Raw genomic sequence first — 144,179 nt, 5'->3', positions numbered from 1 at the left:
TGAAATATCTTCGGCGATCTCCTTCCCTTTTCAGGCACTGTGGCCAGGGTTTCTTTGGTAGCTGCAGCAGCTTCTTCCGTGGCCATGTCCAAGAGCATTTTATCAATATCAGATAATGTGCTCTTCAGATTGGTTTCTTCGGCAGTTGTAGCTTCGGCAACAGCAGCTTCGAAAGTAGCACCTTCGGCAGAAGCAGCAACTTCGGCAGCTGCTGTTGTTTTTGACGCTGAGACCGGCGGTGGCATTTCCTCAATAGCTTCAATTACAGTAATAATCCTTCGCCTTTTTGGCCCAGCAGACTTCTTGGTTGCCGAAGGCTCCTCCTTCTTCTGTAAAAGCTTCATCAGTTGTGGCCCTAGTGGACTTAGCTTGATAGGTAAAGATTCGGTCATTACCTTTATAATTTCTTGTACGTCAGCAGCAGAAGGTGTCGAAGGAGTTTCTTCCTCTATCTCAGTTGTTTTTGCTTCGGAGTTGCAGCCTTTCTCTTCTTCGGAGCAGCCACCTTTGGCTCATGGCTGGATTTTCTCTTTTTTAGAGTTTCTTCATCTTCTTTCACCATCCTAGCAGCTTGTCTGCTCAGAACACTAATAATCCTCTTTCTCTTTTGCCCTTCGGCACCCTTGTTTAATTGCTCATAGTTAGGGTATCTAAAGTTCAAGGCATCCATCACCCGATTCAACCTTCGTTTTGGTCGGGTGCCGAAGGCTGCAATCATGAGCTGATCTTCTTTTTTAGTGTAATTGCCCAAAATTTCATTGCACATAGTTTCTATCATTTCTAACCATTCATGGCATGGCCCTTTGAATTGTTTCTCAAATTTGATGCGATAAGACAATCGCACAAGTTCATTCTTTTCCTTTGTCCCCTTTAGCTTCGGCATATTCCATTCACTCAGCGTCGGGAACACCTTGTAGGCTAGGTACTCTTGCACCAGATCTCTAGTGCTGATCTGTTCAGCCTCTACCCTGAATTCTGCTACAGCTTGTTGGCATGGTGACCCCAAAGACATGCGGCACAGGGGCCTAGTCAACCCAAAGCTTAAGCTCAGTGGGCTCAGTACTAGCGTCTTTAGCTTCTCCCTCTTCTTCTCATCGGCCTTGACATAGAACCACTCACTTTTCCAACCAGTTGGCCACTTGGTGCGATAGCTAAGCATCGAGGCCTTCATATCCTTGCGATATGCGAAGTTATAACAGCCAAAATTTTCATGCAGTCTGTCATCTCTGGCCTTCGTCTGGTAATGAAGCTCATGCACTCGGCAAAAAGCTTCAGCATTCGGGTCCATTCCTTGGCTTCGTAGGGCCTAGATGAAGACGCTGAACCTAACAATAGTGTTAGGGGTCAGCTGATGAAGATAGATTTCATAATTATCCAAAACTTCCCCAATCATCTCGTTCAAGGGAAACCGCTATCCCGCTATGAAGAAACTCTTGAAACTACCACCTCATCATTTTTCGGTGTCGGAGTGGTTTCATTTCCGGCAAAACGAATCATCTTCTTCTCAGCTTCTCCAAAGTAGCCCAGCTTTATCATCATGGGCACATCAGTCTCAGACACAGTAGATTTTCCAAAGTCCAAGTGGCTGGGTTTTGCTAGGATGAGAGTGTTGTAATCTTCCTCTTCTTCATCAACATCTTCTTCTTCGATGTCAGCCTGTTCAGCTTTGGCAGTAGGTCCACCTTTGTCAGTACCTCCCTCTATCACAACCAATCCCGATTGTCTCATCACTTCGGAGATCGGGACAGTCTCGGTGGCTTCGGCCTCCTCTCTGTCACGGGTCACCCTCGTAGTTGAGCGCACTCTGGCCATTTGGTGTTGAATTTCTTGCAGTTCTTACGAAGTTGATGATTTTTACGGTTTTTACGAAGCTCCCTCTTATGTCGAAGCTAAATCAAAACAATGTTTTTCTCGAGAATGCGATGAAAAAGCTTCGGCTATGGTTAAATTTTTCAGCAGCACAACAGCGCAATGGCAATGAATGTTGTGGTAAATTCACACCTACCCGTCTGTTTATATAGTGCTGCAGGTGTGAAGGTGAATCGTTAAGTTGCATGCACCCGCTGAATAGTTACCCGCACCCATTAAACGGTGGACCACTCGGCGCATGGGAGGTGCGAAGCGCGTATCCGCCGAATGGTGGGCCACATCGCGCTCGGAATATTTTTCTCGTTTCTCGGCAACGAGCTTAGGGAAGGTGTTTTTTGGACCTTCGGCATTCCGAAGCCTTGGAGATTTTTTCACGGATCAAGCTCGTTACGAAAAACGATCTAGCACCGCGAAGGGTTCTGTAAGAAGAAATACCTTCGGAAGATCAGCACAAAAATAACGACGAAGCTACCTTCCAGGAAGCTTCGGCATAACAACACGCCTTGAGACGAAGGGTTGCACCGACTTAAAGATGAAAAGACAGATCGGCCCATGATAATTTGTGTCGTGATTGTAATTGGTTGTAAAGGGTATAAATGTAATTTTGACCGGGCTATGTCTCGTGCCTATAAATAGATGAACAGTACCCCCGAACTGTTCACGCTGATTTGTACTCGCTCGTGCGTCACGCTTGTACTTACACCTTCTGTCGAGCCGAAGGTACAAATGTAATTCATTATTATTCATTATTGATCCATGATTATATAATAAATACATGTAAATAATGTTATGTAAATATTCATGTTATTCTCTCATGTTTCATATGCTTCTTCTTTTATTAATGTAAACCGTGATGATGAAGGTAAGTCTTTCATGACCTTCGTCCAGAGATCGTTATATCCTAAGGGAAATAATGCTTCGAGGGACGAAGGGCTTTAATCATTAACCTCTTTCTGTGTTGCCTTGTTCTTAATTCATAGCATTTGAGAACAAGTCCCCAACATATACGAATTGACTCAAGCCTAGCTACGAGTGCATAAGTTTCATCAAAGTCCAAACCTTCGACTTGTGAATAACCTTTGGCCACAAGTCGGGCTTTGTTTCTTGTCGCCACACCATGCTCATCTTGCTTGTTGTGGAATACCTACTTGGTACCTACAACATTTTGATTAGGACGTGGAACTAAATGCCATACCTCATTCCTCGTGAAGTTGTTGAGTTCCTCTTGCATTGCCAGCACCCAATCCGGATCTCTTAGTGCATCCTCCACCCTATATGGCTCAATAGAGGACACAAAAGAGTAATGCTCACAAAAATGTGCAACTCGAGAAAAGAGTAATGCTCACAAAAATGCTCACAAAAGAGTAATGCTCACAAAAGAGTTCCTCTTGCACGAAGCCTCTTCATCATCTAGCTCATCAAGATCAACTTGCTTCACTTGGGAGCCATTAGTCTCATCAATCACAATGTCACAAGAAACTTCAACTAATACAGTGGATTTGTTGAAGACCCTATATGCCCTTGTATTTGAGTCATAACCAAGTAAAAAACCTTATGCAGCCTTAGGACCAAATTTAGATTTTCTACCTCTTTTAATAAGAATAAAGCATTTACTCCCAAAGACTCTCAATATGAAACATTGGGCTTTTTACCGGTAAGGAGTTCATATGATGTCTTCTTGAGGATTCGGTGAAGGTAGAGCCGGTTGATGATGTAGCAGGCGGTGTTAATCGTCTCAGCCCAAAACCAGTCCAGTGTCTTATACTCATGAAGCATGGTCCTTGCCATGTCCAGTAGAGTTCTATTCTTCCTCTCCACTACATCATTTTGTTGAGGTGTGTAGGGAGAAGAGAACTCATGCTTGATGCCCTCGTCCTCAAGAAAGCCTTCAATTTGAGAATTCTTGAACTCCGTCCCATTATCGCTTCTTATGTTCTTGATTCTCAATCCGAACTCATTTTGAACCCGTCTCAAGAATCCCTTTAAAGTCTCTTGGGTTTGTGATTTTTCCTACAAAAATAACACCCAAGTGAAGCAAGAATAATCATCCACAATTACAAGACAATACTTACTCTTGCTGATGCTTATGTAAGTGATCGGGCCGAATAAATCCATGTGGAGTAGCTCAAGCGGCCTATTGGTCGTTATGATGTTCTTGTGTGGATGATGAGTGTCAACTTGCTTTCCTGCTTGACATGCGCTACAAACCCTATCTTTCTCAAAATGAACATTTGTTAGTCCTAAAATGTGTTCTCCCTTTAGAAGTTTGTTAAGATTCTTCATCCCAACATGGGCTAGTCGGCAATGCCAGAGCCAACCCATATTAGTCTTAGCAATTAAGCAAGTGTCAAGTTCAGCTTTGTTAAAATCAACTAAGTATAGCTGACCCTCTAACACTCCCTTAAATGCTACTGAATCATCACTCCTTCTAAAGACAATAACACCTATATCTGTAAATAGACAGTTGTAGCCCATTTTGCATAATTGAGAAACGAAAAGCAAATTGTAATCTAAAGAATCTACAAGAAAACATTTGAAATGGAATGGTCTGGGGATATAGCAATTTTACCCAAACCTTTGACCAATCCTTGATTTCCATCCCCGAATGTGATAGCTATTTGGGGATCTTTGTTTTTCTCATAGGAGGAGAACATTCTTTTCTCCCCTATCATGTGGTTTGTGCATCCGCTATCAATTATCCAACTTGAACCCCCGGATGCATAAACCTACAAAACAATTTAGGCCTTGTTCTTAGGTACCCAAACAGTCTTGGGTCCTTTTACGTTAGAAACAAGTACCTTGGGTACCCAAACACAAGTCTTGGAGCTCTTGTGTTTGCCCCCAACATATTTGGCAACTACTTTGCCTGATTTGTTAGTGAGCACATAGGAAGCATCAAAAGTTTTAAATGAAATGTTATGTTCATTTGATGCAGCATGAATTTTCTTTCTAGGCAATTTAACATGAGTGGTATGCCTAGAGCTAGAAGCCTCATTTTTATACATAAATGCATGATGTGAAACAATATGAGATTTCCTAGCACGAATCTTCCTAATTTTGTGCTCAGGATAATTAGCAGGATATAAAATGTAACCCTCATTATCCTGAACCATGGGAGCTTTGCCCTTAACAAAGTTAGACAATCTTTCAGGGGCATTAAGCTTGACATTGCTTCCCTGTTGGAAACCAATGCCATCCTTAATGCTAGGGCGTCTCCCATTATAGAGCATGCTTCTAGCAAATTTAAAATTTTCATTTTCTAGTTCATGCTCGAATTTTATCATCTAGTTTAGCTATATGATTATTTTATTGTTTTATCATAGCAAGGTGATCATTAATAGCTTCAACATCCACATCTTTACATCTAGTGCAAATAGAAACATGATTAACAGTAGATGTAGAAGGTTTGCAAACATTTAATTCTTCTATCTTAGCATGTAATATGACATTCTCATTTCTAAGACAAGAAATAGAATCATTGCAAACTTTCAATTTTTCAATCTAAGAAATCAAATTATCATTTTTAGTTCTAAGACTAGAAATTGTATCATTGTAAATATTCAATTCATCAATCTTAGCATTTAGACTAGTATTTTCATTTCTAAGACTGATAATTGAATCAAGGCAAATGCTAAGCTCCTTAGTCAGTTTTTCACATTTTTCTACTTGCTGAGCATAAGCATTTTTCAATTTAACATGTTTCTTGTTTTCTTTAATAAGGAATTCCTCTTGGCTATCCAAGAGTTCATCCTTCTCATGAATAGCTCCTATTAGTTCATTTAATTTTTCCTTTTGTTGCATGTTAAGGTTGGCAAAAAGAGTAAGTAAATCATCTTCGTCTTCACTAGAGCTACCCTCGTCACTAGATGTTGTATACTTGGGGGTGGCTCTAGATTGTACCTTCTTTTTCTTGCCGTCCTTAGCCATGAAACACTTGTGGCCGACGTTGGGGTAGAGGAGGCCCTTATTGACGGTGATGTTGGCGGCGTCCTCGTCGGAGGAGTCGGTGGAGCTCTCGTCGGAGTCCCATTCCCGACACACGTGGGCATCGCTGCCCTTCTTCTTGTAGTACCTCTTCTTTTCTTTCTTCTTCCCCTTCTTGTCGTCGTCCCTGTCACTTTCACTAGGCATTGGACATTTAGCAATGAAATGACTGGGCTTACCACATTTGTAGCACACCCGTTTGGAGCGGGGTTTGTAGTCTTTCCCCCTTCTTTGCTTGAGGATTTGGCGGAAGCTCTTGATGATGAGCACCATCTCCTCGTTGTCGAGCTTGGAGGTGTCGATTGGAAGCCTACTTGGTGTAGACTCCCTCTTCTCTTCTTCTGTTGCCTTGAATGCGACAGGTTGCACCTCGGGTGTGGAGGTGGCGCCTTGCTCCAAGTTGACGATGTGTTTGGAGTCTTTTACCATTAGCTCAAAGCTCACAAACTTTAATATCACTTCCTCGGGAGACATTAATTTGTATCTAGGATCCCCACGAATTAATTGCACTTGAGTAGGATTGCGAAAAACAAGGGATCTTAGAATAACCTTGACCATCTCATGGTCATCCCATTTGATGCTCCCGAGGTTGCGCACTTGGTTCACCATTGTTTTGAGCCGATTGTACATAGCTTGTGGCTCTTCTCTTTTGTTGAGGACGAAACGACCAAACTCCCCCTCGATCGTCTCCCACTTGGTGACCTTGGTCACCTCGTCCCCTTCGTGCGCGGTCTTGAGGACGTCCCAAATTTCCTAGGCGGTCTTTAACCCTTGAACCTTGTGATACTCCTCTCGACACAAGGAGGCAAGGAGTATAGACATGGCTTGGGAGTTAAAGTGACGTATTTGGGCGGCCTCGTCTGAGTCGTAGTCCTTGTCCCCCACCTGTGGTACCTGCGCTCCAAACTCAACTATGTCCCATATGCTTTCGTGGAGTGAGGTTAGGTGATGCCTCATTTTATCACCCACATACAATAATCTTCACCATCAAAATATGGTAGTTTGCCTAGGGGAACAGAAAGTAGAGGAGCGCACTTAGAAATGCGAGGATAGCGAAGGGGCGTCTTACTATACTTCTTGCGCTCATGGCGCTTAGAAGTAGTGGACGACGAGTCAGAGCCAGAGGTGGAGGGTGACAAAGAGTCGGTCTCGTAGTAGACCACTTTCTTCATCTTCTTCTTGTCACCTCTCTGATGCGTCTTTGTTGGAGGAAGAGGATTCCTCCTTATGCTTGTGGCCGGACTCCCTTTTGTGGGTTCTCCCCGAACTTGCAGGCTTGTCGCTGGTCATGATCTCCCTCTTGGCGTGATCTCCCGACATCACTTCGAGTTGTTAGACTCTAATGAAGCACCGGGCTCTGATACCAATTGAAAGTCGCGTAGAGGGGGGTGAATAGGTGTAATCTGAAATTTATGACTTAAAACACAAACTACAAGCCGGGGTTAGCGTTAGAACTTAAATCAAGTCTGGGAGAGAGGGGGAAAACAAATCAAGAGCGAATCAGTTAGATGAACACGGTGATTTGTTTTACCAAGGTTCGGTTCTAAAGAACCTAGTCCCCATTGAGGTGGTCACAAAGACCGGGTCTTTTTCAACCCTTTCCCTCTCTCAAACGGTCACTTAGACCGAGTAAGCCTTCTTCCTTAATCCCACGGGTCACTTAGACCCCGCAAGGACCACCACACAATTGGTGTCTCTTGCCTTGCTTACAAAGCACTTGAGAGTAAGAATTGAAAAGAAAAAGAAGGCCAAGCCTAGCAAACAAGAGCAACAAAGGAACACAAGAGAGCCTCTCACAAGTCATAATGCACTAGAGTTGATTTGGGGACTTTGAGTGGATCGATCACTTTGATTGTGTCTTGGAGTGGAGTCTATTGCTCTTGTATTGAATGCAATGTTCAGAATGCTTGGGTGCTTGGTGTGGTGGTGGTTGGGGGGTATTTATAGCCCTCAACCACCAAGCGGCCGTTGGGGAAGGCTGCTGTCGATGGGCGCACCGGACAGTCCGGTGCGCCACCAGACAGGCACTGTAGGCTGTCCAGTGCGCCGCCACGTCACCCAACCGTTAGGGTTCGGGAGCAGTAGACCGTTGGCGCCGTTGTCTTCTTGTGGCACCGGACAGTCTGGTGCCACATCGGACAGGGCTTGTTCACTGTTCGGTGCGCCTCTGACTCTGTGCTCTGAATCTGCCGCACACTGTTCTCCACTGTTGCCCTGTCAGCGCACTTTTGTAGTCGACCGTTGCGCGAGTTAGTCGTTGCTCCGCTGGTGCACCGGACAGTCCGGTGGCACACCGAACAATCCGTTGAATTATAGCGGAGCGCGCCTGCGAAAACCCGAGAGTGGCTGTTTGGACTCTGTATGGTCCTGGTGCACCGGACACTAGGGATGGCAACAGGTTTAAAACCCGTGGGTACAGAGATTACAAACCCGTACCCGCGAGATTAATGTTAAACCCGTACCCGCACCCACTACCAGCGACGGTAGCGTATGTTAACCAAACCCGCTACCCGCGGGTTTATGACACCCGCGGGCACAGTCATATAATAAATATTTATTAAACTGATAGCACATAATAATGAATATTTATTAAACTAATAAAAACATGTACCGATCTTAGCCAAAAGTTCTACGAGTTGTCTGGCGCCTGTAGTCTTCTTTTATATCATTTGATTGGCTCCGCTCTCTCAAAGCTTTCAGGGTGGCACTAAATTGAGATGCATGTGCTCTACAGTCTACACAGACACACACGCGAGTATGCGGGTTTGCGGGCATGGGTACAACATTTTCATACCCACGAGAAAAAACCCGTCGGGTTGATAATCAAACCCGTACCCGTACCCATGGGTACAAACTCACACCCAAAACTGCACCCTATAGGGTTTTTACCCGCGGGCACGCGGGTAAAATGTGCTCATTGCCATCCCTATCGGACACTGTCCGATGGCACACCGGACAGTCCGGTGCGCCAGACCACAACACACTTGGTTTCTTTTGCTCCTTTGAATTGGATCCCTAACTTGGATATTTATTGGTTTGTGTTGAACCTTTATGCACCTGTAGAACATGTATTCTAGAACAAACTAGTTAGTCCATTTGTTTGTGTTGGACATTCAACCACCAAAATTAATTGTGGAAAAAGGTTAACCATATTCATTTGTGTTCATTTGTGTTGATCTCCACTTGATTTGTATCCCTTTCTTTCCTCTCTCTAAAAGTTCCTTTGCTCATATTGATTTAAGTCTGCTCCCAAGGTCATCCGCATTAATTGAGCAACTCATTGCAAGAAGAACTATCTTCCGCACTCTGAATTCATTTCTAACACTAACCCCGGGCATAGTGTGTGTTCAAAGTTTGTAAATTTCAGGTTCCGCCTATTGTAACACCCTAAATTTGGGGGTATAAAATTTCTTTGTAATTATCCTCCAAATTCATGTGTTACTCTTCTCTCTCTAGTTTCTATCTATCTCTAGATTCTCTCTCTCTCTCTCTTCCTTTTAAGTAGAATTAGCTTAAGTTAGTAGAGGTTAATTATTTATTTTTGCCAAAACATTATGGGTCATGACATGTTGCATCATGATGAGCTTAAATATTCTTTGAATTGTTGCACATGTTTGAATTAGTTTGAATATGAAACCTAATTTGAATTTGGAATTGAAAATCTTAGAGAAAAGAAATAGAAAAGATTACGAAATTCAGGAAAAGGAAAAGCCATTGTGGCCCAAACCAGCCCAGCTCAGCCCAGCCAGGCCGCGAGCCCGCGCGCCTGCCGTCCCTGACAGGAGGGCCCCGCCTATCAGCGGAAGTCTGTCCCGCACTCCCTTCTCTCCCTCGTGCTCGCTGCCCAGTGGGGCCAACCTGTCGGCGCCAATTGCTTCGCTCGCGCTTCCCTCTTCTTTCTCTATCCCACAGGCCCGTTCTGCCAGGCGCTGAGCCATTGCCCGCGCGCCCATTCTTTGTCTGCGTTGTGGGCCTCCCCTGTCAGCTTCGCCCTCCCCGTGCCCGCTGTGGACCAGCGAGCGCGCACTCGCGCACGTAGTCGGGATCCTCGGCCACGTCGCTCTGCCCATGCCCCAGCTCCTTTTGAGCCCCCGACCGTGCCTGCACTCACTCCCCCGCCTCATTTCACGCAGTCCCGTCCTCGCTTGCGCTCTGCTCACGTCGCCAGACCTCGTCGGAGACCCGTGCCCGCCTCCCTGGCCATCTAGCTCGATGGAGACCGCGCCAAGTCACCCCGAGCTCCGCCCCGAGGTTAGACACCTGTACCCGTGCCCAATTTTCCCAATTGCGCTCTGTGGTCGGCCAATTTCGGCTTCGCCGGAGTTCGGCCACGGAGGTCCGCCGCGCCCGCGCGGTGATCAGCCAAATTAGCCCGGCTTAGTGCCCCGGTGTTAGTCCCTAAGGTACCCCTCCCTCTGTTGAAGCTATCCCAGGCCTTAGCACGCCTCAAGCCCCCTCCCCGCGGCTGGAATCCTTCATCGGAGTTACTCCGGCCCGCCTGAGGCCTTCTCCCTGCCGTTCTCCCCTCTTTGTCCTCGGTCTTGTGGCCACAACTCCGCTATCGAGTTTGCCTAGTCATCTTCCCCCTCTCTGACCAACTCCGGCGACCCCGGAACCCCCCTAGCACGTGCCTGCCCCAACTCCGGCAACTTCACCGCCGTGGAGAGGAGCAGCACCGCCCGCAGCCGTTCACCCCCTCGATCTGATCCCCTCCGTCCGATCTTGATCGCACGGCCCAGATCGCGGGATACCACTTCGCGCACGCGCACCCTGCGTCCGGGCTCGTCTGTCAGCGCCCGTGTCCCCTGGCGCTGGGCCCGCTCAGTTAGTGCGCTCTCCCCTCGGTCGTTGACACCCCCTGGCCCGCCTGTCAGCGCTCGCCCGCACCCGTGCACGCGCCCTCGACCGCAGATCTAATCTCGGCCATCGGTTTCTGATCTAACGGTTGGAATCACCCGATACCACTTCGCGCGGTAGTTTTATTGAGGAGACCCTTAGTTTGTTTAGAATCAATCCGCTGTCCCTGGTTTTCGCATGAAGGCCCTGTAATCTTGCAGATTGAACCCTAGAGTTTTAATATTCATAGAATTAGACCTAATTTCATATTTTGAATTTCCCAAACTTGTTTATTTCATATCTTTTGCATATGAACTCCAATTTAGTGATTCAAATTGCAAAATGTTCATAGGATTATTCTCTTTTTAAATAAAATAGTTTCATTTACTGGCTGCACATTCTAATTTTTATGGTTAATTATGAACTGAGATATGTGTAGGTTTATTTATTTAGTAAAATAAGTAAAAGGAAAACCCTAGAGATTAAAGTATATTTAATCTTGTGAGATTAATAATGGGTATTATATGAATTTATCTCTGTTCTAATTTTTAGGGCACAATAAAATAAATTGAACTAGGTTATGTAATTGTGGGCAATACTTAAAGGAATAATAACATATTTCTAAATGAAGTTAGTTTATGTTATAACTCATGTTATACTTTGATCTCATTATTCCTCATTTAGTATTGTGTATTTTTAAGATGTATTCCTAGGTTTGTACATGTTTGGTGTGCTGTTCATTTGTACTTTCCAAATGTATTGAATGCATGCTCGCTTTATTTAGACAACGAGCAGTCCAAGGTTCCTGAGTGTGTTGTTGGAGACCTCCCTGAGCAACAACCTGGTGAAGGCAAGTGTCCTCTGACCTATTATGTCCTACATACTTTATGATTCACTGTCCCGCATTACATTACTTAAACCTAAGGATTGACTAGTTTGTATTTACTTATCCTTGTTTACCTTTTGGGTTATCATGGTTAGCATTTTGCTATTGCCTTAACTTTAAATCAATGAACATGATGTGAACATTTATGATACGATACTGTTATCTTGATTATGTTGATGATCTTGTGATACTCTAGGGGGCTCAAGCCTTTTACCTGAGTACCTCTCCGTAAGGACTTGTTCATGGAGTGACCACCCGGGATAACAGTGCAACCATGAGGGTGGAATGGGACGCCCTTAGCTGATTAATTAGATGAACCTAGGGGTGTAGTTGGCTTTGCCGGAGGGCCGTCAATGGGGGCCGGGGCGTAGTGCTCGCTCCGCCAAAGTTGGGGTGTAGAGGTTCATTTGATTTGGTTTTGTTAGTCACCCACCTTGGGGAGGTGTACTACGTTTGTACGACTGGCGAAACCTAATGAGCAGCTATGCACCAGGGGAGTCTTTGTAAAGGCTACGTAGTGTATCCCTGGCCATTCACCTTGGTATTGAAGATCGGGTCTGTACAACCCAGGCTGGAAAGGGATCACGACTCGTGGGTAAAGTGTGCAACCTCTGTAGAGTGTTAGAAACTGGTATATCAGCCGAGCTCATGGTTATAAGCAGCCTTGGGATCCTCTTTGATTAGAAGAATTCTAGTTACTTTTATGGTGATGGTTAACAATGATGTTATAGATCTGATCTATGGTATTTCCTCTTTTGAGGGAGTACTTTTGGGTAATAACTGGGTTTATTACTAAAACTTGGCTCTACTAATAATAATAAATACTTGACCAACTAAAAAGCAACTGCTTAACCTCAACCCCTCATACAGCTAGTCCACTTTAGCCAAATGGGACATTTACTGAGTAAGTTGATGTGTACTCACCCTTGCTTTACAAACCACCCCACCCCAGGTTGTCCCCACTATACTCAGTGCTCAAGAGGTGATGCTGGAAACATGGAGGACTTTGAGGAGTTTCAGGATTACGACGAGTTCTAGTTTACTTAGTGGCAAACCCCCAGTCAGCTGCCTGTGTAGGCTTATCATCTACGTTTCGTTTCTCCTCACTTTGATATTTATGTTGAACATTATGGCTATGTATTAGATTCTGTGGATGTCTCTGACATCTTGATGTAATTAAAGTACCTTTCCACTATTTAATTCAAGCATTGTGTGATGATGTCCAATTATGTAATCGCTATGTACGTGAGTTTCTGATCCTGGCACGTACATGGTTCGCATTCGGTTTGCCTTCCAAAACTGGGTGTGACATAAGTGGTATCAAAGCCTTGCTGACTGTAGGACCGCTAACCTAGACTATAATGGTCAACCTAAGGACTATAACCCCTACTCTTACCTTGACCTTAGAGTCCTTTCAAAAGTTGGTCATCTTGACCAACTCTATGTTATCTACTTATCTCAAAAAGTTTTGTCTCACTTTTCTTTCTGTTTACTTTTTGGTCTCATAGTTCTACTCTTATTCTTGTGCTTACGATGTCTTTTGTAGATGGTCCGTATTAGGTGCACTGCACGTAAGTCTGTGATCCCCTTTTTGCCTTCTCGCCTGGCGGAGCGTCCATGTGTCGCACGGTGCCAGGTCAATCCGGTCACTTGGAGAGACTGCATCGTCGCCTGCATAAGGAGCAGGAGCACTGACGCCAGGAGCAGGAGCAGCAGGACTCCTCCCCTCGCCTTAGCAGGAGGTGGAGTCTGAGAGGCTGCCTTCCCTTGCACCTCAGCCAGAGATGCCCCTGCACCACCACAGGGCATCCCAGCTGCTGGAGGAGACCCTGACAGAGACGGAGACGACGACGACGCAGGTGGCAGTTCGAGCCACGGCATGGACTCTCAGAGGAGCCAGAGCCGGAGGGATGGATTGCTAGACCCATCACTCGTGACGCCGCTCACGGGTGTCACTTCCACGACGCTCTCGACACCCTGCTGCGTCGGGCCTTCGACCGACACACTTGGTCCATCGAGTACCGTTGTGTAGTCTACTAGCATCGTCGCGGGCTATACCCGGACCAGTGGGAGGCTACTTGCTTGGTGCGTCGTCCGGACGATGATCTCTGAGGTGCAGAGGCCTTCTCAGAGCACTATTCTATTACTGAGAGGGATACTGCCGAGGTAGCCATGCAAGATGCAGCACGACAGGCACTTCCTCAGTATTGCTCGTTGTTCAGCAGGGTAGCTGATGGCCTTGACCTGAAGTACTACCCTCGTCGTTCGACCGGCAGTGCTAGAGGTGTGATTGCCTCACCTGTTGGTGAGGGCAATCCCAGGCTAAACAGCATGGTCAATCTGGCTATCGTGCTCAACATAGAGTTGGACCACGCCCTTGACGAGTTGGGCAAGGTTCGGGCGGAGGTTGCGAAATTGCGTGCTGAGTGCGCAGCACACCACTATCTGGATGGTGGTTCTCCCGCCCCTGTCGGGATTCAGCACCCTTACCGTTCACCACCCCGTGGTCGATTCGACTATGGTACCCCAGATTGCAGGACCAGGATAGACTTGGATCCCTAGATCGACAGAGTTAGAGTCTGTAATAATGCTTAGTTCAGTGGCTTAGCCTAAGTCAGTTTTAGTTAGAGTTAGTTTGCTTATTTTATGTTGGATGCTTGTTATGATGGACATGTAATGAAGTTGTATCTTTGTAATTATTGTCACCAAGGTATGGGTATCCCCTGCAACTTGGTGTAGTTATTAATAGAGTCAGTTATTTAGTTGGGTAACCCATTTATTTCCACTTTCCTCTTTATCTGAGAAGCTGTCAGTGAAGATGGTCATTTGTTTAGTGCTATGAAGATTTTCTATACACCTTTTCTTATGCTGAAAGTCTGCAGAGTCAGATTTGATATATGTGTGTGATTTCTACAGATGTCTGAGAACAGACACAGAGGTGCGAGGCGTGCTCAGCTAGAACAGGAGGCACCCCAAGAGGAGGCAGCTCCGCAGCAGCATTTTCCACTGCCACCACCGATGACTATTGAGCAAATGTTCTTGATGCAGACCCAAGCAGTCCAAGCAATTGGACAGACCCTAGCAGCGATGCAGCAAGTGCAGCAACAGCCACCACCACCTCAGCCTCAGGTGCAAGTCCAGATGCCACAAGTGCCTAGAGACAAGCAGGCAGAATTCATGAGGGGCCATCCCCCAGTCTTTGCCCATTCTGCTGACCACATGGACGTCGAAGATTGGCTGCGTACCGTGGAGCATGAGTTGCACACTGCCCAGTGCAACGATCGTGAGAAGGTGTTGTATGGTCCCCGACAGCTGAGGGGAGCAGCCCAGTCTTGGTGGGAGTCTTACCTCGCCACCCATGCCAACCCTAAAGCCATCACTTGGGAAGAATTTAGGGACAACTTCCGTCGCTACCATGTGCCCGAGGGACTGATGATAGTAAGGGAGGAGGAGTTTCTCGCCCTGAAGTAAGGTCCCCTGACCATCAGCGAGTACATGGACAAGTTTTTGTAGCTGTCGCATTATGCCCTAGAAGATGTCAACACGGATGCCAAGAGGCAGTACCACTTCCTGAGAGGATTGGTTGATCCCATCCACTATCAGCTGATAAACCACACTTTCCATACCTTCTAGCATCTGATCGACAGAGCAATCATGACTGAACGGAAGCGTCGGGAGATGGAGGACAGGAAACACAAGATTGGTGGATCTTAGGCCAGGAGTAGCAGCCGTCCTTGCTACTCAGGCAACCCACCTCAGCCATTCAAGCAGGGTCACGAGCACCAGCATCAACGTCAGAACCAACAGTAATACCAGAGGCAATTTCCCCAACAGCAGCAGCAGTACCGTCAGAATAACCAGCAGGGAGGAAATCAATACCAATGTCAGAGCAACCAGGCAGCTCGTCTTCCTGCCCTAGCAACCAACCAGAACAACCAAACAGCGCCAGCGCAAGGAGGAAGTTGTGCATGTTTCCACTGTGGGGAACAAGGCCATTGGGCGAATCATTGTCCAAAGAAAGCAGGTCAGCAGCAGCTAGCTCCCAATGCCTCAGTCAGACAGAATGCAATGCAGCAAGGAGGCAACAACCGTGGGCAGCCTCGTGCCTAGTATGGAAAGGTGAACCACTTGGAGGCCGACATAGTCCAAGAGACTCTAGTAGTGGCACTAGGTACGTTTTCAGTCGAGTACCATTCTGCAAATGTCTTATTTGATACTGGAGCAACACATTTTTTATGACTGCATCATGGGTAGAATCACATAATATACCAGTAGCACCCATGTATCCACCTATGAGGGTTAGTTCAGTTGGTGGAAGGACCCAAACGGATAGATTTTGCCCTAGTGCAAAGGTTCAAATATGGGGGATAGATTTCCCCGTTGATTTAATAGTTGTGGGTAACCAGGATACAACTATAAATGTCATCCTAGGGATGAATTGGCTAACCAAGTATCAAGCCAGTCTTAGCTGTGACAAGAGAACGGTGAAGTTAGTGTCCTTATCAGGAGAAGAAGTGTTAGTGGAGTTGGTCTTGTCTGGACCAAGGAAAGGGAGTTGTCACCAAGTCACCGCCCATATTGAAGAGATTAAACCATCAGAGGCTATCAATGTAGTATCAGAGTTCCCAGATGTGTTTCTCGATGAGTTACCGGGTATGCCACCTGAAAGGAAGGTTGAATTCGCCATAGAGCTTATACCAGGCACCGCCCCTATTTCCAAGAGAGCCTATCGAGTGTCCGGACCAGAGTTGGTGGAACTCAAGAAGCAGATTGATGAGTTGTCAAAGAAAGGCTACATCAGATCGAGTACCTGTAATCCCAAAATCTCAACCCAAGGTTTGGAACCCTAATCTCCTAACCCCCCCCCTTATTTCTATTTTTTCCCTAAACTCCACCCTTTAGGTCATCTCATCATATGCATACACCTTGATTGTTAGGAGCACCTCACATAGATTATTTTCAACACTTAAGATTATTTAGCAAATTGTTGATTCAAAAGAAAAGGAAATAAAAAGAAACAAAAATAGAAAATGGAAATGTGAAATAGAAAACAGAAAAAGAAAAAGAAAAAGGATAAACCCTTCCCCCCTCGGCTGGGCCGTATTCGGCCCAAACCGCGCCCACGCCCGCTTCCCCCCCACCCCCCCCCCCCCTCTTCCCACGGCCCAAGCGGCCCAGCTGCGCGCGTCCGCGCCGCGCCTGACAGCCCGGCCTCACCGGTCAACGGCTCCTTCCCTCTCCCTCTCGCGCCGCTCTCCCGCTGGCAGCCCAGGCCCGCTTGTCACGTCCCTCGTCCTGCCCATGCCTTCACCGGCGGTTCGCCGCCGACCACCGCCCGCCTCGTTGCCTCGCCATTAACGCGCGCACCGGCCTCAGTTACCTCCCCGCCACTGTACCCGAGCCGTCCCCTCACCCCTCGCCTGCCCGAGCCATCCCGTCGTCGTTTGCTCCATCACCGCCAGCATGGCTAGCTCGTCGGCGTTGCCGTCCCTCCTCCCTCCCTCCCTCCCGGGCGCCTATAAAAGGGACCGCCCGAGCTCCTCCTTCTCCACACCAGCCCCGGCCACCTCCTCCACTCCTTCTCGAGCCCGATTGAGCTAGCGCCGCCGCGTTCCCCCTTCACTCCGGTGAGCTCCGTTCTCTCCTCTCTAGTAGCATTCGGTCGAATTGCTTTAGTGCTTGAGGTCCGCCACTCTGTCATGATCCTAGCACATGGCCTCTCGACGCCTATCGCACCCGGTGGCCTCGCCGGCGACCTCACCGTCGTGAGCGCCCGCCACCCACCGTGGACCAGCCACCCCGGAGCCTCCACCGGTCAAATTGACCCCACCCCCGTGATCCCCTACCCCTGCCCGTGCCTCGCCACCGCTCCCCCGCCACAGAACCGGACCCACGGCGGAGAACCGCCGCGGGATTTCACCGGCAGCCGAGCCCCGGTTGACTTCCCCCTCCCCATCACCGTTCAAACGCTGTCAGCCCCCCTCCCTCTCCCTAGCATGTGGGCCCGCGCCACGGCGCCGTTCTCCGCCGTCTCCCCCGCTGGTGGGCCGAGTGGGCTGCCTGCCCGCGCGGCTGCGCGCGCGCTCGCGCCCGGCTGGGCCAAAATCACCCCCCGACCCAGCTTGCTAGAAATCCTTTCTCCTTTTTATTTTCCCATTTTTTTCCCATTTTCATATATATATTTATATGCTGATATTTTATGCACCAAAAATAGCTTAAATAAATTATAGGGCACAGAAATAATAAGGTATAAGAATTGGCACACCCCACTAAAGTCACCATGATTGATGTATTGTTCTTATATGTGCTTGCTAGCGGAAGAGGGATCCGATCCTCCGGAATTTGTAGCTCCGGAAGAAGGGCAGGAACCCGACCCCTCCGAGATAAATCTTTTGTGCCAGGAAAGCTTCGACGAAGGCAAGTCCATCCTTCTCTGGATGCATAATTTACCTATTCTTTCTACCACTACCTAAGCCAGGATTAAGGGATGGAATCTAATTGCATGGTGATCATGAGATAGCCCGCATTAACTAATACCTTTTGATCACAAGATATGGGATGGGAAATAGTTGTAACCAACGATGTTTTCAAAAAGTGAGCGATGAAGGGTATTCACCCTCATCACCTGGTGAGTGGGATGATCAGGGACTCCCTGGTTTAGGGGAGGGCCTAAGGTGATGGCTCAGCTGGTTTAGGCGTGAGCAGAAGGATTATCCTCTCATATAAGGACCGATTTGTCATCCTTCATTACTTGTACTCATGAAAAGTACAACCACTCAAGGCTGTGTGGGCAGTCACTCGATCTGAACTCGTACGGTCCAACCCCAGGGTTATGAAGGCTGGGGAGCACCGGGAGGATAAGGAGGGGGAATGTTTTATCCGGTTTGGACATGGCGGTGGCCTGACTCCTTCCGGTATAACCGTTAAGGTTAGGATGTGCGAGGAAAGAAAGAGATTCGGATTCGGATCTCATTGGCCATGAGATCGCAGAGCCGGACTAGTGGGTAAAGTGTACCCCTCTGCCTAGAGTTTAAACCTATTCGAATAGTCCGTGTCCACTGGTATGGATGAGTCTGGTGTGGTATGACAATTAGTGTTTCTAAAACAACCGGGAACAGGGAAATACGTGTGTGTGAGTGTGTCTCTAGAAAAGAAAATGGTGCCACGGGAGCGGGAAGCTCAGTGGTGGTTAAGCAAGTGTTATTTCTATTTCTTCGGGAAAACCCTAAAAACAAGTATTGCCTTTCTCTAAGAAAAAGAAGAGTGACTTAAACTCCACCATATGAAGCATGTATGATATAGGTCTCTTTCTCTTTACGGGAGCCAGGTGGGCTTGCGGAATACCTAGTGTATTCACCCAGATTTATTTATGTTTTTCAGCAGCTGAAGACTTCTTTTCTGCTATGCTTGATTGAGGGGGCTGTGTCTTCACCCAGTTTTGCCTGTGGCCTGGGCTAGTTTATCTTCCACTGCGTTTTATAATTCCGGCTCACTCTCGAGCTTGTACCCTGGTATTGTAATAACATTTACTCAAACTCTGTACTATTTGAAGTAAGGAATGTGGTTACTAGCCTCCTGGGACTAGTAATTGTATCACATTTGAGTCCCAAAGGATCGGGACGCTTCAGTACCTCGCCTTGGGCAGCCCCAGTGCTGTTTGTGGAAAAGAAGGATGGCACGAAGAGGATGTGCATCGATTACCGAGCCTTGAATGAGGTTACTATCAAGAACAAGTACCCCCTGCCCAGAATTGAAGATTTATTCGACCAGTTGAGAGGAGCCAGTGTGTTCTCGAAGATAGATCTAAGATCAGGCTACCACCAGCTTAGAATCTGACCTTCAGATATACCAAAGACAACATTCATCACCAAGTATGGACTGTATGAGTTCACGGTCATGTCGTTCAGTTTGACGAATGCGCCAGCTTACTTCATGTACTTGATGAACAGTGTGTTCATGGACTACCTCGACAAGTTCGTGGTGGTGTTTATTGATGATATTCTTATATACTCCCAGAATGAGCAAGAGCATGAGGAGCATTTGAGGAAAGTACTTCAGAGGCTACGAGACTGTCAGCTGTATGCCAAGCTTAGCAAGTGCGAGTTCTGGATCAGTGAAGTCTTATTCTTGGGTCACATTATAAACCGAGAGGGATTGACTGTAGATCCGAAGAAGGTAATAACTATCTTGGACTGGAAAATACTAAAAGATGTCCGAGGAATCAAGAGTTTCATCGGAATGGCCGGTTACTATCGGCGTTTCATTGAAGGTTTCTCCAAGATTGCTAGGCCAATGACAGCCTTGTTGGCAAAGAAGGTTGAGTTCAAGTGGACCCCAGCATGCCAGAAGTCCTTTGAGACATTGAAGGAGAAGTTGACAACGACACCAGTACTGATTCTGCCAGATGTTCACAAGCCATTCTAAGTATATTGCGATGCTTCGTATACCAGACTGAGATGTGTGTTAATGCAGGAAGGGAGAGTAGTGGCATACTCGTCCCGATAGTTGAAGATTCATGAGAAGAATTACCCTACTCATGATCTAGAATTAACAGCCGTGGTTCATGCATTGAAGACCTGGAGGCATTATCTTTATGGCAGAAGTGTGATATCTACATGGATCACAAGAGTCTCAAATATATATTCACTCAGTCAGAGCTAAACATGAGACAGTGAAGATGTCTAGAGTTGATCAAAGATTATGAGTTGGAGATTCATTATCACCCAGGCAAAGCAAATATGGTTGCAGATGCTCTTAGCAGAAAGAGTCAAGTTAATATGTTGGCCACTTACCCGATGTTGTATGAGCTAGCGAAGGAGTTCGACAGATTGAGTCTCGGATTTCTGAACAACACCTAAGGGGTGACAATCAAGTTGGAACCCACTCTAGAGCAAGACATCAGGAAAGGTCAGAAGGATGATGAGAAGATCAATGAGATCCAGCAGCTTATCATAGATGGAAAAGGCAAGGATTTCCGTGAAGATGCAGAAGAAGTGGTATGGTTCAAGGACAGACTATGTGTTCCCGACATCAAATCGATCCGGGAACTGATTCTCAAGGAAGCCCATGAGACAGCATACTCTATACAATCTGGTAGTGAGAAGATGTACCAAGACCTAAAGAAAAGATTCTGGTGGTACGGGATGAAAAGAGAGATAGCAGAGTATGTGGCTGTATGTGACAGTTGTCAGAGGAATAAAGCAGAACATCAGAGACCTGTAGGTTTGTTGCAACCGTTACAGATTCCTCAGTGGAAATGGGATGAGATCAGGATGGACTTTATAGTCGGTTTGCCTCGCACTCGTACTGGTTATGACTCCATCTGGGTAGTAGTGGACCGTTTGACAAAAGCGGCCCATTTCTTACCAGTCAAGACCACCTACAACAGTGAGGTGTTAGCCGAACTATACATGTCTCGGATTGTGTGCTTACATGGCGTTCTGAAGAAGATAGTATCAGATAGAGGTACCTAGTTCACTTCTCATTTTTGGCAGCAGTTGCATGAAGCCTTGGGCAGACACTTGAAGTTCAGTTTAGCTTATCACCCGCAGACAGATGGTCAAACAGAGAGAACCAATCAGATTCTGGAGGATATGTTGAGGGCTTGTGCTTTGCAAGACAAAATAGGTTGGGACAAGAGATTACCATATGCAGAATTCTCTTACAACAACAGCTACCAAGCCAGTCTGAAGATGTCACCATTCGAAGCGCTCTGTGGGAGGAATTACAGAACTCCATTGCATTGGGACCAACCCGGCGAAAGGCACGTGTTCAGTCCAGATATTTTGCTTGAAGCCGAAGAGAACATCAGAATGGTCCGAGAGAATTTGAAGGCAGCGTAGTCCAGACAGCGAAGCTATGCTGACACCAGAAGAAGGGAACTCAGTTTTGAAGTGGGAGACTATGTCAACTTGAAGGTGTCACCCATCAGAGGAACCAAATGGTTTGTAGTCAAAGGCAAGCTAGCACCTCGATATATCGGACCGTATCAGATTCAAGCAAGACGTGGAGAGGTGGCTTATCAACTCAGCTTACCAGAGAATCTGTCCGATGTGCACGATGTGTTCCATGTGTCTCAGTTGAAGAAATGCTTGAGAGTGCCAGAAGAGCAGTTGCCAGCAGAGGATCTTGAGGTTCAAGAAGATCTGACATATATTGAGAAGCCAACTCAAATTTTGGAGACAGTAGATCGGGTCACCCGGAGAAGTACCATCAGGATGTGCAAAGTCAAATGGGGTCTCCACTCAGAAGAGGAAGCAACCTAGGAAAGAGAAGATGATTTGAAAGCCAAGTACCCCGAGCTCTTTTCTAGCCAGCCCTGAATCTAGAGGGCGAGATTCTTTTAAGGGGGATAGGTCTGTAACACCCTGAATTTGGGGTATAAAATTTCTTTCTAATTATCACCCAAATTTCATGTGTTACTCTTCTCTCTCTAGTTTCTATCTATCTCTAGATTGTCTCTCTCTCTTACTTTTAAGTAGAATTAGCTTAAGTTAGTAGAGGTTAATTATTTATTTTTGCCAAAACATTATGGGTCATGACATGTTGTATCATGCTGAGCTTAAATATTCTTTGAATTGTTGCACATGTTTGAATTAGTTTGAATTTGAAACCTAATTTGAATTTGGAATTGAAAATCCTAGAGAAAAGAAATAGAAAAGGAATTAGGAAATTCAGGAAAAGGAAAAGCCATTCTGGCCCAAACCAGCCCAATTCGGTCCAGCCAGGCCGCGAGCCCGCGCGCCTGCCGCCCCTGACAGGAGGGCCCCGCCTGTCAGCGACAGTCTGTCCCGTGCTCCCTTCTCTCCCTCGTGCTCGCTGCCCAGTGGGGCCAACCTGTCGACGCCAATTGCTTCTCTCGCGCGTCCCTCTTCTTTATCTATCCCGCGGGACCGTTCTGCCAGGCGCTGAGCCGTTGCCCGCGCGCCCCTTCTCTCTCTGCGCTGCGGGCCTCCCCTGTCAGCTCCGCCCTCCCCGCGCCCGCCGTGGACCAGCGAGCGCGCACTCGCGCACGTGGCCGGGATCCTCGGCCATGTCACTCTGCCCATGCCCCAGCTCCTTTTGAGCCCCCGCCCATGCCCGCACTCACTCCCCCGCCTCATTTCACGTAGTCCCGTCCTCGCTCGCGCTCTGCTCACGCCGCTAGAACTTACCGGAGACCCGCGCCCGCCTTCCCGGCCATCTAGCTCGTCGGAGAACGCGCCAAGTCACCCCGAGCTCCACCCCGAGGTGAGACACCTGTACCCGTGCCCAGTTTTCCCAATTGCGCTCTGTGGTCAAGGAATTTCGGCTTCGCCGGAGTTCGACCGCGGCGGTCCGGCGCGCCCGCACGATGACCGACCAAATTAGCTCGGCCTAGTGCCCCGATGTTAGTCCCAAAGGTACCCCTCCCTCTGCTGAAGCTATCCCAGGCCTTAGGGCGCCTCAAGCCCCCTCCCCGCATCCAGAATCCTTCATCGGAGTTACTCCAGCCGCCCGAGGCCTTCTCCCCGCTGTTCTCCCCTCTCTGTCCTCGGTCCTGTGGCCACAACCTCGTTATCGAGTTCGCCGAGTCATCTTCCCCCTCTCTGACCAACTCCGGTGACCTCGGAACCCCCCTAGCACGCGCCTGCCCCAACTCCGGCGACTTCACCGCCGCGGAGAGGAGCAGCGTCGCCCGCAGCCATTCAACCCCCCCCCCCCCGGTCTGATCCCCTCCGTCCGTTCACCCCCCCCCCCCCCCCCCCCGGTCTGATTCCCTGCGTCCGGGCCCGTCTGTCAGCGCCCGTGTCCCCTAGCGCTGGGCCCGCTCGGTCAGTGCTCTCTCCACTCGGTCGCTGACACCCCCTGGCCCGCCTGTCAGCGCTCGCCCACCCGCGCGCGTGCCCTCGGCCGCAGATCTAATCTCGGTCGTCGGTTTCTGATCTAACGGTTGGAATCACCCGATACCCCTTCGCGCGGTAGTTTTATTAAAGAGACCATCGGTTTGTTTAGAATCAACCCGCCGTCCCTGGTTTTCGCACGTAGGCCCCTGTAATCTTGCAGATTGAACCCCTGGACTTTTAATATTCATAGAATTAGACCTAATTTCATATTTTGAATTCCCAAACTTGTTTATTTCATATCTTTTGCATATGAACTCCAAATTTAGTGATTCAAATTGCAAAATGTTCATAGGATTATTCTCTTTTTAAATAAAATAGTTTCATTTACTGTCTGCACATTCTAATTTTTATGGTTAATTATGAACTGAGATATGTGTAGGTTTATTTATTTAGTAAAATAAGTAAAAGGAAAACCCTAGAGATTAAAGTATATTTAATCTTGTGAGATTAATAATGGGTATTATATGAATTTATCTCTGTTCTAATTTTTAGGGCACAATAAAATAAATTGAACTAGGTTATGTAATTGTGGGCAATACTTAAAGGAATAATAACATATTTCTAAATGAAGTTAGTTTATGTTATAACTCATGTTATACTTTGATCTCATTATTTCTCATTTAGTATTGTGTATTTTTAAGATGTATTCCTAGGTTTGTACATGTTTGGTGTGTTGTTCATTTGTACTTTCCAAATGTATTGAATGCATGCTCGCTTTATTTAGACAACGAGCAGTCCAAGGTTCCTGAGTGTGTTGTTGGAGACCTCCCTGAGCAACAACCTGGTGAAGGCAAGTGTCCTCTGACCTATTATGTCCTACATACTTTATGATTCACTGTCCCGCATTACATTACTTAAACCTAAGGATTGACTAGTTTGTATTTACTTATCCTTGTTTACCTTTTGGGTTATCATGGTTAGCATTTTGCTATTGCCTTAACTTTAAATCAATGAACATGATGTGAACATTTATGATACGATACTGTTAGATTGATTATGTTGATGATCTTGTGATCCTCTTTGGGGCTCAAGCCTTTTTCCTGAGTACCTCTCCATAAGGACCTGTTCATGGAGTGACCACCTGGGATAACAGTGCAACCATGAGGGTGGAATGGGACACCCTTAGCTGATTAATTAGATGAACCTAGGGGTGTAGTTGGCTTTGTCGGAGGGCCGTCAATGGGGGACGGGGCGTAGTGCTCGCTCTGCCAAGGTTGGGGTGCAGAGGTTCATTCGATTTGGTTTTGTTAGTCACCCACCTTGGGGAGGTGTACTGTGTTTGTACAACTGGCGAAACCTAACGAGCAGCTATGCACCAGGGGAGTCTTTGTAAAGGCTACGTAGTGTATCCCTGGCCATTCACCTTGGTAGTGAAGATCGGGTCTGTACAACCTAGGCTGGAAAGGGATCACGACTCGTGGGTAAAGTGTGCAACCTCTGCAGAGTGTTAGAAACTGGTATATCAGCCGAGCTCACGGTTAAGAGCAGCCTTGGGATTCTCTTTGATTAGAAGAATTCTAGTTACTTTTGTGATGATGGTTAACAATGATGTTATAGATCTGATCTCTGGTATTTCCTCTTTTGAGGGAGTACTTTTGGGTAATAACTGGGTTTATTACTCAAACTTGGCTCTACTAATAATAATAAATACTTGACCAACTAAAAAGCAACTGCTTAACCTCAACCCCTCATACAGCTAGTCCACTTTAGCCAAACGGGACATTTGCCGAGTACGTTGATGTGTACTCACCCTTGCTTTACAAACCACCCCACCCCAGGTTGTCCCCACTGTACTCAGTGCTCAGGAGGTGATGCTAGCAACATGGAGGACTTAGAGGAGTTCCAGGATTACGACGAGTTCTAGTTTACTTAGTGGCAAACCCCAGTCAGCTTCCTGTGTAGGCTTATCATCTACGTTTCGTTTCTACGCACTTTGATATTTATGTTGAACATTATGGCTATGTATTAGACTCTGTGGATGTCTCTGACATATTGATGTAATTAAAGTACCTTTTCGCTATTTAATTCGAGCATTGTGTGATGATGTCCAATTATGTAATCGCTGTGTACGTGAGTTTCTGATCCTGACACGTACATGGTTCGCATTCGGTTTGCCTTCCAAAACCGGGTGTGACACCTATTCACCCCACCCCTCTAGACGACTTTCAATTGGTATCAAAGCACAATGCTTCATTAAGAGTCTAACAACTTGAAGTGATGTCGGGAGAACACGCCAAGAGGGAGATGGTCACCGACGAAAAGCTCGAAGGCTCGGGAAGGAAGAACGATGAATGGACTCCATCAAAGGAGGCCGAGGACAAGCACAAGGAGGAATCCACTTCCTCGATCAAGTCACATAGGAAGGGTGACAAGAAGAAAAAGAAAATGAAGAAGGTGGTCTACTACGAGACCGACTCTTCATCGTCGTCCACAGGCGCCGATTCAACCACTTCGAAGCGCCAAGAGCGCAAGAAGTATAGTAAGATGCCTCTACGCTATGCTCGCATTCCCAAATGTGCTCTTCTACATTCTGTACCCCTAGGCAAACCACCATATTTTGATGGTGAGGATTATTGTATGTGGAGTGATAAAATGCGACACCATCTAACCTCACTCCACGAAAGCATATGGGATATTGTTGAGTTTGGAGCGCAGGCACCATAAGCGGGCAACGAGGACCACGACTCTGATGAGGCCGCCCAAATAAGGAACTTTAATTCCAAAGCAACTTCTATACACCTTGCCTCCTTGTGTCGAGAGGAGTATAATAAGGTGCAAGGGTTGAAAAATGCCAAAGAAATTTGATATGTCCTCAAAACGGCGCATGAAGGGGACGAGGTGACCAAAATCACCAAGCGCGAGGCGATCGAGGGAGAGCTCAGTCGATTCGTTCTCAACGAAGGAGCAGAGCCACAAGCCATGTACAACCGGCTCAAAACAATGGTCAACCAAGTGCGCAACCTCGGGAGCACCAAATGGGATGACCGTGAAATGGTCAAGGTTATTCTAAGATCTCTTGTTTTTTGTAATCCTACTTGTCGGTACCCTGAATCAGGGGTACCCCTTACTACAGTATGAAGACACGGTGCCCGTGCGGCGATCTCTAGCCACGTGGTGAACAGCACCTGACCCCACCACGTGGATGGCTCAAGGGGCGCCATGTGGCCAGAAAAGATGGTATATCCCGGGATGCAGTCAGTTGGACCGGACCTCCACGAGGAAGCGTCGGACCCCTGTACGCATGACCCGGACCCCCGAGTACGGTACGGAACTCCCAAGTAGCGTGTCGGGTCCCTTGGATGGGGTCCGGATCCCTCCGAATAAGGTCCGGGCCACTCATAACGAGGTCCCGGGACAGGGGATACCCTGGCCTATGCAAGGGTCTGGTACTGACACGTGTCCAGGCTTTATCCTATGCGCTTGCGCTCCCCGCTCAGGCGGAGACCCGATGCTGCCATGTGGCTTGTTGCCCGTGACGTGAGCCAGCGGGCGGAGCCTGAAGTAAGGCCTCTGGGCCGCGCGGTCTCTAAATTTATTGCGGGAAGAACGCGCCACCTGTCCACCCTGCTGACAGACGATGTGCCCCCTCAGCATTTAATGCGTCCTGTCCACTCCGCTGGCAGGCGGCTCCAGGGCCATCCTGCAGACAGCGTGCCTGTCCAGTCCATTGTCAAATAGTGCGCCCGTGTTGTGGGGTGCACTGTGTCCATCATCGCTTGTGCGAGAAGCTTCCCCTGCACGCCGATACTACACAGATCTCGGATGTCAGGGCACAAGAAGATTGCTCCAGGAGCAAGCATTGGTAGCTCCAAGTACTACATCTGTTATGTTCCTGGGCCCACATGTTGGGGTTCAGTACCCTTGTACGTGTCCCCCTTAGTTATAAAAGGGGAGGCATGCAACATTACAAAAGGAGGCCACACTCGGACGAACCCAACTTAGACTCTTAGCTCTCAAGCTTCCGTAGCAATCCAACACACAGTGGAGTAGGGTATTACGCTCCGGCGGCCGGAACCACTCTAAACCCTCGCGTGTTCTGGTGTTCGGTCATCGTTTAGCAGGACAGGCAAAACACTTAAGCCCCTTCCTCATCTTAGGATTAAGGGCAGGTGCACTCCGCCACCCGGCCGGAGAATTCTCTCTCCGACATTTGGCGCGCCGGGTAGGGGGCAAGGCATTAGGTTTTTGCTTGTTTTCTCGCTCAGCATGATGGTGCAAATCGTTGAGCACCGCGCCGAGACTTCAACGGATTTCCTGGTGGAGGAAGAAGATGTTTCTTCCATGCCACAGGTTTCCAACCGTCCAGTGTCGGGCAGTGCTGCTGTGCACGTTGCACGGCAGCATACAACTGCGCAGACATCCTAGACTCCGTCGAGGACGGCTCCGGGAGCATTATCAGCAGCCAGGGAGTTGCTGTGTCACCCTCCAAGCTCCACGGCCTCACCGAGGGCCATGAAGCAGTGGCAGGACGACGTCGACCGATTGCTCGGTATGGCAAACTCTACCTCGACTAGGTCAAGGCAACGGTCATCCCGGCGCCAACATGAAGTGTCGGCATCTGTGCGCTCACCCTCAGTGAGGGGTGCACAAACCAACGACTTTTGGGCACAACTCAACCGCAGGCGTGCGGGAGAGGACGCCCGGATCTCTTTAGAGAGGGCGCACGAGCGCCGACAAAACATTGAGGGTCGCAACCTCGATCAAGACTTTGCTGCAGTAGCACCGCATGCCCCAATGGGCACCCGGTCCCAAGCGGGTGTCCCCTTGGCTGGCGTAGGCTGCGTCGCTCTCACGGATCATCTCCGCGTGGCGTCATAGCCATCCAAGTTCCGGCCGCACCTGCCAGAAAAATACGATGGTATGTCAAACCCGTCGGAGTTCCTATAGGTGTGCGTCACCGCTATCACAGCAGCAGGTGGAAACACCGCTATGATGGCGACATATTTTCATGTCGCCTTGTCTTGGCCTGCCCGGACTTGGCTCATGAACCTCGCCCCAGGGTCAATCTACTCTTGGGAAGAGCTCTACGCACGGTTCGTTGCGAACTTCGCCAGCGCTTACCAGCAACACAGTGTGGAGGCCCACCTCCACGCAGTGAGGCAGGAGCCCGGGGAGACTCTCCGGACATTCATCTCCCGCTTCACCAAGGTGCGAGGTACTATACCTCGCATTTCCGATGCTTCCATCATCACGGCCTTCCGCCAGGGAGTACGTGATGAGAAAATGTTCGAGAAGTTGGCCACGCATGACGTGGAGACTGTCCCCACACTCTTTGCTCTGGCCAACAAGTGCGTCAGAGCCGCCGAGGGCCGTGCATGGCACTCGGCCCCACAAACCGGGGCTGCCCAGTCGGGTGGCTCGGGTGCCATCCCCCAGGACGGTAAGAAGAAAAATAAAAAGGACCGCGACCACCAGAAGTTGTGGTCCACCGCTCTAGTCGTTGCAATCGCGACCAGGGGCCGGGGCGACCACAACAAACGCCCACGGCCGCAGAGGGGTAACAGTGGCTCATGCCCTGTGCACCCCAACTGTCGCCACAGTGCCGCAGAGTGTCGCGAGATCATCGACCTCGCAAACGTGTCAGCGAGCGGCGCGAGCAGTCCTCCAAGGATGGCTCCCCACCTCGTCGTCGACCTGGCAAGGAAAGGGTCGATGACGGCGAGGTGGCCGCGGCTGAACGGGACCTCGGGTATTAGTCACCCGAGGGGGACTTGAAAGATGTATTTGTTGGAGACTCCTACTCTGGTGGCGACAACTAGATGGACCCCCGGAGGGACCCCGTACTCCCCGGTCTACGGGGCCGAAGCCTACCTTCCCCCGGAAACCCTTCTGGACTCCCCATGGGTCCAGGCTTCTGACAAGTCCATGCAGAAATGGCTACAGCGCGAGGACGAGGGCTCTATCATCAAACGCAGATGGGAACCCAGGGTCGGGACCTAGTCCTATGGCAAGTACCAAACTAAGAAGGGCTCTGCAACTCTCCTCTAGCTAGGAGGGACCCTTCAAGGTGACAGGAATACGCCGGCCCGGGGCTGACTATCTTGCTACGACTGAAGGAGTACCTCTTCCTGACCACTGGAGCATCTCTATAAGTTCTATCCATAGGAGCAAGTCTGAGGGGTCGAATTTTTCTCCCTTTTGTAACTAGGTAACGCATACGTGTACACCAACCCGGTGAGGTCTGCCCTCATAAACCCGGCCTGTTGGTCTGCACCCATGCATGACAAGTTATAAAGAAAAGATTTACCCTCTTAGATGTGCCTCTATAATAGTTTTATCCTATTGCTCCATGGTCTTACCTTGCAGTTTTCCGGATGTTATTTTATCTAACCCACCCAGGCAGTTCCCATCCCATCAGACATGATGACATCCGAATTGAACAGCTAGGATTGTAGTTTAGGACCTCTCTGCGAAAGCAGGAGGGCCCAACAGCCTGGGGGCCGGCTCTAAAGAGCGGGAGCCCGTTCCCTGGGGTGGTCTGGAGCCTGTGTGGCCGCTTAGCCTGGTCCCATACCCGAAAGCCTACACACTCCACCACTCCGTGACAGGTACCCTAGTATTTGAGCTATAAGTCCTGTGGGTCCGGTAACCTAGGGTCCAGAACTAGAGAATGAACACTTGTCTCCTAGGGTGGTCCGGAGCCGTGTAGCCGCTCAGCCTGGTTCCGTACTGTGGGCCTGCATGCTCCACCACTCTGCGACGGGTGTCCTAGTACCAAGAACCACCTTCCAGGGGATTCGGACGCACAACTTGGCTTCCCAGACTAGACCCTGCAGGTCCCGAGCATGTATCAAAGGATGGCTAGTGTCAGATGGCGGGTCCTGTGGGTGTACTACTAATGCTCCCCAGCCGAAGCTGTGTGCAGGCCCAGGTCCCGGTCGAGGCTACCTCCTGGGGCCATTGCCAACTCTTTCTTAGGTATGCTGGTCTACAGCCTCGACAAATCGAGCCTACATCCCAAGGGGGCCAGGTACTAAGGAGGAATCGGTTACACCACACACAACAGGGACAAGTGGTACACAGATAAGTGCTAATACTGCTTGATAAATAGTACTCAAAAGTACCGTACAAAAAGCAAAAGTATTACATTCGCCTTCAAGCAGAGTCCTAGCTCCATCTCTACTCTACAGGTATGAACTACCTCCACACCAGTAGGGTCGCGTGGGTAGCTAGCTCCGAGCGGCTCGCCAGCTGAGGCGGCCACCTCTGCACCGACGGCTCGCCAGCGGCGGCGACCACCTCTACTCCGAGCGGCTCGCCAGCGGAGGCAACCACCTCTGCACTAGGCAGCCTCACCAGTAGCGGCGACCACCTCTGCACCGGTGGCTCACCTGCGACGTCGGCCACCTCAGCACGAGCGCCATGGTGAAGAGGCCCTTGCCCCCGCCCTCCTACGGGGGTGAGGACAAGACCATCCATGCCATGGAGCTGAGAGCACGACGGAAGGCGGTGCTTGCGGTCTGGCCGGGACCGCGTAGCCGAAGTTCACCTCCTTCACAAGGCTGGTGATCACCCTTTTCCTCCGAATGCTGGAGGAAGAGGCGGGTCACCAGCCCATGTGGGAGGCAGAGCCGCGGCTCAACTCGCTCTCCACCACCGCGAGGCTGATGAACATCCTTGAAGCTAAGCACCGGTGGAAGAGTGCCGCTCCCACAAGGCCGTGCACCCCCAGCAGAGGAAAGACAAGACTGGCAGCACCAACCCGCTGGGGAGGACAAAAGGCACGAACTCTCTAGCTACAAGTTCGTCGGGGAGGACGGCGCCGGCGCAAATCCTTCCGCCGAGCGCCGGCACATCCCATCCAAGTAGGCGGCACACCATGTCGAGCACCCACTCAGTCTGGTCATGCTTGAGATAGACTTACAAGGCCACGGTAAACTATGGCGACACAAAGCAGAAACCTTGAAGGCAAAGGGGCACAGAGAGCTCGAAGGCAAAAGGGCACCATAAGTGGGAGAGAAGCAAGGCATGGCTACTACTCGAGGGATGAACCCCTTTTTAAAGGCAGATTTCCCCGCCCGCGCCCCGAAGCATCACGGGCAAGGTCTCCTCCGATGCGCACCAGGGTTCCCATCCTATGACACGGGGGCCAGGCCTCACATGTCATACAAGCTAGCCTGAAGCGCGAAGAAGGCGAATCATCGCACAAGGAGCATGCCACCGCCCCGCGGTAGTGCGCCCCTTCATCTTCGCCGCAACCAACGGTCAAGAAGGTGAACCGCCACACAAGAAGCGTGCAACCGCCCCAGGTTGTGCGCCCCCTCGGCTTCGCCGCAACCAGCAGTCCAACCTCTGACATGAGGGCCCAGGCCCACATGTCATGCACCTGGCGCGCCGGTTTCTGTGTGCAGAGAAGTCGCACCGCCGCTCGCGCCAGTACCGCGCCTCCTCAGGACCACCGCAGAAGACGGAGAAGTTAAAACCAATGCAGCATCTCGAGGCACCCCGCACATGGCCCAACAAAGCCATTAAGTGCGGAGGTCATGGGTTAGTCAGCCGCGGGGGCAGGCGTGGCAGTCGGCGTGACCAAGGGCGGACCGACAGCAATTACACCAACGGGCGCGCAAAAGCAGCGAACCAATCGCCAGCCAATATTTGGCCCCACCTGCAGGCTCGTATCCTCCCCTGAGGCAGGCCCGGGGGCCTGTCGGTACCCTGAATCAGGGGTACCCCTTACTACAGTATGAAGACACGCTGCCCGTGCGGTGATCTCTAGCCGCGCGGTGAACAGCACCTGACCCCACCACGTGGACGGCTCAAGGGGCGCCATGTGGCCAGAAAAGATGGTATATCCCGGGATGCAGTCAGTTGGACCGGACCTCCACGAGGAAGCGCCGGACCCCTGTACGCATGACCCGAACCCCCGAGTACGGTACGGAACTCCCAAGTAGCGTGTCGGGTCCCTTGGATGGGGTCCGGATCCCTCCGAATAAGGTCTGGGCCACTCATAACGAGGTCCCAGGATAGGGGATACCCTGGCCTATGCAAGGGTCCAGTACTGACATGTGTCCAGGCTTTATCCTGTGCGCTTGTGCTCCCCGCTCAGGCGGAGACCCGATGCTGCCACGTGGCTTGTTGCCCGTGACGTGAGCCAGCGGGCGGAGCCTGACGTAAGGCCTCTGGGCCGCGCGGTCTCTGCATTTATTGCAGGAAGAACGCATCGCCTATCCACCCTGCTGACAGATGATGTGCCCCGTCAGCATTTAATGCGTCCTGTCCACTCCACTGGGAGGCGGCGCCAGGGCCATCCTGCAGACAGCGTGCCTGTCCAGTCCATTATCAAACAGTGCGCCCGTGCTGCGGGGTGCACTGTGTCCATCATCGCTTGTGCGAGAAGCTACCCCTGCACGCCGATACTACACAGATCTCAGATGTCAGGGCGCAAGAAGATTGCTCTAGGAGCGAGCATTGGTAGCTCCAAGTACTACATCTGTTATGTTCCTGGGCCCACATGTCGGGGATCAGTACCCTTGTACGTGCCCCCCATAGTTATAAAAGGGGAGGCATGCAACGTTACAAAAGGAGGCCACACTTGGACAAACCCAACTTAGACTCTCAGCTCTCAAGCTTCCGCAGCAATCCAACACACAGTGGAGTAGGGTATTACGCTCCGGCGGCCCGAACCACTCTAAACCCTCGCGTGTTCTGGTGTTCGGTCATCGCTTAGCAGGACAGGCAAAACTCTTAAGCCCCTTCCTCATCTTAGGATTAAGGGCGGGTGCACTCCACCACCCAGCCAGAGAATTCTCTCTCCGACACTACTCAAGTTCAATTAATTCATGGAGATCCTAGATACAAATAGATGTCCCCCGAGGAGGTCATTGGCAAGTTTGTGAGCTTTGAACTTATGATCAAAGACTCCAAACACATTGTCAACTTGGAGCAAGGCGCCACCTCTACACCTGAGGTGCAACCCATAGCATTCAAAGCAACGGAAGAAAAGAAGGAAGAGTCTACACCAAGTAGACAACCAATCGATGCCTCCAAGCTCGACAACGAGGAGATGGCTCTTATCATCAAGAGCTTCCGGCAAATCCTCAAACAAAGGAAGGGGACGAACTACAAACCCCGTTCCAATAGGGTTTGCTACAGGTGTGGTAAGTCTGGTCACTTTATTGCAAAATGTCCACATACAAGTGACAGTGACAGGGATAACGACAATAAAGGGAAGAAGAAGATGGAAAAGAAGAGATACTACAAGAAAAAGGGTGGCGAGGCGCACATGGGGCGGGAATGGGACTCCGACGAGGACACCGCCAACATCGCCGTCAAGAAGGGTCTTCTCATCCCCAACATCGACCACAAATGCCTCATGGCTAAGGAGAGCAAAAATAAGAAGGTACATTCTAGAGATACCCCAAATACACTACTTCCGATGATGATGGTAGCTCTAGTGATGATAATGGTGATTTAACTTCTGTTTTTGCAAACCTTACCAAGGATCAAAAGAAAAAGATAAATGAATTGATAGAAACCATTAATGAGAAGGACAATCTCTTGGAATGCCAAGAGGACCTACTCGTTAAAGAAACAAGAAATTTGTTAAGATAAAAAATGCTTATGCTCTTGAAGTAGAAAATGTGAAAATTTATCTAAAGAGCTTGATATTTGCAATGATTCAATTTCCTGTCTTAGAACTGAAAATGCTAGTTTAAATTCTAAGATAGAAGAATTGAATGCTTGCAATGTTTCTACATCTACCATTGAGCATGTCACCATTTGCACTAGATGTAGAGATGTTAACATTGATGCTATGAATGATCACATTACTATGGTTAAAGAACAAAATGATCACATAGACAAATTAAATGCTAAAATTGCCGAGCATGAGTTAGAGAATGAAAATTTTAAATTTTCTCGTAGCATGCTTTATAATGGAAGATGCCCTGGCATTAAGGATGACATTAGCTTCAAACAAGGGAGCCAAAGCAACATCAATCTTAATGCCCTCAAGAACAAACTCTCTAATTTTGTTAAGGGTAAGTCTCCCATGGTTCAGGATAGAGAGAGTTACATTTTATATCCTAAAAAATCTCATATTGTTTCTCATCATGCTTATATGTATAGTAATGAGGCTTCTAGCTCTAGTCATTCAACTCACATCGAAATGCCTAAAAATAAAATTTTCAATGCATCAAATGAACATAGCATTTCATTTAAGACTTTTGATACATCTTTTGTGCTAACTAACAAATCAGGCAAAGTAGTTGCCACATATGTTGGGGGCAAACACAAGAGTCCTAAGACTTGTGTTTGGGTACCCAAGGTGCTTGTTTCTAATATCAAAGGACCCAAGACCATTTGGGTACCTAAGAACAAGGCCTAAATTTGTTTTGTAGGTTTATGCATCCGGCGGGTCAAGTTGGATAATCGATAGCGAGTGCACAAACCACATGACAGGGGAGAAAAGGATGTTCTCCTCATATGAGTAAAATGATGATCCCCAAAGAGCGATTACATTCGTGGATGGAAATCAAGGTTTGGTCAAAGGACTTGGTAAAATTGCTATATCTCCTGACCATTCCATTTCCAATGTTTTTCTTGTAGATTCTTTAGATTACAACTTGCTTTCAGTTTCTCGATTGTGTAAAAGGGGCTACAACTATCTCTTTACTGATGTTGGTGTTACTGTCTTTAGAATAAGTGATGAATCAATCGCTTTTAAGGGAGTGTTAGACGGTCAGCTATACTTAGTTGATTGCAATGATAACAATGCTGAACTAGACACTTGCTTAATTGCTAAGACTAATATGTGCTGGCTCTGGCATCGCCGACTTGCCCATGTTGGGATGAAGAATCTTCACAAGCTTCTAAAGGGAGAACACATTTTAGGACTAACAAATGTTCATTTTGAGAAAGACAGGATTTGTAGCGCATGTCAAACAGGAAAGCAAGTTGGAGCTCATCATCCACACAAAAACGTCATGACGACCGACAGGCCACTTGAGCTACTCCACATGGATCTATTCGGCCTGATGGCTTACATAAGCATCGGCGGGAGTAAGTATTGTCTTGTGAATGTGGATGACTATTCTCGCTTCGCTTGGGTATTCTTTTTGTTGGAAAAATCTCAAACCCAAGAGACCTTAAAGAGATTCTTGAGACGGGCTCAAAATGAGTTTGGATTGAGAATCAAAAAGATTAGAAGCGACAATGGAACGGAATTCAAGAACTCTCAAATTGAAGGATTTCTTGAGGAGGAAGGCATCAAGTATGAATTCTCTTCTCCTTACACACCTCAACAAAATGGTGTAGTGGAGAGGAAGAATAGAACTCTTTTGGATATGGCAAGGACCATGCTTGATGAGTACAAGACACCGGATCAGTTTTGGGCGGAGGCGATTAACACCGCTTGCTACTCCATCAACCGACTCTACCTTCACCGAATCCTCAAGAAAACATCGTATGAACTCCTCACCAGTAAAAAGCCCAATGTTTCTTATTTTAGAGTTTTTGGGAGCAAATGCTTTATTCTTATTAAGAGAGGTAGAAATTCTAAATTTGCTCCTAAAGCAATAGAAGGCTTTTTACTTGGTTATGACTCAAACACAAGGGTATATAGAGTCTTGAACAAGTCCATTGGTTTAGTTGAAATTTCTTGTGACATTGTGTTTGATGAAACTAATGGCTCCCAAGTGGAGCAAGTTGATCTTGATGAACTAGATGATGAAGAGGCTTTGTGTGTTCGCACTAAGGAACATATCCATTGGGGATGTGTGTCCAAAAGAATCTGAAGAGCCTCCACAAGCACAAGATCAACCATCATCTTTCCTACAAGCATCTCCACCAACTCAAGATGATGAATTGGATCAAGAGGACCAGGATCAAGATCAAGACGTTGAGCCACCTCAAGAGGAGGACATTGATCAAGGGGGAGATGAATATGATCAAGACAAGGAAGATGATCAAGAAATTCAGGAAAAAAGACCACCACACCTAAGAGTCCACCAAGCAATTCAAAGAGATCTCCCCATCAACTCCATACTTGGTGACATTCACAAGGGGTAACCACTAGATCTCAAGTTGCTCATTTTTGTGAATATTACTCCTTTGTGTCTTCTATCGAGCCATATAGGATAGAGGATGCACTAAGAGATCTGGACCGGGCGGTGGCAATGCAAGAGGAGCTCAACAACTTCACGAGGAATGAAGTATGGCATTTAGTTCCACGTCGTAACCAAAATGTTGTAGGTACCAAGTGGGTATTCCGCAACAAACAAGATGAGCATGGTGTGGTGACTAGGAACAAAGCCTGACTTGTTGCCAAAGGTTATTCACAAGTTGAAGGTTTGGATTTTGATCAAACCTATGCACCCGTAGCTCGGCTTGAGTCAATTCGTATATTACTTGCCTATGCTACTTACCATGGTTTTAAGTTATATCAAATGGATGTGAAGAGTGCCTTCCTCAATGGGCCTATCAAGGAAGAAGTGTATGTTGAGCAACCTCCCGGCTTTGAAGATAATGAGTATCAAGCTCTCAAAGGCGCTTTATGGGCTCAAGGAAGCCCCAAGAGCATGGTATGAATGCCTGTGAGACTTTCTTATCACTAATGACTTCAAATTTGGAAAAGCTGACCCTACTTTCTTCACTAAAACTATTGCTAAAGACTTGTTTATATGCCAGATTTATGTTGATGATATTATATTTGGGTCTACTAATAAGTCATCTTGTGAAGAGTTTAGTAGGATTATGATACGAAAATTCGAGATGTCTATGATGGGGGAGTTAAAGTATTTCCTTGGATTTCAAATCAAGCAACTTCAAGAAGGCACCTTCATCTGCCAAACTAAATACATTCAAGACGTACTTAAGAAGTTTGGAGTGAAGAATGCCAAACCCAACAAGACACCCATGGGAACCAATGGGCATCTCGACCTCGACACGGGAGGTAAATCCGTAGATCAAAAGGTATACCGGTCGATGATAGGATCTTTACTCTATTTATGTGCTTCACGACCGGATATTATGCTTTCTGTATGTATGTGTGCAAGGTTCTAGGCAAATCCTAAGGAAGTTCACCTTAGGGTCGTGAAAAGAATCATGAGATATTTAGTTTACACTCCTAAGTTTGGGCTTTGGTACCCTAAGGGATCTACCTTTGATTTAATTGGGTATTTCGATGCCGATTATGTTGAATGTAAAATTGATAGGAAGAACATATCAGGGACTTGTCAGTTTCTGGGAAGATCCCTGGTGTCTTGGGCTTCAAAGAAACAAAACTCAGTAGCTCTATCCACCGCTGAAGCCGAGTATATTGCTATAGGCCATTGTTGTGCACAATTACTTTGGATGAGGCAAACCCTAAGGGACTATGGCTACAAATTGAGCAAAGTCCCTCTCCTATGTTATAATTGAAAGTCGCCTAGAGGGGGTGGATAGGCGAAACCTGAAAATTATAATTTTACACCCCAACTAGATCCCTTGATTAGTGGTTAGAACAAGATACACAATTATCAGAGTATTAAAAAACTAAGTCCTTTGCTTGTAAAGAGTATTGCTTTCAAATAATGCGGAATTGATAAATCAATACAACTAATAGGTCAATGGAGAATAAAACAAGAGGGCTTAGATAAGAAGAGCAATAACACAAGTTCTTTCTTGCAAGGCGTTGCTTCACTTGATGAGAATTTAACTTGAAGCAATACCAAATAATATTAGCAAAGAATAGAGCAAGAGAACTTAGAATGAGGGAAAACAAACAAATCACAAGCAATAAACACAAGAGATACATGTGATTTGTTTTACCAAGGTTCGGCCCTCGAAGGCCTAGTCCCCGTTGAGGAGTCTACTAAGGACGGGTCTCTTTCAACCCTTTCCCTCTCTCTACCGATCCCCAAGACCGGAGAGCTTTTCTTCTTCTCAAGGATCACTTAAGACCCCGTAAGGATCACCAGACACTTAGGTGTCTCTTGCTAGCTTTACAAGCCTCCAAAACTTTGGAGGAAGTTCAATTGGAGTCAAAACTCCACGCACAAATGAACGCAAGATGTAGCACACACTTTCTCTTAATGAATCTCACAAGGCACTAGTGGTAAACTCACACGAGAAGCTTTCTTTTGCTTGCTCTCACTTTTGTGGCACTTGTGTGGGATGTAGTGGTCTAAATCTTGTGTATAGAATGGATCAATGAATAGAGGTGGTTGGGAGGGATTGGATATATCAACTATATGACTTGGAATGTTGCTTGGGCTCCCACCCCTTGAAGTGGCCGGTTGGGGTGGTATTTATAGCCACCAACCAAATTGTAGCCGTTGGAGAAGGTTGCTGGCAATGGGTGCACCGGACAGTCCGGTGCGCCATCGGACAGTGTCTAGTGCGTCGCCACGTCACCCTGTCGTTAGGGCTTGGAGCTGGTCGACCGTTGGAGGCTTTGTCCTCATGTGGCACCGGACAGTCTGGTGTCACACCGAACAGTCCGGTGCCCCTCTGATCTGCTGCTCGGACTTCTACCGCGGTACTGTGCTGCACTGTTCACCCGTCAGAGTCGACCGTTGCACGCAGATAGTCGTTGCTCCGCTGGTGCACCGGACAGTCCGGTGGCACACCGGATAGTCCGGTGAATTATAGCGGAGCTGCGCCTGGGAAACCCGAAGCTGAGGAGTTTGAGCTGATTCACCCTGGTGCACCGGACACTGTCCGGTGGTGCACCGGACAGTCCGATGCGCCAGACCAGGGCACACTTCGGTTTCCTTTTGCTCCTTTCTTTGAAGCCTAACTTGTTCTTTTTATTGGTTTGTGTTGAACCTTTGGCACCTGTAGAATGTATAATCTAGAGCAAACTAGTTAGTCCAATTATTTGTGTTGGGTAATTCAACCACCAAAATCATTTAGGAAAAGGTTTGATCCTATTTCCCTTTCAATCTCCCCCTTTTTGGTGATTGATGCCAACACAAACCAAAGCAAATATATAAGTGCAATAATTGAACTAGTTTGCATAAGGTAAGTGCAAAGGTTACTTGGAATTAAACCAATTTACATTTCATAAGATATGCATGGATTGCTTTCTTCTAATTTTAATATTTTGGACCACGCTTGCACCACTTGTTTTGTTTTTGCAAACTCTTTTGGAAATTCTTTTCAAAGTCTTTTGCAAATAGTCAAAGGTAAATGAATAAGATTTCGAGAAGTATTTTCAAGATTTGAAATTTTCTCCCCCTGTTTCAAATGCTTTTCCTTTGACTAAACAAAACTCCCCCTTAATTAAATTCTCCTCTTAGTGTTCAAGAGGGTTTTAGATATTAATTTTAAAGGAGGTTATACCAATTTGAGATTATATCAAAAATAAGATACTAATTGAAAAACTTCTTTAATACAAATTGAAAGACTACATTTTTGAAATTGGTGGTGGTGCGGTCCTTTTGCTTTGGGCTAATACTTTCTCCCCCTTTGGCATGAATCGCCAAAAACGGATACTTGTGAGTGAAATATAAGCCCTTATTACTTTCTCTCCCCTTTTGGTAAATAATATATGAATGAAGATTATACCAAATTTGGAGAGCTGGCGGAATACCGGCAAGGAAGGATAATACCGAAGATGTAGAGTGGAAGCGATGTCTTTGCCGAATACTCCATTTCCCTTTCAATCTAAGACTTAATACATGAGATGCTCATGGAAACATATTAGTCTTAGCCTTGGCATAATAGAGATAGGAAATATGCAAATGTACCAAAGGAAAGAGACATGGTTAAAAGAATATGTCAATTAAGCTTAAACAGTTCTATATAATATAGATTGCTCCCCCTAAAAATGTGCCTAGAGAGGAATACAGATTTTGGCCTTAAATGCCAAGTTCACGTAATTAGGTGAATGAGAACATATCTTTATCATACAAACTGTGAAGTGCAATGTGTCATAATAAAAGTGTGATGACAATGCTCATGACAGACTATGCACTTATGAAAGCATGTTGGAATCATTTTAAGCATTTACCCTTAAGGATTTCAAAGAGACATAAGGACCCTCCACCTTTGAAACAAAGGTAGCTTATCCTCGTTACAAGGTTAAGCTTTAAGCTCTTTGACAATAAAATCACTTCACCTAGTTGCAACAAAAATGCATTAATGCAAGAATGAAATTTTTGAGAGGTTAAACTAGGTATGAAGCAGGGATATGCATAGACATGCTTTCTCTTCCTTTTATACGAGATATGCAAGGAATGTATAGAAGATTTAGGTACATGTGTAAATGAGAGAAAGTAGTTTTACCCTTTTGTACCTTCACATAGAGACGCTCTCTTCATTGTGCTTTGACCTTAGTCTTAGTTACTTAATACCTATAATCAAGACAGTGTATGGAAATATTTTGCACACGAGAGAGTTCTACAACTGGTGATCCTTTTCTAAGACATTGCTATTATATATCAAGTAGATCACAAATTGCATAAATATATCATGAATTCTCCTTTTAACTTAGTGCATATCAAGAGAGATATTGATTGAAATTATATGAGGCACTAAGAAACATAAGTGTTAATTAAAGTTATTCAATGATCAAACAAACAACAGATGCAATCAAAAGAACAACATAGACATTAGATCATTAAACAAGCTTAAAACGGGAGTGTTGGGGCGAAGGCAAAGACGCCACCCTTCGCTCGAGGCCTTCGCTGCAGCCGCTGGTCCGACGGAGACAAAGCGGGCAGGGACACCCTTCGCAGGACTCGGCACTTTGACGAAGGCCTGCGGCGACGTCCTACCACGGCGCGTCCCCGTTCAGTCCCAAGGCCCACGTGTCATCTGGCCCATTGTAACGGGCCCCGCGTGGCCGCCTCTGTATTACGGGCCTAACTTGTAAAGGAATACTTGTAATTACGGTCTGTAACCCTGCTTTATGGGAATATTCTGGGGATAAAATAGGTGTCTGAGGGCACATGCGTCCTTAACACAAGACGCTGGGCACTCAGATACCTATAAATACCCTCGCACAGTGCCCGTGAGAGGCTAGATCAACAGAGCTATTGCCCCCGTGCACGTAACCCTGTTGTCACCACCGCTCACCCTTGTTGGCCTCTTTGCTGCTGAGAGCAAGTTCCAACATTTGGCGCCCACCGTTCGTGCTACGATAAAACCACCCGCGATGGCACCCAAGAGAGCTAACCCCAAGGCTGACGAGGCTGCGAAGGCAGCACTGCTGGCCGCAAGAAAGGGCAAGGCCCTCGTCCTCACCCAATCCACCCACCAAGAGCCCACTGAAGACAATGTTCCCCACACTGGCGAAGACGACACCCTCCGCACCTGCGGAACCGAAGGACAGTCGGAGCCGCCCCCAGGCTTCGCCCCACTGGAAGGCGCGGACCTCACCGAGGACGGTGAGGTCCTCGGCGTCTCAACAGAAGAACAGCTGCAGCTGCGCGCCCTGCGCCTCAGGAACCGCAATCTCCAGAGGCAGAAAGAGATACTGGAGGCCAAGCGCCAGCGTGTGTCCGCATTAGCCAATGTGCGGCAAATGATACGCGACGAGGAGCAGAAAGCTCAAGACCTCGAGCGCGAGATCGCGCTGATGCAGCGCGAAGGCCACCTCGGTCTACAGCAAGAGCCACCCCTCCAACAGCGCACACAACCGGAGGACACGCGCGAAGGCCACCTCGGCCGGCAGCATGGCCCACCCCTGCAGCACCAGGCGCAGCCGGAGAACCCGCGTTTCCCCCAGCATGACTACGTCTCCCAGCACGGCGCGCCATTCCAAGGGGTCAACTACATCGACGAGCGAAGTCCCCTGGCGCCACACCTACAAGTGACGCCTTGGCCAGCTAACTTTCGAGCGGGGGCATACCCCAAGTACAACGGCAGCACCGACCCGGCGCAGTACATCATGAGTTATCAAGTCGCCGTTGCATCAGCCGGAGGGGACGACGCCACAATGGCGAAGTCTTTCATCGTCGCACTAGAGGGCCCAGCACTCACCTGGTTCACCAGATTGCCTCCGCTGTCCATTGATTCGTGGAGAAGTCTCAGGGACAAGTTCCTCCTCAACTTCCAAGGGTACCGTCCAGACACCGACGCTTTGGCCGAGCTCTCGCTTTGCAAACAGCTGGAAAAGGAGACTCTGCGGGAGTATTACCGCAAGTTCTTAACACTCAAGTCACAGCTGCCCTCTGTCGACGATCAGATCGCTATCCACTACGCCATCAATGGCCTTCGGGCTGGCGTCCTCTACAGCCATTGTATCAGAGATCCACCCAAGAGCTTGCAGGAGCTATATCAGCTCTTCGAAAAATATGCCAAATCCGAAGAGCTCCACCAGCGCAAGGTTGAGTCACAGCGGAAGCCCAAAGATGCCCCGCAGTCCAGCCGCACGTGGACGAGGACTCCGCAACCAGACTCCGGTCGAGATGGCCGCAGTCAACAGCAAGTGCACAACATCGTCAACCAACTGCCTGCTGCTGATCCCCCTCGCCGCCAGGAATATCCCCCCCAGGGCCGCGGAAATGGAACTCGCGGCAGGGGTCGAGGGCGGGCGCAGCAGCCGCCGCGTCGATTCTATTGCCTTTTCCACGGCGAAGACTGCGCCCACCAGACCAAAGACTGCCCCGAGACGAAGGCCACCAGAGAAAGAATGGCGCGGGCGCAGCCAGCCGACAATCCTAGAATCGTCGCGCATAATTACCAACCACCCCCTCCACCATACATCCATGCTCCCGCTCCGCATCCACCGCACCACGCTTACCAACACCATCAGGAAGTACAAATCGTACCTCCTCCACCCCCACCGCCACACCAGCAACACCAAAACATCCCCCACGCCCCAAAACAGGAAGACTTCGCCGATCAACCATATCGTGGAGTCATTCACATGATAACAGGGGGGTCCAGCACTGACTTCGACACCAAGCGGCAGAAGCGGGACCACTACCGCAGCATCAACCACGTCGCCGTCACTGGCCCAGTCGTGCAGACGAAGTGGTCCCACATACCGCTAACCTTCGACGCACGAGACGTCGACCTACGCAGCGCCCCCCACATCGACGCTATGGTCATCAATTGCAGCGTGGCAGGCTGGGACTTACACAAAGTCCTAGTCGACAACGGCAGTCAGGCGGACATCATCTTCCTCCACGCCTTCGACCGCATGGGTATAAGCCACAGCTTGCTGAAGCCTTCGGACAACCCGTTGTATGGTTTCGGCGGCAAGGGCACCTTTCCAGTTGGCAAGATAGAGTTGCCCCTCTCCTTCGGTGTAGCGCCCAATGCCCGAAGTGAGCAAGTAACCTTCGACATTGTCGACATGGTATATCCATACAACGCCATCATGGGCCGGGGATCCATCAACAAGTTCGAAGCCGCCATCCACGGGTTGTACCTATGTATGAAGATACCAGGCCCGCTAGGCGCCATCACAGTCTACGGCAACCAGCAGACGGCGCGCAACATTGAGCGGGACTTCGTGCCCGGTCAGAGAAACGTACACTGTCTCGCAACCCAGCGCGAGGTCCCTGCGCCGGCCAGCCCAACCGACAAGCAGCACGACAAGGCACAGTTGCAGTGCCAAGATGGGACCAAGACTGTCCCCCTCGATCAGGCCACGCCCAAGCAGACAGTAACTATCAGCGAAGACCTCACCTCACTTGAAGAAGAGAGACTTCTCTGCTGCCTGGCCAAGAATAAGGATGTCTTCGCCTGGTCTGCCCTCGATCTGGTCGGAGTCAGCCGAGCCATAATTGAGCACAGCTTGGGGATTAACCCTTCGGTGCGACCCAAAAAGCAGAAGCTTCGCAAAATGTCAGACGAAAAGACAGAGGCCGCCAAGGCGGAGGTGCATCGCCTCCTGGAGGCTAAATTCATCGAGCCAGTGGCTTACCCCACGTGGCTCTCCAATGTTGTGATGGTGCAGAAAAAAAACGGAAAATGGCGCATGTGCATAGACTTCACCAGTCTCAATAAGGCCTGCCCAAAGGACAATTTCCCGTTGCCGCGGATCGACAAAATAGTCGATAGCGCAGCCGGATGCGAGGTCATGTCCCTCCTCGACTGCTTCTCCGGCTATCACCAGATATACATGAAGGAGGAAGACAAGGCTAGCACCAGCTTTATAACACCCTTCGGCACTTATTGCTTTGTCAGAATGCCGGAGGGTCTCAAGAATGTCGGATCCACTTTCTCCAGACTCACCAAAACGGTGCTCGAGGGGCAGGTCGGCAGAAATATATTCACATATGTGGACGACATCGTCGTCGCCAGCAAGAATAAGGAGGACCATCTCGCCGACCTGGCAGAGACATTCGCGAACATGCGAGATGCACGACTCCGCCTAAACCCGGAAAAGTGCGTTTTCGGTGTTCGCCAGGGCAAGATATTGGGCTACCTGGTGTCCCGCCGCGGCATCGAGGCCAACCCAACCAAGATCCAGGCCATCGTCGATATGTCGCCTCCGCAGTCCGCCAGGGACGTCCAGCGCCTGACAGGCAGGATGGCAGCTCTCAACAGATTCATCTCCAGGTCCGCCGAGCGAAGTCTCCCCTTCCTCAAAACACTCCGCGAAGCGAAGGACTTCGCTTGGGGACAGGAGCAAGCAGCGGCCTTCGCCTCACTAAAACAGTACCTGTCGGAGCTGGCCATCCTCACGAGCCCCGACTCCTCGCTCCCCTTATTGCTCTATGTCGCGGCTTCGCCGCACGCGGTCAGCGCGGCACTGGTACAGGAGCAAACAGTCGAGGGCGCAGTCAGACAGTGCCCTGTCTACTATGTCTCCGAAGTCCTGACACCGTCCAAATGCAACATGACAGAGCTGGAGAAGATTGCCTACGCAGTTGTTATGTCCTCGCGCAAGCTGCGCCATTATTTTGAAGCATTCAAGGTCCGAGTCACCTCAGACAGGGGGCTCGGCGAACTATTCAGGAACCCGGAGGCATCAGTGAGGATTGCCAAGTGGGCAGCCGAACTCTCCGGCTACCACATCAGCTTCGAGCCCAGGACAGCTATCAAGTCGCAAGTCCTGGCAGACTTCGTCGTCGACTGGACTGGGCCAGTAGCACAGCCGGACCCATCCACAGAAAAGGTCTGGACTATCCATTGCGACGGTGCATGGTGTCATGCGGGGGCAGGCGTCGCTGCAGTCGTCACCTCGCCAGCCGGAGTCAAACACAGATATGCAGCACGCCTCAGCTTCGCTCTGGAATCCGACAAATGTACAAACAACATAGCAGAGTATGAAGCAGTCATCCTCGGCCTCCGCAAGCTAAGGGCCCTCGGAGTCACCACATGTATCATCAAGACAGACTCCAAGATAGTTGCCGGACAGGTCGAGAAAGACTATGCAGCAAAAGATCCCGCCCTCATGCAATACCTCGCGGCTATCCGGAGTCTCGAGAGACAATTCAAGGGATTCACCCTGCAGTATGTGGATAGGGCCAAGAACGAGGAGGCCGATGCCTTAGCCAAGGCCGCCGCCAGGGGCGAGCCCCTGCCCTCCGACGTGTTTTTTCACACCATCGGCACCCCAGCCGTCCGGAGCCCCGAAGGGCTCCAGATAACTAATGATAGCGAGGGCCACCGTATAGTCAACTTAATCATGACCGAAGACTGGAGGGCACCAATAACCCTGTTCCTACAGGGGTACTATCACCCAGCCGACGTCAGTGAAGCGAAGCGCCTCAGACATCGAAGCCGGGACTTCGCTCTGATCGAGGGCCAACTTTACAAGAAAGGGGTTAGTCAGCCAATGCTCAAATGCATCACCGAGACCGAAGGCATGCAGATCTTACGCGAAGTCCACAGTGGCACGTGCGGCTCGCACGCAGGGCCGAGGGCCCTGGCAGCCAAGGTAATCCGACAAGGGTTTTACTGGCCTGCAATGATCTGCGCCGCAAATCGGGTCACGAGGTCCTGCGAAGCCTGCCAGAAGTTCTCTCCTCGGTCAGGCAACCCCTCGCAATATACAAAGCTGATCGCCCATACATGGCCTCTCCAGCGCTGGGGCCTGGACATCGTCGGGCCCCTGCCCACCGCTCAGGGGAACCTTAAGTTCGCCTTCGTAGCCGTCGAATACTTCACCAAATGGATTGAAGCGAGGGCTGTTTCCACAATCACATCAAAGACTGCCCAAAAATTCTTCTGGCAGAATATCGTTTGCCGCTTCGGAGTACCGTCCGAGCTAACAGTTGACAACGGCAAGCAGTTCGACAGCCAAGATTTCAAGGATTTTTGTTTCTCCATCGGCACCAAGCTTGCCTTCGCTTCAGTCTATCATCCGCAGTCCAACGGGGTCGTGGAGCGCGCCAATGGGAAAATATTCACAGCTGTCAAAAAGATGCTCCTCGATGAAAGAAAAGGCAGATGGACCGATTTATTACCGGAGGCAGTCTGGGCGCTAAACACAACCGAGTGCAGGGCAACCGGGTTCACTCCTTTCCGCCTTCTATACGGATCGGAGGCAATGACCCCGCAAGAAATAAAGCATGGGTCCCCGCGTACAGTTCCGTCCGCCGTCCCCGACGTGGATGAGCCAACTTCAAAAGATCTCATCGACGGAGACCGGGTCTTCGCCCTACAGGCCCTAAACAAATATCAAGCCCAGACCAAAAAATGGCGCGACCGCGCAGTCGTCCCGAGGGAGTTCAGCGAGGGGGACCTCGTACTCATCCGAACAGCTCGGACGGAGTCCAAGGGCAAGTTGGAGCCCAGGTGGGAGGGCCCCTTCATAGTCAAGACAAAAGCTTCCCCCAGCGCCTACAGGCTCACAACGCCAAATGGCGAGGACCTGGAGCACTCCTGGAACATCGACAACCTTCGCAAATTTTTTGTTTGATCCACTTAGGGCTGATTTCGCCCTTGTAATTTACCACAAACAATATTGTCCCGGCCCGCACTCTTTTCCTCCCGGGGGGTGAGGTTTTTAACGAGGCGGAGCCATGTAATATATGTGAGAAAAATCCCCCGCAAAAACAAGTGTCGAAAAAAGACCGCGACAACGGTCTTCGGCATTCGACCAATTCGAGGTCACCGCGAGGCTAAGCGCTAGCCACCCTCGCGTGCGACAAGTCCGCGCAGAAGTCGCCTAAGGGTGCAGCCGGACTTAGCACAACAAGTGCGAAAAAATTCCGACGTCTATCGCGAAGACTATCCGCGCAGAAGTCGCCTAAGGGTGCAGCCGGACTTAGCACAACAAGTGCGAAAAAATTCCGACGTCTATCGCGAAGACTATCCGCGCAGAAGTCGCCTAAGGGTGCAGCCGGACTTAGCACAACAAGTGCGAAAAAATTCCGACGTCTATCGCGAAGACTATCCGCGCAGAAGTCGCCTAAGGGTGCAGCCGGACCTAGCACAACAAGTGCGAAAAAATTCCGACGTCCATCGCAAAGACTATCCGCGCAGAAGTCGCCTAAAGGTGCAGCCGGACCTAGCACAAGCGCGCAAAAATCCGAAGCCCATCGCAAAGACTTCGCGCAAGAGCCGCCCAAGGGCGCAGCCGACCCAGTACAACAAAAGCAGAAACGACACCAAGACCAATTATAATCATACTGGCACAGCATAATCAATCACACCAGACAAAGCACACGGCGCCCTCGCAGGCACAAGCACGCGAGGGCACAAAACTCCATCTTACAAGCCCTTACACATACACAAGCGAGGGCACCACGCCCTACATCGGCTCAACCTTAGGAATAATCCCCATCTCTCTATAATTAAACAACATTATCCTAAGCTCCTCACCCGCAAAAAGGCTTCGCAGCTCCCCTTCCCCTGCACCCGTGGCGGCCGGCAAAGACAGCAGCTCCTGCCGACCAACCCTACTAACGCGAAGCCGGGCCCCTTCCTCCGCACTAATCCTACGTTTTGCAACCGCCCTTCGTCGTCGGTGCCCGGTGCTACGACCGGGCACGTCTGGCGCGTCCGCAGCATGTGGCGCCGCCTCCGCCGCAGCCACGTCCAAGGCCGCAAAATAATCCAAGTCCTCCTCCGAAGACTCCTCAGTCCACTCAACCGAGCTCCCAGAGTCAGTAAAATCAAAAAACTCAGAAACAGACCCACCATATTCATTTCCATCTTCCGCGGTCGAAGCCGCCAAAAACTCAGTAGTAGCGGTTGCGTGCGCAGGCCCAAAATCTTGAACCTGTGCAGCAACCAAAATTCAGTACAACATCCAAAAATTCCTCAACCCTAAACACCACCTATGCCACCTGCGAAGGCCCTGCCGCTGCGGGAGCCTCCGCCGAGGCCTCCGCCGCTGCCTCCGCCCCCACCTCCGCTGGATCTTCAGCGCTCGGCACAGCGGCTGCGGGGGCATCGGGCGCGCCTTCGGCCACCTTTGGGGGAAGGTCTTCGCCGGCCGCAGCAGGTGCACGGGCGCCTGGTGCATCTTCCGCGGTCTCCGGGGTCGGTCCCGGGGCGACTCCAGTCGCGGCCTCCGCAGGGGTCGTCTCCGGGTCAGGCAGCACGCTGTTCAGCGCCCCGAAGTCGTCCACCCGCTCGCCGCGCTCCGCCTAAGACAAAACGCACAAAAATTCAGCAAACACACGCACAGACCGCATCCAGCAAACGCCGAGCAAACGACAACGTTACCTGAGCCCTCGCAGCCTCGGCTCGCGCCCGGACCACCTCACAACCGTATGAACTCCACATCCGGTCATAGAGGGCCCCGGCGGACTCCTTCACCACGGGGTCTTCGACCTCAAAGATATCTCGCCCAAAATCCTCATCTGCCTGGTCGAGGGCCTCAAAGTGCCGGCAGCCTTCGCGAGAGAGCGCGTTCATTACTGCCTCGCAGGTGACCAGGGAGGTGAACGCCATCAACCCCGCCAAGACAATGGGGAGCTCCTGCAGCTCCTCCTGCACCCATTCCAGACAGCGAAGTCCGGCCTCTCGCTCCGGCACCTCGAAGTCACCCGTCCGCACACCTAGCTCGCGGTATGCAGTCATGAGCTGCGTGCGCGTCCGTTCGGCCTCCGCTCGCATCGCGGCCTCGGCCCCCTCCGCGCGGCTCTCCAGGGCAGTAAGCCGCCGCTGCAGCTCTCCGGCGAGCTCCTTGGCGATATTGTCTTCCGCCCGCGCCAGCCTGGCCTCCGCCTGAGCAGCCTGCTCTTTGGCGATGGCTTCGTTGGCCTCCCTCCTCTCCCCCGCCAGCTGGCGCCGGAGGTCAGCCTTCTCCTTCTCCAGGGCGGCCACCTTCTCCGCCAGTTTGCGGCACTTGCTGTCGGAGGCCGACTTCTCACGGACAGCGTCAGCATGTTGCGTCCGAAGTCCCTCGACCTCGGCAGTCAAAGCTGCCGTAAGGGCCCCCGACGCGGTGCGGCTGGTGAAGTCAGCCACCTGCAGAACACACGCAAGGCCGTTGCGTAAAAAAAAGGAGGGGGGCGGAGAGGGCATAGCTCGGCGGACCTGACTCAGCGCCTCCGTCGCTCGACTCAACGCCTCCGTCGCTCCCCTCAGCCGGCGGGTCGCCACGCCCGCCTCATCCCTGACCAGCGCGAGGGCAGACACCTCGCCTCCGGCGCCAAGGGTCTCTCCCCCCGCCTTCGGCGCTGGCGCAGCCGTCGCGATCGCCGCGCCAGGCACAACTAGAGCAAGCGGGCCCTCGTCCGACCCTGCAACGCGTCAACAAATTAAAAAAAAACGTGTGTATATATTTACATAGACTTACCCCCAAGATAATCCTCCACATTAATCTCGGTGCCGAAGTCGGCAACGCGTTTGCCGGGCGGCGGTAGCGTTCGGGCCGCCTTCGCAGCCTCCGCCACTCCGCTGACAGACGGCACCACCTTCGTCAGCTTGGGGCCTCCGGCGCCCACCGTCACCTCCGGCGCCTTGCCAGGCGCAGAGGCGCCCACCTTCGCCGGCAGCGGCGGCTTGCCTCCGCCGGAGGCCTCCGCCTTCGCCGTTCCCCGCTGCCTCTTCGGCCGAGCTTCGTGAACCCTCACAGTCGCCTGGCGTTTACGCGCCGCCCCTTGGCGATCCTTGTCCATCACTGCCCACACAACATGACCGATATTTCGCCCATAAGGAAAAACTCTCCACCGATGAACCATACGAGATGTAAAACAGTCCTCCTCAGCCGCGCAGGGGATAGGAATGTCTTTAGGCCAACAACCCCCGGTAACCCTCAGCATCCGAGCCGAAGACTCCCGGAGCTCGGGCGAAGACATCCTCTCCCCCGGGGCCGCACACGTCCTCATTAACTCTCTAGCGAAACTATCAGACACCCCAAGTCTTCCCATCGCAGTACCTAATTTTCTCTTTTTCGAGGAGGCGGCGGCCACCAGCGCAGGGTCGCCTCCAGTCTCCACCGCCGGTTTCTTCCCACGGCGGTCCGCTTCGTCTTGACCAGGGTAGCCGTCGTACGGCAGTTGATTTAATTCGAAGACCCTGTTCAAACGTTCATTTGACCCGCGGATGTCAAAGCTGCGCTGGCCTTCCGTCCTCGGCACATAACGCCCCACGAGCCGCACCGCCAAGTCCTCCGCATCACGCACAAAGGCGGCCGGGTCACGGTTTCGCAAATTCAGTGCGAAGGCAGGACTTCGCACCACCCTTCCTCCGTGAAAGGGCATCTGGCGAGGGCATACTTCGCCCAACACCCAGCCGTGCGCCAAGGGCCAGACCCCGTACGCCACGAACTCTTCAACTAAATCTCGACCGCTGCTCTGACCGGCGGCGCACCGAAGGGCCCCTTCGTCTGCATCATCTTCTGCTACTTCATAAGGCGGATACGCAGAGTAATAGTGAGAGCACATTTCGGACACGGGGAGCCCTTTATGGCCTTCGACAGTAGCCTCAGCAACATAAAACCAAAATTCATTCCAATTGCCCCACTTGTTGCGGGCGCACGGGACCAACTCCACTACTGGCATTGTGGTCTTGCTGGTCTTCGGCGTGAATGTGCATGACCCGAACTAGGCAACTCCGTCCTCAACCATCCTTTTTTGCCAATGCAAACAATAATTCTTCGCAAAAACTTCAACTGACGGCTGTCCGCCGTACGAAGTCGTCGCCCAGACATACTTCGCCAGCGCCACTATGGCGTTCGGTGTCAGCTGATGTATTTGAACGCTGAATCTACGCAGGACTTCGCTGACAAAACGGTGCGCAGGCAAGCGGAGTCCGGCGACGAAGAACGCCTCGAAAACAACCAACTCGCCCTCCGGCTCGGGGACCTCCTCCGTCCCCGGAGCACGAGCGACTCCGCCGCCAAAGTAGCCCAACCGCTGCATATCTTCAATACAGGCTGACGTCATCCGTGACACACCAAATTCAACAGAGTCGCCGGCGCGCAACTCCTCCACCACCACGTTACTCAACGTCTCCTCAGACGAGGCGGCGGCCGGCGGCGCAGCGTCGGCGGAAGAAGAAGAGGATGGCATTGCTACGTACCGTCGTCGGCGGCGGGCGGTCTGCTTCACTCGAGCCAGAACGCCGGCGAGCAAAGGGAGCAGCGGAGGAAAAGGAGCAACAAGACGGCGGGCGGCTAGGGTTTTACGGAGCGCGGAAGGCAGAGTTCAAACAGCGCCGCCCACGCCCCCTTTTATAGGCAGGGCGCGGCTCTTCGGGAAACCTGCAACCCGACAGGCCGCGACGCTTCGGGAAACCCGCAATCCAACAGTACGCCGTCCATCAACGGTCACATCAAAAACCCCCGCGGAACCACTTCGAGCGAGGGCAGCGTCTCCGCCATCTAGCGACGTCTTCGGCACCAGGTGACTTTGTCGAACTGGTCCCTCGGAGGGCAAATGTTGGGGCGAAGGCAAAGACGCCACCCTTCGCTCGAGGCCTTCGCTGCAGCCGCTGGTCCGACAGAGACAAAGCGGGCAGGGACACCCTTCGCAGGACTCGGCACTTTGACGAAGGCCTGCGGCGACGTCCTACCACGGCGCGTCCCCGTTCAGTCCCAAGGCCCACGTGTCATCTGGCCCATTGTAACGGGCCCCGCGTGGCCGCCTCTGTATTACGGGCCTAACTTGTAAAGGAATACTTGTAATTACGGTCTGTAACCCTGCTTTATGGGAATATTCTGGGGATAAAATAGGTGTCTGAGGGCACATGCGTCCTTAACACAAGACGCTGGGCACTCAGATACCTATAAATACCCCCGCACAGTGCCCGTGAGAGGCTAGATCAACAGAGCTATTGCCCCCGTGCACGTAACCCTGTTGTCACCACCGCTCACCCTTGTTGGCCTCTTTGCTGCTGAGAGCAAGTTCCAACAGGCAGAATCCAGTAAATATGCTACTTTAATAATGAAAGTTACAATCCTTGATAAATATGACATTACTTTACTAAGAGGGATTGATATGTAGTAGCATACTTCATGAGAAAATTATTCTCATACATGAGACTATATGAGATTACTAAGATAAAGTGTTAATCTCAATATAATCAAGATATAGAAATAGGCTCCCCCTAAAGATATGCATCAAGAAATTGAATGAATTGGATAGATGCACTCACTTTTAAAGATAAATAGGAAGAAACATTATTCATCTTGATCAAGGCTTACAAAATTTGCAATAAATAATTTATGCCTAGTATTCTCACAACGAAAAAGATTTAGAATGCTTACAACCACACCATTGATTGTTTTGAAGATCTCATTATCCAAGTAGGTGTTGTTGCTATTGATGTCTTCCTTTTTTATTTGAGTGTCCTCCCTTTGTAGTTGACTCTTTTTCCTTCCAAACTTATTGAAAATACTCAAGAGAGATGTTAATAGCACAAGGGAGTAAAAGATGAAGGATGATTTCTTTTAGATAAGAAATGTAAGTAATTCATCATCCACTAGTCACATAGACATGAAGTAAAATCCTTAACATTAATGCACATCATTAGAAAAGAGGAATATGCACCTTTTAAACATTTTGATCAATCATAGAAATTTTACTTCTTCATATTGAATATATTATCATAACTTAAAAGCATATCAATATGAGAACAGATATAGCAAAGGCATGAATTAGATTCTAAATGGACAAGTGCAAGATTGAATACACATCTAGCGAATTTAAGTCCAATAAAGAATCTATTCTTCACATAGGTAGAATATGATAAGTTAGAGTAAATAATCATTGATGAGAACTATATTTGTTTAAGAAGGTGAGTTCCCATACCTTTGCTTTTACCTTTCTTCCTTTGGGTGAAGAGTAACCCTTGAGGCTTGTGGCTTGTACTTACACTCTTGTAGATTTTTATAAGTAAGCTCAAGAGATATGTCATTAGTAACACAAGCACTAGTTTCTCTTTTTGTAATCATTTTGACAAGGAATGAAAAGTGGATTACTAAAGCAAGGAAACTTTATAATATGAACTAGATTATTCCATGATGTATGCTAAGTTTTAACTCATAAAACAAGCATAGTTAATTCTTTAGGATTATGGGAATAAAACTAATTCATAACAAGGAGAGCAATGAATGAGAAGAATCATATCCATTATAAGCAAGAAGATATATAACATAAATCATTGGATTGATTTTCTTTGGCATGTTGGATTATGCATCTCCATAGAGAAACTCATTCTCTACATGTGAGGCTACTTAGGTTATTTAGACAAAAGCATTAGTCTCACGATTCTAGATATAAAGAGGGATTCCCTTTATAATTGTCCTAAGGATTTGGATTCCTTACATGACACCTTATTCTTTTAGGAACTTGGAGTATCTCTCTATATCTAGAACATGGCTATTAGTATAATTAGTGTATAACATGCCATGAGGTGCTTACAATAAATTAAAGCTTGTAGATTGCTATAGAATAGAAATGATGAATATGCAATCTACCATATGAGAGGAATTTCTTCAAAGAATGGTGACATAATTTAAAAACATTTGAAGTGCTTTCTTTTTCTATGTGACTACACAAGACACATAAGAAATGATAATTTAAGATACTTGCACTTAAAAACATAAATGTTACCATCCTTTGGCTTTCCTCCATGTTGTAGGTCTTGACCTTTTGGCACAGGATAATTCTTTATTTCCTACAACATCAATATCTTCCCCGAGATTATATGAGTTTCAGACATAATAATTAAAATAACTTTGGGTCAATCTTGGATATATAGATCATTGAAGATTGATAGCTTGAGTTAATAAAAATTGAATTGACTCTCTCAAGCACCCCAAAGCTTTATATCATCTCCTTTTCCTGCAATGCTTGTTAGGAATATTTTGGTACCCATCGCTTGATGGGTCCATCAAGGTTAGTCAACAAAGATCTAGGAACCCAAGAGTCCTTTGTGTTAGCATTTGGTAAACTCATTACCTTTCTAGCACAAGTTGCAATTTTGGGTTGCCTAGTTACATGAGAAATAATTGATAAGCTAGAGGTGGGATAGTTACCCATGGGACAATCCTTGCATTGATGTCCCTTCTTTTGGCATATGTAGCAAAGGCGATCTTCAAGTCTTGAAGATTTCTTCTTTCCTTGTTTCTTGCTTGCTACATGGTTAGTTAATAATTTCTTTTCTAACACTATGCCTTTTTGTTTTAAATAGGGACAAGACTTAATTAAGTGTCCCTTCTTTGAGCATTTAAAACAAAGTTTATCATCCTTGTTAATAATCAAGCCATTTTTAATATGAGGACATGACCTAATCGAGTGTCCTTTTTCAAAGTATTCACTACACTTTTACTTCTCTTAGTGTGAAGTGTGGCTTGATCATTACCTTGGATGTTACCTTTTATGGAGGCATGGTTGAGGCTTTTGGAAGAGGTATTGATTTTCTTCTTTTGTTCCTTCCTCTTGGCAATCCTCAAGTCCTTGACATTTTCTTCAAGGGATTTAGTGCATGCTACGGTTGTTCCCGTCTCAAGCTTCTTCACCATGTGATCACGGTTATCTTGAGAAGGTTGAGCAATGCACTTCCCTTTAAGTTGTGTCAAGCTCATCTTTAGCCTCTCATTCTCTTCTTTGAGCTTTTGATATGTATCATCTTTTGTTCCTGCAAATTCTAGCTCAAAGGAAGATTTGCTTGTCGACGAACAACAAGCTTTAGCACATGGTAATATGGTTTCAATTTGAATACATGTGCATGAGTGAGGTTGTTGGGATTTTAAGTTTTCTATTACAACCTCATGAGCAATGTTTAATATGATATGATCATCCATAAGATTTTCATCAGAATATAGAAGCCTATCATATTTTTCTTGAAAAGCTAGATTTTCATTTTTTTAGCTTTTCCATTTAGTCCTTAAGCAAGGCATTCCTATTTACTAATTGAGTGATACAATGTAAAGAGTTATCTTGCTCAATTGAAATAGTTTCATACCTTTGGACCAAATCAACATGAGAGCACTTTAGCTCCTCATGTTCTTTAGTCAACTCGTCAAAGCGTAGCATTTTCATGGAGAGAACATCTTCTAGCATTTGACGAGCTTCGCTTTGCTCTCTCGCTCTTTTTAGAAGTTTGAGCATGACCGCCTTATCTTCTAGGCTTAGAAGAGCGTAGAGTTGCATGAAGCTTCGTTCATCCTCCTCGTCCTCATTTGTGCTTCCGCTATCATTTTCATTAGCCACACAACATATGTGGGAATCGAAATGGGAAGACAAACCTTTTGGAGAGGTGGATTCATCGTTTGGTCTCCATCGTTCATTTTCTTCTTCTTCCTTCAAAGGGTTAGTTTCACAAATACCAAAGGAAGTAGAAGCACAAAATGAACTATCATGTTTGGACTCATCAAATTTGATTTTAATTCTAGTCCAAATATCATGCGCACCATGAATAGATTCATTATAATTCGATATGAAGGCACGATAATCTTCATTGCTAAGAGAATTACTTAAGATGTCATAAGCTAGATAGTTTAAGCATATACATCTTTGATCTTCCTCAGAAGTATTTTTCTTATCATAACTAGGAGGTATAATACTCTTGTATAATATTTGTTCCAATCGTGGATCTACAGTTCTAAAAGCATTTAGCACCCTAGTAGCCCATGAATCATAATTAGAACAATCGGAAAGTAATATCTCAAGAGTTACCTCCTTGTTCTCCTTGGTCTTCTTGTTCTTTTGGGATCTTCTTCGAGCCATCACTTCGAGTTGTTAGACTCAATATGAAGTGCCTAGCTCCGATACCAATTGAAAGTCGCCTAGAGGGGGTGTATAGGCGAAACCTGAAAATTATAATTTTACACCCCAACTAGATCCCTTGATTAGTGGTTAGAACAAAATACACAATTATCGGAGTATTAAAAAACTAAGTCCTTTGCTTGTAAAGAGTATTGCTTTCAAATAATGCAGAATTGATAAATCAATACAACTAATAGGTCAATGAAGAATAAAACAAGAGGGCTTAGATAAGAAGAACAATAACACAAGTTCTTTCTTGCAAGGTGTTGCTTCACTAGATGAGAATTTAACTTGAAGCAATACCAAATAATATTAGCAAAGAATAGTGCAAGAGAACTTAGAATGAGGGAAAACAAACAAATCACAAGCAATAAACACAAGAGACACGGGTGATTTGTTTTACCGAGGTTCGGCCCTCGAAGGCCTAGTCCCCGTTGAGGAGTCCACTAAGGACGGGTCTCTTTCAACCCTTTCCCTCTCTCTACCGATCCCCAAGACCGGAGAGCTTTTCTTCTTCTCAAGGATCACTTAAGACCTCGCAAGGATCACCACACACTTAGGTGTCTCTTGCTAGCTTTACAAGCCTCCAAAACTTTGGAGGAAGTTCAATGGGAGTCAAAACTCCACGCACAAATGAACGCAAGATGTAGCACACACTTTCTCTTAATGAATCTCACAAGGAACTAGTGCTAAACTCACACGAGAAGCTTTCTTTTGCTTGCTCTCTCTTTTGTGGCATTTGTGTGGGTTGTAGTGGTCTAAATCTTATGTATATGATGGATCAATGAATAGAGGTTATTGGGAGGGATTGGATATGTCAACTATATGACTTGGAATGTTGCTTGGGCTCCCACCCCTTGAAGTGGCCGGTTGGGGTGGTATTTATAGCCACCAACCAAATTGTAGCCGTTGGAGAAGGTTGTTGTCCGGTGCGCCACCGGACAGTGTCTGATGTGCCGCCACGTCACCCTGTCGTTAGGGCTTGGAGCTGGTAAACCGTTGGAGGCTTTGTCCTCATGTGGCACCGGACAGTCCGGTGTCACACCGGACAGTCTGGTGCCCCTCTGATCTGCTGCTCTGACTTCTGTCGTTGTACTATGCTGCACAGTTCACCCGTCAGAGTCGGCCGTTGCGCGCAGATAGCCGTTGCTCCGCTGGTACACCGGACAGTCTAGTGAATTATAGTGGAGCTGCGCCAGGGAAACCCGAAGCTGAAGAGTTTGAGCTGATTCACCCTGGTGCACCGGACACTGTCCGGTGCGCCAGACCAGGGCACACTTCGGTTTCCTTTTTGCTCCTTTCTTTGAAGCCTAACTTGTTCTTTTTATTGGTTTGTGTTGAACCTTTGGCACCTGTAGAATGTATAATCTAGAGCAAACTAGTTAGTCCAATTATTTGTGTTAGGCAATTCAACCACCAAAATCATTTAGGAAAAGGTTTGATCCTATTTCCCTTTCAATAATGAGAGTGCAATCCGCATGGCGGATAATCCCGTTGAACACAGCCGCACTAAGCACATAGACATCCGGTATCACTTTTTTGAGAGATCACCAACAAAAGGGGGATATCGAAATTGCTTACGTTAGCACCCACAACCAATTAGCTGATATCTTCACCAAGCCCCTGGATGAAAAGACTTTTAGCAAGCTTAGGAATGAACTCAATATCCTCGATTCTTGGAACTTTGATTGTAATCTTACACACATTGCTCATTTATATACCTCTGATCATGTCTCTTTCCTTTTTTACAAATGCATATTTTTTATTCTTCTTGAGCCAACCCTAAGACTAATGTGCTTCCATGAGTATTTCTGTTATTAGTCTTAGATTGAAAGGGAAATGGAATATTTGGCAAAGGCAAGGCATCCACTACAACTCTGCTGGTATCACTTATCCTTTGCCTCCCTAATAAACTTCCACTCATATCCTTTTACCAAAGGGGGAGAAAATAGGACCAAAGGGGGAGAAATAAAAGGCCTCTCAAGTTTCTTCGTTTTTTGCGAATAATGCCAAAGGGGGAGAAATTAATAGGCCCAAAGCAAAAGGACCGCACCACCACCCATTTTCAAATTTTCAAAAACTATTTCACAAAGTGGACAAATTATTTCAATTACAAAAACCCTCTTGACAACTAAGGGGAGAACTTATTCTGGGGGAGCTTTTATTTAGCCAAAGGAAAAACATTTGAAACAGGGGGAGAATTTTCAAAATCTTGAAAAATACTTTTTGAAATCATATTCTTATACCATTGGCTATTTGCAAAAGAATTTGAAAAGACTTTTCCAAAAGATTTGCAAAAACAAGCAAATGTGGTCCAAAATGTTAAACTAGAAGAAAGCAATCATATATACTTAAAATTACTTTCAGTTGGTTTAAATTCAAATAACTTTTGCACATCTGTCAAAATTGCAAACTAGTTACATTCCTACACTTTATATTTGCTTTGGTTTGTGTTGGCATCAATCACCAAAAAGGGGGAGATTGAAAGGGAAATGGACTTAAATATTTCCTATAATCGATTTTGGTGTTTGACAACCATCACAAACCTTATGGACTAACTAGTTTGCCTAGTTGATCATTTCTTAGGTGCATAAGTTCATCTACAACTATTCTAAGTCGATTGTCCAGAATACCGTAGATTATTCCGGACAGGATAAGCTTTTTGGAAAAACACCTATGTGTGGACCGTCCAGGTCCCTTACGGCAGACAGTTCGCGACACCAGGGTGAGCCTCGGACAGGAACACTACAAAAACACAAGTTAACACTACGGACCGTCCGATGGAGAAGCGAGCACCATCCGAGACCAAGCGCAGACCGTCCGGCCTCATGCGCGGACCGTCCGGTCGTTGAAAACCAGAAAACCTGAAGGTGACGGGTTCGGTAAAATGCATTTTTAGCGTCCTCGCGGACTGTCCGGGGTGCACGGCCGGACCGTCCGCGACTGCTTTATCTGACATCTGACAACGCATTAAATGCACTATAGTCGTTGATATATCTGTTACTGCTGACCGTTGCGATTTCAACCGTTGATGTGCAGGGGCAGACCGTCCGGACCAGGAGCACGGACCGTCCGCGGTCGGCAGAAAAGGATCAACGACTAGGAAGTGGTTGGAGGCTATAAATACAACCCCAACCACCTCCATTCATAATGATCCAAGCACTCCACTCGTACACATTCAATACAAGAGCTAGCAATCCATTCCAAGACACATTCAAAGCTTCCAATCTCTCCAACTTTCCAAATTGAGACAAGTGATCATTAGTTATTAGTGACTTGAGAGAGTGTGATCTGTGTTTCATTTGTTGCTCTTGTTGCTTGGTTTTCATAATCGTGCTTTCTTCTTCACCTTCTAAACCTTCCAAGTGTGTCGTAAAGCAAGTAAGAGACACCTAATTGTGTGGTGATCCTTGCGGTATCTTAGTGACCCAAGTGATTAAGGAGAAGCACTCGACCGGTCTATGTGACCGATTGAGAGAGGGAAAGGGTTGGAATAGACCCGACCTTTGTGGCCTCCTCAACGGGAACTAGGTTCTTTGGAACCGAACCTCGGTAAACAAATCACCGTGTTCATTTGTGTTGATCTCCACTTGATTTTTTTCCCTTTCTTTCCTCTCTCTAAAAGTTCCCTTGCTCATATTGATTTGAATTTGCTCCCAAGGTCATCCGCATTAATTGAGCAACTCATTGCAAGGAGAACTATCTTCCGCACTCCGAATTCATTTCTAAAACTAACCCAGGGCATAGTGTGTGTTCAAAGTTTGTAAATTTCAGGTTCCGCCTATTCACCCCCCTCTAGGCGACTTTCATCTTCGGCTTCGGTCTTTGTTTCATTTTTTCCTCTGATTTCCTTGGTCAACATGTATGTGCCATGAAAGTCAGTGAAGGACGCGACTTCAACGACAAGGGGGCCTTACGATTCCTTCAGCCCTCGCGCCTCTGTTGTTGGGGGGAACTGTTGTTGTTTCGGAAACCAGGGGCAGTAAGATTTATGTTCGTAGGGGAAGTTAGTACGGACTCACTCCGAATGGTGAGTCACTTGGACTCGAACGTACTTTTTGAGACGGTGGGTTTATACTGGTTCTGGCTTGTGCCCTAGTCTAGTGTAGTGTTGATCGTAGTATTGCTCTGGATAGTGGGGGCTACCCTTTTATAGTTCAAGAGCCGGACTTTACAATGAGGACGTGTATTCTACTTGGAGGGAGCTCGGTCAATGGCCCTTTGCTGGCGTAGTTCCTCTAGCGCCATTCGTAGGATCATGCGTAGTCGTACTCCCATTATGGCATATTGTCCCATCCGCTTGTCATATGGGTCCCTGTAGCTGGTCTCCCGCTGATGTCCTTGTGGTAGTGCGGGGGGGTTCGTAGGTCAGTCGTATGGAGCAGTCGTGCATTGTGCAATCTTGCTCGCCATCACAATCACGCGTCACTCATTGGTGTGCATAGGCGTACTGCCTGTTATTCGGGCCACTATAGAAACTCCGAGGCTGAGGTCCTTTATGAAAAAGGTCGTTCGGCCCCCAAGGTAGTGCGAGCGTGTCTGAGGATGTATTTGGGGAGGCGCAGTCATGTTGATAGCGATCACTCGGCGTGCCCTTGCCTAACGTTTGCGTGGCAGTCCTTGGTATGGGGTGCCATGTCTTGTCCTAGTTGGTGTGGACTTCGCGACACTTGACTTGGGCTTCTGCCTTGCTGACTTTCTTGGCAGGGACCTAGGTGGTTATCTTTTCTCACGAACTTGCTTGGCAGGGCCTGGTCGACCACTCCGCCTTGCGGACTTGCTCGATAGGGACCTAGTCAGCCACTCTGCCTCGTGGACTTGCTTGGCAGGGACTTGGTCAGTCGCTCCACCTCGCGGACTTGCTCTGTAGGGACCTGGTCGATCGCTCTACCTCATGGACTTGCTCGACATGAACCTGGTCGGTCACTTCGCCTCGTGGACTTGCTCGGTAGGGACCTGGTGGGTTTAGGGTTTAGGGTTTAGAGAGAGTAGAGGAGTGTTGCTACAAATTAGAGCAAGGTATTAGTGTACCGTTACACTTCTAGAGAGCTGACGACGTCTGTGACAGCCTTGGCTTTATACAACTCAACATCGACATAATGGAAGCCTCGATCTGCCACCTGGTGACAGATCTGGGCAAATAGAGGAAGGATTTGAAATGGGCTCCAAGCCGTTGGCTAACTCCAACATGGACTAGGCAAGCATTTAAGGCTTGGCCAAACCACGGGATAAATCCTTGTGTCTTGTGTGCTCTTGCTATGTTGTTCTCTGGCTCCTTACTTTGATTGATTTATCCTTTACACTTTTATACTTATCTTTGGTATAAGTTATTTTTGAAGTGTAGGCTATCTTGAGGTAGGAACTCTGATTCCACTGCTACCTACTCGAAGTGATCTTCATTTCGCTATGATCCAGTCTTCGAAGTAAGATTTCTAAGTTTTTGGGTTAATTTTTTATTCACCTTTTCACCCCCTCTAGACGATATCAAGATCCTATTCCCGGGCAAAGGGAACATTCATAGGCTGAGACACAAAGGCCCATAACAGGGGCCAATACATCTATGGGCCCTAGTGACATTACCCCCTGTCGTGCGCACGATAGGTGCACACCTGTAGCTGCCTGATGTGGAGACACGACGTCACTATTTCCCTATGTCATCCACAATAAGGCATGTGGCCACTAAACACTGCCTTGGCTGACTCCACGGCACGCTAGAGGAGTGACAAGGAGACTTTGTCAATGGGACGATGTGTGACTGCGTATGACCCTTAACTTCCACTGATTGCCCCGTGGGACCAGCCAAACTCTGCCACGGGGAACCTCAACATCAGAGTATCTATAGTGACGTGCATACAGGGTAGGATGGAGCGATCTGCTGTACCGAACGTACACCTATGCATGTGTCAGATGACGATGTCAGGAGGACTACATCAGAAGGACTCCCGTAGATGACAGACTGGCCCCCGCCTCAGGTAACAAGTCCCCTAAACCCTATGGGGGTAAGGAGGAGCTCGTTGTAACTAGTTACCCTGATGCTAGCTTCCAAATTGATCAGAATGAGTTAAAATCACAATCAAGTTTTGTGTTCACAATAAATGGTGGTGTTGTTAGTTAGGAAAGTTCCAAGCAGGAGACTGTGACTGATTTTACAACAGAAACTGAGTACACTGCAGCTTCTGAATCTACGAAAGGAAGTGTTTGGATAAGAAAGTTCCTCATCGAGCTTGGTGTGTTTCCTAATGCGTCTAGCCCATTGAACCTCTACTGTGACAACAATGGGGCTATTACGCAAGCTAAGCAGCCAAGTAACCACCAGAAAAGTAAACACGTACTATGGAAGTTTCACCTCATACAAGAGTTTGTTAGGTGGGGTGAGATCAGGATATGCAAAATACATACGGATTTAAATGTTGCTGACCCTTGGATGAAACCTCTTCCACAACCTAAGCATGAGGCACACATGAGATCTATGGGTATTATATATCTTCTAGATTAACTCTATTGCAAGTGGGAGACTGAAAGAAGTATGCCCTAGAGATAATCATAGAGATGAGCATATTTCTTTGTATCCATGATATATTGCTTAATTGAATATCCGTGAAAGACACCTTGTATTGATTAGCAATTATGTGAATTGTTTGTGAGATTTTTTAACTTGTATGGTTATTCTAAAAGATGTCCTTGGTCAGATTCAATGGCTAGCACATGTAATAGTTGATGACTATGTTTCACAAGTCATGGACATGGAGATGTAAAACTAATATTATGGGTGCATGTATGACATAAGGCTGGACCAACCCAACACGAGTTTTGTAATATAGTTCTATTTTTACACATGTACGTTGTGTCCTTAAACATGAGATTATCACATGTTCTCATGACATGAATTGACCTACTTAGGTACTATCAAACGCTACTCATTAATTGTGTAGTTATAAACATAGTTTGGGTTGTCAAGAAGCATACTATGAGGCACGGTCAGTCAAAATAGAATTTATCCATCTCTACTTGAGGGAGATATCTTTGGGCTCCTTGAGTGATTGGATCAAGAAATGCATGGTCGTGCTAGGGTTAAGTGTTAACATGTGAAAGGATTGCAAATCAAATTATCGAAAAAGAGAGGTCAGCTTAGAGATAAACCAAATATCGTGAGACAAAGTGAAAGGGAAATGTGCCCTTGGGCCATTTCTAAGTATTTTGGTGATTGAGTGCCAACTCAAGTGCTTAAATGTGAATTTATGCAATGGATGAATAAAGTGCAAATCAAGAGCAAAGGTACGTTTCTAAGTCTTAGTACATTGGTTTTGTGTACTAATATATTTGTCTAAGTATTGGAAACAGGAAGAAAAAGAAAGAGGTGGCTGTGTACAGCCAAGGGGCTGTTTCGGTCTGGGGCACCGGACTGTCCGGTGGTGCACCGGACAGTGTCCGGTGCGCCAGGCCGAAGTGGCCGCTCTCGGGAATTCACCGACGGCGTACGGCTAAAATTCACCGGACTGTCCGGTGTGCACCGGACTGTCCGGTGAGCCAACGGTCGGCCGCGCGATCTGCGCGGGACACGTGGCCAAGCCAACGGTCGGAAAGGGGCACCGGACTGTCCGGTGTGCACCGGACATGTCCGGTGCGCCAACGGCTCCCGCATCTGCAACGGTCGGCTTCGCCATTTAAGGAAAGGAATCGGGCACCGGACACTGTCCAGTGCGCCCGACGACAGAAGGCAAAGATGGCCTTCCAGATTTGTTCTCAACGGCTCCTAGCTGCCTTGGGGCTATAAAAGGGACCCCTAGGCGCATGGAGGAGTACACCAAGCAACTCTTGAGCATTCTTGATCATCCACACTAAGTCTTTGCGCATCCGTTTGTTATTCTAAGTGATTCGAGCTCCGTTCTTGTGAGAAACTGTGAGATAGTCTTTGAGCTCGAATCTTGGCCGTGTGTGTGCGCGTTTCGCTGTGGATTTGTGTGTGTTGCTTCCCTCCCTTACTCCGTGCTTTCTCGTGAATCTTAAGTGTAAGGGCGAGAGACTCCAATTTGTGGAGATTCCTCGCGAGTGGGATAAAGATAAGCAAGGCAAAATACCGTGGTATTCAAGTGGGTCTTTGGACCGCTTGAGAGGGGTTGATTGCAACCCTCGTCCGTTGGGACGCCACAACGTGGAGTAGGCAAGTTTTGTACTTGGCCGAACCACGGGATAAATCACCGTGTCTCCTCTGTGTTGAATTCTCTGTGATTGTCGTATTGTGCAAGATCTCCTCTTTAGCCACTTGGCAATTGTTGTGCTAACCCCTAACAAGTTTTTGTGGCTATAAGTTAAGTTTTTACAGGATCACCTATTCACCCCCCCCCCCTCTAGGTGCTTTCACAAAGGGAAAAAGATGCACATAATGTTGTGATGGTTCGTCTGATATGATCTTTGCATATGCATGGGAGTTGACATGTCTGGCTAGAGGTCGCTGTCAATTATTGAGCTAAGTAAGAGTACCTGGGCCATGTCTATGTATACATGAACATATAGGGTCACACACTTAAGGGGAAAGAAGTCTAATTTGGATATGATGTAGATTACACTAAGTTTAGGGTTGCTGATGGGCCTATGAGTCAGAAGCCCGTCGAGATGACTATATAATGAGGGATAGGGAGCAGTTAGGGTAATCTAATTTGCCCACTAGAACACCAGCAACCACGATCCTCATGCCCTCTCCACGCTGTCGTCGCGGACCTAGCATGGTGCTTCCTTCATGCACGTGGTGATACTTTAGAGATGCTATATCTGGAGCACTAGGACGAACCGGGCGAGGTGCTTATTCTCTTTAAAAAAAATTATAGATATAAGGGATGAGATAAGATGTATGTTGTCTGTCGTAGCTTTTTAATCTCATAGAACACAAATTTTTTTAGGTATAATAGATTGGACAGAATATCTGACGGAGATGCACTTATTTGGGCCGGTGTGTATTTCTCGCTTTCTGACAAGGATCAAAGGTAGTCACGACAGCCATGATTAACCGCTGGACTGAGACTCAACCGGGATTCCCAACCGGCAGCCCGTGTCGAAAATTGTAGAGCCCCTTTTCAGCTTGTCCGTTCTTGGCGAATCTGGGGCAGAATTATAGTCCGCTCAGCCTTTCGTTCACCTTTTTCTTTGAATGGATTGCTCGTGGAGTTTCGACTTGCCTGCATTACCACGTTGTACCTACATTTACATTCAATCACTTAAACTCCAACCAACCTGGTTTCATCCGACCCGTCGTAACGGTGTACCAAGCGCCTCCAGGTTCCAGCAATGGCCGGGACCATAGACGCTCCAAGTCAAGGCACAACTGCACCAGTTTGTACATGTCATGCACATGATCCTGTGAGTACTCCCATGTAAGGAGATACTGGCGTATAGCACGGAACACTGCGCAGAAGATGTCCGGGTCCGGGGTCACGCTAAACCAAGGCGTCGTCCTCCAGCCGCAGGATTGGGCAGCGATAAAGCTTGTCGTCGGCGAGGACGACCTGCCCTGTACCCTGGTCAGGATCCACAGTTACGGGTAGCTTGTAATGGCGAAGATTCGGAACACGGAAACGCCATGCGCCGCGCAGTCGAGTGGGACATCGTAGTGACACCCCACATGATAATCCGTAGCTTAATAATCGCAGATCCGTGTGGCAACACCAACACATCGCTGCCGTGCCGTGCTCTTGGCTGATTGGGTGGAGTCAACCATCGTCGGGCACGGCACCAGGTGCACGGCAGTCATGCATCACATCAACAGCAAGTTTGCCAAAGCTACATCAGCGTCCGTTCGGGTTTACTACAGTTTTTGAAGGGCAGAGCACGGTCCAGGTATAACAGAAACACCACCTTCGGGTTTTACCGGCTCATATATTACCAGTATAAATACAATCCGGGTACTCCTACAATACCACTGCTACTATCTTTAATAAAAAGCTGTACAGGAGGGGAGTATCTGCATGCTAACTACTCAGTGACCATTAGCGCCTGCTATCTAACCGCATTTTGCTTCGTTTTCTGTCGGTTAAACGCAGGAATCAGTGTCCAAAGGCGGACTAATCAAGGTTGTCCCGGTTGCAGTAGCAGCAACTATGTGAAATTGTGAGTGGAACTTCAGAGAGATGGGCATGAAGTTGAAGGGACATCTGAGAAATAAGCTCTGGCCTGCATGAAAGCGGCTACTCGTCTCAGGAAAGGTTTTTGCTATAGCGCCTGACTTGCCATCTGCAGAGCACGACATAGGTGTGTTAAGCAAGGGAAACACATACTAGCGCGTGTGGAGTGAAAGCATGTTCATTATGTTAAAAGGGAAAGTATTCGCAAACAACAAATTCCACGTGCTTATGGACTGCCCTCTCCCTTCCAAATTACAAGTCATTCCAACTTTATTGGATAAATGAATAGTCAAAACATCTCAAGTTTAACCAAATTTATATAGTAAGTATCATTAGATTATTCACTAATCATATTTTTATGGTGATGCCATAAGTCTTTTAAGTTCTCAATCTAATCATATTTTTACGGTGATGTCATGAGTCTTTTTAATTCTCTATAATTTTAGTTAAACGTAAGATGATTTAACTCTCAAAAAAAGTAACTTATAATTTGAAATGGAGGGAGTAAGACAAATTCCTATAGATTTCGTTTAGCTTGTAGTGCATATGCGCCTATAATTTGTTCTTTTCATATGATTTTTTTTGTGGATGGTGTTTGAACCTCAAATTATTATGTAATAATGCACACTATTAGATGCACTATGAATGTGCTTTGTTTTATTTAAAAAAAAACTCCGAAGTATGTTTTGCAGGGGTTTCATTCCACTGAATATTTTCCCGTTCAAAAGATACCAGCTTTCCTCAAACCAATGGGAGCATGACGTGTCCATATGTACAGTACGTGTGCGCAAGGGCCGTGGCCTTTGGCGCTCCCAGGTGGAATGGCATACCTTTTCTTGGCAGATCCTTGACAGTGCTTCTACATGGAAGTTTTGTAGTTCTTCAAGAACTTTAACATCTAGGCCCCTGAGGTCCTCACCCTAAAAAGAAAAAATTTTGCATCAGAAGCATAGAAACACAAGCTAAATAGCGGAATGTCAACTCATTCTGGGCCAAAGTGAAAATTAGCCCATAAAGTTAATTTTCACAACTAAATATGGTAGACCCTACCGCATAAGACTCCTCATTATCTCTTCCCTTCTTTTTACTTAAGCTGAAAAAAGTTAGTGCAATGATACACAGATTATAATCACCTTTAGTTTGGACACGATGCTTTCCAATTCCTTGCAGCGCATTCTTTCAAAATTGTATGCAGCTCTTGCTTCTTCAAAAGTACTGAGGCCATCCCAGCACCCATTATCCGATGCTTGCATTTCACTTACCAGTCTACCACTATCAGTCTTGGATGAGTGAAAGCCGTTTTGCTTTGCTTTAAATTCAAATACATCCTGTTGAGAGTTTTCTTTCTTTATCTTCGAAAGAAGGGCCCCCATGCTTGCCAGTTCATTTTTCAACTCATGCTCACGGCATTTTGCATCATCAATAATCTTTAGAAGCTCACTCTCTCTTCGGTCCTTTTGAGATAGTGTGTCCTCTAATACGGCCTCCCTTTGACAACTAGCAACCAACTCTTTCTGCAACTCCTCAACTAAAATTCCGCTCTCATGATCACGACGCTTTGGGTCAGGGTGGATGTTACTTCTTGACATCGATGCATTTAGCTCTCTTGCCGCAGCTAAGTCTGCATTCAGCTTTGCGTTTTCATAAGAAAGCCTAGTGACTTCTTCTGCCAAATTCTTAAGTTCAATTGCAGCAGCAGAAGCCAATTCTTTAGCATAGGATGATTCCTCCGCCAACTTTTGACTATGAATTTCCAGTCCATCCTTCTCTTCCACCAACCTCAGATTTTCTTGTTTCAAACTTTCAATTTCTGAAGCCTGGAGCACCGGTTTTGAGTTTCAATTGCATGTAAAAAAAGATGAACTAAATAGGAAAGTGACGATTAGGGGCATATGATCTTACCTGTTTGAGCACTTGAGATATAAATCCTGACTCATTTAAGTCCGTTGTTCTAGAGGACATATTTGCACGGTTTGAGATTTCATTTGTTTGATCCCTAGTATCAGTGCTTGCTGTTGATGGTTCACTAGACTGCACGCTAGCAAAACTATCCTCGCTTTTTGCAGCCTTCGATAAATTACTGATTTCTTGCCTCAAGTGTGCAACTGTTTCTTGGAGTTCTGCATTTTCTGTTACCTATTTGAACAAAAAAAAATGGAAATCAAATTGATCTGTTGAGCATCAAAAGGTTCATGCCCCACCGTTTGCTCACCTTTGCTTGTAGCTGGTCTTGAAGAATCCTATTATCCGCAGACATAATCTAGACAGGTCACAGTCAGAAAGAAAACAGTAAATAGTATGGCATGAAAAAAATAGTATCTGACGGATGACTATGGACCAACCTCCAGTTCAAATGTCTTCTCACTCAGCTGCGTGCTCAACTTTGAAAAGGTCTGTGAGAATATCAGATTACATGAAAATTCCAAATCATTTAATTGTAAAAAATGGCCATCCAAAGACAATGTCTAGCATGTGACACTGGCTGACACATTAGCAAGTAAAACACTAGAAAAGGTATATGGTAGTATAATAAATCAGTGAAGAATATAACTGCAATATGCCCAATGCCAATTGGTAGAAAATTACAAGTTGGCCAAGCTAATATAAAGTTACACTCCAGCTCATAACTTCATAGTCATATTACCTGGGATAACTCTGTCTTAATTGCTGGGCCTTCTGTAGTTTCCAGTGATTGTACCATCCGCTGCTCTAGCATATGTATATGTGATTTCTTTTCTGCGATTTCATCTTTCAACCTCACAATTTGCTCCTGCAGAAGAAATAAAAGGAAGAAAAATATTTATAAAAAACATGAAATTTGTGTAGTTGGTTACAGGACAATCAGAAAATTTGCCTGAATTTGCAAATTATCAGGGTTGTTGGCTGCTTGCTCTGTCAATCTTTTGAGTGAGCTTGTACAAAGTGCAACATCCCCAGCCAGCATTTTGACCTGCTCTTGTAGAAGATCTATTTGATCCACGATGGTTGTTCCACTCTGCAAATGCAACAAGGTTGTCAGTATCAATGCATGTAGCAAATAACCACCAAAATAATACACAGGTAGAACAAGATGAGACCAACAAACTACGAAACTAATATGACTGGATGTTCTTAGCAAGGGAGGGCATGGCCATACTGTTCTTGACCAGAGGAGGCAGCCAGGGAAAGAAAAACAAGGAGTCGGGAATACCATCCAAATTTCAGAGCAAAAAACATGAATTCAAAGTCCATCATAGCTTCGGGCTAGAATCTAGATCTGTGCCCCCCACCCTCCCACCCTAGTTCGTCATGTTAAGTTGTTTGTTGGGATAGAAGCAATGCTTGCACAGGGAGAAAATGGAAAAGAGAGAAAGAGGTACAGTCAATAGAAATCCAACTCACCGGCAGAGGGTGCCGTACTCTGGGCGCAGCACTAAATAAATCACCGGCTTGAGTCCTTTCAAGAAAAGAATCAGCAAGTGATGGGTCATCTCCTTTCCTAGTCATAGATTTCCTTCGACCATCCTTCAGGTCAAGCAGCAAGTGTTTTTGTTGTGATGATTTAGAGCACGAAGGTGAGACGCTAGCAGTGCTATCACCGTCTACACTGGATGATAGCCCTGATAACTGGTCGGACTTCTGCATAAGTTAACATATATTGACAAATGTGCTTTAATCAGATATTCCTCATGTATGACTATTAACTACTGTCATCATGGTATCCACAATTTGTTGTACAATAAAAAATACCTTTAGTTTAAACCAGCCAAGCATTCCACGTTTGTGGTTCCTTCTGCCAAACCTGGCTGACTCCTCTGGATTGTTCAGATCAAGTTTCCCTTCAAGCGAAAGTTCTGAATCAAGACTAACATCATCGTCATCTACAAAGTATTCCCGCTTTCGATCAGGCAAATACACAAGCTGCAATTGGAAACAGAATGTGAACAATAGGTACACTGCAACACAAAAAATAAATATTACAAAAGAATTAGTGAATTACTACTTCATTACGTTTTAAAATCAAAACAACCATGTTTTTTTCTCGAACACGCAAGACAAATGTGTTATTTCATTTAGAGAAGAAAGATAGTACAACACAGGGGTATCAAACAACCCCCATCCCACCAAAAAAGGACAACACTACACACAACCCGACTAGGGTTTGGAGAGTACTCAAGGTCCTGCCCCTACACAGCTCTTGAAGCCCTACAGCTCTGTTAAGGCCCATTAAGGCCCATATATTATTGTCTGCCTATATATATGCTACAGTACCCACGTGGGTAATCATCTCGCCTAATCAAGGTTAGTCACATGGTATCAGAGGAGGTTAGGGTTAGGGTTTAGTCTAAATCCGGCCCTGATCCACTTTTTTGGGCGCCGTCGCGCCGTCGCTGTGCTGCCAATCGCGGCCAGCATCCTGTCCGCCATCGCTGTCCCCGTCCTCGATCCGCCGCCAGGCGATCCGGCCAGCTTCCTGTTCGCCGCCAGGGGCGCGCGGCCTTCCCTGTTCGCCGCCAGGGCGGATCTCCACCATCTCAGCACCGTCCGCCGCCTGGATCCGCCGCCTGGCTGTCCGCCGTCAGGATCCGCCGCCGCCAGGGCGGATCTTCCCCATCTCAGCGCCGTCCGCCGCCTGGATCTGCCGCCTGGATCCGCCGCCTGGCTGTCCGCCGTCAGGATCCGCCGCCAGGGCTGTCCGCGCCAGGGGTGTCCGCCGCCGCCAGGGCTGTCCGCGCCAGGGGTGTCCGTCGTCCGCGCTATTCCAAGGGGCAGGGCTCCCTCTGCTGCCAGGGGCAGTGCGCCAGGGGCAGATTTCTATCTCTGCCTGCGTCGTTCTACTGCCTGTGACAAGTTCCGCGGATCCCCGTCTGCTGTCGTTGCACGCAGGGCTGCAGATCCGCTGCTCCCACCGGAAATCTGCACCGACCGCGGATCTGCGACGTCGCTGCTCCCAGGTCTTTGGTCTCAGGTTTCCTATTCTCCTTGATTTTGATTCAATTCAATATGACGACAAATGCTATTGTGGTCAATATCACTCTTGATGGTCAAAATTATCCGGAGTGGGCTTTCTGTGTTGAGACTGCACTTCGGGGACATGGATTACTCTTTCATTTGACTGATGCGGCACCCGTTCTTGCTGATGATCGTCGCAATGCTGCTGATATCAAAACATGGCAGCTTAATGATGGTAAAGTGATGGCTGCTATGGTGAACAGCGTCAAACCGTCTATGATTATGAGTTTATCTAAATTCAAAACTGCTAAAGCCATCTGGTCTCATTTGAAAGAGCGTTTTGTTCAGGACAGTGGTGCTTTATTACATACCCTCATGCAGCAGACACATGTTATTGAGCAAAATGATATGAGTATTGATGAGTACTACTCAGCCTTTGATCGTCTGATGAGTGCTTTGACATCAATGGTGCCTGCTTGTACTACTGATCCATGTCCGGCTCATAAGTTTATTGAGAAGTTCTTCACTTACAGATTTGTTATGGGTGTTCGGGCTGAGTTTGATTCCCTTCGTGCTCGTTTACTTCAGGGCTCTGACACTCTCACTATGGCTAAGGCGTTGTCTGATTTACTTGCTGAAGAGACTCGTCTTAATTCTCTGTCCTCTACTGGTGGTAATCCTCACAGTGTGTTGGTTGCTGCCCAGAAACCTAAGAATATTTTTAAGCCTTGTGATCATTGTGGCAAGACCAATCATCGATCTGAGCTTTGTTTTGTCAAGTTTCCTGAGAAGTTGACTGATTTCCGTGCACGACGTGCTGCTCGTGGTCGTGGTCCAGGACCATCTACTAGAGGCTCAGTTGCTGTTGCTGCCACTTCGTCCGCTTGTACTTCAGAGTCGGCCTGGGTACTTGATTCAGGAGCCTCCTTTCATGTCACATCTGATCAATCAAAGTTGGCTTCTACTACACCGGTCACAGATGGTGCTTCAGTGCAGACAGCTGATGGTACTGTATGCCACATTACTCATAAGGGCTCTCTTTCTGATCCACACTTTACAGTACCTAATATTTTCTTTGTTCCTGAGCTATCTATGGACCTTCTTTCAGTAGGTCAAATTACGGATCATAATTGCTTTGTCGGGTTTGATGACTCATCTTGTTTTGTACAGGACCTTCGCACAGGGGAAGTGATTGGGACTGGCCGTCGCCGTAAAGCCGCTCCTCGCCTCTACATCTTGGACTCTTTGCGGCTTCCTTCCTTGGCTACATCTCCAGCGCATGTGCTTCCAGCTACCCTTGCTTCTGTTGCGTCTTTTGCCCAGTGGCATCATCGTCTAGGTCATTTGTGTGGATCTAGATTGTCTACTCTAATAAAGTCAGGTTGCTTAGGTCATACTTCGGTTGAGTCTGATTTTCATTGTAAGGGTTGTCATCTTGGAAAACAAATACAACTTCCATATTTTACTAGTGATTCTCATTCTGTTGAACCCTTTGATTTGGTTCACTCCGATATTTGGGGTCCTGCACCTTTTGTGTCAAAAGGTGGATATAAATACTATGTCATTTTCATTGATGATCATTCTCGCTACACTTGGATTTATTTCATGAAACGCCGCTCTGAGCTGATTTCTATTTATAAAACCTTTGCTCGCATGATTCACACTCAATTTTCCACTCATATTAAAACCTTTCGTTCTGATTCTGGTGGTGAATATTTATCTGATAATTTTCGCCAGTTTTTGACTTCAGAGGGTACTCTTGCTCAGCTTTCTTGCCCTGGTGCTCATGCACAGAACGGTGTGGCTGAACGCAAACACCGTCACATTATAGAAACTGCTCGCACTTTGTTGATATCTTCTTTTGTCCCTTCACACTTTTGGGGTGAAGCAGTTTCTACTGCGGTTTACCTAATCAATAGACAACCGTCATCCAAACTCTCTGGCAAAACACCTGGTGAAGTTCTTTTCGGAACTCCTCCACGATATGACCACCTTCGAGTTTTTGGATGTACGTGTTATGTCCTATTATCACCTCGTGAACGTACTAAATTGACTGCTCAATCTGTTGAGTGTGTTTTTCTTGGATACAGCCCTGAACATAAAGGTTATCGGTGTTATGATGCATCTTCTCGTCGCATGCGTATTTCTCGAGATGTGAGCTTTAATGAAAACCGACCCTTCTTTTACAACTCTTCCACTCATTCTTCTTTTTATTCCACAGAGTCTACCTCCTTCATGAGCCTTCCTCCCATTTCTGAAACTTCATCAGTATCACCACCTACTGTTTCTACCCCAGATGTTCTTATTTCCATCACACCACCTTCCACTTCCACACCATCTCAGTCTTACGCTTCCAAACCACCTGTCACTCAGACTTACATTCGTCGTCCTCGCTCTACTCCCACGGCCAGTCCTGATGATGACCCTGTTACTGATACTTGTACTAACAATGATGACTCTCATGTTGTTTTTAATCAGGGGTATCATCTTCGTGACCGTGGCAATATTGCAGCTCCAGAACGTTATGGGTTTCCCCGTGCTGGTGCAGTCATTGCTGAACCATCATCTTATAAAGAGGCTTCTGGTATACCTGAGTGGCAGCTTGCTATGACTGATGAATTAAATGCTCTTCATCGCACATGTACATGGGATGTTGTTCCGTTACCTGCTGATGTTGTACCTATCACGTGCAAATGGGTCTTCAAGGTTAAAACCAAATCTGATGGGTCTATTGAGCGATATAAAGCTCGTCTTGTGGCTAGAGGTTTTCAACAGACTCAGGGTATTGACTATGATGAGACTTTTGCACCTGTGGCCCATCTGACTACTGTCCGAGCTTTACTTGCTGTTGCAGCCTCATCTTCTTGGACTATCTCTCAGATGGATGTCAAAAATGCTTTTCTTCATGGTGATCTACATGAGGTAGTCTATATGCATCCACCTCCTGGGATAGAGGTTCCATCAGGGCATGTATGTCGTCTCCGTCGAGCCTTGTATGGTCTCAAACAAGCCCCTCGTGCTTGGTTTGAAAGATTTGTTTCTGTCATCAAGGCTTGTGGTTTCTATTCTAGTGATCATGATCCTGCATTGTTCATTCATGTTTCTTCACGAGGACGCACGTTGCTATTACTATATGTTGATGACATGTTGATTACAGGAGATGACCCAGACCATATTGCTCATGTGAAGGCGTATCTGAGTAAGGAATTTCAAATGTCTGACTTCGGGCCCTCAGTTATTTCTTGGGTATTGAGGTTTTGCAGACTCAAAATGGTACTTATCTTTCTCAGGCCAAGTACATACAAGACCTTCTTGATCGTTCTGGTCTTACTGATACTCGCACTGTTGCCACGCCTATGGATCTTCACTTATCTCTTCGTCCGACTGATGGGACACCGTTAGAGGATCCATCTCGATATAGACATCTTGTTGGCAGCTTAGTTTATCTTACTGTCACTAGGCCAGATATTGCTCATGCGGTTCACATCTTGAGTCAGTTTGTCTCTGCTCCTACATCAGTTCATTATGGGCACTTACTTCGTGTGCTTAGATATTTAAGGGGGACAAAAACACAATGTTTATTTTATGACTCAAACTCCCCACTTCAGCTTCATGCTTACTCTGATGCTACCTGGGCCAGTGATCCTACAGATCGTCGTTCCACCACTGGTTACTGTATTCTTCTTGGATCATCCCCTGTTTCTTGGAAATCCAAGAAGCAAGCCGCAGTATCTAGATCTAGTACTGAAGCAGAACTTCGAGCCCTGGCTACTACTACTGCTGAGATTATCTGGATTCGTTGGCTCTTGGCTGATCTAGGCGTTTCTTGTGACTCGCCTACACTTCTTCACTGTGACAACACTGGAGCTATACAAATTTGTCATGATCCAGTGAAGCGTGAACTCACAAAACACATTGGTGTTGATGTCTCATTTACTAGATCTCATTGTCATCAGAAGACCATTGCTCTTCAATATGTGCCCTCAGAATTACAGCTTGCGGATTTCTTCACAAAAGCACAAACTAGGGCACAACATCAGTTTCATCTAATCAAACTCAATGCTTCAAATCCTCCACTTCCGCCTTGAGTTTGACAGGGGGTGTTAAGGCCCATTAAGGCCCATATATTATTGTCTGCCTATATATATGCTACAGTACCCACATGGGTAATCATCTCACCTAATCAAGGTTAGTCACAAGCTCAAGGTCCTGCTTGGCTCCGCTGCCTGCACCCGTCTCCCCTGCTTGCCTCCCCCACCTCGCCCCCTCCGCCAAGTACCAGCCAATGCCCGCCTCCCATAGTCCCCTACAGTGCTCTCATCCACCTCCCCTGCCCTGCTTAGTTGAATGTGTGTTATTGTGGTATAAGGGCATTGCAATGTCAATGGTAGGAGATGGAAAGACCTTCCTGATGTGGAAGGACGTCTGGAACAACTCTCTTCTTTCTGAAGAATTTCCGAGGCTGTTCTCCTTCTCTAGGAAACAGAACTGTTCTCTCAGCCAGTTTATTGAGAATAGTGAGGTTCACAGCAACTTCTTCACCCCAGTTTCTATTGAAGCCACAGAGGAATTTCAGAGGTTTTCGGACAAAATTCAGCTGATTGCTGGTGAAGATAAATGGACATACTGTTGAGGAACCGATATCTTCCGTTCCACTAAAGCCTATAGACAGAATTTCCAGAGCATCAATCCACCCTTGCCTTTCAAATGGGTGTGGAAAACCAAGACGTGCAAGAAGCTTAAGATTTTTCTCTGGTTAATCTTCAAGAACAGGCTTAATTCTAGGAACCTGCTCCGGAAAAAAAAATCACCTGGACAATAATGACTATTCTTGTGTCTTATGTGATTTAAGGTGCAAAGAGACTACTTATCACCTTTTTTCCAATACCCCTTCAGCCAGGTCTACTGGAACTTCCTCAGGATTCACTGGGACCATTCTCTCAGTTTCTTCAATACGGTCCAAATGGCTAAGGGAAACTTCGGGCACCCTTTCTTCATGGAGATTTTTTTCTGCTGCGGCCTGGGATATTTGGAAGCAAAGGAATAATTTCATTTTCGAGGACACCCCGCCCTCTTTCCACAACTGAAGCTTTGTTTCTTCCAGACCATGGAGCTGCAGATGCTTAGAATGCCTTCTTATCTAAAGAACTTAGTGAGCCTATGGCTATCCTCGTAGTTTCTTCGGATGTATTTGTAACACCTCTGGTGTACTGACACTAAAACTTGAGCATAACATCATGTGCATTGACATTTCATGTGGTTGTTACACTTAGAATGCATTCACTAGGTAAAATTTTGAAACAAGTTGTGATGATGTGACTTGAAGAGTGCTTAACTGCTTAACCTTAGGGTAGGGTACTTGACCCTGGAATTAGGGTCTATGGATGAAAGTGAAGCCAAAATGAGTAAAAATCTCAAAAGCCATGAGAAATGTTCACAAGATATCAAATTTGATGAACTTTAGTGGCACAAAAACCGTAGTGTGCCCAAACCCTAAAAACAAACACTAGAAAACCCTAATTGGAACCCTAGGGAGGTAAATGCAAAATCTATGTACTTTTGGACCAAAGTGCAAATATCAAAGTGATAAAACACCACAAACCAAGTAACTTTCACATTGGAGAATTTTCAAGAGTGATGAAATTTGGACTTATTTGCAAAAGAGTCACATGAGCAATTGAGCACTGTGACTAAGTCCGAAATTCAGTGTATTGAAGCCAACTTTGGAGCTCTAGATCTCTAAATTTATAAGGAATCTGCCCTAAGTCAATGCATCAAACTTATAGAGCTATGTTAGGAGTATAACTTTGCTTAAGTGATTAAGCATTGGTGCTGTACAAAAATAGGAGATAATTAGGATTGAAGTTGGGCTGTCAGTCAGCCCTTGGACTGAATTGTAATCACCAGTGAAGCCAGAGGAACTTTGAGATTGAATTCGAGTAGGATCCAATGATTGATTGGGTATGGTTACTATAGCAAAGTTAAAGTGGGATTATATGACAACAACTTTGTTACAGAAGGATTAACAAGTTGACACATAGAAATCGGAGATCAAAGCCCTGCAAAGTGCTCTGTCAGGTGCTCTGAATGGGGCTTCCCATTGTACAGTAGACTGAAAAAGATCACAGGTTCGCTGCACCTCGCCGCGGGTGATCCCGCGCCCGGATTCGCGCCGGTCGCCGTGATTCGTGCTTGTCGCACAGTGGATAACCGAGGGGGGTAAAAGATCTTGGCGCCCGGATAGGCTCGGACCCAGTCACTGGTGGGTTCACCATACCCACTGGGTCTGCGGCCGGCCGAGATGATCCTCGCCGGCGTTGGCCGCTTACCGACCGTGCGCCACGTGCCTAGTAGCTTTAACACGTCGCAGTGAACCATAGTAGCAAGTGCGTCCATCGTCGGAGGCTTTGCCACGGTGAAAGCCACGATCACCCGCGCCAGTACATTTCCCCTAGTATTTAATAAAAATAGTTCCAAGATTTTTAGCCCCAGCCATGAATTATGTAGCATTTAAGAAGACCTAAGCCTAGTCTTTTAGAATTTTAGAAATTATTTGATAGTTTCAAAAATCATGAAACTTTTTGGGTTAACTTAATATGATAATTAGAGTCCTTGGATGAAGTTTGACATGTTTGGGACATTGTTTGATCCCAAAACCCCAAAACCCTAGTTTCTTAGTATAAAACTGCCTAACCCTACTAGGGTGTTAACTTAGAAAACCCTAGTGACTTAGGTGTACCGTGAAGGAAAGTTGTATTCAAGATACAACTTAATGTATCACTAATATAACTGCATATTCATAACATCACATGAGCATTCATGTTTATATATGGTTATGTATAGAAAACGAAGAAGAAGTAAGTGTTGAAGAAGGAGAGACTGCACCACCAACTGAGACTCCACCTGCCGGGAATTGTTTTTATTTTGATATCTGTGGAACAGATCCCGAATCCCCTACGACACAAGGCAAGCCCCGGTGCATTTACCTTTTCGTTGTGATTTTAAACTTTTTATCACTTGAATGATGCATTAGGTGATAGGAGTTGGGTGTTAAACCAATTGCTGCATTTCCTTCCTTTGAAATGTTTACCCTTCCTTGATTGCCTGTTTTGTTAAAAAGTTTTTTGATGCTTAATCTTGCTTTAGAAAACAAAAATGTTTTGGTTTTAACAAAAGATGATGCTTCAGATGGAATGGGATGTTTTCAAAAATAAAACTTGATGGTAAATCCATCATGGTCGTGATGGGTTCAACATCGGAAAAGATGTACCTTTGCCAGGTACCAAATTTTGGGATTGAAAATGATAAAGACGAGACCGGGCGAGTGACTTGCACGAGAAGGAAGTCTCGGTGTAGTGTCTCTGTCTGAGTCGGTTAAGGACCATACCGATGTAGGCTTGATGATCGAGGACCTTTTAACTGGCCACATGCCTCGTCATGGGTAAGCTTTGCCTCGGGCAGACCAATACCAGAAAGGCCAACACACAATGTGAGTGGAGAGATGGCGAGAGTAGCGCATACCCTCTGTGCCAAGAGGCTGGACGGTGGTGTATCTGTGTTCTCGGTTGGCGTGAACCCGGTCTGGTCTTGAGAACCCCGGTGGCGAGTTGACATATGCAAAGGTTAAGTGCTACATATGTCGTGTGGTTAAAGATCCCCAGCTAGGTATAAATCGATTCGGATCGCCGTTACTTCTCGGACATGAAGACTTGGTCACTGACTTACACGTAGCATTCCAGTGAACTAAAGGGTTGATAAAAGACGGCTAGTGTAGGCCAAGTGCTTGAACTAGGGTAGAGAGAACTCTAGCTACAGGTAATGACTTAATTTGGCAATAAAATTGGATTTTTAAGGATCCACTATTAGTAAGAATTTCTGCAAACATAGTCTTTGATTCTTGAATAGCCTTACCTTGACTCCCTCAAGTCAGCATATCCTTAAGAGTCTTTTCTTTTGTCGGGTAAGACTTGCGAAAGTACACTCCATACTCAAGGTTTTCGAACCCATGTTGTTGTAGGTGAGGAAACAACAGAGTTTTGTTGTTTCTGTTCAAAGGTGGTACCCAAGGAAGAGCCCCAGCACTTTGAAACTTTTGTGCGGGAGGGTGTTTTGCCTCCCTGGTCTGTAATAATACTCTATGCACTCGGAATACCCTGTTACTGTAATAATAATCATACTCTCTATATATTTGATGAATGTAAATTAAGTTATTGTAATTTGGTTCCGCTTATTCTTTCCTCCGATGTGATGTAATATCTGCGTGACGGGTGAAGCGCTCTTCGGCGAAATGATGAGGATACAGTTACCGAACTTGTCGAGTGATTATGTGCATCTACAGAGTTGTCCAAGGTCCTTAGGACAAGGACAACTGTAGGTGGGCCTAATACCTTGGGAGGTTCCGTCACAGTATTTTCCTGTTAGTTTGGCTAGTAGGTTATTTTATTTGTCCTCTTTTTTCGCTAATAGTTCCTTGTCTAGGTAAGTCAGGTTTGCTCTTCTCCCTATCCTTTCCTGTTCTTTTTTCTGTACAACCCTCCTCTACCGTTTTTCTTTATATATAAAATTTGCGTCGTTGTAGGGGCTTCCCCTACAGTTTTCCCAGTCAAAAAGTGTGTATTATTGTGGTAATGTGATTGTGGACATGTCATTTTGCACAATATTATTATGTGAACTTATGTTGGTTGTTTGATATTTAACTTCATGTTATTGTCTAGAATTATGATATATTGATACTTTCCTATGCTTTTTAAAACTATGTTTAAACTTCGTTTAATCAAACTCCACCCATGAGTGTTTCAACATTTTGTCGTTTTAATAACCTTGCATGTAGGTATATTTATATATATTACTATTTAAGTCCAAAACGATACCCATTCTAGACCAATACCAGAATGTTGGCCCTGAAACGGTATTTACAAGTTTCGTTTATTCAAAACATCAAAATGTGGCACAAGTTTTTTACTTGTGTTGTGTATTGTGCAGCCGAAGTGTAATCTGAGGTAGTTGTCTCACAATGAAACATAGATGGAAAGAAATTCTCATCTAGCTAAGAATCCGTCAGTGAACAAGAAAAGCAACATACTTAGGGCCGGTTTGGTTCGCTGACTAACTTGCCACACTTTGCCTTACTTTTCTTGCCTAAGGTTAGTTCTTCAGTTTAGACGACTAACCTTAAGCAAAGTGTGGCGTAGTTAGTCGAGAACCAAACAGGCTCTTAGCGTCCACAAAAAACAGCTGAAGGAAAGTGGATCCTATGTGCTCTTGCTTTGCATTATATTTGACTTTCTAGAACATGCTATTGGGAATTTCAGTCTACTCTTCTGAGTTGGACACTTGGACTAAAAGAACAATTGCTGCAACCAAACAAACAAAACAAAGAAGGTTCAAACCTCATCTTCTCCAAATGAATGCCGTCGGCGGAAGTTAGTCTTTCCAGAAACATTTGAGGATATCGAACTTTTGGTTGATACCAATATTAATTTTGTTAGCCTCTGAATCCTACCCATCAATGCTGCTTTTGCTTCCTCTTCCTGTTCTAGCCTCGATTGAAGTTTAACTTGCCCAGCTTCAAGCTATCACACAAAAAGAATGGGAAAAATAGTTCAATCTATTTGTATCGAAATATAACCAATAAGTAATGTCCAAAGGGAAAAGGTTCATTGACTCTATCAGGATGAGGATGCTATTAGAAAAAACATGGCAGTATTTCATAGCATAAAAGTATGACAGATGACAATGAAAACTAATCATATAGCATTCTCATTGGTATGTTCTTACAGTTGTAAAAGTACTATCCAGAGCTCAAGAAAGAATAATTAACTGTCAAATAGCATATATAGCAAACCTGAAGTTTTAAATTAACAAGATCCTCTTGATCCGTAGGGAGAATACCACCATTTCCCATCATACCACGCCTGAGTTGCTGTAGCTCTTCTTTCAGGCTGGATATCTCCTTTTGATACTTCTTTATTAAGGACTTCTCATCTATTATCTGAAAAGAAAATCTGTCAACACTAACAACAAGCACAGAACAATACGGATTACAAACTTATTGATTATTACCTTGTTTTGGGAAGCTTTTATCTCAATATGCTTGCTCCTGTGGGCAAATTTTAATGTGTTATGTGTCTCCTCACTGTTGCTGGATGCAGGTGTAACTGTGCAAATGAGCTGTAAAAATGTTAGGACTTTTAGAACATAGCGATACAGGTTGCAACATGCATTTAGTATGACATTTATACATGTGAAAATTTTCCTCAAAGCAAGCGAAATATAAAGATAATATAGGTTTTAAGCAACATTGAAAAGCACAAAGTATATATAATTATATATAGCTTATAAGAGCTACTCACTGATATGCGTCCGTGTCCACTCAAAGAAGACTGAAGTAAGCGTGTGAGCTTTGAGTCTCTATAAGGAATATGAGTGGCCTTACCATCTGTAAGTTTAGCAATAACCTGCAAGAAGAATGTTGACGACAATTTACCAAGAGAGGAACAACCAAATAAATGAATAAAGATTATGACCATTTTTCCAGTATTCCTTCGTCCTTGCTACTGGCCAGTCATCATATTTGAAGGGTTGCAACTAAATCTAGGTCTGCTGAATCACTGATTAGAAGCAAGAAGTTGATCTGTGCCCAACTAGGTAGAGAACAGAGGAAGACTTGTTGACATAAATCTACGAAATGGGCTGCAAAGTTAATCTTTTCTATATTTATCAATAAGTGTTAGAGTACCCGTTTAGTGTTTTGGGGTTAGCCCCTTGTAATTACAGTTATACCCCTATGTAATGGGCTAGGCCTATTAATAAATCTCCCAACCATGAGTTAGGGTTAGGGTTTCATTCTCCAACTTGGTACCAGAGCTAGGTTTTCCAGTTTCCTCTCTCCTCTTCCCTCCCTACCTACCCTCCGCTACAGGTGTAGGAGCATGACCATCCCCGGCCAACCCCTGGCACAGGCTCGCCACCGGCCGCCCCTGGCACAGCCCGACCACCGGCCCTGCGCGGATCTCTGCCGCCGGCGCGCGACCTCCCCCATCAGCCCCTGCGCGGACCTCCGCCGCCGGCCCGCCAGGCCCCTTCCCGGCGCGCGAGGCCTCCTCCTCCAACAGTGCCAAGCCCCGGCGTCGTCCCCTCCCAGCCATGACGGCCATCCCGTCCTGCCTGGCTGCACGCCGCCGTCGTGGTGCCCACCGCGCGCTCCCCTGCTCCGACCGAATCCGCGCGCCGCCACCGTCGTGGCCACGCCCAGGACGCCCCGACCGGCTCTGTGTTGCCGCTGGCCCTCCCTCCTTGCTTCGGTGGCCGGTCGCTGCTCTCCCCGCCGCGACTCCCTTTCCCGACGCTGACTCGCGTCCCCTGCGCCCGCCAGCCAGCAGTGCTGCCCTACTTTCAACATCCCTAGTCGTTGTCCGTACGCTGGCCTCCAGCGCCGCGCCACGTCCTCCTGTCGTCGCCCTTGCGAGCTCCACTGCTCCGTGCCTCCTCCTCGTTGATTGTGTTGCTGCCCTCCTACTAGTGTTGCCTCCGTCCTCGCCAGTTCCAAGGCTTCACCCCCGCCATACATGAGCTTTGACTCGCCCGCCGCTCACGTGGCTCCTGGCTTTCCCTGACCCCCTCCTGGCTTCGCTCATTTCCGTCGGGATCGCTGTGCGCGCCGTGCTCCACGACGGCTAGCTTGCACGGGGCACCTTCGTGGCTTTTGATCACGCCATGAGCCCTATCCTCCGTGACTGTGTCGAGCTTCACCCATATGCAGGCCACCACGTGCATGGACCACTTGTCTTTCCCAGAGCTGTGATTAACTCTCTGGCGATCAAGACCTTGTTGTCTCCCTCCCCTACTAGTGATTGTGTCACAGCCCCTCCTGTGGCTCTTTCCGCGCACTCTGTGGCTTCTCCACCCTCTCCCACCAATTGTGTGATCGACTCTAGAGCCTCCTTCCACACTACTCCTATCACCAGCTCGTTATTCCACTCCCACCCACCACACCCCTCACATCCTCACTCTATCGTTGTGGGCGACGTTTCCACCCTCCCGGTCACCTCAGTAGGTGCATTGGTTCTTCCGCGACCATTCTACCTTAACAACGTCCTTATTGATCCCGGCCTTACTCATCCCCTTCTCTCGGTTCGTCGCTTCACTAGTGACAACCATTGTTCTATGGAGTTCGATCCCTGGGGGCTCACCATACGCCACCTTCCCACTCGTTGCGACAGCTCTGGCCCCCTCTACTCTATTCACTTGCCATCCACTTCCCCCACCAACGTAGCCTCCCCACATGCTCTTGCTACTACCACCACCTCTGTCGTTTGGCATCAATCTCGGACACCCTAGACATGACGTGATGTCCCAGCTTTCCAGCCGCTCAGATATCTCCTATACTTGGGCCTCCTCTGAGCGCCTCCGTCATGCTTGTCAGCTCGGTCGTCGCCTTCCTTTTTCCACTTCCACGTTCAAGGCTGCTCAGGCCTTTGATCTTGTCCATTGTGATCTCTGGACTTCTCATGTCCTTAGCCTCTCTGCTTACAAATACTACATGGTCATTATGGACGACTTCTCTCATTTTCTGTGGACTTTCCCTCTTCGGCTGAAGTCCGACACGTTCGCCACCCTCACCCACTTCTTCGTCTGGGTCTCCACCCAGTTCCTCGCCTGGTCTATGCCCCCCAGTGTGATAATGGTCGTGAGTTCGACAGCAACGCCTCTCGTTTCTTCTTCCTCACCCATGGCGTCCAGTTGTGTCTCTTGTGCCCCTATATCTCTCCCCTGAACGGTTGGGCCGAACGCATCATTCGAACCACCAGCATGATTTGTTGCCTTCTCTTTCATGCGTCTCTCCCTGCCAACTACTGGGCAGAGGCCCTGAACACCGCCAAACATCTCCTCAACCGCCTCCCCTCTAAAGGCGGTGAGCCACCCTACTCCCCACTTCGATCTGTATGGCACATCCCCCTCCTATGACCACCTTCGCATGTTAGGTTGTGTCTGCTATCCCAACACTTCCGCCACCGCTAAGCTATCTCCCCGCTCCACTCGTTGTCTCTTCCTCGGTTACTCTTCTGACCACAAGGGGTATCGTTGTCTTGACCTCGTCTCCAACCGCATACTCATCTCTCGTCACGTTGTTTTCAACGAAGATGTGTTCCCCATTGCTGGCTCCTCCCCACCCACCGATCTCGAATCTCTCCTTGAGCCTGATTTGGTTCCCCCTCCACCCCAGGCGCCCCGACTTGCGTCGTTGCCCATGCCACGCGCGGCTCCGATGCCTCCGCTCGCGCCTCTAACCGCGCCACGCGCCCCTCAACGCCTTCGCTCTTGCCTCCTCCCGCGCCATGCGCGGCCCAGTCGACGAGCGTGGCCCGCTTCGCCAAACCCACCCTCGTCTACCACTGCCGCGAGCGGGCCACTGCCTCAGATCCTGCTAACCCGACCTCGCCGATGAGTGCGGCTCGCTTCGCCGACCCCGCCCTCCTTTACCACCGCCGCGAGCGGGCCACTCCCTCAGCTCTCGACGCCCCGTCTGCCCACACCGAGCATCCCGTGCACCACCCGGTCTCCATCCACTGTGACCCCGGGCGCATCCATCTAATGGTGACTCACCGTGCACCGGCATTCTCCGCCCCGTCGACCGGCTGATCCTGGCGGCTAACACAGCTGCCACTCCTCCGGACGCCTCCCTGGTCCCCTTCTGCGTTTGTGTCACCCTCGCTGGCCCCACTGGCGTCGCGCTATGGAGTACGCGACCCTGCTTGCCAACCACACATGGGACCTGGTGCCACGTCCACCACGCACCAACGTGGTCACCGGCAAGTGGCTCTTTTGCCACAAGCTGACCTCGAACAGCTCCCTCGACCGCTACAAGGCTCGTTGGGTCCTTCAGGGCTTTACCTAGCGCCTCGGAGTGGGCTCGACGTCAAGAATGCCTTCCTCCACTGCACTCTGACGGAGACTGTCTACTGCAACCAGCCAGCCCACCGGCTTCGTCGACGCAGCTCGTTCGGATCTACTCTGCCGACTGAACCGCTCCCTGTACGGCCTCAAGCAGGCGTCGTGGGCCTGGTACAGTCGCTTCGCCTCCTACTTGGCCTCCATCGGCTTCGTCGAGGCCAAGTCGGACAAGTCCCTCTTCATCTACCGGCGCGATGACAACACCGTCTACATCCTGCTCTACGTCGACGACATTGTGCTCACAGCATCCACCGTCGACCTTCTACAGCGCACGATCGTCGCCCTTCAGCGGGAGTTCACGATGAAGGACCTGGGCCCCTTCACCACTTCCTCGGCATCACCGCTAAGCGTCGGCCTTAGGGTCTCTTCCTCCACCAGCACCAGTATGCCATCGACATCTTGGAGCGGGCTGGCATGTCCGACTGCAAGCCCTGCTCCACGCCTATCGACACTCAGGTGAAGCTCTCTGAGAATGACAGGCCCCTGGTCGCCGACGCGACGTCCTACCGGAGCCTGACCAGCGCCCTCCAATACCTGACCTTCTCTAGACCCGACATCGCCTACGTCGTCCAATAGGTGTGCCTGCATATGCACACCCCTAGGAAACCCCATCTCACTGCTCTCAAGCAAATCCTGCGCTACCTCTGCGGCTCCCTCGACTACGACCTTCTACTCCGACCCTCCCCGACACCGAAGCTCGTGGTCTACACCGACGCTGACTGGGTTGGCTATCCCGACACGCGCCGGTCCACTTTCGATTATGCAGTGTTCTTGGGCGCAACCTCGTCTCCTGGCCGCCAAGCGGCAGCCTATCATCTCCCGCTCTAGCGCGGAGGCTGAGTACTGCGTTGTGGTCAACGGCGTGGCAGAGGCCTCCTGGCTGCGCCAGCTTCTCCAGGAGCTCCAACCCCTTCAGCGTGCCACCCTCATCTACTGTGACAACGTCAACGCAGTCTACCTCTCCACCAATCTCGTGCAGCATTAGCGCACGAAGCACGTGGAGATCGACCTGCACTTCGTCCGCGAGTGTGTCGCTGCCGGTGACGTTCGGGTTCTCAGCGTCCCCACCACGCTACAGTTCGCCAACACCGTCACCAAGGGGTTACCGTCGAGTGTATTCACCGATTTTCAATCCAGTCTCAACGTTTGTACAGAATAGAGTTGAAACTGCGGTGTTGTGTTAGAGTACCAGTTTAAGGTTTTGGGGTTAGCCCAATGTAATTACAGTCGTACCCCTGTGTAATAGGACAGGCCCAACAACCTTGAGTCTATTAATATATCTCCCAACCCTGAGTTAGGGTTAAGGTTTTATTCTCCAAATATAAGTCATAATAATAAGAGAAATCGTTAGCATTTAGCAACATAGGATACTCACAGTTCCAAGGGTGAGCAAACTCTTGTTTATGTATGAACCTTCTTTGCGCCGTAAACCAGTTGTTTCAGTTTTGGAACTCTCAGACCCAGCAAGATCAATCAAGTTCTGATAAAAGGATATAAAAGAATACAGTAAGTTAGAAGTCAAGATCGCTACTCATGTCTTAAACTTCTGTATGCTAAATGCCCATAGAATCAAAGGTACAATAGACTGAATGAGAATAAAATTAAGTATACTAGGGGAGAGGACTCACCAACTGAGACAACTTGACTTCTTCTGCTTCATTTTCACCAGAGGGGCTGCTCTCGATTGTCTGCAGTATTGTTATGGAAGTTTAAGCTTAACAGGTTTAACTACTGTTACGAGTTTAATGACTTAGCTTTTACCAAACAAGATTTTGTTCGAAAAATAACAGCTGAGATTTGAGATCCAGTAAAGTATTATGTGAGATGATTAACAGTAATACAGACTTAACAAGCATTAGTTTCCGTCTTGTTATCTGGAGTGAGTAAATAACACGTCATAAAACTTGCATGGTGAACTCGTGTATGCCCAATTGCCCATAAACCTGTATATATGACTACCATACTTTAATTCTAACAAGAGGGAGGGGCGTACCAACGTGAAGATAGTGTGACTCCTACTGCTGACAAGATTGAAGTTGTTTGATCCAACATGCCTGTGCTCTGCAAGAAAGCAATGGGGTCTTCAGAACAAATACTACTTTGATTCCATCATGGAAAAAGTAATAAAGGAACTGCCAAAACACATTCCCTGACATACTAGGACACAGGCACAAGCACTCTTCAAGTTCACATATACAAAAATATCATAGATATGTGAAATGAGGTCTCCTACGAGGCTACAACCTAGGGGAAACACCAACCTCCATAATTTTACACCTAGAAAGGGACATAATCTGAAAAAAAAATACAACATAGACACAAAACATCTCTACTACATGGTTCCACAGTCGTCATGTGTCACCTTTACCCTTCCAGCTTTAGCAAAAATAAGGTAAAAATGTGCACAAGTGGGGGTTTGAACCTTGGTCATTGGCTCCACATTCACACCCACCTAATCAACATAACACATATTTTTGTGTTTTATTAAAACAAAGTCTAGCTATGTGATATATAGAAACCATAGCAACGCATGGCCATCTAACTAGTAAAGATTAATGCATGCACATTAACAAAGTTAACAGCACAGAAACTGAGAATCTTTTTATACAGTTGATGATAATTTGAGATAGCATAGAGTTTCATGTACCAAACAGTCCATCCAAAAGCTTAGGCTATTGAGGAAAGTGGACAGTTTACTTCAAGACTCCCTATTATGTCTAGCATGTCTAGGGTCAACATGCATATAACATAACATCAAAGTACACATCATGTTTATTTATTCTTCAAACTGCATCAGCCAAGGCGCTGACTTAGATCTCTTGAATTTATACAATATTGGGATTCATAGTATCAGAAAAAAATAGTTGTCTAAAATCAACATGCATATAACATAAAATCAAAGTATGCATCATGTTTAATTATTCTTCAAACTGCATCAGCCAAGGCGCTGACTTAGATCTCTTGGATTGATACAATATCGGGAATCATAGTATTAGAAGAAAATAGTTTAAATACGCTATTGATTGAAAATAGGGGTACATATATATATATATATATATATATATATATATATATATATATATATATATATATATATATATATATATATATATATATATATATGTTGGTAGCCTAGGGTTACAGCCCTAACGGACCTCTTGGGCCAGGCTCTAGGCCCAAGACACAATTACACAGTCTCACACCCCCCTGCAGGCGAAACTCTAGCTACGTAGATGTTGAGAGTTGAGACTGGATCAAAACCCCGAAACGTGGAGGGTAGACCCTTGGTGAAGATGTTGGCGATCTACTAATTTGTCAGGACATGGAGGACTAGAACATCCCCGATGGTGACACACTCCCAGACAAGATAGAGATCAATCTTCACAAGCTTCGTGCACTAGTATCAAACAGGTTTGGTGGAGAGGTAGACCGCACTGACGTTGTTGCAGTAGACGAGGGTAATGGTGAGTGGGCTATGGAGCTCTTAGAGGAGCCTGAGCCACATCATTGGCCACAGTGTAGTACTTGGCCTCAACGCACGAGCAGGAGACCACAGGCTGACCAAGAGACAAGGTTGTCCCCAAGGGACATGGCGTAGCCGGAGGTGGACCTACATGTGTCCAGACAGCCTGTTCAATCAATGTCGTATAGACGACAAGCTCGGTCGACAAGAAACGTCAAAGAAGGCCATAGTTAAGAGTACATCAAATGTACTGGAGAATCCGCTTCATAGCAGTAAGGTATGGTTTCCACAGATCATGCATGTGGAGGCACACCTGCTGAACAGCATAGGAGATGTTCGGCCTAGTGAAGGTGAAGTGAGATACCAAAGGGCTCCCACAAGGCTCTTGTAGACAGTGGGGTCACTAACTGGAGCACCGTCACCTAAGGAGACCTTTGTTTGAGTGTCCGTTGGAGGAGCACATGGCTTACAATCCATCATGCCGGCGCGCTCAAGTATGTCCAGAGTACATTGTCACTGCTGAAGGAACAACGCATGGAGGCGGTACTCAACTGCAATGCCTAAGAATGGTGAAGCGGGCCTAGATCCTTCATAGCAAACTCTTGCTACAATGTTGAAATAGTGTGCTGCAACAGGGTCGAAGTGGAGGCTCTGAGAACAATGTTGTCGACATAAAGGAAGAGGTACACAGTGTCATTGCCGCTCCGACAAATAAATAGTGAGGTGCCCAACTTAGCCTCGGCGAAACCCAACGAGATCAAGGAAGCAACCCAGATATACCAAGCACCAGGTGACTGCTTCAGACCATACATCGGCTTGTTGAGTTTGCAAACCATATCTGGATGAGTTGAGTCCATGAACCCAATCGGTTACTACAATATATGGTCTCAGTCAAGGTGCCATGGAGAATTGCATTCTTGACGTCCACCTGATGGACTCCTGAAGGTTGTGGTCGTGTGTGTCTTTTGTTGTCTGTAAGGGTGGGTGTCATTCTACTATTTGGCCTTGGGGGACTCTAATCTCCCAGGGTCTCCCTCTTTATTTTCTTAATGAAATGACAGGCAACTCTCCTGCGTGGTTCGGAAAAAAAAAGACTGCGACAGGGTCGTTGATAAAACTATGCGGACAGTAGCCAGCTTCACCGCAAGGTTGAAAGTCTTGTCGTAGTTGACACTAGGACGTTGAGTGAAACCCCAAAGGACCCATCGAGCCATATACTTATCCAGAGAGTCGGCGGCCTTCCTCTTGTTAGTCTAAACCCACTTGTCGGTCACCACATTAACGCCAGAAGGACGTGGCACCAAGTCCCATATTTGATTGGCGAGTAGACCCTAATACTCTTCCTCCATAGCATGGCGCCAATGAGGCGATGTGAGGGAGCGATGAACAAAAGATGGTTCAGGGAGACCCAAGACATGATTACACAATCTAAGTGTCTAACACATACACCAAACAATGTCATTGACTCATTGTACACCCATCTTGCCCCATTGAACCAATGGTTAAAGCTACTGAAGCAAGGTGGACATTATATCTCAAAATAAAGATGAATGATCTTCTCTAGCTAGAAACAAATACCTTCTCCAGATGCTATTAGAGAGAGCGCATGTGCAGGTGATAAAACAACCTCTTCTTTGATCCCTTCCACATAAGTTCCCTGAATGATTGAATCAATAGAGAAAAAAAAGAGTATAGTAGTTCTATAAGTTAAGAAAGGGAAACACGATAGACAAGAATATCTCTCTCTAGAATGATGAGAAAAGGGATCTTGAGAATAGACAAAACAAACCAAGTAATGAATATGGACAATTCATAACAAATAAGTAAAACAAATCCTATGCAATTTAACTTGGTGTGCTGTAGAAAATTGAATAGGAATGAGTGAGTAATCACAAAATAGATTTTAATAAATAACACTACACCAACCTGTGCATCTTCTCGAATTCTGAGATTCTGCCCTGTTGGATCTAGTAAATCATTGATAACCTGCAAAGTGGTAAGATAAAAAAGTGTGTGAACAATTTTTTTCCCGAACTACGCAGGAGAACTGCGTGTCATTTCATTAAGGAAGAAAAAAGTTACAAACACAAGGAGGCGGTTAACACCCCCAGGAACACTAGAACACTTTACACAATAACTAAACACGACCTCAACGACCACACCCAGCCTAAGGAGCCTCCCTATGAAGGAGCGCTTCTTAAGGTTAGAAGCCCCAGCCAAGCCCCATGTGCGGGATGCAACAGCCACTTGAGCAAAGATCACTTGAGGCTGAGGTTGAACTCCATCGAACACGCACGCATTTCTGTGCTTCCAAAGCTCCCAAATGACCAAAATGGCCAAGGAATTGAACCCTTTTTTAAAATCTTTGGGGATAGCAGCAATGGCTTTACACCACCAGGTCCAAACCCGGCTACAGAAAATGGGGCGTGGGACCATATCAAGCCTAAGTTTCCTCAAAATCCCTTCCCAAATTTCTCTGGACAGCACACAGGAGACTAGGATGTGATTTATGGTTTCCTCCGCCTGGTCACAAAATGGGCATGCTGTTTGATGTGGTAACCCTCGCCTAGCCAACCGGTCTGAGGTCCAACACCTGTTGTTGATGGCCAGCCAAGCAAAGAATTTACAGTTAGCTGGAGCCCAACTCCTCCAGATTTTTCTCCAGGGGGCAAACTGAATGGTCCCTATGAACATCGCTTGGTAGGCTGATTTGCAGGAATACGTTCCATTAGATGATAATTTCCAAACATGTCGATCAAGGACACCTGGCTGCAACACTACACCATCAACCAAGTCCCAGATTTGAGAGATAATCAGCGAGGACCTGAACTGTGAGAGCTCCTTTTATGTCCTCCACCCAACATCTGTTCACAAGTGCCTGGCTCACTGTAAGCCGCTGCACGGTTCTTTTAGGTACTGAACTGAAAAGGTTAGGAGCCAAATCTGCAACAGTTTTCCCTTGCAGCCATCTGTCAGTCCAGAATTTTGTATTTTCCCCATTGCCAACCAAGGTGGTAACTGCCGCATCGAAGAAAGCACGAGCCTTCTTTGGTACATGGATGGGCAGCCCGACCCAAGGTCGTGAGTTGTCTGTCTTTTCATCTTTTGTAACCACAGCCATCTAATACGCAGTGCCCAGCCGAACCGTTCAAGGTCATGCACCCCCAGACCACCATACTTGAGAGGCCGCTGAACTCTAACCCAAGAGACCAAGCAATTTCCCCATCTAGTCTGTTCACGGCCTTTCCAAAGGAAATTCCTCCTGATTTTATCAATCTTTTTCATGACCCATTTAGGCAATTCTAGCGCGGCCAAGAGATGAATGGGAGTTGCTGTTAAAACAGACTTGACCACCACCAGCCGACCAGCCTTATTTAATAAAGGAGCCTTCCAACCAGGAAGCTTATCAGCCACTTTATCCACCAGGGGCAATAAATCAGACTTAGATGGCTTGTTGATGGTGAGGGGGATGCCAAGGTATGTCATTGGGAAGGAAATGACAACACAAGCCAACTCCTGTGAAACAAGTGCAATGTCATCCTCAGAACATTGAATAGGCGTTACAGAGCTCTTGGACATGTTACATCTAAGGCCAGCTGCATGCCCGAAGCCCTCAAGGATTTCTTTAATCATGCACAGATCAGAAACAACTGGCCTCAGAAACAGCACCACGTCATCAGCGTATAAAGATACCCTTTGTCGATTTTGATTTCCCCCCAGAGGCAGTAAAAGTCCTTCATTAGTGGCCACTTTCACCAGGGAGTTCAGAACGTCCATGGCAAGGATGAACAACATAGGCGAAAGCGGGTCGCTTGTCTGAGCCCACGGAGATGTGAAATTGGAGGTCCAGGTTGCCCATTCACCAAAATCTGTGTAGAGGACGTTGACAAAAGCAAACAGATCAGGTTGCACCACTTTCTGCCAAAGCCCACATGCTGCAAGACCTCAAGTAAAAATGGCCATGACAAGGAATCAAAGGCCTTAGTTATATCCAGCTTGAGCAACAAATGAGATTCCTTGGTTCTGTGGGGGGATCTAGCCATCTGCTGCACAAACAAAAAATTATCTTGTATACTCCTGCCTCTAATAAAGGCGCTCTGATTATTGGAGACCAAATTTGGCAATAATGGGGCTAGCCTGTTTGCCAAGATTTTTGTAACCAGCTTAGCAAAACTGTGTATCAAGCTGATTGGGCAAAAATCCTTGACAGCACAAGCATCCGACTTCTTTGGCAGCAAAGTAATAAAAGCTGAATTTAACAACCTGAAATTGAACACATGACCTCTATGAACTGCAGCCAGGGCTAATAACACATCACCCCCAATTATATTCCAGCAGCATTTGTAAAATCTACCTGTAAAGCCGTCAGGACCCGGGGCCTTATCCAGGGGCATATCTTTGATTGTAGCCCAAACCTCTTCCGCAGAGAATGGAGCATCCAGTGGGGACAGGTCATGCGGTTGGGTATGGAAGGCGGATAAATCAAAAGAGTACCCTCTCTCTTCAGCAGTCCCCAACAGATTAGTTAAGAAATCGAAAACTGCCTCCTGCTTATTTTCTTGGTCAGAAACAACCTGATCCCCCACATGTAGCTTGGCAATGAAATTTTTTTTCTTCCTATATCCGGCATGCTGATGAAAAAACTGTGTTTGCATCCCCATCCTTAAGATGGAGAACCCGAGATCGATGCCTTGCAATAGTGCGATCAAGCGAAGCAAACCCAAGACAGTGCAGTTTTAACTTTCTCCTCAACCAATCCTCCTTGGCAGATAAAGCTCTTGAATCTCTTACAATTTCTAATTTGTGAAGGATTTCCTTTGCAATTGCCAGTTGCAATTTGATGTTCCCGACTTTACGTTGACTCCACTTTTGCAGCCCCCGACTAAGGCGCTGGAGAGCAAAAGCGTTCAGCAGCACAGGAAGAAAAGACCAGTGCTTCCCAGTTCTGTTTCACAGCCTCATAGAATCCAGGCAATTGTGTCCAGAAGCTCTCAAAGTGGAATCTGCGCTTCTGTGGTGGACAAAAGTTGAGACCAAGAGTCAGCGGGCAATCGCGCGGCGAGCCGAAGGAGAAGTACTTCTGCGCCCAGCCCACCGTCTTCTCTGTCCGCGACGTGTACGCCTCCTCCCAGCATCCCCAGCAACCACGCCACCGTCAACCACCGCATCACCCATCACATGGACAGGGGCGGTAGTTTGATCAACTGGTCTCCACACCAGGGAGCGTCGCGGCTGGGCCGGAGGTGCCTGCCGACGCGGGCACACGTGAGCATGGTGCCCAGGCAGTCGGCAACGGAAGCAACACACACTCGGACGACACACAGCCACGCGATGAGAGGGGGAGAAACAGTTGAAACACTTCCCCCGCAGGTCAGCAGGAATCGGTCTGGGGGTAGGCCTCGAAGGACGGAGACGCTGTCGGTGAGAACGACGACCTTCCACCTTCACCCATCCGTCGTCACCTTCTTCCTCAACACCGTGAGCAAGGGGCTTGGGAGAACAGGGGGCTTGAGAGACCAGCACCTCCTTGTATGAAGCCCACTGACCAGAGAGAACAGGGGAAACACCGGAGGAAACCGGGCTGCTATCATCACGCCAACGCAGGTCCTTGGGGGTTCCGCAGGTATGGGAGAAGGGGAGATCCCCGGCGCCAAGGAAGAAAGTGAGGTGGCTGCCGGGCCTGGAGCAAACGCCGGCGTGGGGCTGTGGGTGGTTGAAGCGCCGGGGAGGGGAGGGGGGTAAGGGACGTGAAACACATAACACTAGGTACCTATTTACCGACAATGATGGAAGAAAGTGTGTGAACAATACTAAACAGTTTTAACATTGAGCCCTCAGTTAGTTCATTGAAACACATCTTTTACTACTTTGAATTGATCTACATTTCATTACTAGTAAGCGGTTATGTTAAATAACAACATCAGAAATCATTTCATATCAATTGCATCATAATCAAGAGAAGCCTGGAATCTGATAAAGTGACAATATATGCATGAGTAGGAAATAAACAGGCATCTAGGAGGTACCCTGTGTATGCAGTCAAAGATTCAATATGGATATGAAATTGTAATATTGGTCTTGGTGTTGCTAAGCTGCAGCAAGCAAATGCATGGCTTGAAAAGAGAAGTCACCTCATTGTAAATTTCAAGATACGAAACCCGCAGAAGAAACTCTCGTCCAGGTGTCTGTTGTCAACAAAAGAGACAAGAATGTCACGCTACTCCGTCTTCTTTTGTGTGTGTGGTTTGGGTGGGGGGAGCAATGGATAGGATCATAGGAAATGAGCTAATTACATCTTGAATAATGCTGAATACATCCTTTACTGCCAATGGAATGATTCCAGGTGACTTTTGTTCTCCCTAAGATAATAACACAAGTGTAACATAAAACGAAATTAAATATTGAAAATTAATAAAAACTCCATGTTCATGCTTGTAGGGTGTTAAATCTTCATTTCTATAGCTTCATATCATAGGACAACGATGGTGACGATAGACATAGACTAAATAATAAAGGGATGTCTTGTGTTCGCTGAACACACAAATCCGCAACAGCATATAGCTAGAGTCATTAAAGACATTAGATGCATAGGTAGGGATGAAAACGGTTTCGGAATTTTTCAAAATTCTGGAAACCGTTTTCGACTATTTCCGATCGGAGTCGTCGGTAACGGTATTTTTCAGAAACGGTATCGGTTGTCGGAATTTTGGTTCGGAATCGGTATCGAAATCGGTATGACGTCTTACCGACCGTTTTTATCGGTTTTCGATTTTAATCGGAATTTACCGAATTCAATTTTTGGAATTTACCGGAAATAATAAAGAACTGGCCCACAGTCTAACATACCAGTGCCCTAGCCCACTACCGTAACTAGGCCACAAGGCGACAACAGTGAGCCTCAACTCAAGTCCGTGACTACCTTGAGCAGTTGAGCTCGTGCGGACAAGCGGCTAGGTGCCACGCAGCACATCCGACGCCGGTGTACGGTGGCCTTTCAGGCTTTTGCTTCTAACTTCATCGGTACTTTGGCTGTGATAGCTAGTACTAGTAAACTACTTTGTTAATTCTATGTTTCATGAGTACTAGAAATAGGATAGCTAGTAAACTAATTTATTAATTCTATGTTTCATGAGTACTAGGAATAGGAATATGTTGGTTTGACGTAACGTTTGGTTTAATATAAATTAGTTTTCTTTGGATTAATACAGGGATACCTTGACTTTTTTGGCTTAACATTAGTATTTAATATAGAACAATATATTTAAGTAAGTGAAAGCATACCTTACTATATTGTACACATATAAATTTCTATATATATTAGGGCCTCCCGTTGAGTTCGATCTGGAGCCCCATATTCTTGGAGACGGCCCTAATATATATGGTAGTTGCAAACACGGTGAGTGCTACTTGCTAGTATTCATATGAATATCAGAATATGCAAGGATATTCACCTAGAGTCAAGTAGTTGCAGACACGTACAACCTAAATATGGTAGTTGTTACTTGCTAGTATTCATATGAATATGGTAGTTGCAGTTGCAGCGTATGAATATGGCAATTGTAGTTGCAGCGTATGAATATGGTAGTTGCAGCTCTCTATACACCGTGATATGATACAATGGCTAGAGATGGTGAAGCTTCACCTCCACGGAAGCGTATGTTTATGGAGTTGCCTTGTGATGCATCCCTTGGTATTCAACATCAAAGTCAAAGCTTGATTTGTGAACTAGGGATCTTTGTGAATTTGTGAACTTATAGTATTGTCAACTTATGATAATTGAACTTGTTATATCAGTATATTTTTATATTGGTATGATTACCGATGGTATTTTAAATTCCGATCGTTACCGGTGTATTTTCCACGTCGAACTTCCGTTTTCGATGTTTCCGAAAAACCGATATCGTTTCCGATTCCGGAGTTACCGATTCCAATTTTGTTTCCGATAAAAAATATGAAAACGGAAACGGTTTTTGTGTTTACCGACCGTTTTCATCCCTATGCATAGGCATAACACTGAAGCATAAACATACATGCATGGTGTGAGTTTTCCCACTGCTAGTTACTCCATATGCAAAAACAGTTCCTGCAGGAACACAAATATATTAGAAAACTGAATAAATCTCAGAGTACACATTCTATCTCTAATCAGGAACACTTATCATTTAGGGAATTCAGGTTGTTAATCTTTCTAAGTACATGTTTAACAAACGTATGATGACATAGCAGTTCTGATGGTGAATCAGCGCCATTTTTGGTGTACCGATGTTAATTATTTTTATATGCCATCATGGTAAATGTTTTTAAATGTTGAAACTAAGCATTCTAGGCTTCTAACACACAACTATTTCGGGCCAGATTAAAAAAAGAAGCATGCAGCACCATTGTACCAGTTACCAGAAACCAGCAGTGAAGTCCCAATCAAAAGCAGAGATCGAAGTAACAAGAACCATGTCTCAAATTTTATAATCAAAAGAACAGGTATCGATCCAGAGGATATAAATCAATTAATGAGCTCCCCCCAATGGTTCAATGAAAAGGGCTGACCCTACCAATGTGCATTCTGCAACAGACCTTTTCCGCATTGTCCACAGCCCATATCTGTTGTTTATGAAGTTCATCGGATATGTTTCTACTGGCTAGCATAGGAATTGACTACCAAAAAGAAAAAGGTTACTAGAATACTGTCACACTCAATCTTCAAATAGGCATGCAGTAACAATTCCCAGTTTCATAATTAGTTAACATCACTTATATTACTAGAAAAATAAGACAGCTGACATACCATTGATTCCTTGCATGGCACCACTCACAATATGCTGAGCAGCAATATCATATACATGGCGAGTTGTAGTAGCAGGGCCAAACACTTTATCTAAAATTTAAAAGGAAAACACAAACAAAAAAGATGCATATGGTTTAGTAAACTCGATGACTATAGTGAATACCTCTGGAACTATAATCTCTATCTCTACTATATTAAAGCACCAGTTTTCCTGGTTCCACGTTTTCCACTATCGTTGTGCCCTCCCACGTTTAAATTGTAAAAATGCTAAAAATATGTATAAATAGGGATTCGAATCATGGTTATTGGCTCTAAATCCACATTCACACCCACCTAACCAACAGAGCACACATGTTTTTATGTTTTATATTCTATACTTAAGCATAAATGGAAACTGTAACAATGTACGAGCACTTTGCTAGTGTATAGCTTATCTTTGAGTTAAGGTTCTTTGACTGGAACATTAATTCAGATTCAAAATAAGACCAGAACTAACCATCTATAACAGGATCAACGACATTAATTATTTACCATTTGCTGCAGCTTTTACGGAAAAGGATGAAGGCCTCAGCATGCCCTTTTGCATAATGCATATTATACAGTTGCTTGATCAAAAAGTGACGATAGTAGTACAATACAGAAATCTGATTTTCTACATTCATTAGGATGCTGACCCTAAGTAGCAGTTTTAAACTATGAGCCTCTATGCTCTATTGTGACAACATAACAACATTCCAATGCCACTCCATTGCCGAATATGCCATAACCATCACTTTTTCCCTCAACAACCCGGTAGACTCAAGCCAACCAATTTTATCCCCTTTTTGAACAAACAGGCATAACTCCTTCGCAACCTCACCTGTTCCACCCACAATGTAGTATTGCACTGAAATGGGCTCAAGAGCACTCACCGAAAGCATAGGCGATGCTGAGGTTATACTCGTTGCGCACCATGTTGTCACCATCCGCGTACCACGCCACCTCGTCCCCCTTGTTGATCTCTCTAGGACTGCAAAACGAAACACAAAAAAGCACGAGACAAACATCCAGCTCAAAGCCCACGAAAAAACAATGCCCTGTCCCCTCCAAACCCGGCTCAAAGCGCGCAAATAAGAATAGAAGCACACCTGAGGGGCCGGAAGCGGACGGTGACCATGATGTTCTCCTTGGCATTGGCCGCGTCCACGAGCGGCGCCCTCACCGCAACGCGCGAGGAGATCGACGAGGGCGTGGTGGGCCGCGCGGAGGCGGTAGAGGACGGCGTGGCGGGCCGCGCCGATGACGACGAAGGGGTGGCGGGACGCGCGAACGCGGCGGACGGGGTAGCGGGGCGACCACCGGAGGACGAGGGGGTGGTGGGTCGCCCAGAGGCAGTAGAAGAGGGGGTGGACGGGCGACCCCCAGATGAGGTCCTCGCCGGCGGAGGAGGTCCCGCTGCCGACACCGCCGGAGCCGAGCGGCGGGATCGGAATGGGGATATACTGGAACGCGTCGGCCTCGACGACGACATTGCCGCGCCGCGGCGGTGGAGACGGGGAGCACAGCCGGACTTGGGGCGGGGTACTAGGGTTTTGGGGAAGGAAGCAAGCACGAGCTCGTGGGGGAGGAGGGAGGGAAGCTCGTGTGCTTGCTTTGGAGGGTCGTCGTCGTCTTCCTCCTAGGCGCCCGGGTGCCGCCTTTTTGGTGTTTTTTTGGTCCGAAGCTCTGAAGTTTTCTGGGGTTTCGGAACACCGGTGGTGAGCTCACCGCGGCCTTCTGGTCAGTGACTTGCTGAGCACTGCTTTGTTGTGAATGTGATTGGGTTGGGGCCTGAAAGGCGAGTAATTAAAACTAAAATTTATAGAGATAAAATATTGTAGTCCGCAGCAAGCGGCAGCGAATAAGATGAGGCTACGTCCAGTAGATCGTAACGATAGATAATATTGTTTATAGAATGAAGTTTAAAATAGTAGATAAGATATGAAATAAGATAAAAGAACTGGTAGAGATAGCCTATAGACTGGTTTGAAGTTTGAACTAGCATGGGAAAGTGACATAGAGAGTAAACCAAAGGGACGTACAATATGGGGGCATTTAACTATTTGTCATCCTTACAAAATTCCCTTAATCATGTGTCACAGATACATGAGTCATTGGCATGGCAAAAAAAATCTCACCCCGCCTCCAAATAATGGAAAATAGTTAATTTTTCCTACAATACGAGGATGGAAGTGGAAGATAAGAGCAGAAAAACACCTACTCAGATCAGGTGAATGAACAACGCAATTGGAATTTAGAGCCAATTTGCATTATAGTCTAGATTGTAATCTATGTTACTAAGACTAACTTGGCAACCACATAGGTTTTATCCTACATTTTTTGACAATTTTCTTGTTTACCCTAAATTATATTTTTTACTAATTTTATATATGGCAGGTTAACAATTTCTATGTTGCATAGGTGTTGCATGACTAACCTTAGAGTTTGTTTGATAACTTTGCTCGCTACTGTGTAGTCTAACTCAACAAGGCTATATGTTTAGTAGCGAACAATAACCTTACTTTATTTCATAATATTGGTTGTCCCATTAAGTTTTTTCTTGCCTGATGGAGCGAGTCAAATCAGTTCTTCAACGACACTAAAGATGTTCTCTGCCAAGTGCCAACTCAACTCATAAAAAATCAAAGACTAACAATTATTCAAAGGTAGTAGCCCATACGCTAATTAATGTACCAAGCAACAAAATAAATACTATAGATCTTTCTTGTCTTGTTTTCAAAACCTAGCTTAGCTTGTTCTAGCTAGGCAATGCGAGGTGGCAAGGGTTCCAAGCATACCCCTAATAACTTTAGGCAGGAGTATATATGTGTCGAATTTAGTTATCAACCATATGGTTTATAACCAAGGTTTATGTGTTGTTGTATATTTGTTGCATTAGTTTAGTGACTTGTGTAGTCAACTGTTTGCGAATTGTAAGTCGTTATAAATTTTCTAAATATAGAGTTTTATTATGTATTTAAACATATATATATATATATAATCCTGTTGCAAATACTATGAGATACTTTTCATAGTTGGTCGGTCATATATATATACTAGCAAAAAAATCTTATCTCTAATGGATGCTTTCTTCAAAAATAGATTTTCGTTGATCATATGTCTCCACTCTCTTGTTATCCGCATGACATATCTCTTTCTATTTTTGTTTATATGTAGACATAGTTTATTATATAAAAAATATCTACCTATCTTTCCTTTTTAAATTCCAATACGACATTACTATTTGCTTAATTAGTTAATATATTAACTAACAAAGATAGAAAACCGGTCTGCATCTAAATCTACTTTGGGATTGACGTAGTACAAGTAACATGCACGCGCAAAATGCTGAAGCAACGCTATCCCCATCAACTATCGCATGCGAATGCGCATTTGCATGTGGTTAGACCAACTCCAGCAAATACACACTCCGCATCCGTATTTTAGGTATGCTTGATTATAGATGAGTGGTTCTTTTGCACGGTGCGTTCTAACAGACTCTGTATTTATACTCCCTATTCGCATGCATGCAGACTGTGACAGCTAGGTCCCACGAGCACAGGCTTTTAATTGCACCATTTCTCAGACTTGTGCGGAGAGGAGAGAGAAGACGTGGGGAATGGGGGTGCAAATACACTGCGTGTTTTTTAGGGAGAGGCAGGGGCGGAGGGAGGGGGGGCCAGCGGGGGCCACGGCCCCTGCCAACAGCGGCAACAGATTATTATATGGGCTAGTGCAGGCTCACAATTACAGCCCAGGCCCACACCATTATTTATTCTTAATTCTGTGCACTGTGCTGCCCTAATCTATTTTGGCCGCCGCAGCCGTATCAGTGCAGCACCACGCCATCACGAATCCACGTCCACCTGCAGACCTCGCCGACTCGCCGCCCAGCAGCCTGCTTTTTTTTCAAGCCGTCTTGCCGTCTCGCCGACTCGCCGCCCAGTGAAGCAGACAACCGGTCGTAGCGTCCATCATCTGCTGACCGCTGCCCACTGGTACTCGCCGATCTCCTCAACCCCGCCGTCATGTATCGGTAGATGCCTAGATAGCTGATTTATTTAATTTGCCTACTGTTCAGGCCTCCTCTTTAGCACAATCTACTCTAAAGGTTTCAATCATTAGCCTACTGTTTTTGTTGTGCACTGTGCAATACTTTATTTATTTAATATTTTAATTTACTTGATATTGGTTGAGTAATATCTGTATCGGTAGATGCTAATTTGTCCTATTATGTTTTTTTATCTTAAAGGACAATCATGGTATTCAAAAGAACAACAATTGATATTTTTTATAAGAAAGATATTGTTGTCGATGTCCCAAGAGAGCAAGAAAAAATAGTTCTGATTCTGAGGAAGATGAAATTGCTAATTGGCTTGCTGCACAACAAGAGGAAGCTCCAGAACAGCCATCTCCTAAGGTTCGTCGAGTAAATTTTGAAGATACTGGTGTGTTGGTTGTAGAAAGAGACCCAGGCTTACGTTGCCAGATTTTTTCTTACCCCCTGATAAGCAAGAACAAGTTATTAGAGCATACATGAAACATGGCCCATACCAATTTTTTAGAGATGTATACCCACCTTCAGGTCCAAAGAATCATCCACGGAGGTTTCAGTCACAGTGGTTTGAAACTTTTTCTTGGTTAAAATACTCACCAGCAAAAGATGCAGCCTTTTGCTTTCCTTGCTTTTTATTTTCTAAGAAGCCAGTAGGAAAAGCAGGATCTGATGTGTTTACTGTCAAAGGATTTAAAAATTGGAAGAAGGTTAAAAGTGGGGATAATTGTGCCTTCAAAATTCATGTAGGAGAGAGTGGGTCAGCTCATCGGTATTCTGTTAAATGCTATGATAATTTGAAGAATCGGTTATACCATATTGAACCGATTCTTGAGAAGCAAACAAGTGATGAGGTCAAGGCAAATAGATTGCGGCTTAGAACATCAATTGATGCAGTCCGTTGGTTAGTATTTCAAGCTTGTCCCTTTCGTGGACATGATGAGTCTGCTAATTCAAAGAACCAAGGTAATTTTCTTGAGATGGTAAAGCTAATTGCATCATATGATGAGGAGGTCAAAGCTGTTGTATTGAGTAATGCTCCACAGAATGCTAAATACACGTCACATCAAATTCAGAAGCAGATATTGGACCTTATAGCTTTTAATGTGCAAACAACTATTCGTGATGAAATTGGTGATGCCAAATTTTGCTTGATTGTTGATGAATCAAGAGACGAGTCAAGAAGAGAACAAATGGCACTTGTTGTTCGGTTTGTTGACAAAGGGGGTTTCATTCGAGAGCGTTTTCTTGATCTTATTCATGTTCATGATACATCATCTGCCACTCTTAAGAAGGAATTGGACTTTGTTTTATCACATCATAAATTAGATGTTCAAAATATTCGTGGACAAGGATATGATGGTGCTAGTAATATGCGTGGAGAGTGGAATGGATTACAAGCAAAGTTTGTAGAAGAGTGCCCTTATGCATATTATGTTCACTGCTTTGCTCATCAGTTACAACTAGCTCTTGTAGCTGCATCTAAAGAGGTAACAGAAGTTCATAATTTTTTTGAACATCTTGCTCTTATTGTCAACACGGTTGTGTCTTCTACTAAGAGAAATGATGATCTACGTGCTAATCAAGTTGCTGAAATAGAGCACCTCATTGAGCTTAACGAGATTGAAACAGGAAGAGGTATTAATCAAATTGGAACTCTGCAACGTCCTGGTGAAACTAGGTGGAGTTCTCATTATAATTCCATTTGTAGCCTTATAAAGCTTTACAAGCCGACATTCTTAGTGCTGAAAGATATTGCTATTGCAAAAGGTTCAGGAACCACAGCTGCTGGACGTGCGAAGGCTGCTGGTGCTATTAAGTTGATGATGTCATTTGACTTTATATTTATTATGCATGTTATGAAGGAATTAATGGGGGTTACAGATTTACTCTGCAAAAAGCTACAACATAAATCTCAGGACATTGTGAATACTATGGATGATGTTGCCACTACCAAAAGGTTGATTCAGAACATGAGAGACCATGGTTGGGATAGACTTATTAATGATGTGACAGTATTTTGCAATAAGCACGAAATCATTGTTCCAAACATGACTGAATTATATGCGGACTACATTCGATCTCGTGCAGGGAATGAGATCACAATTGAGCATCACTATAGATATGATATTTTCACTAGTGCAGTTGATCAACAAGCTCAAGAACTAAACCACATGTTTAGTGAACAAGTTACAGAACTTCTGATATTATGTGCTTCTTTAGATCCTAAGAATTCATTCAACTCATTGAAAATTAATGATGTGTGCTCTCTTGCTTCAAAGTTTTACCCTGCTGATTTTTCTGAGCAAGAAAGAAGTACCTTAAGGCTTCAGTTGCAACATTATGAATTTGATGTACCTACAAATTCGAAGTTTCAAGATTTGACAACTGTTGCTGATCTTTGTCGCCGGCTAGCAGAAACTGGGAAATCAGATGAATATTATTTGATCGACAGGTTATATATCATTTTATATTTAATTTAGTTAATTATTTTCTATCGGTACAGAAAAAACTCATACATTTCATCAACAGGTTGATTCGGCTTGTTCTAACTCTACCAGTTTCAACAGCAACGACGGAGCGTGCCTTTTCTGCGATGAAACTTGTTAAGACAAGGCTTCGAAGTAAGATGGAAGATGAGTTCTTAAGAAATTGCTTAATAACTTACATCGAGAAGGAGATAGCAATTCAGTTTGCAACAGATAAACTTATTGACGACTTCGATGCAATTCAAACACGCAGAGTAGCACTTAAGTAAAATATGTGAGTTCTTTTAACAATTTGTTTTGCTGAATTTAAATTATGTGAATGTAAAATTACTAAAATTTTACTTACTATATATATACGATTGATTTGATACTTATAATTATTATTATTTCTTACACTACTATATGTTATGGTCTTGTTGGCCTCTCCTATATCTTCTTTCTGGCTCCGCCCCTGGGGAGAGGAATACAGAGTCCGCTGGACTGATGAATAGTGTACTGTGCAGTGAAAAAAAGAAGATGAGAAGCCACATACGGAGGCTGCTGTAGTTGGTCTTACCGCATGCGAACCGAGAGAGAATTGTGTGAAAATGGACAACCGAGTTGTCAAGCTCTTATTTTGCACGTCCTCGTCTAAACGCGGATGCGCAAAATAAGCATCCTACACCAGAGTAGCACCGTGCTGCTGAAGTCCTAATAAGAAAGAAAATGACGTGCTGCTGAAGTCCTAATAAGAAAGAAAATGAGAAAAATTGTGGTGCGTTTGGGCGGGAAGGCAGGGTGATTGACACTACGGTCACCGGTAAAGTGACCAGACGCAGACCTCTGCGGGCTCTTTGAAAGTTTGTAACTTGGCTAGTTGCGCTTGCACCACAGAGTGGCCCGCTGGTGCCCGGCACGTGGCGTGCACGTGACGCTGATCCGAGTTAATGCCGCGCTCGTCGCCGTAGCCTATCAGCAGCATCTATGTCCGATGTCTCGCTACGCAGATGTCCTAATGATGTCTCATCGTCCAGCCCTGTTCTCCGTTCTCTCCTAAGTGGTGGGTGCCCACCAGCCAGTAGCTCCAAACGAGCGATACGAAAAATTACAAATCCAGGTCGCGGCACGAATGGGTGGACCAGGGGTCCATGGCCAACGGCCAAGTGGCCCATCTACTGCTTTAAAGATTCCCCCTCTGCCTGTGACGACAAATCTGGGAGCATGGCCAGATGAAGATTTTACTCCTGGCTGTGTTGTGCTGGGAAGCACTCTGATGACCAGCTACCCCAGAGACAGAGAGCCAGAGGTAGGGTCGACATACCAGAGTTTTTAAGTGCTGCAGATCCGCTATGGCCTATGGATAAGCCCAATCGCAGCAGGAGGGAAGCAACAACCATGGTGCTAATAGTAGAAAATTGACAGCAGCGCAGAGCGTCATGTGGAAGGGATAAAACCAAATCTGATAGCACTGTGTCAGTTCTCCCAATGGATCTGAAAATTATGTAGTGCCACTGTGTCGGTTCTTTTTTATTTGCAAGCTCGGTTCAGAAATCTAGCTAAATTAGAAGACTCCATATAGCATCATGAAAAGGGGGACCAGTCCATCTTGTACGATGATATGAGAAGAACAATGAATTGTATGCTCCCTCTTGATCCTGCAAGGGGCAGTAGCGGGGTGATTTATCTTTGTAGAAAGCTAAACAGACTGCTTTATTTCACTATTTTGCCAAGCCCCCATATGGAACTGGAGTGAGTTTAGAGATGGGAGCAGGAGGAATATACACCTTTTCAAGGACAGGGTTTTCCTGTTTCACGGACTGTGGTTCTGGTGCCGCACTAATCATCCAAAGAGAATCCCTGCAGAATCAATATTAAAAAGGACGATAAGGTTGGTCCAAATTGTTTGAGGAAAAGAAAAATCATCAGTGGTTTTTGAGCAGCTAGTTTCCTACCCATAACCAATTAAATTGCCATTTTAATGAAAACCAAAGTGTACTTGAAGGAAAACTAAGGACGGAAATGTTAACACTAACCTGCGGTGGTTGGAACTTTGCACCCAATTCGCTCAGTTTAGCATGAGCCTCAGCGTAGTCTCTGAAGAATGCGTCTTGGTCCTCTGCATATTTCTCCGCATAGACCTGGTTGTGTTGTGGATTCTCATAGAGTAAAGTAAGCTCAACAATTAAATTCATAGAATACCAACATCATACAGTTGATCATCAGAGATCACCTTGAACTTTGGGTCCTCAAATAAAGCAGCATCTGTAGGTAGGACCAGAAGATCCTGATCTCGTTTCTCTTTGATATCCTGAAGTATTGCTACCAGATAAGAGATGATGAACTCGGATAAATTTTTCAGCATGTAATATGTGGCAAAAGGCATGGTAGAACTACGGATTCTACCGGGCAGATTGCGCAGATTGTAGGGAGGGGATTTGGTGGGACCAGGGTGGCGGCGCTGGGGCGCCGTCGTGATCCTGGCTGGGTTGTGCGCAGGGAGAAGATCACAGGAGATTCTGGCTCCCTCTGGGAAGCCAGAATAGATTGGAATTCTGCTTGTCTTTATTCCAGAGTTTACAGATCTATATATAGAGCTATCTCAAGTCTATCTACTAACTTTGGATAAGTATAACTATCTAGATAGAGTTGATCTTTATCTACTATCTTTGGATAAGTATAACTAACTAGATAGAGCTTATCTATTAGCTATTGGGCCTTGGGCCCCACCTGGGCAGCCTTGGCCCTATTGCGCCTAACATAGGCTTGGCCATACATAACATCTCTCCCCGCCTTCTCAAACAGCTCGTCCTCGAGCTGTAAGTTGGGGTAAGCAGCACGGAACTCTTCAAGCTTTTCCCATGTGGCGTCATCTTCAGCCAGTCCACGCCACTGTACGAGAACCTGCCACACGCCCCGCCTAAGTTGAGCGCGAAGCACCTTGGCCGGCACAGGAAGCAGCCGACCATCCATCACTGGGTCAAGCGTCCCCGGAGTTGCAGGAGGATCCCCACGATGCGGCTTCAGCAGGCTGACGTGGAAGGCATCATGGATGCGAGCACCATCTGGCAACTGCAGGCGGTAGGCTACCGACCCAATCCTTTCCTGGACACGGAAAGGGCCTGCGTAGCGAGGTCCCAGCTTTCCCTTCGCGCGCGGATGGAGGGACTGAAAGGTGCGGTGTAGCAGGCGTAGCCACACCCAGTCGCCCACATGGAACTGGACCTCCCGATGCCCGACATCGTAATACTTCTTGGCGAGCTGTTGGGCCTGCAAAAGGCGCTGGCGCACCTCGGCCAGCGTCTCATCTCTGGAGCGTAGCATGTCGTCTGCGGCCTCAGTACGTGTCGTCCCTGGCGTGTAAGGTAGCATGGACGGTGGGGATCTACCATAGACCACCTCGAAGGGAGTGGCACGCAATGCTGTGTGGTAGGAGGTATTATAGCAATACTCCGCCCAGGACAGCCAATCCACCCATGCCCGCGGTCGATCGCCGATGACACACCGAAGATACATCGCAATAATTTTGTTGACCACCTCCGATTGTCCATTCGTCTGTGGGTGGAAGGCGATGCTCATCTTTAGTGTCACCCCCGCCATCCTGAAGAGGTCGCGCCACACGTGCCCGGTGAAGACGGGGTCCCGGTCACTGACAATAGACAACGGGAACCCGTGCAGTCGTACGACGCCGTCGAAGAATGCCCGTGCTACGGACGACACGGTGTAGGGGTGGCCGAGGGCGATGAAGTGGGCGTATTTGGAGAAGCGATCCACCACCGTGAGGATGACGAACTTGCCTGCCACCTTGGGCAGCCCCTCGATGAAGTCCATGGAGATGTCGACCCACACCTGGGACGGCACCTCAAGGGGTTGCAGGAGGCCGCCCCGCTGCTGCGCCAGTGTCTTGTTTTGCTGGCACGTGGTGCAGGTGCGCACCCAGTCCTGGACGAGCGCGCGATCATGTGGCATGTAGAAGTCTGTCCGTAGTCGATGGAGGGTTTTCTGGATGCCCTCATGACCTGCCGAGTGCGCCAGTGTCAGCACCTGGTGGCGCAGGTCGTCGTAGTTCGGCACGAAGATGCGTGTGCCGTGCAGGAGCAGCCCGTCGACGAGGCGCCATGGCGCAGCCAATACGCCGTCCCGCAGCTGCTGGAGGAGGTGCTGCCCGTCAGGTGCAGCTGCCAGCGCTCGCCTGATGTCGTCCAGCAGGGAGAATGTCGGGCCCGAGATGGCCAGTGCTGCCATAGCCGTGTCCTCCACGGCGGCCTCCGAGTCGCGGCGGGACAGGGCGTCGGCCACGGTGTTCAGGCGCCCCGGCCTGTATTCCACCGAGAAATCGAAACCGAACAACTTGCTGGTCCACTGATGCTGAGGAACTGTGGACAAGCGCTGATCCAGCAAGAATGAGACTGTAGTGGTCAGTCCGAACAGAAAAGTGGCGCCCCCACAAGTACGGGCGCCAGTGACGGACGGCCTGCACGAGGCCGATGAGCTCCCTCTCGTAGGCCGCCAACTTAAGGTGGCGGGCTGCAAATGGCTTGCTGAAGTAGGCGAGAGGTCTCGCGCCCTGATGAAGGACAGCACCGAACTCTGCACCTGACGCGTCACAGTCGACGACGAAGAGCTTGGCGAAGTCTGGCATCTGGAGCACTGGACCCGTCGTTAGGGCGTGCTTTAGGGCGTGGAAGGCTGTTGTCGCGTCATCGTCCCAGGCAAACGCGTCTCGTCGCAAGAGACGTGTCAGCGGGGCTGCGATGAGGCCGAAGTCTTTGATGAACTTCCGGTAGTACCCTGCTAGTCCCAAAAAGCCCCGGAGGCCTCGTGCAGACCGCGGGGGCGGCCAGGAGGCCACTGCCGCGACCTTGTCGGCGTCCATGGCGACCCCGCCCTCGGAGATGACATGGCCCAGATAGGCCACTGATGTGGCGCCGAAGGAACACTTGGAGCGCTTCAGGTGGAGGTGGTTTGCCTGCAATGTCTCGAGGACGATGCCCACATGCTGGAGGTGCTCCGCCCATGATGCACTGTAGATCAGGATATCGTCGAAGAAGACAAGCACAAACTTCCGAAGATATGGGCGGAGTACGTCGTTCATCAGGGCCTGGAACGTAGCAGGCGCGTTCGAGAGGCCGAACGACATGACCAGGAACTCATAGTGGCCATGATGGGTGCGGAACGCCGTCTTGGCGATGTCATCGGTGTGCATCCGCACCTGGTGGTAGCCTGAGCGTAGGTCCAGCTTGGAGAAGAAACGGGCTCCATGGAGCTCGTCGAGGAGCTCGTCCACCACCGGGATCGGGAACTTGTCCTTGGACGTCTTGGCGTTGAGGGCGCGGTAGTCGATGCAGAAACGCCACGAGCGGTCCGCCTTGCGAACCAAGAGCACCGGAGCGGAGAACGGCGACGTGCTGGGTCGTATGATGCCTTGTGTGAGCATGGCCTCACACTGTCGCTCCAGCTCGTCCTTCTGCAGCTGTGCGTACCGGTACGGTCGTACGGCCACCGGAGCTGTACCGGGCAGCAGGTGGATGCGATGGTCGTAGGGGCGGGCCGGGGGCAGTCCCGTGGGCTCGTCGAAGATGGCGCCATGTTGCTGCAGAAGGACGTCCATGAGGGGCTGTTGGGCAGTGTCGACGACTGCCACAACCAGCTGCTGCGGGGCAGGCTGTTGCGTGGCCCGCACACCCTGCCAGTGGATGCGCCGGCCCTGGCGCTGGAACGACAGGGTCAGTGCTCGGAAGTTCCACTGGATGGTGCCCAGTGTCTCCAGGAAGTCCACGCCGAGGATGAAGTCGAAGCAGCCCAGGCGCATCCCAACACACGTGATGGAGAAGGACTCGTCGTTGATGATGACGGGGACGTCGCGGGCGATGCCGGCGCAGGGTAGGCGGTCACCGTTGGCCACCGTGACCCGAAGGTGCTCGCCACCCGCCATGGCTAACCCGAGGCGGCTCATTGTGTCAGCGTTGAGGAAGTTGTGGGTTGACCCTGTGTCCATGAGCGCGAGTAGTCGCTCGCCGTTGATGGTGACTGGTAGCAGCAGCGTCTTGTCCGTCCGGATGCCCGCCAGCGCGTGTAACGAGACCACCAACGCGTTGGCTCCCGTGACGTCTGGGGCGGCCGACTCCTCAAGGGGGTCGACCCCACCCTCACCGGACGCCTCGTCGAGGAAGTCGTCGACCTCCAAGTAGAACAGCCGCTGGCAGACGTGTCCTCGAACGTAGGGTTCATCGCAGTTGAAGCAGAGCCCCTGCCGGCGCCGCTCCTGCTGCTCGCCCGGGGACAATCGGCGAAACGGGCGTGTCGGAGTCGTACTATCGCCTGGCGTCGTCGTACCGGTCGGTAGAGCCCCGGGCGGTGCTGGTGTCACGCGACCCAAGCCCTGCGCCCGTTGCGGTGGTCACGACCCGCGCTGCTGGAATGGGGGCCAGGCCGCCGCGCGCCGTTCGAACGCCCGTGCCAGGTACATGGCAGTTTGTAGATCATGCGGGTCGCGCAGCTCAACGTCCACCCGCAAGTACTCGGGAAGGCCGCCCACGAATAGCTCCGTCTTCTGCATGGGGGAGACGTCCCGAGCTCGACACAGCAATGCCTGGAAGCGGTCCGAGTACTCCTGGACCGTGGACAGGAAGGGGAGGCGTCCCAGTTCCGCAAGGCGAGAACCGCGCACTGCTGGACCGAAGCGAAGGCGACACAGCTCGGCGAAGCGATCCCAAGACGGCATGCCCTCGTCCTGTTCCAGGGCATAGTACCACGTCTGTGCCGGCCCCTTAAGATGGTACGAGGCCAGCCACGTGCGATCCGAGGCTGGCGTGCGCTGCCCCCGGAAGAACTGCTCACAATGATTTAGCCAGTTCAGCGGATCCTCGGAGCCATCGTATGTGGCAAAATCCAGTTTGTAGTAGCGCCGTAGGCTGCGGTCTCCACGTCGTCGTCCTGAGGTAGCCCATGGTACGGTGACCATGCTGCTGTCGCTGCGGGTACGTGAGGGCGCAAGGGCCCCCGACCCGGGAACAGGGGACCGTCGCCGCCTCCTAACAGCATCCCGGGAGGCCCACCGACGGTGCTGCTGGGTAAGGAAGTCGTGAGCGCCGGTCGCGGGAGTGCCTCAGAGTACACTGGTGGTGAAACCGTAGGCGCGCCCTGCGCCCAAGATGGGATGGGGGATGGGGATGGTGGGAAGCGGATCATATGGATGGGGGCTGTGGTCGGTGATGCGGTGGATGAAGGCCCGGGGTCGATCGGCATGCCGTACTGGTAAGAAATTGGTTGTCGGGCGAGTGGAGGGAGTGGCGCAGGTGGCTGCGTGGGTGGGGGCAGTGCGGCCGGTGGTGGCTGCGCTGTCAGGGACGGGTGCGGCGGCTGGGGTGGATTGGCGGCTTGTGGATTAGGGAAGGGGAGGTGGCCTGTCAGCATGGCGTTCATGGTGATCTGCATATCGCGCACGGCGTGGCTGAGATCCGCCAAGGACGCCGCGATCTAGGCCGGTGTGAGCGCGGGGGCGGCCTGCTGGTTGATGGCCGCGCCGGGAGGGCCGAGCGCCATGGCCTCCGACGACGCAGGGACCACGGCCAGGGAGACGACCGGCGCTGCGGGCGGGCTTGAGGCCGGCGGCGGCTGCTGTCCCGGTGACGGCGACTTGGAGGAACTCATGATCGTCGAGTGCTCTGATACCAGATTGGTAGAACTACGAATTCTACCGGGCAGATTGCGCAGATTGTAGGGAGGGGATTTGGTGGGACCAGGGTGGCGGCGCTGGGGCGCCGTCGTGATCCTGGCTGGGTTGTGCGCAGGGAGAAGATCACAGGAGACTCTGGCTCCCTCTGGGAAGCCAAAATAGATTGGAATTCTGCTTGTCTTTATTCCAGAGTTTACAGATCTATATATAGAGCTATCTCAAGTTTATCTACTAACTTTGGATAAGTATAACTATCTAGATAGAGCTGATCTTTATCTACTATCTTTGGATAAGTATAACTAACTAGATAGAGCTTATCTATTAGCTATTGGGCCTTGGGCCCCACCTGGGCAGCCTTGGCCCTATTGCGCCTAACATAGGCTTGGCCATACATAACAAGGCACACACCTTGAAGTAACTGTTATCAAACCTCAGCCATTCAACTGTCCATGATTGCCCACCAGGTGCACCAGGACCATTTTTCTGTAAAGAGTAACAAGACATAGTAGATGAGCTCATAAGATAAACAAGACAAGCTCAATTTATTCACATACACAATGCAACAAATTTGACTTAATCAAGCAAGCGAAGTAAGAAGACAAAGAGACAATACATGTTGCACAGAGCTTAGGCGGTACATAAATATTGCACAAAATCATCCCAGAAAGGTTAAAGACAATTCTTGGAGTTGTGCAGGTGCAATGTACCAAAGCATTAAGAAATTGCAATGTTCCTCTTATTGCAAAATTATAAATGCAACGCAATCCTTGGTCATGTAGTTTGGAAGGTCAAGTAGTAACCCGGAAGGATACCATTCAATATTTAGGATCAATGCTACAAAGAGAGCGATGATGCCGAAAATGTTAGCCATAAAATCAAAGCAGAATGGATGAATTGGCGCCAAACATCTGACGTTCTATGTGACAAGAGAGGACCACAGAAGATAAAATACAAGTTTTATAGGACAGTGATTAGACCCGCTATATTGTATGATGCAGAATATTGGCCTACAAAAAGATAAAAGTGTTACGAAAATGTGTATGTTGTGTTGGAATTGTGGTCATACAAGAAAGATCGAGTCCAGAACAATGATATACATGATAGACTAGAGGTAGCACCAATTGAAGAAAAGCTTGTCAAATACCGGTTGAGATGGTTTGAACATGATCAATGTACAACTCCAAAGACACTAGTGCATGGTCAAATCCTAAGGCACGATAGCAATGGTAAAAGAGACAGTAGAAGGCCAAAGTTGATATGGAAAGAGACAGTAAAATGAGACTTGAAATACTAGAAAGGATAGAATTTACTCAAAAATTTAGCCTTAAATATAAGTGTATGAAAAACAGCTGTCCATGTGCCTAAACCTTGACTTGTGGTCTTTGTTGGATTTCAACTCTAACCTATCCCAACTTGCTTGGGACTAAAAGTTTTTGTTGTTGTTGTTGAATGCAATCCTTGATAAAGACACCGTATGGAACAATTCATGCTCAAAACAGACTTCCTAGCTGGTGTTCCTGCTTTACACCTCACATAAAGAAGATAAGAACATACAGTATATTTTGTTTCTGGTTTCCCCCAGCCACTCCGTTCAGGCCTGGACCTTCCAAGTGTATGTGCTCCAGACAAGGCAACAATTTCCTGCAAGCTCATGATTAGAATTTCAAACAGCTCAACAAAGTCAATTAGACACACATACTGGTTAAGTGTCGTGATCTGCACACCTTGTCATTAAGGCCCATTCTGTAGAATACCTCCCTCAAGTGGTCAGCAGGTGAACTTGGGCCAGCATCTGTGGAACACAAGATAAAGAAAAACTTAAAAGTTTGCGGGCATCAGATTAGTGGTGGCTTATACGCTGGTGCATCTATTCCCCTCTACATAACAACAGTTTTTCGACATCAATGTGGCAGTGGAGGTATTTCCATGACTACTCTGGAAATGTGAAATACGGTTAGTTGATATTCCTAGCAGAGAAATCTCTAAGTATATCTTTGATATCTGAACTCTTCCTGCAAACTAATAAAGGGCATTGGTACTGGAAAAAGAGCACTGCAAAGCCATGGAGATCTACTAACCAGGAAGTTTCCCCTCAGGGGGGCACTGCTCAGGTCCTGTAACATCAACTCGTCCGTATTTCATTGGAATCTTTGGGCCACCAGCTTCCTATAGTGAAATTGACTAGTATTTAACATAGTAGCATACGATTAAAAATAGCATAGCTACATACTTCAATGAGGGAAAGGACAGACCTCAATTGCTGTAGCACTTGCCAACTGAAATAAATCTGCATAAGTGATACTAGGGTACTTGTCCTTGATTGGTTGGATAAGCTTTAGAGCATTTATCAGACCTTTTAAAATTCCAATCAGAGGTTGCAGTTACTAATTGTACACTTTAGAAGAATAAAACAATGATAGTATGATACTGAGAGAAGTCAAGTAACAGTACCAGCATTGGCTCCATGTTTCAACTCAACATCAAATCTTAAACTTCCATTAGCTCCACCTCGTTGTGGCCACTCCTCAATATTCTTGTCATACGTACCAGCATCATGCCATCCTAGACGGACCTTCATCCAATCAAACATGTAACAATAAGTCATCTTGCATACAGAAAATGAAGCCCAAAGGTAACCTGACTCCATACATATATGTCACAGAAAATACTCCCTCCATTCATAAATATATGACACCGTTGACTTTTTTAAAACAACTTTGACCACTCGTCATATTCAAAAAAATAATGAGTTATCATTTATTTTTTTGTGATTTGTTTTATCACTTAAGGTATTTTGTGCTTGACTTAAAATTTTACATTTTTGAATAAATACTTTGAATAAGACGAGTGGTCAAAGTTTTTAAAAAAAATCAACGGTGTCATATATTTGTGAATGGAGGTAGTACTAGACAATAGACCACCAAAAATTGTGTTGAATTTGATAGCAGGAAATCCAAATACTCAGAAATTCATTCAACAGAGCCTATCTCAACAAATGGGGTCCTGTTGTATTTTTAACCTCTAAAACTTAAGACATAAAAGTCATATGATCATGCAAATGTAAAATGATTAAAAATGCAGCATAACTAATGAGTACTCTGACAATCCTGAAGCGTGCATTGGATAATGCCTTTCATCAACATAGTGACCTTAGTCATTACTACATCATTAAGTTTGAACTGGACACTACCCTTTGAATTAGTTAATACAATCTTATGAGCAATCGAACTGTTAGCTATCTGTGTACATGGGCCTAGCCCACAGCCCATTAGGGGTCCATATCTGTTAGGGTTAGGGTTTGCACTGTATTGTTGACTGTTCATTCAATCCAACATGGTACCAGAGCTCTAGGTCCTCCCTCCAGCCGCCGCCGCCCCCACCCCACCCCTCCAGCCGCCGCCGCCTCTCCATGGTCGGTCGCCCGCCGCCCCCTCCCTTCTCCAGCGACCCTTTCCCTCCCCTTCCCCTTCCTCTCTCCTACAGGGCGGCCCTCGCCGCGCCCCTAGCGGGCATCTCCCCCGCGGCGCTCCTCTCCCCTGCGGCCAGCGTGCCGCCAGGACTCGCCGCCCCCGCGGCGGCCCTCTCCCCCGCGGCCGGCGCGCCGCCAGGCCTCGCCCCCCCCCCCCCCCGCGCCGGGACTCGCAGCGCCCGCGGCGGCCCTCTCCCCCGCGATTGGCGCGCCGCCGGCCGCTCTCCCTCAGCGCGCCCTCGGCCCTCGCCGCACCCCCTGCGGCCCCCTTCCCTGCTGTCCCCGGCCCTGCACATCCCTTTGCTGCTGTCGGCACGCCGCCGGGGCACGCCTTTGTGCTCACCGCCACGCTTCCCCCCACTGTCGAGCCACCTCCGCCCGCGCCGACCCAATCTGCCACCCTCGCGGCAGCCCCTGGCCACGACGGGTCCCCGCCGGCTCCTGCGTTCTCCCTACCGGATGCCGCCCTACTTCGCTCATGTAGACAGTCTCCTCCTGCGCTCTCCCTACAGGATAGATATAGAGGACGTTGTTGGAGACGGTCTTATACAGTTATACCATTTCACAACAAACCAACCACTCATGTAGAATCTTATTTGCCTGCCTATATGGGTTAAAAAGGGCCAGCTCCAGCATACACTCATTGGTGTCAAGTGAAACCATTCACTTTGTTGCAAGCACTAACTAAATCTCTAAGGGGAGGGGCCGCTTGGTTTCTTCCATTTCAGAGGAAGAACATACTTAAGCTATCTCCAGCAGCTTACCCATCCCCATACCTATATTCAAACTCCACTCTGCGAACAGTATAATCTACAGTGCAAAACTGTGTTTTTGGTGACCATATGGGTGAACTGCTGGACACAGTCTTAGTGCCTGCTTGGTTCTTGGTGCAGTCTAGCCTCGCCTCATTTTGTTGAGGTGGCATGAGTAACGAGAAACTCGCCCCTCCAAGCGTGCCAATTTGGCTATCTCACGGGAGCAAAGTAAAGCTTTCTTGCACAGTTCCCAATACGCTCAGGTGAGGGAACCAAACACCTGCACTTTCTCGTCATCTAGGCTAAACAAGGCACAATAGCGCTCAGCTAGGGAACCAAGCAGGCCCATAGTAGACTATGGCTATTTGGCTTAAAACTTGATATTCCACATCTTCCCAAATTTTAGATACAAATCTAAATAGAAATTCATCATACTATATTTCTGCTTTACAATTTATACCATGCTCTTCAGCTCTCTCCCCTACCGCAGAAGTGCGACATACAAGTATCTCACTCGTAAGGGCGACAATAGTATATAAATTATAGATATATTGGGCATACAACCATATTAACTTAATTGATTTGCGCCTAAATTATGCTTATTAGAATGGATTTCAATTCCAAGGATCCAAACAGGGCCTAAGCATAATTAGGGAAAACATTTATAAGTCAGCAATAACCCATATTCTAGTAGAAGTGGCTATAGTAAAAAAAATCTGGATCTGCCACTGGTTAGGGGCGGACCCAAGGGGTACCCCCCCCCCCCCCGACTACCCGGTAATTTGGTCCAAAAACAAACTACTCGTCAGTATTTAGGCGCAAAGAAACAATATATGCAACTTGGAACCTAATTTGATGAATTAAATTCATTATCAGATATTTTGCTCATTTTCTGCTTATGTAACGAATTGATAGAAATTATATATACATAGTACCGAAGTATACACAATATTACATGTCAAGATTATTTTTTTGTTCTCGACTGCCCTAGGTTTAAATTCTGGGTCAGCCATTGCCACTGATCAACAGTGAATACTTGATTACAAAACGGGCACCCTGCTCAGTTCTCTGCTCACACACCATGTGCTGCAGAGGCGTATATAAATGGACATCACTAACAAAGTTATTAAGTGATCACTATCACTATGTTCGCTGGCAGTGATGCCACCATAGTAAGATCGCAATTTAAAGCCTCACATCTTCTATTGTAGCAGTGTGATGGTATGACTGCAAAGGGTTTAGTCAAAACATCTTGAACAATGCATCACCATCATGAATTCATAATTGATGAAGTTTATGGATAACACACAGGGATCACCATACGCACCAGGATGGGGTGGGAGTGAGTCGTCCTGAGAAGCTCCCTGATGTCCTCGCGTGCGGCCTTCACCTGAGCCGCGTCAGACGCCATCGCCACAGCCGCGCACCTCACTGCCCTCGCCTTCTGCGATCACACACGTAAACTCGAGTCAACAGCCTGTCTGATGCTGCTGCTGCTGCACCATTTTCGATCTAGGGATGAAGCCGCAGGCGCACTGGTATCCAACGAACGCGGTATACGGACCTGTGGGAGCGAAGAGGGCGCGGCGCGGAGGCCGACGCGCGCGCGAGCTAGCGAAGGCGAGAAGAAGGCGCGGTTGGCCGGCGCCGCGCGGCGGGCGAATGGGGTGGCGGCGGCCGAGGCGCGGAGGGTGGCGGCGGATGCTGCGAGGCGCTCGGCCATGGCGGGTTTGCTAGGGGGGGAGCAGCCGCGGCGGCTCTTGGAGAGAGGAGGGGCTGCGGCCTGCGGGCTTGCCAGAGAAGTGGTCGATTTGACTCGATTCCACTTCCACTTTGCCTGCGTTTTGAGGCGTCTCGGGGGTTTGGTGCGCGGAGCGTGCTCCTGCTCTCACTCTCACTGCCGCTCGGGCCTGTGCGGCACTGCGTAGCCTAGGTTGGTTGGTGCCTTGGTGTTGGCGGTCGTGGAGGGTTGGTGCCTTGGTCTTCGGTCGCTGGTCAGTTTATTCGGCGGCGGGGCGGCCAACGAGCGCCACGCGCCGCGCGCGGGTTTGGACTCCGGCGGCGGTTTTTTATTTGAACTTTTTTCCAAAAAATCACAGTAAACCTCTACTAGTATGAGCAACTCTAACGTGTAAGTCAACTCCAAAACAGATATAAGTAAAGAATAATGATTTTTATTACTGCAACGTCTCCTTTATTTTCCTAAAAAAATTGTGTCTCTCGTATTCACAGTCTCCTCTCCTTCATATTTTGGTATGTTGCATCGTTTGTCAATCCATCCGCTCGTGTTTTTGTTTCCTGCGTGCATCAGTGTGTTCTAGTGGAGGTGGGAAACGGTGGCGCACATAGGTGTTTTTGTTTTCCCGCATGCAGTTATCCGTCTCGCCGTCAATACAAGACAGTGAAATATAATTGTAGTACACGACGATGGTCGATGGCTTGCTGAGTGTTTGAGGGGCTAGAATTGGAGCGTTACAGGAAAAGGGCTTCACCCTCTTCAAGCCGACTTTCTAGCCCAAGGCGAGGATTAGTTTGAACCTGAAGGGCATTAATACTGTGAGACAACCTAATGCAGCAGTACCAGTGTAGGATACCATGTTGTATACTTTGGGATCGTGGATTGCAGATGTAGATTGTTGTGCTGAAGTCTTGTGGTTGGTGAAGGTGGAGAAAGCGGGCACCACAGTTCATCGTGGATAGACTTCTGCAAGCAGAGAAGAAAAAAGTAATGGTACCTGCTTCCTAGCAGTTGATTGAATCGTTTTTCTTAAATTAGGAAAGTACAAAATTTACCGAGGTGATCTTAGTGAGAGAGAGATCAGGTCATGGTGGCCTGGCAGTGTATGAAATCAGATAGCACTAGGGGAGGGATGAAACAGATCTTCTAGGGTGCATTTGTTGCTTCAAGGAAGCTCTATCTACTCAACATAGCCTATTCAGATACCCAGAAGAAGCCCCTGAGCAGCGAGGCTAGAATTGTTCTGGAGAAATGTCGGTGTTTCGGACCCGCGAGGACCCTCAACCGACCAGTGAATTTGATGCTGCGTGTCCCTGCCTAGATGGGTTGATGCAAGATGGAACACAAGAGGGAGGATGAGGCTTATGTTATCTTGCACCGGGGTGCTCGTAGTAGGGGTCACAAGCGTCGAGAGAGAGAGTTCGGCCTTGAGTTGTCTGAGTTAGCCTCCTCCGCGTCTCTCCCACTCTGTCTTCTCTGCTTGCGTGTGTCTCTAGGAAGGCCCTGGACATCCCCTTTTATAGATATAAGGAGATGGTCCAGCTGTACAATGGGGGTGTAGCTATGTGCTAACGTGGCCGGCGGAGAAGTGCCTGAGCCCTGTATAAGCGTAGCTGACGGTGCGGCACGGGGTCCTGCTGACGTTTCTTCGCCGACGTCATGGACGCACGCGGGGAACCATCATTACCTGTTACCGGAGTAATCTAGATGGGACACCGGTCTTGTTCCTTTGTAGCCTGAGGCAGCTAGCTAGGGGTAGGGTAATGATGTATCCCCTGTGGCGCGGTCGGTCTGAGGCCGAGGTCGGGCGAGGCGGCGACTCCTCCCAAGGCCGAGGCTGAGGTCGGGCGCGGATGTGACTCCTCCCGAGGCCGAGGTCGGGCGAGGCGGAGATTTTCCCCCGAGGCCGAGGCTGAGACCGAGGCCTGGGGTCGGGCGAGGCAGAGCTCCCTGTTGCGCCCAAGGCTGAACTCGGGAGAGGCCGTGACTTACTGTTGTTAGTCTTACCCTGGTGGTTGGCATAGTAGCCGGAGCGGGGCGAACAGTGCTGTTTTCCTATCAGAATGATCAGTAAAGGGGCGAAGTGACTGCGGTCACTTCGACCTTGCCGACTAAGGCGCGCGTGTCAGGCAATCCCCGCATTAAATGCGCATGCGATACGGTCGGTTGGTAAGGCGATTTGGCTGAGGTCGCTGCACGACAAAGTTTGCCCGAGCTGGGCTTCGGGCGAGCCGAGGGTGCGCCCACTGCCTGAGGAGGCCCTCGGGCGAGGCGTGAATCCGTCCAGGACTACTGTTCCTGCCCGAGGCCGGGCTCGGGCGAGGCGAGATCGCGTCCCTTGGTAGACGAGGCCTTGACTTGAACCATGCTTATCAGTCTTTGCGGTTTGTTCTGAAGATGTTTTCCAGCCATGTTAAGGAGTATTGGGGGTACCCCTAATTACGGTACCCGGTAGTAGCCCCTGAGCCTCGAAGGGAGTGTAGGTACTCGCTTGGAGGTTCTGCCGGATTTCTTGCAAGGGGACCAGCCTTTCTCGGTTATATTTTGTTCCGATGGGTGCGCGCGAGCACACCCGTCGGGTGTAGCCCCCGAGGCCTTAGAGGAGTGGTTTTTTGTGATGCCTCGGTCGACCTTGTTATTCCCTCATGCGGCCTGGCCGCAGCTCGGGTGCACAGTCAGGCTCCAAGTTTTTAAGCTGGTTTGTCGACATGGTCGATAATTTGGCCGTAGCCTGGTGCGAGAGCAGCCTCCGAGCCTCTGCACGGAGCAAGAGGACGATCGAGGACTATCTCGGCTTTTTATTGTACGCCCCTTCGTCGCCTTTCCGCAAGGAGGAAGGGGGGGAAGCGCCATGTTACCCTCGGAGGGCACCGAACACGGTGTTTCCAGTGAGTTGCTATCGGGTGATCCGAGTGGACGCCCGAGCCCCGTTCGATAAGGGTCGGCTAGTGGCCCAGAGGCGCGCTCCAAAAGTACATGCAGGTGATTTGCTGGACCCGGACCCATTTGATAGGGTCCGAGGGCTCGGTGCCTCCCTCCGGTGGGATTCCATTACAAATCGTTCCCGCTGGTCTTGGAAGGGTACCTCGGGAGCGTAGCCTGAGCCTCGGCCATGTAACGGACGTACCCAGGGTCATCCCTGACTCTTCATGCTCTGGGGCGGCTGTTGAACCCTTCCGAGGGGCCATCCTTCGAACCCCTGATCAGTAAAGGGCTCGGAGCCCGAGTGCTCTAGGGCGGTTGCCGAACCCCGCAGGACGCAACCTTCGAACCCCTGATCAGTAGGAGGGCTCGGGGCCCGTTTCCTTCGCTGAGAAGGATCCTTTTTCGAAATATCCCCTTTCCCGATCCCTGTGGCAAGAGAGAGAGAGAGAGGAAAAGAAAAAGGATATGAATTTAAATAATGTGGCGCACCTTTTTTGACGCGGTCATCATGACGGAGGTGAAACGGCGCCCGCTTCGCCTGCCAGAGGTGTCGCTTGCCCTGCCAGGGAGTTAATGCGACGGGACGGGTGATTCGCGGGGCGTCTGTTGCGCGTGCGCGAGTCGTTCGAGGAACAGAAAAACAGTTTCACCTTTGAGTTTGAATTTCGCGATGGGTTCGGGCGAAGTTTTGGGTGGATCTCGCCCGGGCCTTTATATACTCGGAAGAGGGGCCGACGGTGGTTCTTTACCCTGCCATTTGCGCTTGCCTTGTGCTTTGGTTTCCGCAACCTAAGAGAATAGCCAGAGAAGAGAAAACCGCATACCTCATCCCCTCCGCCTCCACCGCTTCCGCTCGGCGATGACTGACAAGGCGACCGTCGTTCCGCCGCGCGACCCGTGGCCTTTCTCCACCGTTACCGTGGAGGAGTTGGAGGCCCTTGTTTCCGACGGTTTGCTCCGTCCTCTCTCCGGCGGGCCGCAGCCTGAGTGGATGGCCCCTGGGAGCGAGGCCGATCCGACTCCGCCGCCGGGGTACGTGGTCAGTTTCATCCCCTTCCATGAGCAGGGGTTTGGGATGCTAGCAAGCCGCTTCATGCGGGCACTCCCGCACTACTACGGGGTGGAGCTGCATAACTTCAACCCCAACTCCATTGCGCAAGCGGCCATCTTCGCGGCGGTTTGCGAGGGTTTTCTGAGGATTGACCCTCACTGGGACTTGTGGACCCATCTCTTCTCCGCGGAGTTCTTCGCCGCATCGACGGACGTGAAGAAGGTCTGCATGGCGGTGCGGGTCGGTGGCTGCACCCTCCAGCTAAGGTTAGGGCGGGGGCAGCAGTACATCCCTGCCTCCCTTGTATCTTCGAACAGGGGGTGACAGAACTGGTGGTTTTATCTCTGTAACAACGATGGGATGCTTCCCCCGTTTTCTCAACTAGTGGTGACCGCCGCCGGCAATAACTGGCGCTGGGGGGCCACACACGAGAACCAGGAGAAGCTCCAGCCTATTCTGTGTGCCTTGCAGAAGTTACGAGATGAGGGCCTTACCGCTGTGGGGGTCGTCGCCGCTATCCATCGCCGGAGGGTGCTCCCTTTGGCAGAGCGGCGGTTGCGGCTCTCGGAGATGAAGCCGGGTGTCGATTTGGAGGGCTCACGGATGTCCTCGACCTCCCTCTCCGCCGACGACCTCCTCAGGCGGGTAGCGGGTACGGTAGGGAGGCTGGATGCTGGCGTCCTTAGCCAGCCCTTGATGCGCCCCGACCATTGGTATGTGTCCCTGGTAAGTGTCCGATCCTCCTTCTGTTTTGCGCCGAGTTTTTTACGTCTTTGATTCTTACTGTTGGGATTTTTGTTCGTCCCCAGTTGTTGAGGGGTTTTAAACTCTCCTGGCCACCGGTCCCCGAGGACGCGGCGGACCGAGCCGCGTGTAGGCTCGCCGCAGAGAAGGAAAAGGAGAAGAAGGACGCGGAAAAGGCCCGAGCTTGCGAGAGGATGCGAGCTCGGGAAGCCTTGGAGAAGCGTCGTCGGAGGCAGGCGAGGGATGGGCTCCCGTTGGAGCCGTCGCCGGAGACGCCTGACAATGACGACGACGATGATGATGATGATGACGAAGACGATGACATGGCGGCCCGACTTGGCCTCAGCCTGGACCCGAGGCTGGGCCAGGGGTCGCCGAGCCAGCCCCCAAGTGGGCTGGCACCATCAGTGCCTGGGGCCGGGACACCAAGGTCCCGGTCCGAGGAGCGGAGGCAGGCCGAGGGGGTACTTGACCCCTTGGCCGAGATAATTGGGGTGACTCCAGGGGGTCAGGCCGATCCACCTGTCCCCCAAGAGCAAGCGCCCGTGCCGGCTGTACAGGAGGTTGGTCCCTCGACCGTCGGGATGACGCCTGGGCGGGCCGCCCCTTCGGCGCCTCAAGCGCCCAAGGTGGAAGCGGCCCCGAAGCCGGCAGCGGGGCAACCCTCGGCAGTGCCTGCGGGGACCGAGGCCCGAGGGGCCTCCCCGCGGGCACGATTGGCCTTGCCCTGGAGCGGGTAAGTATCTGAGGATACCTCTGTTTTGGTTTTTTCTTTGTGTGTCTTGAACTTGCTCTCTCTCTTTCTTTCAGCAAGCGGATGTAGGGCTCGGCTGGTCTAGCCCCCACGAAGGCCCTTAAGACGGGGCCGGCCTCTGCAGCCGGTGCCGCAACGCGCCATGCCGGTTGGTTAGCCTCCGCACAAGGCGCCCTCCGGCGGGGGGCCCAGGCGGCACGAGTTGCCATGGGGCAAGCCTCCCAGGCTAACCCCCCTGTTGGAGCGGCCATCATGCCGGGGGAGGCCGCTGGCGCGGCCGCGGCCCCGAGCCCACCTGACTTGTTGCCGGCGCCGGCATCGACTCCTGTCGGGGCCGTTGTTGATTCGCCCGCGGAGCCGCCCGTCGCCGCCGACGTCGGGATGATTGAGGCGCCGCCGCCCGTGGTCATCGCCGACCTCCCCGTTCTCGGCCATGAGGAGAGGGCGGCCATCGTTGCCGAGGTCGGTGATCGGAGGCCTGCCACCTTAGCCGAGAAGAGGCCCAGTACGTCGACGGTGGCGGTACCCGATGCATCGACTGCAGGGGGACCCGATGCCTCGGTGGAGGGGCGCGTAGAACCGTGGCCCGTCTTGGGGAGCAGTGGCCTTATCCCCGCGCAGCTCAACCCCAATGAGTGGTGTGGGCAGCCGCTCCTATTTTGGAGCCGCGATACCTTGGACCTGGAGTCCCTCCTCTCCCTCAACGATGAGCTGGAGGAGAGGTCCCGGGATAATTTTTGTGAGTATACCGAGGCGGCGATGAGGTCGCTTCGGTCGACCATGGAGATCCTTTCCAGGGACGTTCCCAGGGTCTTCCAGGTAAGGATTTAGATGTACACCTTGCGTGACCAGGGCATTCTTTGTAATATCATGTTTCCCTTCCTCAGGAACTTGGGGACGTGAGCACCGCCAAGTCGCTGTTTATCCGCCGCGAGAGCGACGTCTGGGATTCGTTGTGGTCCCAGTGGGCCGCGCTTACCGAGGCCAATGAGCGCTTTGCCCAACAGAGCGCCGAGGTGGTGGGCCTTCGGTTGCTCTGCGATGAGCTGAAGTCGGAGGCAGCGGCGGCGCGGACAGCGGCAGCGTCGGCACGAGCGGAGGCTTCGTCGGCCTGGGAGCAGGTGGCTTCCCAGGCCGAGGAGATGCGGCAGCGGCAGCTGGAGCTTGGCCAGGTCATCGGCGAGCGGGACCAATCTCGGAGCCAAGCTGCCGAGGCCGTGAGCCGGGCTGAGGCCCTTAGGGGTCAGCTGGCTGAGGCTATGGGTGGCTAGCCGAGGCGTCCGCTCGGGTCGGGACCTTTGCGGAGGGCCTGGCCGTTGCCGTCGGGTCTGCCCAGTCCGCCCAAGCCGTGGCCTTGCAGCAGCGTGCCCGGGCCGAAGGTATGTTTTGCCCGCTTTGTGACTTTGTTTTTGTCTTCATTCTTCTCCTTGTTTGAAGAACATTGTTCGGCTATCTGCAGGGTTCAAGACGGCTCTTAACGAGTTCGTCAAGAACTGCAAGGCGCTTGCCCAGGCGGCTGAGCAGAAGGAGGCCGAGCGCGTGGCCATGTCCGAGGCTATCTTGGCCTTTTGCCGGGCCTTTGGCCTCGACGACGTCCCCTTGAGTAGCTCCCCCTAGAGTCACCTGCGGGCCTTGGGCGGCCATGTGCGCAGCAGACTCCGCGGAGCGCTGCACCACGGCGTTAGGCGGGCCTTCGCCGTCCTCGCTTCCCACTACGACATGGATCTGGAGCGGGTCAGCGAGGGGTATTGCTTACCCGACGAAGAGGAGGCCACCTTAGCCGAGGTCCAGAGGCTTGACGTGGCTGTCGAGGGCCCAAGTGCGGTGCTGGCTTCCTCCTTCGAGGTGGAGGTCCTTCCGCCCGTGTCGCCATCTGAGGCAGGGCCAGATTCTGCCGAGGGTGGAAACGACGCCGAGGGTGCTGCTCCTCCCCCTACCGATGTCTAAGCCTGCAGGAACAGTTTGTTTTAAGTATGCATATGTTTTTTGCGGCCGCTGAGGCCTAAACATTTTTAGCGTTAGATTATAAAGCCGTGTTTTCTTTCCTCTTGTTTCGTGCGTTAGGACTTGTTCGGTAGCAGAATCGCTTATCCGAGCGTGAGTTACTTTTCACGGAAGGTGATGAGTGAGGTATCTGTATCCCGGAGGCGTAGGAGTCCCTCGGCTCGGTCGGCCTTGCCGTTTAATTGTTCCTCTCGTCGTTTTTAGGATTCCGTTATCGATGTGGTCGAAAAGCACGAAAGTCGTTTTGGTAGAAAACTTTTCCGAGGTAAATTTTGACGCAGAGGGGGTTCCCCCCCTTCTAGCCCCCGAGGGAGGTTCGGTTTTTGCTGAGGCAATGCCGATCCTCCCTTGACGGTTAGACTTTTTATTTATGCATGAAAAGGGATCGAGGTACATGAACGACTTGAAACACTTTAAGGGTAAAAGCGACGTAGCTGTTCGATGTTCCAAGCGTTGCTGTAGACCTCGCCTTGATCGTTGGCCAGCTTGTATGTCCCGGGCTTCAAAACTTTGGCGATGATGAATGGCCCTTCCCAGGGAGGAGTAAGCTTGTGGCGCCCTCGGGCGTCTTGTCGTAGCCGAAGCACCAAATCTCCCACTTAGAAGCCTCGGGGCCGAATCCTTCGGGCGTGGTAGCGTCGCAGAGACTGCTGATACCGCGCCGAGTGTAGTAAGGCTACGTCCCGAGCCTCTTCCAGCTGGTCTAGTGAATCTTCTCGGCTGGCCTGGTTGCTTCGGTCGTCGTAAGCCTTTGTCCTCGGGGAACCATATTCTAAGTCCGTGGGTAGGACGGCCTCGACCCCATAGACTAGAAAGAACGGCGAGAAACCCGTGGCCCGGCTCGGCGTCGTCCTCAGACTCCAAACCACCGAGGGTAGTTCTTTTATCCACCGCTTGCCAAACTTGTTGAGGTCGTTGTAGATCCTCGGTTTTAGTCCTTGCAAAATCATACCGTTGGCGCGCTCCACCTGCTCATTTGTCATTGGGTGAGCTACGACAGCCCAGTCCACACGGATGTGGTGGTCTTCGCAGAAGTCCAGGAACTTTTTCCCAATTAACTGCGTGCCGTTGTCGGTGATGATGGAGTTTGGGACCCCAAAGCGGTGGATGATGTTTGTGAAGAACGCTACCGCCTGCTCGGACCTGATGCTGGTTAAGGGTCGGACTTTGATCCACTTGGAGAATTTGTCGATGGCGACCAGCAGGTGCGTGAAGCCCTCGGGTGCCTTCTGCAAGGGACCGACGAGGTCTAGACCCCACACGACGAACGACCAAGTGATAGGTATCGGCTGGAGGGCATGAGCGGACAGGTGCGTCTGTCTTGCGTAGAATTGACACCCTCGGCAGGAGCGTACAATCCTAGTGGCGTCGGCTGTCGGTGTTTTGGGTCCGACCTTACACCCGGGGTTGCTCCTCAAGGTGTTTTTTAGGAGTAGGACGGTGTTACCGACTGTAGCTCAATGGTTCGTGCCGGATGCACAAGAAATAGTAAACAATGGTTTACAGGTTCAGGCCGCTTTGAGATGCGTAATACCCTACGTTCTGGCGAGAATGCTTTATGTGACTGGTTACAAGGGAGCTCTCTAGTGCGGGAAACGTAGAGAGTTGAGGTGGATGGCTGAGTAGTGAGTTCGATTGTTCTGAAGGGGTGCCCCCTAGGCCTTATATACTCAACCGTGGGGCATTACATGCGGATATGATAACAGTATGCGCCTAAATGATAGTGAACCAATTGAGTCTATCTTCCTATAGTTCCGCCGACCCATCCTCGCTTGGTTCCGTTGTACGGGGTTCCAGCGCGGGAAGGTCGGGTCACTGTTGTGATTACTTGCTCGAAGTCATTGGGCCGTCTAGGCTCGCACCAATCCGGCCTTACGTCAATCTGCTTCACTGGTTGTTCCTCCCCAGGCCCACGAAGGGATAACCTTACGATTTATTGGGCCCTTGGGCCTTTCGTGAGGTCTTTTATCCTTCCAATGGACCCGGGGGATATCTGTCCCCCACAAGCCCCCGATCTTTGGGTTGATTTTGAAATAATCGGCCCAAAGATCCTAGGTCTAGCTTGCGGTCTTTGTTTGTAACAGGAAGTGCTTTCTGGGTAATCCGGTAAAAACGATTTCTTACTGTCTCCTTCTGCTTTTATCACTCGAAAATTGGTGCTATCTCAGACTCACGCTTCGGAGGTCAGCATTTCGTATTGTAGGACTTCGAACTTCATTGGGTGCACCAAAGGTGCACCCAATGGGTGTAGCCCCCAAGCTTCGAGTGAATTTTTGAAAATAATCCACTCGAAGGTCTTCATTTCATGCCCTTTTTCTGAGAATCACCCTCTCTTCTTGCCGAATGCCTTAGAGGTCAGCATTATGTTATTGATATTATGCTTTAGAGGTCAGCATATATTTTGTCTTTGAGGCCGAGTTCATGATCTGCCCATATCTTGCTGGGTAGTGCAATTTATTTGATCTGCAACTGATTGGACGTTCGATAGACGTCCCCTGGCTAGTCTTCATGTCGCTTCTGTCGATCAGACTTGTACCTCACCGGCTATATTTGGCTTTCCTTTGATCCTTGCTGATATCTCACTTTTGTCTTGAGGTATTCATTGCATGCACTGCACGGATGTGATAGTTTTGAAAAATATACTGATAATTCCTGGGCGTCCCCCCCAATGGGTGTAGGTAAGGGACGGCTTGGTACGCTGAGTGTTTTAGCAAACTGCTTCTGAGTAGTAATTTGATGTGACCGCGGGTGTAATCATATCGCCCACGCAGTTGACTGGAGTCCCAATGGGTGTTGTGTTGCGTGAAGCGGCGTCAGCCGCCTGACGTGTCTTCAGACGGTTTGAAGTGCATATTGAATTTTTGCGACTGTTCAGTGGCCGTGGTAGGAGGTGAGCGGTTGCCTTCTTCTTCTATAAATAGTGCCTTTGCTTCTCCGGTTTTTTCACATCTCTTGCTGCTGTTTACTCTCCTCTTCTTCCCTCCACTACCACCATAGGCAAGAGTAAGAAAGGTAGCGATTCTTCTCCTCGCTCTGGTGACAAGCGCAAACGTGAGCCGACTCCTCCTTCGGAGGACTTCGGTGACTCGGAGTACTCGGAGGAGGAGTTCTCCTCCGAGTCCGAGGGATCTCCTGCTCCCGTCTCTCCCCCGGCGTCGTCTGATGATTCAGACGACTCCCAGGGGATTACCGCGGAGGTCTGGACCTACATCCGGGCCATCGAGCGCTCCGGGCTCGAGGGCTCGGATGAGTCGGAGTACTCCTCGGACGAGGAGGACTCCTCGGACTCGTCCGAGGAGGGCAGCGGCGGCGATGGCGGTGATAACGACGACGACGGAGGCGACGGTGGTGGCGGCGGCGACAGCGGCAGGGGCGGCGATGGCGGCAGCAAGGGCGGCAATGGCAGCGGCAGCAAGGGCAGCAGCAAGGGCAACAACAAGGTCAGTGGCTAGATGCCACTGGTTTTTTAAATGTTAGTATAGATTAGAAGTAGTATAATGAAATAATGTAGTAGTAGTTAGTAGTATAGAGTAGTGAAGTGTAATGTAGTAGTAGGGAGGTCATCAACTCATAACGAGTTGATTTGTAAGTTTTGTAGCTTCCCTTTATAATGAAAAGTGATTTCGCTCCACTTCTGTGTGCGTTATGTTGCTTTCTCGCTGTTCGCCAATCTTATCAATGCACGAGGAGTATTTGTGATCATCGAATCACATTTCTGATTGCCTTATTTGTAATGATGGCGCTTTGGTGGTTGCGGCCGAGTCATCCAAAATCTCGTCGTTGCTTTAAGAATGACGGCCGAGTTATGGCGGGCCGTGTCGGTGTTTTAGAGATAACGGCCGAACGGTTGCTGATGATACCGGCGTTTTAGAAGTAACGGCCGAATCCTTTGGAGCTACCTTGCCGATTTAGTGATAGCGGCCGAGTGATGGATGTGACATCAGTGTTTTAGATGTAATTAGCCGAGTGACTAATGGCAATGTCGGCGTTTTAGAGGTAACAACCGAGTGATTGACGACAACATCGGCGTTTTAGAGGTAACGACCGAATGACTGATTGTGACATCAGCGTTTTAGAGGTAACAGCCGAGTGACTGATGGTGACATCGGCGTTTTAGAGGTAACAGCCGAGTTAGAACGGGCAGCGTCGGCCGAGTGATGACATGGCACGCCAGCTTTTTTAGGAATAGCAGCTGAGTGATGACATGGCACGCCAGCGTTTAAAAATAACCGCCGGGTGATGACTGAGCGCTTTCTGGAAACGGTATCTGGCCTGGGAAAACCCCATATGCACTGCATTATTGTGCGCCTCTGATTTCCGTGCCCTAGTTCTTGCTTTTCTCCATCCAAGCCTTCTTTGCGCCCGTGTGAAACTGCTTCCGCTCCGCTCGCCAGCAAGATTGAGATGGCGCCCAAGCGGAAAGCATCAAGTTCATCCATTGCTGTCATTCCCCCCATCGATCCCAACTGCCAGTTGCCTTTCGCAGGTAACCATATGTCTGTTGTTTCTGAGTCTGATCTTCTCCATCTCGTGTCCATCGGAGTTCTTCCTCCGAAGGAGCTCTGTTCTTGGCGGATTTGCCATGGGGTCACCGTTCCAACAGAGGACACCCACGAATCCGTTGTTTATGTTCCTTTTCTTCTCCGCGGTCTTGCTCTTCCAATTTCCCCGTTTTTCCGCGGTCTTCTTGATTTCTATCACTTGAATCTGACCCATCTGAACCCCAATTCTATTCTGCAAATCTACATCTTTGTTCATTTATGTGAGGCTTTTCTTGGCATCCTGCCACACTTTGGACTGTGGAAATATCTGTATCATTGTCGCCTTGGGATGGCCGGAGGACAACATCAGCTGGTGGGGGGCGCGAGCTTGGAGATGCGCCGCGGAAGGAAGACTGATTATCTCGACATCCCCCTCAAGGACAGCATTAAAGGATGGCGCTTGGAGTGGTTTATCGTTGAGAATCACGGAAATTCAGAGGCCTTGGATAGTAAAGCCTTGGATATTCAGAGGCCTGTCAGTGTTCGCCCGAAATGCCCTTGCCGAGCCAATCAGCCTGCTTCTCCTGCTGATGGGCAGAAAAAGAAGAAGAGACATCTTCGCCGAGTGTCTAGCTTGGATCGGGATGCTGGTCCTTCGGCTCCTGCTGCTGAGGAAGTGCCCATGCCTGAATTTACTGAAGTTGATCCCAATGGGTGTGACCCATCTGACGCTGACCCCAATGGGTGTGCTGTCCGTGTTGCTAATGAAGATGAGGAGGAAGAAGAAGATGAAATCCCTCTGATTCGGAAGAACAGTCGGCGCTACATAGCCAGTGGGGAAAATAGTGGTGTTCCTTCTCCTGCTTTGTCTGCCCTCATTGGTCTACAAGAATTATCTCTAGCGAACTTTGATCAAACTCTTGAAGATATGGTTCTAGAGGATCTGTTATCAGAACCGGCAGATGGTGACGCGATGGATGTTTGTGCTGATGTGCTCGACGCCGGGTTGGGGTCATCCCGGGTAGCGTCCCATGCCTCATCGACCTTGGAGCGCGGTCTTGAGGGTCAGGAAGCTGACTTGGGTTGCCCTGCTCCCATGGAAGTGACTGAGGGAACTTCAGCCTAAGAGGTGGCCGCTGCAGAGAACTCGACCCTCAAGGATGGTGTTGGCGCTCACCCAGCCCCGAGGGTGTTGCCGGGGATGATTCGGCTCGGATGGGTAGTGCAAGCTGTGACCCAGCCCCCGAGGGTGTTGCCGGAGACGATCCGGCTCGAATGGGTAGCGCAAACTATGGCCTAGCCCCCGAGGGTGTCCGAGCGGGTTCTCCCTCTTGCACTTCCATGGATGTTCACGTAGGGTCTTCTCCTCCACACTCTGGTTGCATGGTGGTATCCCAAGCCTTTGGTCAAGGAGTCACTTTAGAGGCCAGCGTACCCGATGACAAAGTTTTGGGTTCTGCTGATGACACTGAATTGGTTCCTGCTGATTCATTGCAAGTTGCTCCGGGTGGTGATCCTTCGCCGAGCCATCAGTTGATCTCTCGCGATTTGGGGGTCCCCTCATTCTTCTCTAACCTCCAGGTATTGTGGTTTATCCTAGTCTGACTTTTACACCGGATAAAGTGTTGTTATTATACTCATCCATTCTTAATGTCAGGCATTAGTGGACGGGATGGCTAGTCAGCTGAAGTTGCAGGGTGCTTCTGTTCCAGAAGGAGCTTTGTCTCTGGCGTGTTGGAATCCGGTGCTGCTTCAGCAGCGTGTTTCTGACTTAGAGGCGGCGAATGGTGGTTAGAGCTCTTCTGCTTCTTTTTGGCTACTTTATTAAACTGCTTCTTACTTTAACCCTTTTGCTTGACTGTTTCTTGCCAGATATGGCTCGACAGTATTCTGTTCTTGAAGAAAAACATTCTCAAAGTCAGGTTGAACTGGTCCGGCGGTGCTATGATCTTGAGGAAAAGTATTCCCAAAGCCAGACTGAGCTGGCCCAGGTTTCTGCTTCTCTGAATGATGCTAACATGCTGAACTCTACTCTCCGCACTCAACTCGATTCTGAAAAGGTGACCTGTGAATCCGGGCTTTGTTTTGCCATTTTCTTATTGCTTGCTTGACGTTTGAAGAAGCTGAATCTTGTTTGCAGGAAGAAAAACGTGCCCTTGTTACTTCTCGTGACAATCTTGACAGGCTATACCGTGACTCCAGCAACTCGTTGACCATCTTGGAGAGGAGTCATCGCTTCACTAGGGAAGAGTTAGACAATCATCGTCATAAGCTGCAGGAATCCTTGGATGACGTGATTCGCCTTAGGCAGTTGATATCGGCTAAAGATGCTGTCATCAAGGAACTGCGTGCTTCCTAGAAATCCGTCGCCCAGGAGCTAGAGACCGCTCAGTTGGCTGTCAAGGTTGCTGAAGAAACTTCCGCTACTCTGAGGGCCCAGCGCGACAGAGCTATGGATAAAGCCATTCGCGCAGGGTGGATCTTGATGAGGAGACCTGGTGTGGTTGTCCCCGACGACATAAGGGCTGATGTGAACGCTGCTCCTGACTCCTCAAGTCGCCCTTCTTCGTCGGTTGCTCCTGAGAAGAATGTTGCAAAATAGAAAAACATTGCATGCTTTGAGAGCGCGGTTAACGCGCTCGGATATTTTGTTAGAGGGCACCTTCTTAGTATTGAATGCTACTATTATTCTCCTATTGTTTAGAATTCAGCAGTATCTAAATTTGTAGAAGTAAAATGCAGCGTGATGGTTTCGAGACTTCTTCATGGGACATAGAGGCCACCCCTGGATGAGTAACTGTATGCGCGCCGAGTGTGCTGCGCCAGTTTAAGCTAGTATTAACTCAAACCGATCGCTCAGTTAGTGTGGTTTAGTGGCCACCTCGAGTTAAGCAAGCGCGAGCATGTTGCACCGTCTTAAGTCATCGCCGACTTAAGCCGATTGCTCCGTTAGCAGGGCATAGTGGTCACCCCGAGTTAAGTAAGCGTGAGCATGTTGCACCGTCTTAAGTCGTCGCTGACTTAAGCCGATTGCTCCGTTGACAGGGCATAGTGGTCACCCCGAGTTAAGTAAGCATGAGCATGTTGCACCATCTTAAGTCGTCGCCGAAGCCGATTGCTCCGTTGACAGGGCATAGTGGTCACCCCGAGTTAAGTAAGCGTGAGCATGTTGCACCGTCTTAAGTCGTCGCCGACTTAAGCCGATTGCTCCGTTAGTAGGGTATAGTGGTCACCCTGAGTTAAGTACGTGCGAGCATGTTGCACCGTCTTAAGTCATCGCCGACTTAAGCCGATTGCTCCGTTAGTAGGGTATAGTGGTCACCCTGAGTTAAGTAAGAATGCAGGTCGACAATGAATAATTTGAGCGCCCTTGAAGCCTTTCTATTGATGATATATTTCCCAGTTTACAGAGTACATTGTCGTCCCAATAGCTTTTGAAATACAGCTAAGGGTAAAACTTCCTGAGGTGTTCTATGTTCCATGAGTTCCCAATTTTCGTGCCATCCATCTGAGTGAGGCGATATGATCCCGGCCAAGTGACTTCTGCTACTATGAATGGTCCTTCCCATAGAGGTGACAACTTGTGCCGTCCCTCCCCCGTTAGAATTCGGCGGAGGACGAGATCTCCTACTGCGAAGGATCGATGTCACATGGTCTTATCGTGATAGCGCTTCAGAGTTTGTTGGTACCGTGCTGATTGAATTACCGTGTTCAGCTGTTCTTCTTCGAGTACATCAACATCCTCTAGCCTAGTAGCCTCGGCTTCTGCTATGTTTTCAAAGATCAACCTTGGCGCCCCAAATTTGAGATCAGCAGGTAGTACTGTTGAAAGTCGACTAGAGGGGGGGGGGGGTGAATAGGGCGAAACTGAAATTTACAAAATTAATCACAACTACAAGCCGGGTTAGTGTTAGAAATATAATCGAGTCCGAGAGAGAGGGTGCAAAACAAATCGCAAGCGAATAAAGAGTGTGACACGCGGATTTGTTTTACCGAGGTTCGGTTCTTGCAAACCTACTCCCCGTTGAGGTGGTCACAAAGACCGAGTCTCTTTCAACCCTTTCCCTCTCTCAAACGGTACCTCGGACCGAGTGAGCTTTTCTTCTCAGTCACTTGGAACACAAAGTTCCCACAAGGACCACCACACGATTGGTGTCTCTTGCCTCAATTACAAGTGAGTTTGATCGCAAGTAAGAATGAGAAAGAAAAGAAGCAATCCAAGCGCAAGAGCTCAAAAGAACACAACAAATCTCTCTCACTAGTCACTAAGGCTTTGTGCGGAATTGGGAGAGGATTTGATCACTTGAGTGTGTCTAGAATTGAATGCTAGAGCTCTTGTAAGTAGTTGGAAGGTGGAAAACTTGGATGACTTGAATGTGGGGTGGTTGGGGGTATTTATAACCCCAACCACCAAACTAGCCGTTTGGTGGAGGCTGCTGTCGCATGGCGCACCGGACACTGTCTGGTGCGCCAGCCACGTCACCAGGCCGTTGGGTTCCGACCGTTGGAGCTCTGACGTGTGGGCCCGCCTGGCTGTCTGGTGGTGCACCGGACAAGTCCTGTAGACTGTCCGGTGTGCCACCCGCGCGTGCCCTGCTCCTCTGCACGCGCTGGCGCGCATTTAATGCGTTGTAGTCGACAGTTGGCGCGAAGTAGCCGTTGCTCCACTGGCTCACCGGACATGTCCGGTGAATTATAGCGGAGTGGATTCCCGAAGCTGGCTTAGTGTGAACCTTTGGCACATATAGAACTTATAGACTAGAGCAAACTAGTTAGTCCAATTATTTGTGTTGGGCAATTCAACCACCAAAATCAATTAGGAAATAGGTGTAAGCCTAATTCCCTTTCAATCTCCCCCTTTTTGGTGATTGATGCCAACACAAACCAAAGCAAGTATAAAAGTGCATAATTGAACTAGTTTGCATAATGTGAGTGCAAAGGTTACTTAGAATTGAGCCAATATAAATGCTTATAAGATACACATGGATTGTTCCTTTAATTTTAACATTTTGGACCACGCTTGCACCACTTGTTTTGTTTTTGCAAATCCTTTTGTAAATTCTTTTCAAAGTCCTTTTGCAAATAGTCAAAGGTAAATGAATAAGATTTTGCGAAGCATTTTCAAGATTTGAAATTTTCTCCCTTTGTTTCAAATGCTTTTCCTTTGACTAAACAAAACTCCCCCTCAATAAATTCCTCCTCTTAGTGTTCAAGAGGGTTTTGATGTTAATTTTGAAGAGGGTATACTAGTTTGAAATTACATCACAAATAAGATACCAATTTGAAAATCCTTCTTTAAAACCAATTGAAAGACTAAAATTTTTGAAATTGGTGGTGGTGCGGTCCTTTTGCTTTGGGCTCATGCTCTCTCCCCCTTTGGCATAAATCGCCAAAAACGGAATCATTAGAGCCCTTTTTGAAACTACTTTCTCCCCTTTGGCAAATAAAACATGAGTGAAGATTATACCAAAGACGGAGAGTTGCTCGGAGCGACGACGATGGATGAGTTATGGAGTGGAGTGGAAGCCTTTGTCTTCGCCGAAGACTCCAAGTCCCTTTCAATACACCTATGACTTGGTTTGAAATTCACTTGAAAACACATTAGTCATAGTATATAAAAGAGATATGATTAAAGGTATATTTATGAGCTATGTATGCAAGACATCAAAAGAAATTCCTAGAATCAAGAATATTTAGCTCATGCCTAAGTTTGTTAAAAGTTTGTTCATCTAGTGGCTTGGTAAAGATATCGGCTAATTGATTTTTAGTGTTAATATAAGCAATCTTGATATCTCCCTTTTGTTGGTGATCCCTTAGAAAATGATACCGAATGACTATGTGTTTAGTGCGGCTATGTTCAACGGGATTATCTGCCATGCGGATTGCACTCTCATTATCACATAGAAGAGGAACTTTGGTTAATTTGTAACCATAGTCCCTAAGGGTTTGCCTCATCCAAAGTAGTTGCGCGCAACAATGACCTGCGGCAATGTACTCGGCTTCGGTGGTAGAAAGAGCGACGGAATTTTGCTTCTTTGAAGCCCAAGACACCAAGGATCTTCCCAAGAACTGGCAAGTCCCCGATGTGCTCTTTCTATTAATTTTACACCCCACCCAATCGGCATCCGAATAACCAATTAAATCAAATGTGGATCCCCTAGGATACCAAAGCCCAAACTTAGGAGTATAAACTAAATATCTCAAGATTCGTTTTACGGCCGTAAGGTGGGCTTCCTTAGGGTCGGCTTGGAATCTTGCACACATGCATACGGAAAGCATAATGTCCGGTCGAGATGCACATAAATATAGTAAAGAACCTATCATCGACCGGTATACCTTTTGATCCACGGACTTACCTTCCGTGTCGAGGTCGAGATGCCCATTGGTTCCCATGGGTGTCTTGATGGGCTTGGCATCCTTCATCCCAAACTTGTTTAGAATATCTTGAGTATACTTCGTTTGGCTAATGAAGGTGCCCTCCTGGAGTTGCTTTACTTGAAATCCCAAGAAATACTTCAACTCCCCCATCATAGACATCTCGAACTTTTGTGTCATGATCCTACTAAATTCTTCACATGTGGACTCGTTAGTAGACCCAGATATGATATCATCAACATAAATTTGGCATACAAACAAGTCATTTTCAAGAGTTTTAGTGAATAACGTAGGATCGGCCTTTCCGACTTTGAAGCCATTATCTATAAGGAAATCTCTAAGGCATTCATACCATGCTCTTGGGGCTTGCTTGAGCCCATAAAGCGCCTTAGAGAGTTTATAGACATGGTTAGGGTACTCACTATCTTCAAAGCCGGGAGGTTGCTCAACATAGACCTCTTCCTTGATTGGTCCGTTGAGGAAGGCATTCTTCACGTCCATTTGATAGAGCTTGAAGCCATGGTAAGTAGCATAGGCCAATAATATACGAATTGACTCAAGCCTAGCTACAGGTGCATAGGTTTCACCGAAATCCAAACCTTCGACTTGGGAGTATCCTTTGGCCACAAGTCGGGCTTTGTTCCTTGTCACCACACCATGCTCATCTTGCTTGTTGCGGAAGACCCACTTGGTTCCTACAACATTTTGATTAGGACGTGGAACCAAATGCCATACCTCGTTCCTAGTGAAGTTGTTGAGCTCCTCTTGCATCGCCACCACCCAATCCGAATCTTGAAGTGCTTCCTCTACCCTGTGTGGCTCAATAGAGGAAACAAAAGAGTAATGCTCACAAAAATGTGCAACACGAGATCTAGTGGTTACCCCCTTATGAATGTCGCCGAGGATGGTGTCGACGGGGTGATCTCGTTGGATTGCTTGGTGGACTCTTGGGTGTGGCGGCCTTTGTTCTTCATCCTCCTTGTCTTGATCATTTGCATCTCCCCTTGATTATTGCCGTCATCTTGAGGTGGCTCATTTGCTTGATCTTCTACTTCATCAACTTGAGCCTCATCCTCATTTTGAGTTGGTGGAGATGCTTGCGTGGAGGAGGATGGTTGATCTTGTGCATTTGGAGGCTCTTCGGATTCCTTAGGACACACATCCCCAATGGACATGTTCCTTAGCGCGATGCATGGAGCCTGTTCAACACCTATCTCATCAAGATCAACTTGCTCTACTTGAGAGCCGTTAGTCTCATCAAACACAACGTCACAAGAAACTTCAACTTGTCCAGAGGACTTGTTAAAGACTCTATATGCCCTTGTGTTTGAATCATATCCTAGTAAAAAGCCTTCTACAGTCTTAGGAGCAAATTTAGATTTTCTACCTCTTTTGACAAGAATAAAGCATTTGCTACCAAAGACTCTAAAATATGAAATGTTGGGCTTTTTACCGGTTAGGAGTTCGTATGATGTCTTCTTGAGGATTCGGTGTAGATATAACCAGTTGATGGCGTAGCAAGCGGTGTTGACCGCCTTGGCCCAAAACCGATCCGAAGTTTTGTATTCATCAAGCATGGTTCTTGCCATATCCAATAGGGTTCTATTCTTCCTCTCCACTACACCATTTTGTTGTGGCGTGTAGGGAGAAGAGAACTCATGCTTGATGCCCTCCTCCTCAAGGAAGCCTTCAATTTGAGAGTTCTTGAACTCCATCCCATTGTCGCTTCTAATTTTCTTGATCCTTAAGCCGAACTCGTTTTGAGCCCGTCTCAAGAATCCCTTTAAGGTCTCTTGGGTATGAGATTTTTCCTACAAAAAGAACACCCAAGTGAAGCGAGAATAATCATCCACAATAATTAGACAGTACTTACTCCCGCCGATGCTTATGTAAGCTATTGGGCCAAATAGATCCATGTGAAGGAGCTCCAGTGGCCTGTCAGTCATCATGATGTTCTTGTGTGGATGATGAGCACCAACTTGCTTCCCTGCTTGGCATGCGCTACAAATCCTGTCTTTCTCAAAATGAACATTTGTTAATCCTAAAATGTGCTCTCCCTTTAGATGCTTATGAAGATTCTTCATCCCAACATGGGCTAGTCGGCGGTGCCAGAGCCAACCCATGTTGGTCTTAGCAATTAAGCAAGTGTCGAGTTCAGCTCTATCAAAATCTACTAAGTATAGCTGACCCTCTAACACTCCCTTAAATGCTATTGAATCATCACTTCTTCTAAAGACAATGACACCTACATCAGTGAATAGACAGTTGTAGCCCATTTGACATAGTTGCGAAACGGAAAGCAAATTGTAATCTAATGAATCTACAAGAAAAACATTGGAAATAGAATGGTCAGATGATATAGCAATTTTACCCAATCCTTTGACCAAACCTTGATTTCCATCCCCGAATGTGATAGCTCGTTGGGGATCTTGGATTTTCTCGTAGGAGGAGAACATCTTCTTCTCCCCTGTCATGTGGTTTGTGCACCCGCTGTCGATAATCCAACTTGAGCCCCCGGATGCATAAACCTACAAAACAAGTTTAGTTCTTCACTTTAGGTACCCAAATGGTTTTGGGTCCTTTGGCATTAGACACAAGAACTTTGGGTACCCAAACACAAGTTTTTGATCCCTTGTGTTTGCCCCCAACATACTTGGCAACTACCTTGCCGGATTTGTTAGTTAAAACATAAGATGCGTCAAAAGTTTTAAATGAAATGTCATGATCATTTGATGCACTAGGAGTTTTCTTCTTAGGCAACTTAGCACGGGTTGGTTGCCTAGAACTAGATGTCTCACCCTTATACATAAAAGCATGGTTAGGGCCAGAGTGAGACTTCCTAGAATGAATTCTCCTAATTTTGTTCTCAGGATAACCGACAGGGTACAAAATGTAACCCTCGTTATCTTGAGGCATGGGAGCCTTGCCCTTAACAAAGTTGGACAATTTCTTAGGAGGGGCATTAAGTTTGACATTGCCTCCTTGTTGGAAGCCAATGCCATCCTTAATGCCAGGGTGTCTCCCTCTATAGAGCATGCTTCTAGCAAATTAAAATTTTTCGTTTTCAAGTTCATGCTCGACAATTTTAGCATCTACTTTAGCTATATGATCATTTTGTTGTTTAATTAAAGCCATGTGATCATGTATAGCATTGATATCAACATCTCTACATCTAGTGCAAATAGAAGTATGTTCAACGGTAGATGTAGAGGGTTTGCAAGATTTTAATTCTACTACCTTAGCATGCAATATATCATTTTTACTTCTAAGGTCGGAAATGGTAGCATTGCAAACGTCAAAATCTTTAGCCTTAGCAATTAATTTTTCATTTTCATTTCTAAGGCTAGCAAGAGATATGTTCAATTCTTCAATATTAGCAAGCAAATCATCATTATCATTTCTAAGATTGGGAATTGAAACATTACAAACATTTGAATCAACCTTAGCTAACAAATTAGCATTCTCATTTCTAAGGTTGTCTATAGTCTCATGGCAAGTGCTTAGCTCACTAGATAGTTTTTCACATTTTTCTACTTCTAGAGCGTAAGCATTTTTAATTTTAACATGCTTCTTGTTTTCTTTAATAAGGAAGTCCTCTTGGGTGTCCAAGAGATCATCCTTCTCATGGATAGCACTAATCAATTCATTTAATTTCTCTTTTTGTTGCATGTTTAAGTTGGCAAAAAGAGTACGTAAATTATCTTCCTCATCACTAGCATTATCATCACTAGAGGACTCATATCTAGTGGAGGATTTGGATTTAACCTTCTTCTTTTTGCCGTCCTTTGCCATGAGGCACTTGTGGCCGACGTTGGGGAAGAGAAGGCATTTGTTGATGGCGATGTTGGCGGCGTCCTCGTCGGAGGAGTCGGAGGAGCTCTCGTCTGAGTCCCACTCGCGGCATACATGGGCGTCGCCGCCCTTCTTCTTGTAGTATCTCTTCTTCTCCTTTCTTCTCCCCTTCTTGTCGTCGCCCCTGTCACTATCACTAGATAATGGACATTTTGCGATAAAATGACCGGGCTTACCACATTTGTAGCACACTTTCTTGGAGCGGGGTTTATAGTCTTTCCCCCTCCTTTGCTTGAGGATTTGGCGGAAACTCTTGATGACGAGCGCCATTTCCTCATTGTCGAGCTTTGAGGCGTCGATTGGTTGTCTACTTGATGTAGACTCCTCCTTCTTCTCCTCCATTGCCTTGAATGCAGCCGGTTGTGCTTTGGATGTGGAGGGATCATCTAGCTCATTGATTTTCTTTGAGCCCTTGATCATATACTCAAAGCTCACAAAATTCCCGATTACTTCCTCGGGAGTCATTAGTGTATATCTTGGATTACCACAAATTAATTGAACTTGAGTAGGGTTAAGGAAAATAAGTGATCTAAGAATAACCTTAACCATCTCGTGGTCATCCCACTTTTTGCTCCCGAGGTTGCGCACTTGATTAACCAAGGTTTTGAGCCGGTTGTACATATCTTGTGGCTCCTCCCCTTGGCGAAGACGGAAGCGACCGAGCTCCCCCTCGATCGTCTCCCGCTTGGTGATCTTAGTTAGCTCATCTCCTTCGTGCGTGGTCTTGAGCACGTCCCAAACTTCCTTGGCGCTCTTTAATCCTTACACCTTGTTATACTCCTCTCGACTTAGAGAGGCGAGGAGTATAGTTGTGGCTTGGGAGTTGAAGTGCTCGATTTGTGCCACTTCGTCCTCATCATAATCTTCATCCCCTACGGATGGTACTTGTACACCAAACTCAACGACATCCCATATACTTTTGTGGAGTGATGTTAGATGAAATCGCATTAAATCACTCCACCTAGCATAATCTTCACCATCAAACGTTGGTGGTTTGCCCAATGGGACGGAAAGTAAAGGCGTATGTTTAGGAATGCGAGGATAGCGTAGGGGAATTTTACTGAACTTCTTGCGCTCATGGCACTTAGAAGTAATCGATGGCACGTCGGAGCCGGAGGTGGAAGGTGATAAAGTGTCAGTCTCATAGTAGACCACCTTCCTCATCTTCTTTTTCTTGTCGCCACTTCGATGCGACTTGTGGGAAGAGGATTTCTTTTCCTTCCCTTTCTTTTTGTTGCGGGACTCTTCCGATGAAGCCTTCCCGTGGCTTGTAGTGGGCTTGTCGCCGATGGGCTTGTCGTCGGTCTCAATTTGCCTCTTGGCGTGTTCTCCCGACATCACTTCGAGCGGTTAGGCTCTAATGAAGCACCGGGTTCTGATACCAATTGAATGTCGCCTAGGGGGGGGGGTGAATAGGGCGAAACAGAAATTTACAAAATTAATCACAACTACAAGCCGGGTTAGTGTTAGAAATATAATCGAGTCTGAGAGAGAGGGTGCAAAACAAATCGCAAGCAAATAAAGAGTGTGACACGCGGATTTGTTTTACCGAGGTTCGGTTCTTGTAAACCTACTCCCCGTTGAGGTGGTCACAAAGACCGGGTCTCTTTCAACCCTTTCCCTCTCTCAAACGGTCCCTCGGACCGAGTGAGCTTTTCTTCTCAATCACTTGGAACACAAAGTTCCCACAAGGACCACCACACGATTGGTGTCTCTTGCCTCAATTACAAGTGAGTTTGATCGCAAGTAAGAATGAGAAAGAAAAGAAGCAATCCAAGCGCAAGAGCTCAAAAGAACACAACAAATCTCTCTCACTAGTCACTAAGGCTTTGTGCGGAATTGGGAGAGGATTTGATCACTTGAGTGTGTCTAGAATTGAATGCTAGAGCTCTTGTAAGTAGTTGGAAGGTGGAAAACTTGGATGACTTGAATGTGGGGTGGTTGGGGGTATTTATAACCCCAACCACCAAACTAGTCGTTTGGTGGAGGCTGCTGTCGCATGGCGCACCGGACAGTCCGATGTGCCACCGGACACTGTCCGGTGCGCCAGCCACGTCACCAGACCGTTGGGTTCCGACCGTTGGAGCTCTGACGTGTGGGCCCGCCTGGCTGTCCGGTGGTGCACCGGACAAGTCCTGTAGACTGTCCGGTGTGCCACCCGCGCGTGCCCTGCTCCTCTGCGCGCTGGCGCGCATTTAATGCGTTGCAGTCGACCGTTGGCGCGAAGTAGTCGTTGCTCCGCTGGCTCACCGGACAGTCCGGTGTGCACCGGACATGTCTGGTGAATTATAGCGGAGCGGATTCCCGAAGCTGGCGAGTTCAGAGTCGCTCTCCCCTGGGGCACGGGACACTGTCCGGTGGTGCACCGAACAGTCCGGTGAATTATAGCGGAGCGCCTCTGAGAATTCCCGAAGGTGCGAAGTTTAGCTTGGAGTCCCCTGGTGCACCGGACATTGTCCGGTGGTGCACCAGACACTGTCCAGTGGCACACCGGACAGTCCGGTGCGCCAGACCAGGGCACACTTCGGTTATCCCTTGCTCTTTTTGTTGAACCCTTATCTTGGTCTTTTTATTGGCTTAGTGTGAACCTTTGGCACCTGCAGAACTTGTTGGAGACTCGTTCTCAAATGCTATGAATTAAGAACAAGGCAACATAAAATGTTAAATGTTAATGCCCTTCGTCCAATGAAGCATTATTCCTTTAAGGATTAATGAACTTCGGACGAAGGTTAAAAACGATACAATTACGAAGGTTAAATCTTCGTAATTGAACTCTAGTAGATTATATAAAATAATACGAACTATGAAGCATTAAAGACAAATAAATTATAAATGAACAACATCACTTTTATATTATCTCCATTTAATGTATTCAAGTACTAAATACATTTATACCTCTGCCTTGACAAAGATTAATTCCCAACTGGCGCGATTGCAATTGCAGGAATGCGTGAACAGTAAAGGAGTACTGTTCACTATTTATAGGCACAGGACACAGCCTGTGAGGAATTACAATCATGCCCCTCATAAAAGTTTACAACAACGACTCAAACATTTATGGACTAAACGGTCATTCTATTTTTAAGTCGGTTTGTAATTCCGAAGCTTCATGGAGAGGAACCTTCGGTCATCACATGCGGACAACTTCAGCCGAAGCTGTCTCTTCCTGCAGGACCTTCAGCGACAAAGCATGGTCCCAACAGTAGCCCCTTCGCGGTGCTAGATCGTTTTTCGTAACGAGCTTGATCCGTGAAAAAGTCTCTTAGGCTTCAGGGAGCCGAAGGTCCGAAAAACACCTTCCCTGAGCTCGTTGTCGAGAAACGATTCAGTTTCCGAGCGCGTAGCGGTCCCACCCTGCAGAGTTACTATTTGGTCTCTGCGGTCCACCGCGCAGCGAGTGTAAGCAGCTGTTCGCCTGGTGTAAAAATCCTGACGATTCACCTTCTTACCTGCAGCACTATATAAACAGACAGGTAGATGTGAAGTTACCACAGCATTCATTGCTATTGCACTGTTTTGCTGCCAAAATTTTTAACCATAGCCGAAGCTTGACTCTTGCAATCAAACGAAGCTTCCAGTTTAAAGCCTACTTCGTCAGAAGAAAAAACTTCGGAAGAAAAAGTTTTTAATTCCCAAAAAATTCAGAATTAAATGGCTAGAGTGCGCTCTACCGCTAGGGTTGAGCGTGAGGGAGGCGAAGCTGAAGGATCGGAGACTGTTCCCATCTCCGAAGCGATGCAACGATCCGGACTGGTGACCTCGGAAGGAATTCGTACTGCCGAGACAGAGCAGACTGTTGCCGAGACAGAACAAGTTACTGCCGAAGCAGAAGAAGGAAATATTGAGGAAGCTGATCCCGATGATGATTACCATATTGCCGTGCCAAGCAAGCCCAGCCACTTGGACTTCGGAAAGTCGACTGTCTCTAAGGCTGATCTCTCCAAGATGGTGAAGTCGGGTTACTTCAGTGAGAATGAGAAGAAGCTACTTCGCTTCGGGGGGGAAGAAACTACCCCGAAGCCAAAAAAGGATGAAATAGTCATTTTCAAGAGCTTCCTAAAGGCTGGGTTAAGATTTCCCTTAAATAGGATGATCTCTGACGTGCTGCAAAGATTTGGCATCTATTTTCACCAACT

General features: G+C 48.1%; 2 protein-coding genes across 4 annotated transcripts; both read right to left on the bottom strand.

Annotated features, from left to right (window-relative positions):
* Window positions 1-66,179: 66,179 nt before the first annotated feature.
* Window positions 66,180-99,429, bottom strand: LOC103646439 (kinesin-like protein KIN-7E, chloroplastic). The gene is made up of 25 exons (XM_008671172.3): window positions 98,808-99,429; window positions 98,592-98,689; window positions 97,681-97,770; window positions 96,929-96,981; window positions 95,192-95,257; window positions 95,030-95,083; window positions 90,825-90,884; window positions 90,477-90,555; window positions 87,429-87,496; window positions 87,064-87,123; window positions 86,811-86,915; window positions 81,835-81,939; window positions 81,545-81,652; window positions 81,327-81,473; window positions 80,872-81,054; window positions 70,280-70,450; window positions 69,932-70,168; window positions 69,405-69,545; window positions 69,195-69,320; window positions 68,893-68,943; window positions 68,763-68,810; window positions 68,453-68,686; window positions 67,684-68,367; window positions 67,381-67,470; window positions 66,180-66,659 (listed from the first exon to the last, which is right to left on the bottom strand). Exons 1-25 carry the CDS (start codon window positions 99,188-99,190, stop codon window positions 66,639-66,641), a joined length of 3,462 nt encoding a protein of 1,153 aa, XP_008669394.1. The 5' UTR covers window positions 99,191-99,429; the 3' UTR covers window positions 66,180-66,638.
* A 6,187-nt stretch (window positions 99,430-105,616) lies between these two features.
* On the bottom strand, window positions 105,617-118,039 carry LOC100194161 (L-ascorbate peroxidase S chloroplastic/mitochondrial). Of its 3 annotated transcripts, none has more exons than XR_561669.4 (12): window positions 117,684-118,039; window positions 117,447-117,563; window positions 114,347-114,467; window positions 114,148-114,248; window positions 113,974-114,061; window positions 113,620-113,687; window positions 113,450-113,536; window positions 112,304-112,378; window positions 106,451-106,539; window positions 106,254-106,358; window positions 106,005-106,077; window positions 105,617-105,875 (listed from the first exon to the last, which is right to left on the bottom strand). XR_561669.4 is itself a non-coding variant. In NM_001139211.1 (12 exons), the coding sequence occupies exons 1-11, from the start codon at window positions 117,840-117,842 to the stop codon at window positions 106,057-106,059; spliced, it is 1,020 nt and encodes a 339-aa protein (NP_001132683.1). In that variant the 5' UTR covers window positions 117,843-117,945; the 3' UTR covers window positions 105,662-105,875; window positions 106,005-106,056. The 3 variants fall into 3 exon arrangements, 2 of the variants coding, with proteins under 2 accessions (NP_001132683.1, XP_008667271.1); NM_001139211.1 differs by having other exon boundaries at window positions 105,662-105,875; window positions 106,451-106,528; window positions 117,684-117,945; XM_008669049.4 differs by lacking the exon at window positions 105,617-105,875 and having other exon boundaries at window positions 106,004-106,077; window positions 106,451-106,528.
* Window positions 118,040-144,179: the final 26,140 nt, after the last annotated feature.

Source organism: Zea mays, chromosome 2, assembly GCF_902167145.1.
Source record: "Zea mays cultivar B73 chromosome 2, Zm-B73-REFERENCE-NAM-5.0, whole genome shotgun sequence".
In the NCBI taxonomy this organism is placed as follows: domain Eukaryota; kingdom Viridiplantae; phylum Streptophyta; class Magnoliopsida; order Poales; family Poaceae; genus Zea; species Zea mays.
The sequence above is the reverse complement of the archived record's forward strand: the minus strand, read 5'-3'. Positions and strand labels throughout refer to the sequence as shown.

What these genes read in the sequence shown, in the direction of transcription:
- LOC100194161 (XM_008669049.4), bottom strand. Translation starts at nt 117,842, where the DNA reads ATGGCCGAGCGCCTCGCAGCATCCGCCGCCACCCTCCGCGCCTCGGCC. An exon ending in GAAACATGGAGCCAATGCTG is followed by an intron (nt 114,249 to 114,346) that starts GTACTGTTACTT and finishes GAATTTTAAAAG; the next exon opens with GTCTGATAAATGCTCTAAAG. An exon ending in CCCTGAGGGGAAACTTCCTG is followed by an intron (nt 113,688 to 113,973) that starts GTTAGTAGATCT and finishes TGTGTTCCACAG; the next exon opens with ATGCTGGCCCAAGTTCACCT.
- LOC103646439 (XM_008671172.3), bottom strand. Translation starts at nt 99,190, where the DNA reads ATGTCGTCGTCGAGGCCGACGCGTTCCAGTATATCCCCATTCCGATCC. An exon ending in TATTCAGCATTATTCAAGAT is followed by an intron (nt 95,084 to 95,191) that starts GTAATTAGCTCA and finishes TGTTGACAACAG; the next exon opens with ACACCTGGACGAGAGTTTCT. An exon ending in TTAAGACAGAGTTATCCCAG is followed by an intron (nt 68,944 to 69,194) that starts GTAATATGACTA and finishes ATATTCTCACAG; the next exon opens with ACCTTTTCAAAGTTGAGCAC.